Genomic DNA, 144,179 nt, shown 5'->3' on the forward strand with positions numbered 1-144,179 from the left:
CAAGAATGCCCTTAGTGGATTCCTTCAGTGGGAATACCCCTTGGGTGACCAGTTATAACCTATTGTATGCTTAGGCACCTACAAGTTGTAGTACTCAGTTTTTAGTGTTTTCACTAGCTCCTGTAGCGTCACATGGGTATCTTTCAGGACCCTGGTGTTCAATTCTGACTGTCTCTTTGTCGACTCAGAGATCCAGTCTAAATAAATATCTCACTATTGCTTGTGCCAGTGTGCTCCCTTCTTCTATAGTATTTTCTGCAAAAGAACAAATGTGCTTCCCCCGGAGAAGTGTCTACGTGAATCGGTCTGAGTGAAATCAGGCTATTTATCCAGAAATGTACAAGCGCTGGGTGAGTAGTTTGTATTCATAAAGTGAGCTAGACTTCCTTTATAAAGAAGTTGCCCCTCTTCAGACTGACCTGAACCCATTCTCACAGGGACTAAACAAGGTCTGGCTTATTGTAGAAACAGGTCCATAACACACTCCATTGGCGCCAAGCATTATCTATTTAGAGGTTTCAGTGGAGTCACATGAACTCTGTTCCAGCCCCATTACAGAAATGAAGTGTTGCAAACAGGACATGTACATGGAGGAAACACAGACTGTTACAGATCCCGTATTTGGACAGGTGAGAGTGTGAAAAAAAAGGTTGGGCTTCCACTGAGTTGCACGCATAGGGTTTCAGGTTCTGGGTAGGTACCAGAAAAGGCAACTACAGGGTTCTCATTGAATAATATTATTTTTGCCATCACACCAGATACATCAACTGGTCCTGCTCCGCACTGCGCTACCCTGGCCAGCAATGCTTTCTCTGTCTTATGTCATCTTAGGTCAGTATGATGCAGGGTTGCGCTGCTTCACATTCACTACTACTGCAGTGGCCAGCCACTTTTCTTTTATTTCTGATCAGATGAGTATACCCATAGGCAGGGTACCTTCCCTCCTATCTCCTACCATAACCAGGCACTTCCCAGATTCCAGATTTACCCAAGACAGACATTACCCTGACACGTTACAAATAACAGCTAACAAAACATGGTAACACATGACAAATAGCAATGCCTTTAGCTGCTCTCACTAACGCATGGTTTTTAGACAGCTCCTCTCTGCATCTGCTCTGCCTTCTTCCCCCAAATTCCCTGTTGCACCTGCCAGCGGTCACCACTTGCAGATGTAGTCATCTTACCTGGTCCCTAGGGGATCGCTTGGAGTTGCGTACAGTGACCCTCAGGTTTTCACCACAAGGCAGCAGGAATCCAACATCGCAGGTACCAATCTTGTCATGGAAAAACAATCACAGGGCCTCATTCCGAGTATGGCGGTAGGGGGTTAACGGCACCAGTAAGGATGTCGGTGTGTTAACCCCCTACCGCCACATTCCGAGGTCCCTTAGCGGGTCCCACCAGGAACAGCTGGTCTGACCAGCCGTTCTTAGCGGGACCCGTTAAGGGACATTGGAGCCAATAAGGGGCCCACAATTTGCTGGCCCGTTATTAGCTCCTTCTCCATTCCCATTGAACCCTATGGGGGCTCAAATGGGAATGGGGAATGGTTTTCTGAATGGGGACTTACCGGGTCCTCCAAGGTTGAAATGACCCGGTAAATCCCCATTCAGAGACACCGGACCTGTACCTGTGTTTGGAGGCAGCCATGGTGCTAATAGCACCATGGCTGCCTCCAAACTTGGAATGACCCCCATAGACTATTCAGGTGGATTGGTGAATATCTTTACTAGAAGTCAGCACAACCAGCATACAGAGGACACACAGAAACTCAAAGAAACAATGAGAATTGGTGCTGAAACCCCCCTCACTTGGTGAACAGCACTTATACACAGAAGAGCACATATGCATTTCAATGCAAGAGGTGGTTCAGGCATTGCATTATATTGACAAGCAACAATGTTTTTGAATGATGTTCACAGTTTCATAGCATGCAAGTCTTAGGCAGACACAACATTCTCACACCTGGGAAAGCACAATCTTGATACTAATGGAAGACATTCTAAGATACATTTAACCGTTTATGCTGTGCACATGCTACTTCCATGGTTTTCACATGGTTCACAGTGTGATTTACCACCTGCTACTTCGACCTGCTGAACCTGCTTTGTCCTGTAAGGCAATTCTCTAAAACACATTTCGTTATGCCGAACAGGAAATATGTCCGAAGAGAGGACTATAGAAGTGGGCATCCTTATGGGGTGGACGGTGAAGCTCATCTGTGGTTAAGATATGTACATTACAACACAGGACAATTGCAGTTATATCAATGACGCATTGTAAAACATGGCAGTCATTGAGTGCCTAACCTAGCTAGTAGGGTATCTGAAGAGTCGGACACATTCAGAATGTCTACTTTTCCCCCCCACACTGTCAGGTGTCAATCACTTGGGTCCAACTATTGATGAGAGCACCTGTCTGACACTACATTCTGAGTGCCCATAAGTAATCTGCCTAAGTATGTATGTGGTAAACATGGCAACGTTCCAAAACGTACTTGGATAGATCGAACAGATACTTGCATTTTGTTATACCTAATTTGTGTATGCTGTGTACCCCTGATTAGTTCTTCAACAAAATGCAAATGTGCACATTGTGAAAAGAGTTATATGAAGCAAATGACTTCAAAGGAGCCAGCAAGAATCCCTGTAGTCATGATGGGAACACACCTGCTGAACCACTTGGACTCCCTTTCAATTAAACATCTGGGAATGAAGCAAAAATGACTCTGCCATTAAAGGCCTCCATATGATGGATGCATGAAAAAGCTATTTCAATGTTACCTTTTTGGAAGGTAGAATCCAATTTGGATACCCTCACCTTTTTGGAAAGTCTTCATTTGTAGGCACTGCAGAAGTATGTAATGCAAGGGGCCTAGGAATTTAACATGATGATGTGATGGTGGAAGAAGACATGATTCTAGCCAAGCCTCATAGAGATATCTCCTGAAGCTGCACTGCCATTTTCGGTCCTTTAAGATGGACAGGATTTTTTAAATGTGGAGGTTTTCCTCTATTTATGATTTACCGCACTGATGGTAGAGGGCACATTGGCCAGTTGAGGTAAGGGCATGCTTCCTACTTGGAATAGCCCATAATCAGAATGTCATCTTGGTATAACAAGAGATATACATCCTGTTCTTTGAGAAGGGCTGCTATAGGATGCAGCAGTTTCCTAAATCACCTGTGAGGTGACAAGTGACAAATCAAAAGAGAACAACATATGTAAAATATACCTTTCCATCAGAATTAAAGGAAGTCTCTTTGGGGTTTTAAGGTAGGTATAGTAAAATACACACACTAGAGATCACATTTTATCATAGAATCTCCTGGAATCAGCACGTCTTTCAACAAGACAAACCATTCCATCTTGAAATTATGATACACCAAAAGCCGTTGAGATCCCTAAGATTGATTATGTGTAGTAACCCATGCCCATTTTCCTAACCAGAAATTAATTGATGACAAAACCCTTACATGTTAATGCACCCTTTCTTTAACCCCTTTCTTCAGTAAGTCGCTCACTTACTGAATGATAAAAACGTGATTATTCTTGGAATACTGAATCATCCTGTTGAGAGACAGATACATATATCATCTATGACTATGAACCATCCCCCGGCCCAATATCGTAATGGTGAGAAACATTATTCTTTAAGGCAACCATACCGCCCTTATCCGAGGCAGGTAAAGCAACCGATGAATATGATGTAAGCTGAAAATAGCGAGAATAACTAAGACCTGATCACAGGGTCAGACGTTACATCAATTAGTCATGGAGCACATATGCACTCACCATGAAGAAAACAAATAAGTACAAATATGCATTTATATATGAAGAATACTAACATTGCAACCATAAAGACATGAAGAATAGTAATGTAAGCAAGATATATGCTGAATGAAATACGAACAACACAGGAGTATAGCTCACTAACATAGACACGCAACAGTTATGGGCAGCTATATTTTCCAAAATGAAAGTTGTAATACACTTCAAGTAAACATAAGGCCTCAAGGCTTTACAAGAACTCAAACTACTGGATTTACTGAAATGCAGATACATTCAGGGCTCAGACAGTACCTATTCAGACTGAGCCAAGGTTACTAAGAAATTAGGGAGGGTCAGAGCACCACAGAGGCGGCATGCAATAAGTGTTCCCAGAATGTAGATGGAATACTCTCAAATGAATTAAACTCTGAAAAAGTACAACCGACCATTGAGAGCCAGGTGCAGGGTAATTATAAGTCAGAAGACCCCATGAAGAATCAGCTCAAGAGAATCCCCAGAGATAGAGGAGACCATAGCATTCGCAACAAATATTAGCTATAATACTTATAAAGCAGGGTGAATTAAATCCAAACATGGTCCTATCACACGTGGCCCATAATTGAAGAATAGTGTCTATTAATTAGCAAGAAACACAGATAGGACACCTGGCTTACTCCTTATGCATATTCCCATGAGACATTGCTCCAGACTAACTACATAGCGGATCACCTTGGCTCATGGCCTAGAAGATGAGGGATGGTATTTTTCTTGAATTATGACAAGCAGTCTGTGGACCTCTCATCGCCTACTCCCTTTTGGCTCATGTGTTGAAGAGCTGTCAGTTGCCCAAAGTTGGTCAATGCAATGCCAACTAATTACTCCTGGTGACAAATTGCCCATTAAGTATTGTGTTAACCAATTGTTAAACGTATTCATGATGCACTCTTGTTGTTATCAATTTAGAGGTGGTTTTAGGAGTAGTATCCAAAAAAATGTATTACCCACATAGAAAATGTATGTAGTCAATTCCCCTTACCCCTTAGGATTTGTATCACTATGTCGTCATTATGATGTGTTTTTTACGTCAAAAATGTTTTTTGTATGAAAGATCTGTGAGAGCAAACATTCTTTGTATGCTTTCCTGCTATATTTCAGATGTTAATAAAGCTGGGTTTTTCCTTTCAATTTGTCTATTCCTGTTACTGAGTGAGAGTTTTTCTGACTGCTGATCCTCTGTATAAATCTGGGGTTTTCGAGGCAATCGTTACAAATGGTTGCAGAGGTGATGGTTGACTAGGGCTGTCGGATTGTTGAGGGTTCTCTGCCAGCGCCTGAAGACTACGAGGTGACCTGTGGAGAATGGTTTCACATGTGAACACAGAGAGGTTAACAGGATCCAGCTTGGATAAAATTCCTCTTTGGTCCCCTCAGGATGCCCGGTAAGGCGGAGGGTGATTGGTGATTGGGGGAGACTTGCTACCAAAAACCCTCAGCTCATCCACGGAAGCAGGTATAGCAGCAGCATAGCAAAACAACAAGGGCGAGGGAGCTTTTTGTATATTGGGGGAATTGTGATGAAGATGATGAGATAGCCTCTGACAAGGTTAGAGAAAGCTATACAGAACAACTTGTACAAAGCAGTGTTAATGAGAGATAACTTCTGACAAGGGCAGGGAAAACTGCTTACTAAACCTCATTGTGAGGTACTAAATGATAAGAGAAGAGTACCTCACCAGTAGTTGGAAAGACGGTCGTATTGTATTGTGTTATATTGTATTGTATTGTATTTATTTGTGTAATGATTGCTGACGCCAGCTACAGGTGGTAAGCTAGCTTGGATTTTGTGAACAGTGGAATTTTGTATATAATGATGTAGATTGTGGAGGACGTGAAGTTGTGGTGTGGCCCATTAGTCATGTGTGTAATGCATTACCCTGGTACAAGGACAAAATCCTTAAGTGCCATGCCCAATGTGTGAAAGACACTGCAGGCAAGATGTTTATGGCCTGGCGCAGTAAGGCACTCACTGAAAGTCAGTACTGCAACAAATGACAGCATATTTACATGCTGCACGTAAAGGGAAACAGTTGCAGAATCGACTAGCCATTCTGAAACTATGGAAAGTGTATGGAGAGGAGATGAGGCAACCACCCGTAAAAGAATGGATGCCTAATCAGCATGACGGGAGGGACACAGTGCCCGTGGCTCCTCCCCTTCCTCCCCAAAGTACAAATCCCTGAAGCACAGGGAGTATACCCATTATGAGAATTAAAAGCAGCAGCAGGTTTCACTAACCCCATACGTACGCCCCTCATGTATAGCAGTGATGATGTTATAAATAAGGAGAAAACAAGTAAGCAGGTACAAGTGTCCACACATGATGAATATAATGAATGATGTGAGTTGAAGACAAAGTTTACAGAGGCAGAGGAGGAAGTAAGGAGACAGAGAAGCAGGCAGAGCAATAGGGAGGAAATTATGATTGACCCAAATCAATGGGTAGGAGGACAAATAATGCTCAGATTAGATGGAAAGGGCATGGATGATTTTAAAGAAAGGGGAAAGGGAAGTCAGAGGAAGGCATGAGAAAGAAGAAGAAGAGAAAAGGGAGCAGGAAAAAAGAGAATGGGAAAGAGAAATGAGAGAAAAGGAAATGAAGTATGAAGAAGAAAATGAGAGAGAGAAAAGGGGAGAAAAGGAGAAGATGAAAAAGAAAAGGAAAGGCAGAGAGATGCAGAAAGAGAAAGTGAAAGGAAAAGGGACAGAAAGGGACAGAGATAAACACTTAGAGACAGGAGTTTAGAAAAACACTGCAAGGAAGTGGATAAGATACTTAAAAATCATATGCTTCCAGATGAAGGATGGGCAGAAGCCATGCGAAGGAGGATAAGTAAGTTGTACAGAAGATGAAGGGATGGTGCAAGTAGTACAATGGGGAACATAGGAGGGTCTCTGCAAGAATGGAAAAGGAACGTATTGGATGACAGATGAGTGGGACATATGTAATGGGTCCCCTCAGAATATTAGATTTTGAGAACAGGGAGGATGATGAAGGAAAGGAGAATGATGATACAATGTTTATAGATGAGGAAGATGAAGAGGAGGCTGCACAATCCCCTTCTACAAGCAGGAGGACAGGAACAGTGACATTGTGGTTAGATGTGGAGGAACCAGAAAGGAGAAAGCCAGAACCCATTGAATATCCCAGACACCCCACAATGCGATTAAGCAGCTTAGAACAAGGAACCCCATACATGAATAGGTTGAGAACTGTATCGCAGTGAAAGCAAATTCATATCATAGATGTGGTTACAAAGACAAAGTGTGCAACTGCACATGGGGTGGGAATTACAAAGTTCCCTTTACTAGAAAAAGGAGGAGGACAGCAGAAATATGTATGCTACAAATGGACAAAAACAATTTTGCTTGCAAGCTGCCATCATTGACATCAGGAGCAGGTTAATGAATTCATGAATTCAAATGAATGGCAGCGAGAATGACATTAGTGTGGGTGGCATAAAAAGGTTGCTTGCTGCCATATTAGGACAGCGGGCAGATGCCATTTGAAAATGGGTGGGCTAACCTGGAGTGACAGCCCACAACACCAATCATGAAAGAGCACCTATTAATAATTATCGAGCTGATGTATGGAGAGCAATCAGGGTCCAGTAACCAAATTCATCAGACATGAGTGCAATTATGACACGTAAGATGTGTGACAATGGGGATGCAGCTGCCTATATTCAAGGGATCCAGGAAATGTGATGGCAAGAAATGAGAGAACTGGGGGACAACAACATAAATATTTTTTACTGCATATTGTTGCATGGGCTGCCTGATGCAGTGCAGAGACAATTGAAAAATTTGTGGGAATGGAAGCAAAGGCCATGGGCAAAAATTCAACTGACCATCGTTCACCAGTGTCAGTTAGAACAAGAGAAAGAAAAAAATAAAATTAAGGACAGGAAGATGGAGGAAGCAAAATGAGTACAGAAAAAATTGTCAAAGTTCCCTGTGAAAAGGGCAGTATTGACAAGTGCAGGAGAAGGGTTTGCCACACAAGGGGCATTGCAGGTACACCAAACAGGAATTTTGCTTGAAGGGGAGAATATAATTAAGTCCCACGAGAATGAGGGTGTGCACCCATCGGTAGATGGTTTGGATTCCAGGCTCCACAGGGAGGGGGATTAATGAAGGGCATCATAGGTGTGGAGGGCATACACAACAACGTTGGACATGTGGTAAGATAGGGCACATTTCATGCATATGCAGAAGCAGAGGTTGGATGCAGCAGAATTGGCTGGCAACCAATCCAAGACAGGGGGACACATATCCCCCACCATATGGCAGAGAACCACCTGAATATTATGCCCAAGAACACATGCATAATCAAACAAATGCACCACACATGCAACCTACACAGCAAGGAAGGCCAATGCAAAACACAAGTTCCAATACAAGCACAGCAAGTGCTGATACTGATGCAAGCACCTGCCCAGAAGAATACAGTGGCTTCATGGAACGCAAACATACTACTACAGGCACCCACACCTACAATATGGTGTATGACAGTAGTTAGAGGGAATACATTCCCCGGAACAGGACTGCCAGCATAGGACTGGATGTATACCCGCAATAGCACAGCCCACAGAAAGACTTGATGTGTTGTATCCTATCAGTTACACCAGACCCACAGGAGGAACCGCAAGTCGGGGTAACAATAGGTGACAAAACAATTTCCTTCCTTGTAGATACACGGGTGACTCAATCTTGTGTTAGAGGAGGGAGATTCCAAATGCCAGCGGTTTCCATAAATGCACAAGGCTTTTCTGGGGCAACAACAATGGTTCCATTTACTGATGAATTACCGCTCACCATTGGGGATCATGACATGTCTGTGCCATTATTGTATTCCTGCAAGACACTGATTAACATATTAGGGAGAGACTTGATGAATATGTTGAATATGACAATCTCATTCACTGACCAGGGGGTAATATGTTCCACCCCAGGGATTCATTATGTAAATGCACAAGAATTCATAACAGCATTTTATGGCCAGAAAGTACAAAGGGGCATGCAGTTAGTCCCAGAAGTGTTCCTTAATAGAGTACACATAATGTTAGCATGGATCTCATGAATACAGGGTAGAGTATCATAATGGACTACAGAATTTGTATTCAGACCAGAAGTACACATGAACGAGATGGAATGACACATGATCACAACAGAGCCCGAAGCAGCAATAGTGAGAGAAGAAAGGGTGATTTTGCATGGAGTTGATGAGGAGGGAATACATTGGAGGACAGTGATAGCCCTAGATGAGGGAAACAGATTGACTGATTTGATAGACAAAGACTTGCTTACAGATGATGATTCAAATGACAAAGTAATGTTTTATATAAGCTGTACATACCCGCTAAAAATTGAGAACAGAGAAATACCCCAGATAATGTCACTAGTAAAAAAGATACAGACCTTCCTCTAGGAACATTGGCAAAGGTTCAAAGCACACTGTGGGCCAGCAGTCCATATGATTTTGGCCCAATGAAAGAAGTCGGAGCAGTTAAAATTAAATTGAAGAAAGGATCCATTTTACAGTGTGTGAGAAAGTACCCAATGTCAAAAGAGGCAGACAAAAGAATGTATGATACCATTGCTGCCCTAATTCGACAAGGTACATTGGTGCCATCAGAATCCACATGTAACACAGCTGTGTAACCAGTAAGAAAAAATCAACAGGGGGCACCTGGAGATTTATTCAGGATTTACACTCCCTGAACAATATTTTTGAGGCCACTGTTCCTGAACCCATCCATGATATTGTGAAACATCCCATCCAAAGCTGAATATTTCACAGTGATTGATTTAAAGATGCGTTCTTTTTGATTCCACTCCATGAATAGTCCCAAGATTTGACCTTGTTTACCTATCGTGGAATCAAGCTAAAACATACCTATTTGCCCCATGGGTACTGCAAGCCCCCCTTGGTCTTTAACCAGGCACTACAGGTGGAACTGGGATGTACAGCTTGACAGTACAGGAATAAAATATATAGACAACCTTTTGGTGTGCAGCAAACAGAAGAATGCTGCAGGACAGACTCAATGCAGATGATGGCAGCATTGACAGAGACGGGATATAAAGTTGACAAAGACAAGATGCAATATTGTCAAGAAGAATTTACATTCATAGGTCAGCTAATATCACAGGAAGGAAAGAAAGTTAAACCTGAAAGGGAAGAAGCTATTATGAAAACAACAAGGCCAGAAACAGTTAAGGGATTACAGCAATTCTTAGGCTTTTTTTAACTATTGCAGAGCATGAGTCTTTGACTAGAGCACAATTACGTAAAACCGCTTTTCAAAGCACTAAAAGAAGCACAGAAAAAAAAATAGTGACATAGCCTGGACATGCAAGATGATAGATGCTTTTGATGAATTGAAATTAGAATCAACACTGCACCTGTGTTAAGGATTCCTGATTATACAGCTTTCCTTGCTCAATAAACTGCCACACGGCACAAGCCACTAGCATTTAACACCTGGAAGGGCCGCAGCTTTTATTGAATCACCCAAGCCAGATACAGTTATAGGATTACAGCAATTATTATGCCTTTTTAACAATTGCAGGGCATGGATCTTTGGCTACAGCACTTATGTGAGACCACTTTTCAAAGCACTAAAAGAAGCACAGAAAGAAAATAGTAACATCACCTGGACAGGCGAGATAATAGATGCTTTTGATGAATTGAAATTAGCAGTCAACACAGCACCTGTATTAGGGATTCCTGATTATAATGAAGAATTATTTCTATTTTCTCATTCAAACAGAGTAGTAATGAAAGCTTTCCTTGCTCAATTAACTGCCATGTGGCAAAATACACTAGCATGTTATACCTGAAAGGGCAGGAGCTGTTATGAAAACTCCCAGGCCAGGTACAGTTAAAGGTTTACAGCAATTCTTAGGCCTTTTTAACTATTGCAGAGCATGGGTCTATGGCTACAGCACTTACGTGAGGCCACTTTTCAAAGCACTAAAAGAAGCACAGAACACAGAAAGAAAATAGTAACATCACCTTGACAGGCCAGCTGATCGATACTTTTGATGAATGGAAATTAGCAATCAACACAGAACCTGTGTAAGGGGTTCCTGATTATAATGAAGAATTATTTCTATTTTTTCATTTAAACAGAGTAGTAATGAAAGCTTTCCTTGCTCAATTAACTGCCATGCGGCATAAACCACTAGTATTTTACAGTGGGATCCTAGATCCAGTTTTGAAAGGCCATTACCCATGTGAACAAGCATTGCCAGCAGCAGTCTTTGTGATTGAGAAATCTGGTAGCATCACAGTAGGCCGTGCAGTATCATTATATATTGTACATGCCCTTTGTCTATCCTTGAAAAGCCCAAGAGCACATTGACCCCACAGAGAGCCTACGGGTGTGAGGTAATTATATCAAACCCATTGATTAAAATCATTAGCTGCAGAACAGTGAACTCAGCTAGATTCATAGGAGAACCCATGAAGGAAGGAGACAATGTGCATGATTGCACCAACTAAACTGAATATTATGAGATATCACATGTTAAAGAAAATGCCCTAGGAGAGGGGGACAATTCTCTTAATTGACGGGTCATTGTCATTAGTCCAGGATACCGTGGAAAGACATACTGGATAGCAGTAATGAAAGCAAAATTGAATGACAGCCTTGAGACAGTGGTAAGTGCGAGATTGCCATTGCATTTCTCGGCACACGCAGCAGAATTGGTAGCGTTCATTTTGTCACTGGAAGCGCATGAAGATGAGGTGGTAATGGTGTAGTCCGACTCTGTCTACGTGACATCAACAGTACACACAGGACTGTCATGTTGGAAGAGGCATGGCTTCTTGCGTGCAGCGGATATGCCAGTGAAACATGTGTCACTATTGGACAGGTGCATAAACGCACTTCAAATCCCCTCAGCAATTTCTCACAGAAATGAGGTTGCCGATTTAGATTAAAAAAGAGCAGCATATTTTCCCAAAATATGTGAATTTGAGATTGCACCGAATAATATACATGTGCATGCAATATGGTAACAAAGGAGGGTTTTAATACACTGCCTATAGCTCAAATTACAGAACTACGGGGAAAGACATTGAAACAGGTCCATACACACATCCAGACACCACATGTGCTGTGAAGCTCCTCATACGTGAGGTATTTGCAAGGTGGGGAGTGTGCAAATTGCTCCGATCTGATAATGCAATGCATTTTGTAAATGAATTATTTGAGTACATTACTCTCTTGTTGGGTATTAGTCACACATATTTCTCCACTGACATGCAAACAGCATTTGCAAATGCCTATGGCCTCCTGAAAGAGCGAATTGTCAAACTGAAAGTGACCCTGCAAAAGAGCTAGCTTCATTGCTTTCCTCTAGCCCTATTTGCATTGCAAAATCAGCCTGGCTCTGACTATCATCTGACTCCACATGAACTGGTAATGGGATGTTGTATGCACACACACCTTGCTTCTCCGATGAGCATGAACTGAATCATATAATGGTACTCCTGTATTGGGAACTGAAATGCATGATTATTTGGTAGATATGCTGGAGTCTATTAAATGTATGTCTCAACAGCTTCGAGTGTGGCATGGGAGTCGAAGAAGACTGGTGAAGAAAACGAACAAGTTGATCCAGCAGCAGTAATTAAACCCCTAACTCTGTTCCCATGGGGATACTGTCATTTGCAGGAATTTTACATGTCGTTAGCATAAGCCGCAGTTTGATGGCCCCTACATCATTGAAGAAGTTACCCAAAATGCAGTAAAAGTGCACGGAAGAAGAGAAACCCCCTGCCAGACCATCCTGAACCTGAAGGCAAAGAAGAAACAAAAAGAGCACAGACAAGGTACATGGCAAGGGCTAATTAGCAGCAAGAATAATAAGACATTATTCGCGTTAGAGATATATAAAGAATTGTATAAATATTCTTATAACAACACTTGCACTAAACAGGGCGTGACAAGTAAGGTGTGCACAACAAGTAACCAATGCTTCCTATAACGCTTATATTTTTTATGGTTTTATCTTATTTAATGAGCACATATCCTCTTTTAGGCATTTGGAATATTAGTTTTGCAGTTCAATATTAAGGCCTATTTGGATTTCTCGCAAACATTAACACAATTCTTCCTGTGAACATTTATTTGTTGAAGAACCTGAGAAAGAATTCCCCATTAGTGGAAAGAATGGGATTATTCAATTGTGTTAGATATTCTCTCTTAGCGCTTAGAAGACTTTGAGCTATTTCCAATAGGCTAAATGTGCTACCTATAATGCTTATTGCAACATTGTTTACATTTTGTAGCCTTTATTTTATTATCCTCATGTCCTTGAGAGAATTGGTTCTTTATAATGTGGCACGTCCTGTATACAGGAATGTAACAATGATAGATGAAATGGCAACTCTACCAATACCTGAAGTAAGTAAACAGATGAAAAGACTTAAAAGAAGTGTGCTAAACGACTCCCTGAGCAAATATGCTGACAAATCTGCTCATGTTAGTGATAATTTGTGGTATCAGCACATGACTAGAGTTAGGGAAGGAGACGTCTAAAGAGATCTGTTTTGTGTGTTCCCTCATCCCTTATGACATGACATCCCAAACATTAGTAGCCACAGGGGTTCCCAAAAAGACAGCCCACTGCCTGACACACCTTGTACTGTGTATATCTCGAGGACAATTTCAGGGCATAACAGCCTCCATTTCCGTTTTTGGACTGATCTCCATGTCACCACCCATCATTCTTCACCACAAATGTGACCCTTCAAGATACAGGAAGATTCTAAGCCCTTGATATGCACTCAAAGCTGAACAGAAAAAAAGATCCCCCCTGAAAACACACAGAAACTCAAACACACCACTATGCCAACTCTTGCCTCTGCACCAACAAACAATTATTATGCAGCTACACCCCTTGAATAATTCGGCCTAGCTGCACACATACTTACACAACTACATAATCACCTCAACAGTATTTAGAATGCAGCTATAACCCACAACTAGTGCTAGTATGCAGCCACACATTATCAATTGCACTCTAGCTGCACACATAACGAGTGCACCCATGCATGTTCTCTCCACTGACTAGAATGCAGTCCCCAAGGGCGATAAACCCACTGCGCTTTGTAATCATAACAATGGTATAAGGCGCTATACAAATGCCAAATAAGATAACATAACTTAACAGATGAAAGTAAATACAAGGGTGCTGAAATAGATGACAATTGTAAATAAAGGAACCCATATTGACAGCAGTATGATGGGTGTAGCGTTAATAGGATGCAAGGCATTAGCACTCTTAGAACAGCCTGAAGAGGTTATGAAAAATGTGAATAAAGAATGCCTGGAGTATTGGCTTGAATATACAAAGTTACTCACGTGGGTCGAAGATGAAAGAGGACCAGTACCCATAATACCTTTAAAGAAAGCCGATCTGTGCTTCAGAAATAATGGCACAGTGCATGTCAAAATGTACACAAAGTGTGAGCATGTTTTTGATGCACCATGCATGGAAGTAGGCACAGCCGTACTAATGGGCGTGTGGTTGAAAAGCTTACATGCAATTGCCCCCCAATTGGAGAGGCATATGTTCCACAGTACTAATAAATACACCAGCTCTGGTAATTCCCCAGAGTGAAGTAGATATTGGTGATTTCCCCTGAATGGAAGCATGCCTAGGGAGCAAAAGGTCCCCTATTCTTAGACACAGTAAAAGGGAAAACTATTTTTGAGCAAAATAAATAAAGACCTATGATGACATACCTGATGTACATAAGTTGTTTGGTAGGATGGCAGTGTTATTCGTATCTTTTTTTACTCCTGCTTTGCAGGCATCCACACATGCCAAATGGTTACAAATAATCAGAGAAAATAATAGAACATCTGGTACATAGACACAAAGCACCTCTGGGATACTTGTTGTTATGCCCTTCGCCTGAATTACGTAGATTCCTGCTCCTTCTTAGAGTGGGCAAGTTGCAGGTATTGGCCATTCTTGGCCCGGAGCAGGATATTACAAAGGAGGAGAGGCTCTGCTACTCCTGTGGGCTTGGAAACCATTTAGAGACAGCCCAGCATGTGGTAACGGAGTGCAGAGAATATGGCTCACTTTATTTAAGCAGGTTGGGGGCATCTGTTTCGGATCGTAATAATGTAAATCAGAGTCATTTTGGCACTATTGCTTGAATTCAGAAAATAAAGCAATGCATCTTGCACTTTTTGGTATTTGGGTAGAGTTACTAAAATATGGCAAGTTTGGGCCCTATACCAAAAATGACAACAACTGAAGACAAATGAATATGGAAATATTTTGAGGAGTGAATGTAAATGTTGAGTCTTACTTTTGCAATGCACATTTTGGGGTAACTCCTGCACTGAGCACTTTAATGTGATCTGTTGAAAATGTGTTTACTTTGAGACTCTTCTTCCATCCCCCTTTCTTTTCCAGATCGAAATATTCCAAAGATAGTTTACCATGTTGCTTCAAACTAGTGATAGTACGCGCTCTGTGAAATTATTACTTTTATACTATGAAATTATTATTTGTTAATGAATTTTATCCTATGAAATTTAACCCGATTAATGTTATTTGATATGATTGTACTGTGAAACGAATGATGTAATTGTCATAATATTATGTTTGTGCTGTGAATTGTTCTCCTGTGTATTATGATAAAGCTCTTTGAGCTATAATCATAAATACAATAAATACATTAAATAAATAAATAATCAGATTGGAGTTGTTTGCAAGCAATCAATGCAACTGTGAAAGACTGTAATGCCATAAAGGAGGAGCTGAGAGCCTTACAGCGCTTGACCCTCCAGAATAGGTATGTTCTCAATTAAATAAATGCCTTGGAGGGTGGCATGTGTGCAAGAATTGAGCCTTTTTGCCTCATGTGTCCCCTCCAACAAAGAGAATGTAACACTTACAAAGGCCAAAAGCACCTTACAAAACCTGCATACAAAAATGGTGGAGTAGGTGGATGAGCCTGAAAATGATGATTGGTTTAGCTACCTGATTTCCTGGATACTCTCCTGGCTGGTTAATGTATTTAATATCCTAATGGCCATATTATTCATACTACAGGCCTTCTGTGTTCTGAGAATAGAAATGAATGGGCACACAAAAAGCTTCCAAAGGAGCAGTTGGAATGCATTAGTGATAAACGTGGGCACTCATGTACTTGAGCACACCTAAACTGATGAGCTACTTCATATCCATGCAAGAGAAAGCTCCATTGCCCCTCGAAGATAAAAATGTACTTATCGCCAAGACCTTTGTGACTACATCGGGTGATGGGTATATTGCAATACCAATGCGGAGTGCTGTTATGTGGCCTGGAGTATGGACAAACACATAAGACACACAGGTACCTTGAGGGGGTGGCTAAGATATAGATCCCAAAATACCTTATCTGGGGGAAGGCAAACAGGAGGATGTGGTTGAGGACTCAACCACAGGGGAGTAAATTGAGAGACAGATGAACACATCATCTATGACTGTGACCCCTCCCCAGGCCCAATATCATAAAGGCGAGAAAAGTTATTCTTTAAGGCAACCATACTTCCCTTATCCCAGGCAGGTACAGCAAGGGATGAATATGATGTAAGCTGAAAATGGCGAGAATAACTAAGAACTGATCATAGAATAACACATATGCATCCCTTAGACATGAAGCACTCAGCATGAAGAAAAGGCAGTAGGTCAAATATGTATCTATACGTGAAGTATTTTAACATTGCAACATAACAACATGAATAATACTAACATAAGCAATATATAAGCTGAAGGCAACACAAACAACACTAATGACACAGGAGTATAGCACACTAACATACAACTGCAACATATTTTTCAAAATGGAAGCCGTAATATTCTTCAAGTCAAATAAAGGACTCAAGGCTTTACAAGAACTCAAAATGCTGAATTTACTGAAATACAGATCTGTTCAGGGCTCAGACAGTAGCTATGCAGTCTGAGCCAAGGTTACTAAGAAATTAGGGAGGGTCCGAGCACCACAGAGAAGCCACAAGATGAATGTTGCCAGGACATAGATGGAATATTCCCAAATTAATTAAAGTCTGGAAAATAACAACCGACTATTGTGAGCCAGGTCCAGGGTAGTTATAAGTAAGAAGACACCATGAAGAGTAGGATCAAGAGAATCCTTAGAGGTAGAGGAGACCATAAGATTCACATTAATGTTACGTATTGTATGGGGTCTCCCCCCTCTACTTCCTCTGAAGATTTTTGTCTCAATGCCAGCAAGACAGATATTCTTGCTATCGGGGCTCCGGTTCCCTCTTTTCTCCCTTCACTCTGGCCACCCTTTGATCGGCTCTCCAACCCTCCTTCCTCTAAAACCAGGAACCTGGGAGTTATCTTCAACTCCTCTCTCTCCATCATTCCTCACATATTGCGCCTTGCCAAGAAGGCCAATTTCCAACTCTACTTCCTCATGAGCATCCTTCCTTTCCTAACTTTTCCACAGATGATTAATGTCTCCAGAGCTCTGGTTCTCTCCAGGCTGGACTACTGTCACAGCATCTTTCTTAATCTACCTTCTTCCTCTCTCCGCCCTTCCAGCTAATCCAGAATAGGGCTGCAAGACTTATCCTTGGTCTCAAGCCCAGGGACTGTATCTCTCCAGCACTAAAATCTTTCCACTGGCTCCCGGTTGCTCCAAGGATCAAATTTAAATCACTCTGCATCATCCATAAGGATGTCTGGGGCCGGGGCCCACGCTTTATGAAACTTGTTCTCACCAAATACGCTCCTTCCAGATCCCTCCAATCCTCTGGCACCAACTCTCTGCTTGTCAAGCGCTTCTCTAAGCAGAGAGGTGGTGGTCCTCACTCTGATCATCTGGCTCCCTCCTCTGGAACAGCCTCCCCCTTTCTCTCTATTTTGAGCCGGATCTCTTCAAGTTCCGCAAACACCTCAAGACTTTACTCTTCTCCTCCTCGTTCCCTCTCTCCCTCCCATGCTAAACCCCACAGTCACTCTGATTGGTGGCCTGGGCCCTTTTGTGTCTTCCTGGGTCCTGAATTTCTGTCCAATCGCTTGCAGAGTCCACCCTCCACTAGAACTTGCCTCCGGGCACCACTGGCCTGTGTTGTCTCAATGGCCATGCACTTATTGTATTGGCTGTTGACAACTCTTCTATGAAGTGGTCACTGCCTGCTGCTTTCTGGTTTCTTGTGCAACTGACTCTCTGTAGTCCTCTAGCACTTAAACCCTTCGCTTTTCCCTTACCTCTCTTTTTTACATTTTCTGTTTATTAAGTGCATTTAGTTACATCTGTACCTTTTATACTTTTATACTTCTCTCTCTGCATTGCACGGTCCAAATGTTTACAAGGCCTAGTAGGACCGTTTTTGTATTTTATTCATCACTATGATTATATTCTATTGTCTAACTGTTCCCTTGTTTCCCTTCTCTGTGCCCTGGGGGAGCATTGAAACACAATTTCTGAAGTATAAACCCCTTACAAAATGCCCAGTAAAATAAATAAAAATAAATAAATAAATTAACCACTAGTCAAACGTAAAAATGATTCATTCTTGTTGTTATAAATTTAGAGGTGGTCTTAGGAGGAGCCATCAGTTAAATATTATCTAATTAAAAGATCAACCCATATAGAAAATGCTTGTAGTCAATGCCCCTAACCAATTCCCTTACCGCTTAGGTTTGTATCACTGAGTTATCATTCTGATATGTTTTTGACATAAAAAATATTGTTTTGCATGAAAGAGCTCTAAGTCTGGCAATTATTTATTTGTATGTTGTACCTGTTGTATTTTGGATGTTAATAAAGCTGAATTTTGCCTATCACTTTGTCTACTCCAGTTTCTGAATCCAAGCTTTTCTGGCTCCTGATCCTCTCCATAAATCTGGGGTTTTCCAGGGCATTGTTACAATGCTTTTGTGAATCTGAACATGAGACGAGGGATCATATTTTTCTTGAATTAAGACAAGCCACCAGTGGTCCTCTCTTTCCTTATTCCTTTTGGCTCATGTGTTGATGACCTTCTCGGTTGCCCAAGGTTGGTCAGTTAAATGCCAACCAATTTAAGCTCTGTGTGACAAGCCGCCGATTCTGTATTCTATTAACCAATAGTTAAATGTATAAATGATGTATTCTTGTTGTTATTAATTTAGGGCTGGTCTTAGAAGGTGCCATCAGTTAAGTATTATCCAATTAAAACTATAACCCATATATAAAATGTATGTGGTTATCTCTCCTAAGAAGTCCCCTTACCCCTTAGGTTTCGTATCACTTTGTCATCATTCTGATGTGTTATTGACATAAAAGATGTTGTTTTCTGTGAAAGAGCTCTGTGAGTGACAAATCTGTGTTTGTATGCTGTCCCTGCTTTATTTTGGAAGTTAATATTATAATTATAAGTAAGAAGACACCATGAAGAGTAGGATCAAGAGAATCCTTAGAGGTAGAGGAGACCATAAGATTCACATTAATGTTACGTATTGTATGGGGTCTCCCCCCTCTACTTCCTCTGAAGATTTTTTTCTCAATGCCAGCAAGACAGATATTCTTCCTATCGGGGCTCCGGTTCCCTCTTTTCTCCCTTCACTCTGGCCACCCTTTGATCGGCTCTCCAACCCTCCTTTCCTCTAAAACCAGGAACCTGTGAGTTATCTTCAACTCCTCTCTCTCCTTCATTCCTCACATATTGGGCCTTGCCAAGAAGGCCAATTTCCAACTCTACTTCCTCATGAGCATCCTTCCTTTCCTAACTTTTCCACAGATGATTAATGTGTCCAGAGCTCTGGTTCTCTCCAGGCTGGACTACTGTCACAGCATCTTTCTTAATCTACCTTCTTCCTCTCTCCACCCTTCCAGCTCATCCAGAATAGGGCTGCAAGACTTATCCTTGGTCTCAAGCCCAGGGACTGTATCTCTCCAGCACTAAAATATTTCCACTGGCTCCCGGTTGCTGCAAGGATTAAATTTAAATCACTCTGCATCATCCATAAGGCTGTCTGGGGCCGGGGCCCACACTTTATGAAACTTGTTCTCACCAAATACGCTCCTTCCAGATCCCTCCAATCCTCTGGCACCAACTCTCTGCTTGTCAAGCGCTTCTCAAAGCAGAGAGGTGGTGGTCCTTCACTCTGATCATCTGGCTCCCTCCTCTGGAACAGCCTCCCCCTTTCTCTCTATTTTGAGCCGGATCTCTTCAAGTTCCGCAAACACCTCAAGACTTTCCTCTTCTCCTCCTCCTTCCCTCTCTCCCTCCCATGCTAAACCCCACAGTCACTCTGATTGGTGGCCTGGGCCCTTTTGTGTCTTCCTGGGTCCTGAACTTCTGTCCAATCGCTTGCAGAGTCCACCCTCCACTAGAACTTGCCTCCGGGCACCACTGGGCTGTGTTGTCTCAATGGCCATGCACTTATTGTATTGGCTGGTGACAACTCTTCTTTGTCTACTCCAGTTTCTGAATCCAAGCTTTTCTGGCTCCTGATCCTCTCCATAAATCTGGGGTTTTCCAGGGCATTGTTACAATGCTTTTGTGAATCTGAACATGAGACGAGGGATCATATTTTTCTTGAATTAAGACAAGCCACCTGTGGTCCTCTCTTTCCTTATTCTTTTTGGCTCATGTGTTGATGACCTTCTCGGTTGCCCAAGGTTCGTCAGTTAAATGCCAACCAATTTAAGCTCTGTGTGACAAGCCGCCGATTCTGTATTGTATTAACCAATAGTTAAATGTATAAATGATGTATTCTTGTTGTTATTAATTTAGAGCTGGTCTTAGAAGGTGCCATCAGTTAAGTATTATCCAATTAAAACTATAACCCATATATAAAATGTATGTGGTTATCTCTCCTAAGAAGTCCCCTTACCCCTTAGGTTTCGTATCACTTTGTCATCATTCTGATGTGTTATCGACATAAAAGATGTTGTTTTCTGTGAAAGAGCTCTGTGAGTGACAAATCTGTGTTTGTATGCTGTCCCTGCTTTATTTTGGAAGTTAATAAAGCTAGGTTTTGCCTTTCACTCTGTCTATTCCTGTTTTCTGGCTCCTGATCCTCTGCATGCATATGTGGTTTTGCCGCCATCCTTACAATCCTTTTGTGAATCTGAATACATTCTAGGATGGAACCCTATACTGTATCGATTACCCAAAGATCTTGTGAAATGAAAGACAAATGGTGAAAGAACTTTTGAATTCTGCCACACAGAGGAAATCAACATGTTGCCAGAAGAGGAGAACCTACGTTGAAAACATTCAGCTTCCCATCCTTCCCTCTCAATTCTTTGGACCTAAAGAAATTACTTCTCAGTTAAAAAAAACAAATGTCAGACTGGATCTTTGAGAGAGTTTCCTGAATTCTCTAGTTCTGTATTGACTGGTTTAGTTTTTGGACCAGGTCTGGTTGTCTGGTTGGTTGTTTGGCCTCTACTTTTGTTGGTCATAGAAGAAACCCAGGGGGCAAAGTTTCTTTCATAAAGAGGATTGTGCCAATATGTGCCCAGGTCCTTGACAAAACCATGTCCAAGAAAGTGTTTATGTACAACATTAGAATACCGTGTTTCACCAAGTTGCCTAGTTTAGGGCTTATCTTAAGAAGAATACCTTTTCTTCTTTTATTAATATTGATGTGTTTGAATCTCTGAGAAATCACATAGCTTGCTGTGCTGTCCCACTGTCCATATCTGTATTCAGAGGCTCCACCACAAATGTAGCAACTTCTGCCAAATCCAAATTATTAATAAGAGGTCCTATCATGTTAAGGTCCATGTCTTAGCAGGAACACCAAGCTTTATCAATCCCTTTTGAGAAGTCTCTACCATATCTAGAAAGAAATATAGAAACCTTCCGGTCATTTGTAAGGGTAGAGGATGATTTTTTGCGTAGGGCTGGTCTTGGACATATGGATTTCATCTTGTTCCCCGTAGAGGACTTAATAATATTTCTCAAAATGATTTTTAGATAAACCCACTTGTAAACTGAAGCACGTCATTGAATGGGGTTATGGCATGAATGGTGGTTTGAACATGAAATCTCCTAAGCACTCCTGTAAGCCAAATGCAATAGTCATCATTATGTCAATATCCAATAACTCTGAGTTAGCCTGGTGATGATACTAGAGCTATCCAAAGTGTTGTATCTTTGCCTGCTTCTCTCCTTCCTTGAACACAGAGGCTTTTGTGAGGACCAAAACACCTCTGTCGTTAACAGACCAGTTCAATCTGATTGCTGGGGTTCTGGGCAAATTAAGGCAAAACATTCAACAGTGTAGAGATGTTCTTCCTCTTTGCAGGCTCTTTTTTTTATCAGTGAATAGTAACCACTCTTCACCCACTAAATTCAGGTATCCATGTGTAGAGATGAAGTGGAAGGACCAAGCAATTCTCATGCCATTTCTTAATTTCTGTTCTGCTTCTCCCTGCATTCTCGTCTGCACTGAACAATTACAATTATCTTCCCATCCTATCATCTCTTCTCCTTGATGCCACCCGTCTTCCTGCTCCACTAGCCTTTCCATTTGGAAAAACCTACTCCAACTCCAACTTTTATTACACTTCCTCTTCCTGCATATACCCCCACTACTTCTCTATTTCTCAGACTCAACATCGATATCCATCCCTATCTCACCCTCTTTCTATTGCTCTTTGGAATGTGCAGTCTCTCTGTAAGTAAACCCCCTTTACCTCTGACTTCTTCCTTTCTCATTCACCTTCTCTTGACAACATTACACTTACTGAAACCTGGATCTCTCCCTCTGATTCTGCAGCCCTTGCTACTGTTCATGACCCTTCAACACAAACACCCACTCTCCCTGTCTCACTGGCAGGGGTGGTAGTTTAGGACTGTTTTCATCTTCCAAACTTCCTATCTCTTTTACTCCCCTATGTCCATCTAATTCTCCCTCTTTTGAATACACTATCCCCACAACCACTACCCCATACGATATATATATTATCTTTTTATATCGTCCACCTAGTCCGGTAGGTCAATTCTTCGATTACCTCTCCCAACTAATTGACTTTATCCCTCCCGATCACCACTGCATTGTCATTGGTGACTTTAATCTCCCCTCTCCCTTTGCTGAACTATCCACTGACTTTTACTGTCTTCTCCTTAACCACTTACTCTCTTAAGCCCAGTTTCTGCCCACCCATTGAAATGGAAACTCCATTAACCTTATTCTCATCTCCTCTAAACTCACTGCCTCTAATATGTCCACTGCTCCTTCTCCCTCTAATCACTCTATCATCGTTGCCTCAATCTTCTTCTACGCCCTTACACTCTCCATCTAATATTACTGTTACTGATTGCAAGTTGCCCTTCTCCAAAGTCCCTGAATTCCTCTCTGACATACAACACTCTCTCTCCTGCTATTCTGCACTTACCTTTCCATCCACTAAAGAAGCCTTCACTAACTTTAACACGGCTCTCTATGCTCCCTTCTCCTCTCGCTACCCTCATCCCACATTTACTTCTAAATCCATCCACCACTCCATGGTCCTGGATTACCCCTCTCATTCTCACCCTGAAAACAACAATGCAGAAAAAGCTTCAAGAAACCCCTCAGGTTTCCAACTGTACCTCACTGCTCTCTGTAACCTCCTCTCTCTCTCATTTCATCTCAATCCTCCCAAACCAGGTTCCTATAAATATCCCTCACCCCAATTCTCTCAGCTCTCCACTCTTTTTTCTGACATGATCTTGCTCTCTACTTTGCTTACAATCTATATCATTTGTAGTACCCTCTCTACTTTCCTTCTATCCCATCCTCCTGCTCCTTTTTCTCCACCACTCTTACCCTCCTCTCCCGTTACTGTGTCTTCTTTTGCACCCAGCAACCCTGATGAGATTTGTGCTTTACTCCTGACGGCTAACACTTCCTGGGCCCCCACTGACGCACTGCCCAGCACATTGTAAAACACTTAGTTCCCAGTGCTGCTGCACACCTTACTTCCCTCTTCAACTCCTCTCTTGATAATGCTACATTTCCTTCATCATATATGTCACCTACTTTCATCCATCCCCTTAAGAAACCTGGTCTCAATTCTAACTGTCTTGCCAACTTTTGTTCTGTCTCTCTTCTACCACACTATTCCAAAATCCTAGAGCGAGTAGCATTCAATTGACTCCCTGAGTTCCTTGATACGCACAACCTCCGGGATCCTCTTCAAACTGGCTTCCGACCGCTTCATTCTACCGAGACAGCTCTCCTCAATGTCAGCAACTTCACCTATTACGCATGTCATGTAAACTGTTAATCTATTCTTATTCTTCTTGACCTCTGTGCTGCCGTCAATACTGTCGACTATTCTGACATTCTCTTTCCATTATCTCCCCTTGGCATCAGAGATAAGACTCTTGCTTGTATTGTTTCATAACATGCCCCTAGACACTTTCATGTGTCGGGAACAGACTTACCTCCCCACTCACCCTCCTTACTGTTGGAGTGCCCCAAAGGTCTGTTCTTGTTCCACTTCTATTCACTCTCTATACTTCAGTTCTTGGCATCCTGGCTTCCTTTTACGGCTTCTCCTATCAACTCTTTTCTGATGATACTTAGATTTTCTTCTCCTGTCCCTCCTTTTCCGTTGAGCTGTTTTCAGAAATGTTACACTTCACTGTCAAATATTGGATGGTGTCTCACTTGATAATGCTCAACTCCACTAAGACTGAAGTTCTGTACTTCCCAGCCAAACAGACTATCTCTTCCTCTCCCCTCGTCTTCTCTTCTCTCCTATCTGCGTTCCTTACTCTACTTTGGCTCATATCCTTGGTGTCATCTACGACCCATCTCTCAACTTCTTGCTCTTTATCTTCAAATATCTACCATCGAGGTAGCAATACAATCTACTAACTTCCCTTGTTATTCCCCCCACTTTCTGGCAGTGAGGTGGCTGATAGGAGTTTTGGCTTTGGGTTGCAGGGTGATGGAAATGCGTGTTGACTGTTCCGCCCAGAAACATCCACTGGAATGTCTCTGCAGAAAACAATCATTAAATAAGCAAGAGTTACATCATCCAAGTGATTTGAGGTGATTTTCCTGAGGTAGAAATGTTCGAGGGAGAAATTACCGAAGATTATTTGTTCAAAATGATATGCCGAAACCATCTCCCCACACCCCCAACAAACCCCCACCCCCTTACTTACCTTGCCTTCCATCTCGCAGGTCCCTGCGATGCCTGTTCCCTTTCACTTCCCGCAATCGGGAAACCGGTGTCGCAGGGTCTTTTTCTTTTTTTTTGTCAGGCAGCTATGGGGGTGTCCCCAGCAAGCCCCTGCTCACTATACTGTATAATATGGTGAGCAGGGTGTTGCAGGGGACACCCCTGCATCCCCTGCAACCTTTTTCTTTTCGTCGAGCACCTGCAGGGGTGGCCCCCGCAACCCCTGCTCACTATACTATATAGTATATTGAGTTGGGGTTGCGGTGGGCACCCCTGCATCCCTAACATTTTTTTTTCTTTTTTTGACCTACCCCACCAAACGACCTAATGTACATGCCACAGTCGAACTTTTGGTAGTTTGAACTTTTTGTGGTATGTACATTAGGGCTTTTGGTGGGGTAGGTAAATTGGATTGAGTCATTTTGGCCGATTCTATCCAGGTATATCTCACTGATGAGTTTCACCAGCTCTTTGGCTTATGTCATCCGAAAATAGAGCCCCTTAAGACGTTTGCTGCACCCAAGGAACGCCGCCACGAAGTACACAGAGGGCTCTCCTTTAACCTGTGTTCTCCATTTACAGTGTTTTTTTTTTTTTAATCGTTGCACACGTCATGCAGGGAAGAAGAAACTGGAAAGAGATGAGAAGCTGGTCTACCCACAACAAAATAAACAGACTACGCCAATCAACTACAGCCCATAATGATGCCTCTTAAAACTTCTCCAGCATTCAGCAGTTTAATTACATAAGAGGGAGACCTTTCTTGCGTCGAACGAGCCGTAAGAAAAGAGGATAAATGCGCAATCCCGTAGGAAAACGCTCTGGGAATCAGGCCCTATATGTCAAACAAAGGGCACTGATTGGACACAGGAATAGGGTTCGTATACGGTGGGAACTGTGAGAGCTGTACTTCAAATACATTAAAACATGTTTCTTGTTCTTAGTCCTATAAAATAAATGAGGTGTCGAGTACATAATAAGACACCTCGTTGCCATGATGGAAAATGTAGCATCCACCCCAGAAGCTAAAAGGGTGGCGCCCGGCCAGCATGCAACGTTGCCCTTGCATTGTTACCCCTGTAAGTCACAAGCCCCTGACCAGTGAACGTTATTGATCCAATCAATAGGTGCCATTATGTATAGTTTGTCATCTAGAAACTGGCACACTATGTTTTATAGTGAGGATTGTAAAGAATGTAACTGACATATGTTCACTCGAATCCCAAAATTATTTATGCTAAATATTATTGGTTGCAAATAAACGACCCCTTACAATTGTAAAGTCACTGGCAAAAAGCAATTGTGCTGCCCAATTCTTTTTATGCAAACCCTTTGGTGTTTACTTTCTATGATAACCTAAATGGGATCTTCTATGGTACTTTTACCACGATGACGGACTTTGTCGCATTTGTTAATTTATCTTCATTTATGTTGCTCCCTGAATCAGAGCAATATGATTTTTCCTGTACATAAGTAGGTGTTGCTTAACTCTTTTGAATTGCTGGCGCATAATGCACCCGTGGATTTTTCATAGAGAATGTTCATTTTACTTTCCCTCACTGTCTCATCTTGCATGGGCAGTATCTGAAAGATGACCAATGCAAAAAGGTTTCCCTGCATCGTTTGTAATTTTCGAGCAGCAATTATTTGTGTTTTTTGTTAATGCTCATTATGGCAAGCCGTGTCCCTTTTCTGTGTGCTTCTGGTTTCGCTTGTCTCAGCTGGCAAGCTGCAGCCCGTGTGTCAGCGTGTTACATTCTATTGTTAGTAAAAACGTTAACTAGAAAGAACCTGAACACGTTTCAGTAGCTGGAGGCAGGGAAACATCCACCCCACGGAAATTGATGTCTTAATGTAGACGATGTTGAGATGCCATGGTGAGCTTGGCGGAGTCGTCCAAAAGAGGGCCGGGTCGGATTGCCAAGAGGGAATGGGTTGGTGTATGAGCTCACAATAGGCTGAATAGGTGAAGTGACAGCAGGCCATAAGAAGGGGGATGAGAGCTGGTGTGGGCGACGGAATTGAAATTCTAGCCTCAGGGATGTTTGGGAAGGTGAGATAACCACGGCACAGCCCCCCGTATGTATAATAAATGTTTTGACCCGACTTTGCTGTCACTATTCTGTTGCCACACGCCTGCCAGACAGCAGCAGCAGCTGAGAAGCGGAGAAAGGGAGACCCAGGTGGATGAATGGAGCATCTACCATTAACTTTCTTTTTGACCAAGCTGCCCCATACGTCCCCTCCTCTTGAAACATTATCGTGTTGTTGTCCCGGGTTGTGCTCTTCTCCTCCCTGTGGGCCCGGGTAGGAACCGTGTATGGAATATTTCTTCAACCCTGACACCTGAAATCATTTAAGCCTTTCTGCCTTTCTTATCTAGGAGAAGCACCTGTACAGCCCAGCACCTGGCTGCTCCCCTGGAAGCCATGTTGGCACGGCCCAGGCGGAAGGTAGCACGGACTGTACGATTTCATATCGAGACAGAGCGTCCGTTCTCTGTGTTTGCGTTCTCTTTTCATGTGCCTATTTGTACATTAGGGAGTTGGAAGTAAAGATAACCTTTATGTACAGTAATTGTCTTGTGCTGCATGTGTGGCACAGCGCCGTCTTTGTCCTAATGAGAATCATCTTTGGGTAGTGACTGCCTGCTCCTGAGCCTCATATGAATAGTCTAAAAAACCAGACACTTTTGCACAGTAACAGTGTGGTGTTTTTCTGTTGTCCTGGGTTTATTGTTGATGCTTACAATACATAAACAGTGATGTCATTTCACCAAAATGCCAGGGGTAGCGGAAGTGACATCAAATGACCCTTGGCATCTGATGAGATCACAGGATGTGATGTCGCTTGACCCCACTCCCAAGTGACATCACGGGAAGTGATGGCACATAGCCTTTCAGCCCTTGAAAAAACAGGAAGTGACATCACATAGCATTGTTCCTCAGTACACTATGAAAATCATGATTACGTGATCACTGTTATATGATATACATTTCATACAAGAATGGATCACCATATGTAGTGTCAATATCCGTGCGTATAGGCCCACATTACCAAATTACTATGAATATAAGCAGACGTCCAACACAACAACCTGGACTATTGTACATCACTCGGACTAAACTGTAAACAGACAGAGCATCTCGAAGAGGCCTAAACCCCAAAGTGCCGACATCCAATGCCTGCCAACTTAAACAGCAATTGACCAATACAAGTTTAACCAGAAAAACAATGGTCTGGAGCGTTGCTCAACGATCTGCCAGTGGTTATGAATGATTTGAAACCTTCTTGTCATCACCATTCTGTTTTGCTTATTTGATAAGTAATCCACTGTTTTTTTTTTGTCATATGGAAGATAGACGGGAAGGATGTGTTGCAGGTCACAGTAATTGCAGGTTTTTTTAAATTTAAAATGTAAGCAGCAGCTCCACGACATCACCCCCAGAAAAGGCTACTGGGCCTAGAGACCTAGGCTACTCCTCAATCATGGTGCCCAATGAGGCTGGAACATGTCTCGGGATGCTTGCAGTCTCGTGCAGAAGGGTTGTGACCTTGCAGTTCGGGCTGGACTGGCCATTTTGGGGTTGGACCAAGCATGATTTGCATATGGTCTTTCCCCGTCTGTAGTGGCTTGGCAGGCTGAAACGTGATGGTCTGGAAGGTTGCCCAGAGCTGTGCCAGTGGTTATGAATGATTTGAAACCTTCCAGCCATCACTTTTCAATTTTCCTTATTTAGTATTTAACCCACAGTTTGTTTTGTTATATGGGAGATAGAGGGGAAGGATGTGTTGCAGGTCACTGTAGTCACTGTAATCACAGTTTTTTAAATGTTTTATATGTAAGCAGCAGCTCCATGAAAAGGCCCATTTTATTATTTTCTTTGGTCTTTTATATCCTGCTTAATGCCTGCCTCTTCCAGCTCCTAAGCACTTGACAAGGAACTGAACCCATGTTGCACTGCACACTCTGCTTCCCATAGCAAGTGTGTTGCCCCTGAGCTATCCTTCATAATATATATTTGTTTTGCTAAAGGAAGCGACAGATGGAAAGCAGAGGGCAATTTCATCTAAATTAATTATCTCACCATACATCTACCTACAGTGTGCCTGTGTGTCTGGCATGTAGGTCTGGCAGACCTAGGTCAGGTCATACAGTGCCCTTTCAGGAGTGGTGGCAGAAGCCACTGGGACCCACCCCTCTCATCACAGGCTCAGTGGCTCACTGGATGTACAACGCATATAACAGGAAACAATGATGATATTTGTGTTTATGCTGTGCTGTCACTGAGTACTGCAGGCTGCTCTCAGCAATTCTCAGATAGCTGCACCTCGCCCCCATACCCTTCCTACAGTACTGGGTATGAGCTGCACAGACAGCCCTGCCTCTGAACCCAACCATTCAGGCATTCTTTACTAATGGAGTGCCAAACTGTTATTGGTGGTGGCTGCATGGTTGTTCCGGCATCCCTTTTATTTCTCCAGCTAACGAGATCGGGATTCCAGGTGAAAAAAGCAGTGGCACATTTAGCTGCATTTACAACTGCCCTTTTCAGGTGCATCACATATATCTGCTCTTGATATTGCTTCTTTGACCAGTGGCCATGGGGTAGCAAGTACAAGTCTAGGGGTAGAAGAGGGGGACCCAGCGGTAGTAGCTGCTACCCCAGACAACCCCCAAGTGATGTCCCTGTACATAAACATGTTAGTTTCACAATCACTTTGCATGCTGCTACAGTCCAATTACCGAGGTTATGGATATAGGTATTAAAGATGTCCAGGATCACACAATGTGACATAGGCAACCATGGCTTATGTCCACAAATTGCAGATGCAATTCCATATATGTAAAAACGAGTGTCATTAGACTGCAGCACTTTGTTAGTTTAATACCCATTTTGATTTTTTTAATGCAATTATATTACTTTTCAACACTGCTACACAGTGATAAACAGAAAACATATATAGATGTGAGAATGTCTGTTTTTTACCCAAGTGGTTGGTGGTTGGGTAGCCAAGGGAGCGAGGTGCTGCCACTGGCTGCATAATGCTGGGCTCTGGTTTTTATGGGAGGATGCCCTGGCTAGCACTACCATGTAACAGGCGAAAGCCAGGGGCACACTGCATGAGGACATTAGTAAACAATTCCCATTAAGGGACAATGGGCCTCCTTACAAGTTTGGCTGTATTCCAGCAGTATATTTGCTGGAATCCCGCCAAACAGAATTACTGTCACTGCCACTTGGTTCTGCATATTTACTGCAGGATTACAAGTGGTGGCATCTAGTTTAGGTCCCCCTTTTAGCGAGTCAATAGGGGATTTTGTCGATTTCTTTGGGCAATAAGGTGGTGGAATTACCTCCAGAATTTCTATGGAGGTTTGTCCTCCCCCTTACCACCAAACCTATATTGCAGAAGGTACACAAAGCTTGGAACTAGAGTGCGTGGCTCACCCCCTCTTTTTTCTATATTACAGTGGTACAGTAATGCACTGGTAATGGAACTACCACCACATTACTTCTGTTTTTACCACATAGCTGAAATTATAATGAGGCCCAATATAGTCGGCATCAGCAAAAGCAGTACTGAGGTGCTGAGTAGAGTGTCTAAGACACAGAGTGCTTCGGACTGTCAAAGTTTAGGCAAAGCGCAAAGTCTTCAAAGCTGTTCTGAAGGCCCAGTGTGATTGTTCTGCTCTTAGCAAAGGAGGAAGGGCGTTCCAGCGCATGGCAGCAACTGCTGGGAAGCTGATGCCTCCTCTGGCTCTTTTGACCCAAGGTGGTGCAATATGGTGAGTGTGGGCTGCCTTAACGGTCTGGCAGCATTGGATCTGCTAATTCTTTGTGCCGCTATTCTGGGGCCTTATTCGAAAGACGTTAGTATGTGATAATGAGGACTTTAAAAATAATCCTTTCGTGGATCGTGAGCCAATGCACCTCCTTTCTTTTTGCTGAGATGTTTGTTGTCCTTTCTCGGGATGATGAGAGCTGAGCATAGTGCATTGCTTTGGATTACCTGCAATTTATTGATGTTCTTCTTCATCGTGTCCGCAAAGAGGGCGTTGCAGTAATCAAGTCTGGCTGCAGTTATAGCTTGTGTGATAGTGAGACAACTCTCCAGCGTGAGAATTGTCTAGCTGTGTTGAGGAGCTTGGCAATGTAGGCCGCTGCAGAGGTGATTGCATTGACATGTTTTGTGAAGGATAGTGTGGCATCTAAGTACACTCCAAGAGTTTTAACTGAAGCTGAGACAGGGATATTTATGCCATCAATCATGAAGGAGGAGTAGTCGCGGGATAGCTTCTTTAGCATTGCTGGTGAACCTACTACCAGGATCTCAGTATTTTCATCATTCAAACAGGGCGGATTTGTGGCCATCCAAGCCAGTATTGTCAGGTATATTTTGTTGATCACATATGTGTCCTCCACGCAGTAGCCTGACAAGGGGAGAAGGATTTGCGTGTCATTGGCATATTTGATGTAAGCTATGCCAATGTCATCAGAGGAGGTCAAAGAGGGGCTTGGTAAATAGATTATAGAGGGTTGGGGAGATGCAGGAACCTTGCGGAACACCACAAGGAATGGACGTTGAGGGGGTGCTAACCACTTCAGAGAAGACTCTCATAGATTTTCATTCAAGGAAAAAAGCTACCCAGGTTGTGGCTTCTTGGGAGAAATTAACAGCGGCTGTGAGGTGGTGCCGAAGGATTTTGTGCTCCACCAAGTTAAAAGCCTCTGATAGGTCGAGGAAGAGGAGGAGGGCTGTCTTTCCTTCATCTCTAAACCTGTCCAGTTAATTTTTTTAGATCCGACAGGGTGGATTCAGTGCCATGGCCTGGCTTGAAGCCAGATTGGCACTTCCTTAAGACTTGGTTCACTTCTAGAAAAGACTGGATTTGGTTGTAGGCTGCCCTATCCAGGATCTTTAAGAGGAAGGGGACTTTGGTAATACAGCTGTAGTTATTTGAGAACCCACAATTCTTTCAGACTGTCCGGTACCAAGTTGTCTGAGAAGGAGGCGTTAATGAATTTAATGATGAAGGGGATTAGGATATCAGCGTAGTCTTTGATACTAGTAGCTGGGCAGCTATCCCCCTTACATCTTGATGATTTAAGGTTCCTGAGGATGTTGGCAGTTCCTCCTACGAGACTTCTCTAAAATAAAAAGGTGCGGGTAAGTGGTTTGGAAGTAGGGGGACGTATTGGATATATGGGGATGTAGGCTTTGATCAGCTATAGTTTCCGAAAAATAATATTGTGAAAGCAAGCAGATTTTGGACCTCATGGTGGACTGGATGCTCGAGCACCACAGCTCGTCTTTAGAGATGGTTGTGGGAGGCGCAGCAGGTATTTTCAGCTCTCTAAGTATACAGAATATTTCCTGGGAGTTTGAGCTGGCTTTACTGAACCTAACATTGTAGGCCAATGTTTTGGCTGCGATGATGACAAGTTTGTTTTCTTTGGCAATTTTATTAAAAGCAATTTTCGTGGTATTGATAGGTGCCTTTTTCCAGCTGGCTTCAGCTAGCCATTTTTCGGCTCATAGAACCTGAAGGTCTGGGGTAAGCCAAGCGTTGATATGAGCTGCTGGTTTGGCTTTCTGCAGAGTCAGTGGGGCTACTGAGTTCACTGCAGTGGACTGGGTGTTAGTGTAGATTTCTGCTAGTACTATAGACCCTATTGAGTCAATATGCTCTAGCAGGAGTGGTTAAGGTGGGGGGTGATGGTTTCTTTGGTATGTGCAAGTGAGCTTTGGATGGTGGGAAGGTGAAGGAAAAGATGTTGTGGTCTGACCAAGGGCAAGGAGTGTTGGCAGATATGGTATCCTGAATGTTGAGGTCTGCTACCCAGTCCAAGGTTCTACCTTTATTATGTGTAGGGGTTGTTGCATAGTGTATGAAGCCTAAGTCAGGGAGGGTGTTTGCTATGGAGGTAGCATTGTGGTCCGATGGGTCGTGGAGCATTAGGTTAAGGTCAGCAAGGATAATAGACCTAGATGTGGCCTTGAAATTTGTTCCCACCACCTAAAGCACATCCTCTTCAAAGGAAGCAGAAGAACCCTGAGGATGGTAGAAGATGTGGATGGAGAAAGAGTCTGTAGGTGAGGAGGCAAGTATGATGGAGAGTAGCTCGCAGTTCTCAGTTGACGGCATAGTGGACGACCTTATCTGTAGGGAATCTTTGAAGATGAGGGTGACCTCTCCACCTCAAGCATCTAACCTGTCAATTCTGAGGATGACAACACCTGCTAGTTGTTATCTTTCAAGCTCCTTGACTAGGAGAGCGAATGGCCCTTCAATATTAATGGAAGTAGTCCTTAACAAGTGTAGGCAATTAGATCAACAAAAAGGCACTCTTACCTTGTCTTCAACTACAGTGCAGATATTAAGAATCAACCTGACTCCCCCTCACCTCGCCTAATTACATAGGCGTGGATTGGAGTTGCCAGGGAAACCCGTATGGGAAAAAACCCTGTGCTGCTGGGGAGCGTAGAAAGTTCCGGGAAAATGCTGCAGGAGCTAGTGAGCGTCGATAGAAGGCAGATGGGAAGTACTAAGTAGATTCAGGTGTCTGTATCTGGACCTCCGAATGTAGATGTAAACAAGAAGGGCTAAGAGGACACAGTTACAGGTATCTTTATGGAGGGTTGAGGAGTTCGTATAGATGTGCGTACCTTGAGTGGAATCTTAAAAGATTCTATACGAGTGGGATGGTGGCAGTAATTGCGGGAACTCTGACAAACAACAGAAGTAGGCGGGCTTATCCAATCCTTTAGGAGGTTCGTTCTGAGTATAGGTAAGGAAAATGTAAGATTGAAAAGAAACTACAATAATAAAACGCAGAACAGAATCTAGGTAGAACCTATCATGTAGCATGAAGGGTTAGAACTCCTTCCACAATGTGAGGTACCATGCGCGGTCAGGACGGATGCTGGGGGATGTAGTCCGAAATTGAGATTATATGTGCCTTCACTAAAACAAAAACAGGAAAGGCGTGATATTCTGGTGGAGAAGAGGCAGAAGGTGAATATCTGAAATGAGTCTAACCACTTACGCGAAGGAAGGAAATTGACATTTTCTGTCCAGAACGGGAACAACGAGGGACTGGCGGAAGGATTCGGAAAAGGGAGAACCGCTAATAGTAAGAGACAGAATTTAGGAGGTTAGACAGAGACAGTATTGCTGAACTAACAGGGAATTCAATAAGTGGTCCTTGTTAACTCACGGAGCTTGGCTGACGATAGTCGTAGCAATGCACTGCCTGGTCCGTGTTGATCCTGGAAATACCCTTCCTTGAGGACGGGGAGCAGTCACAGTCTCCCAATGCAGTCGGAGAACTGGCACTGCACTCGTGGGAAGCAATGCCATCTTGGTAGGAAATATCTTTATACCCTGCAAATAACGCCAACGGCGCCACACCGACCAGCCCTGAGTAGTCCCCATGACAGTATGCCCCCTACTAAGGGAGGCAAAACCTGTTTTCTCCAGGTGGTTTCTATAGAAAAGACAGATAAACCGAGGGGCATGCACCGCTGAAGCTGGCTCCCAGGTTCTGTGTGCTGTGTATACCCTTTCCAATCTACAAGAAATTGGAGAATACCCCGTCTATATCTAGAGTCATAAATGTCTGAGACCTCGTATTCAGGACCAGTATCGGTCATCACTGGAGAAGATGTTCCTGTAGGGGATTTGTGGAAGTGGCTGCAAACATCTGGTTTTAGTTGAGATAGATGAAAAGTAGGGTGTATACGTTTCCATGAGTAGGGTAGTTGTAATTTGTAGGCTGCAGACCCCTTTCCTCAATAAAAGGAAAAGGTCCAAAGTATTTAGGGGATAGTTTGGACGGTATCAGTCTTCTAGGAAGGAATTTACTGGATAACCATACAACGTCTCCTGTCTGGAAGGATGATGCAGGTGTACGGTGTTTATCAGCTTGTCTCTTATTTCTGGACTGGGCCTCCTCTAGTGCAATCTGGGTGTCCTTCTGGCCTTGTTGAATGGTCTCCACTAACCCGTCTATGTCAGGACAAGGAGATGCTTGCAGTATTTGTGAAGGAAACACCGAGGGGTGAAATCCGTACGTGCAAAAAAAAGGACTGGTGTGAAGGACTGAGTGAGCTGCATTGTTATATGTAAATTCAGCGAATGGTAGTAGTTCTTGATGATATGTAGCACCGAAGCTAGTGTTCCAGGGTTTGATTCAGTCGTTCATTCTGCCCGTTGGTCTGCGGGTGATAGCCAGAACTCAGGGCTCGTGAGATCCCCAGGGTTTTACATAGGATCTTCCAGTATCTTGATGTGTATTGTGGACCGCGAACTAATATAATGGTATCGGGTAGACCGTGAAGGGAGAAAATGTGCTCCATAAATACTCTTGCCATCATTGCCGCTGACGGAACAGATGGTAGGGGAACAAAATGCGCCATTTTTGTCAACGTGTCGATCGTAACCATTATTGTGGTGTATCCTTCAGATTCTGGAAGGTCTACCACAAAATCAGCGGATATTATCTGCAGGGTCTAGTAGGGAGTGGCATCTTTACCAGTTCACCCAAAGGGGCCTTTCTGGAGGTTTTGGTCTGAAGGCAAACAGGACAAAAAGTGACATATTCAGAAACATCCTGTTTTAGGGTAGGCTACCAAAAATGTCTTTGTATTAACTCCAGAGTATTGTTGATTCCCCTGTGACCTGCTATCCGAGAATCGTGGCACATTTTTAATACTTCCTTCTGTAGATCCTCTATGGGGATAAACATCTGTTTGCCTCTAAATAGAAGGCCTTTACGCTGTGTCAGCTTTAAATTTGTTACCAGATCAGGTTGTGAGGTTTCTATGTCCTGGGATCCTTCCTTAACCTTGGTAAGAAAGTCTTGTATTACTGACACAAAGAGGGCTGTTGGAAATAAGGGTTCTTTTTGAAAAGGAGATTTCAAAGGTAAATATAATTCTGAAAGGTGAGAAGAAATGTGCCCATTGGGCTTGCCGACTATTGCATGTTTGTGCATATTGAAGAGAACTGAGGTTGTGGTGGTCTGTTCTGACTTCTATTAGATGTGGAGACCCAAGAAGAAGATGTCGCCATTCTTCAAAGGCTCTTTTTATAGCTAACAACTCCTTCTCCATTACAGTATAATTGATTTCGGCTGGAGATAATGTCTTGGACAGATAAGCGATGGGTCGTTCAATGTTTCTCTTATCAGGTTGAAGGAGCACAGCACCTAATGCTTGTTGAGAGGCGTCAGATTCAACAATGAATCTTCTTTGTTGATCTGGCATTGCAAGTATAGGTGCTTGGGTGAAAAGAGTTTTCAGCTCCACAAAGGATTGTTGTGCTTCTGGGGACCAGTGGAAGAGTATCCCCTTTTTTAGCAGATAGGTTAAAGGTTGAGTCAGCGAGGAAAAATGAGGAATGAACCGCCTATAAAAATGTGTGAATCCTAGGAATCTTTGGATTTCTTTGACTGATCTAGGAATTGGTCACTCTTTAATGACTGACACCTTTGTCGGATCCATGGAAATGCCTTTGCCTGAAAGAATATAGCCTAGATAGGCCACTGAGGATTTATGGAATTCACATTTTTCGATCTTACAGAACAGATGATTTTGTTGCAGATGACGTAGTACTTCACCTACATGGATGACATGTTCAGACATTGTTGAGGAGAAGACCAGTATATCGTCCAGATAGATGATTACATAATGCAGGGCGATGTCAGCGAAAATGTGATCCATGAATCTCTGGAAGACAGCTGGCGCATTAGACAGGCCAAAGGCATAACCCGGTACTGGTAATGGTGGAAGAGTGTTCTAAATGCTGTCTTCCACTCATCACCTACTTTAATGCTTATGAGGTGATATGCACCCCTTAAATCGAGTTTTGTGTATACATGGGCTCAGTGGACAGCTTCTAGAATATCCGGGATGAGTGGCATAGGGTATCTGTCTGGTATGGTAATCTTATTCAATCCCCTGAAATCTATACATGGACGGAGTTCTGTGGTGTTCTTTTTTGGAATAAAGAAAAGAGAGGCTGCGGCAGGTGAATTGAATTCAGAATAAGACCCAAAATGACTCGGTAATGGGCTGTTCCTATGATATTTAATTCCAGTATTTCATGATGGTTGGATAAGGACATAAAGAGAGGATAGGTGTGATCAGAGATCGGGCCCGAGGTGAGGGGACTACCATCCACACTTTCGACGGGTATTGCCAGAGTTTTAACGGACCAAGGAATGCCATGGCTCTTGGCCCAATCGTCATCTATAAAATTACCGGCAGCTCCACTGTCTATCAAGGCCAGCACGTTTTCTAGGCGATGTTGTTCCAGGATAAGGATACTCATAATACAATCATGGAATGATCTGTGGAAGTAGTCTGAGGAGAGGGAACTGAGCTATGGAGGGAACTAGGAGTTGGAAATGAACCCAGCCCCGTGGCACTGGCGTTTTCCACCTTTCTGGCAGGAGCTATAGGGCATTCCTGAACCGTGTGGGTGTTGGCTCTGCAGTACATGCATAGTCCTAAAGTCTTCCTTCTAGTCCTTTCTTCTACAGAAAGAGGACCTTGGGTGATGCCCAGTTGCATAGGTTATTGGGTTGAGACCGTTTTAGGAGGAATAGGGGGGTTTTCGGAGGTGGATCTGAGACCCTGGCCTTTCTTTCTTTCACGGTTTCTTTCCTGAAGCCGATAGTGCAGTTGCATCACTAATGCAATAAATTCAGACATGTTATGTGGACGTGGGACTCGGGACACCTTGGCCCTCATTACGACCCTGGCGGAAATCGAAAAACGATGGCGGAAATGCAATACCGCCATCGAATAGCGCTCGGTGCGATTATGACCCGTCACCGTAAAGTACGATGCCATTAGCGACACCGTAGTGAACGCCAATGCTAACTGCACCAAGTACGCGCACGCGCGCCATGCAAAACCGTAATTACCACCATGGCGCAACGGTACGCGAATTCTGACCCTAGCGGACATTTACCTAACGCCATCAAGCATGGCGGAAAGTACCATGCCGCCATAGTGAGAATTACGGCATCGCGAGCCAACCATAAATGGCCCTACTGAGTGCCTGTACAACACTCCCTGCCCACATTGCACAACTCCTCGTAGGTGCAATGAAGTCACACAATGCAACCAGTGAAATGTACAAGTCACCCATGCATGCCAACAAACAAATGAATGTAGGGGCTCCAAGTGCCTTGTGAGTGGCCATCCATATTTGGCATGTCACCATTGCCGTACTGATGCAGCACAGGCATGTGAAGGTTCAAGTACAGCAATATGAACTGAAATATGAGACAAAACAACAACAGGCCCCCATCGCTTGACACCAGTGTAAGGCAACATTCAAAGCAGTATCCTGAGGGAGACTGCACCAGCCCTGTACTCTTGCCAGTAAACAAACCAACCATCAGCATAAGCATGTACCACACAAGTTGGCAGAGTGACTGAGCAGCCAGGCTCATCTCAAGAGGGGCCAATGGGAGCTGCAGGGCACAGATGGCACGAATACAGAAGCTATTCCAATGGACATGACCTCAGTCTCCCTCCAAGAAACGCACGCAAACACAGGCACCTGTGACCAGCCATATTCTGATAATCACATCATTCCACCAATCCACCTGGCTGACCGGCATCTGTTACACAAAAGCTAATCCCCCGCCCCTGAGCATGACATCATTAAAACAGTCATAATGGCAGCCCCTATCCCTGACCTCACTGGGCTTCGTAGGCAAACGCGGCCAGTACAGTACCACGCAACTATACTCAGAAGCCGGAACCCAATGCAGATCTTCTCACAATACATAGCTCCACAAATAGGAATATGCTACATTACTTGCAAAGAATAACGCTACACGGTCAATATCAGAATAAAAATTTAATGCACAACAAAATCACCAAGCCCATACAGCTATTAGGTCATGAACTCCAAAATATATTTCATTATTGTGGGCTGCATCCGCAATAAATGACCAGCTTCTTCTTGTGTGACGCCCTGTTCCTTCATGGTACACAGGGGCTACATTCACGTTCAAAAAGGCAACATGGAAGCGCCTAGAACCGCAGGGCCGTCCCATTAGGTAGGCACTAGTCCAGCTGAAAGGTCGATATGTTGCTCCTAGCCACTAGTACTGCGTAAGGGCATGTGGCCCATTGGCGATCGTCCCATAAGATCGTAATGGTGCTCCACTGATTAACTCGAAGCAGCAGGTGTCGGGAGTAAAAGCCATCTGCAGGAGTGGCATACAGATGGCAGCGGCAAAAGGGGAGGAGATACCTGTCACCCAAATGAAATGAAAAAGAATAGTATGGGCATCAGAACTTCATTTGAATTACTCACTTCAATGGTCACACTAAATCTACAGCCATATGCATGCTAGCCCACTCAAAAGGATTATTCCCACCCAAAAATCACTTGCGAATCATAACTATATAAATCTAGGTGAAAACACTATTACAAACGAGTCTTTGTGTGCATGCGTCTGTTAAAACAGAATCCATTAGATGGGATTAGTAACGTGCATAGACACAAGTGTTTGAAGGCGCGTCGAGACAGGGAGGGTTCAACAAGGGCAGATAGACGATGGTCCCACTATGGCAGCTCTGCATCACATAGCGCAGGGGAAGTGGATAGATTCCAAAAAGCCATGTACATGGCAAACTCTCAATTAAATCATCTGTCCATGCGTCCATACATCATTCCCTCATCCCGGTATGAAAACGCCTGATTATTTACTCACATAACATGTGAAATTTCCATTGAGTCTGTGCGTAATGCAGTCTGCAAAATCCACTGTGCTCCAGCCCGGAATTCCAGTGTTGTGAAGTAACATGTATTTGGGAACGTCCTGCCTTATCGTCCACTACGCTATTGAGCATCCCATACTATTCATATCAATCATTGCATTCTCGCCATGGCCCCTGCCCGAAGGACATTAAACAATAGAACGTTATATTTGCAGTCAGACCTGTGGGCGTCTCCTCGCCGCTAGCTGAAAACCGAAAGCGCTGTCCTTCGAATTCCTCATTTGCAACATCACGTCGAAAAGGCATCTGTGACCGCTTGAAATCACAAATTCATCCATGTACTGCGGCAGTGTGTGAAAATGGCAACTGGCTTCACTCACAAATGGGATGCCCCGCCCGTCGGTGAACCTCGGTACAGTGCTGCATGAGGGTCCACCGTTAATCGAGTACTACATTCCACTGACCCTTCACAAGTTTGTTCGCGACTGCAAAGATAGTTTGTGAAACAATGGGACCATAGCAGAATGAACATATGAACCAATATTTCACTGCCATCGGGATTAAATACATGATTGTAATAGCAAGATGCCATGCGTCAAATTGCAGCGTTGTGTGCGGGACGTGCTCGCCCAAAGGGGATTGCAGCTTGCATAGGTGGAATGAATCACCACAGGTGGAGGCTATACAGCCTGAAAACACATAAATTGCACACCCAACCCCCTCCCACAACCACACCCACTCCAAAATGCTACCGGCAGGACTAGCGATGTTGGCCCTGGGGGACCTGATAGCACTGCAAGTACTCCAACTTCAAGAAGAAGACGAACACCAACTACTACAACAACCAGCCGCACAGAGGAGACGCAGGAGGAGGAGGAGGGCAAGGCAGGGCCAGCAAGGCCCACCAGCACAGCCACTACCACCTCGCAGGCAGCCCGCAATCCCACGCCTCCGAGCTCATCCGTTCAACCTCACTGATGAGCAGATCCACACCCTCTACCGTTTGGACCGGGACACCATAACCGCCATTGTGGACATGACACACGCTGACCTTGTCAGCATGATAGATACCCCAACCGCCATCCCACCCCTACTGAAGGTGGTGTCTGTACTCCACTTCCTGGCTACAGGCACCTACCAGCACACAGTCGGACAGTTGCATGGCATTTCACAGCCACTGTTGTCACGGACACTATTGCAAGTGCTCGATGCCCTCCTGAAGCACGCAGACAACTACATCTCTTTACCACGCTCGGAGCATGAGATTACAAACACAAAAGTGGGATTCCATGCACTTGCCGGCATACCGGGTTGCATTGGTGCCATCGACTGCACCCATGTGGAATTGGTTGTCCCACATGCCATGGAGGTCCAGTACCGCAACCGAAAACAATATCATTCTCTTAATGTACAAATGGTGTGTGACTCCAACAGGATCATTACACATTGTTGTGCCCGATTTCCTGGATCAACCCATGATTCTATGGTCTTGAGGAACTCTACAATACCACGCTACATGGAGCGACACGCAGGGAACAGATCCTGGCTACTCGGTGAGTCTCATTTCATGCATGATAATGTGGGGTATGTGATGCGGCAATGACCTGGCAAGAAGGGGGGGGGATGCGTACGTAGCCATGTCATTCCACAAACATCCTTTATTGTCCACATACAGGTGATGCCGGGTATCCACTGAAGAGATGGCTCCTTACACCACTCCAGAACCCACAGAACCAGCATGAGGAGGACTACAACCATGCCCACTCACGTACCCGTGTAGTCATAGAACAGGCATTCGGCCTACTGAAGGCTCGTTTCCGCTGCCTCAGCAGGTCTGGCGGGGCACTCCTGTACCGCCATGAGAAGGTTGCAAGGATGGTCGTGGCATGTGTCATGCTACACAACATGTGCGTACGTAGAAATGTGCCCATGCCCCCTGACGCAGAACTGCAAGCACCTGAAGATGGTCATGATGAGGGTGGGGATGTGGCAGCACCTCAAGGAGTCCGCGAGGCACAGGAGGCCTATGAAATTCGTCAGAATATCATAGATTCATGCTTCTAGCACTCACGCCTGGTGCTGATACATGGACACGGGACTTGTGGCACTGTGTGTGTCTGGAACATGCACAATATGGACTGTACGCCTATAAAGGCCTCGTACACAAAGATCAATGTCCACACATCTCATTGGATGATTGTGAAATGTTTATAGCATATATTACGTTACACACCCCATCGACCCGCCACCCAAGAAAGCCCAACACACCCCCTCCACCCTCCTACCTCCCCCCCGAACACCAGTGTCCAAAGATGCTCATTGTCAGTGGGCAGACGCTATTGCAAGCCCCCTCTCCGGGTATCAGGGGCACCCCTGCCTGTGGAGCGCAGGTTCCTCCCAGATCTACGTTGGGGGCTGCCCTGGACGGAACTTGCAACGGATGATGTCTCTGCCTGCTCACGTCCATGCATGTCCCTAAGGGTTTGTGAGAGCTTAGTGAGCACACGGCGCACAGCGGCAAGTTCAGCACATACGTCTTTGGACGTCGCATGCAGTTCCCCCCTCAGGCTCTCGGTGCTTCTCTCCATTTGTACCCTCAGGCTGTCGGTGCTTCTCTCCATTTGTGCCCTTAGTGTCTCTGTACTTCTCTCCATTTCTGCCCTAAGTGTCTCAGTAGATGTTTCTATGGCTGCCTTACTACCCTCACATTCATCAGCATGCTCCTTGAGGAGCGTGGCCAGTTGCTGCTGTTGCACGATCACCTGGTCGAGGGACTGTTGCCTCTGCTGGGCCATGCCCATTTGCGGTGGTGTCACAGAGGGGCTGATCACCTCATGTTGCCTTGCCACAGGGCTTGTGGGGGATGGCCAGTCGTCGTCTTGTGGGTGCCCCTGCGTGGTATCCTCATGGTGTACGGGATGAAACAAGCAGGGGGATTGAGACAGGTCATGGATGGATCCTACATCGACAGCACCGTTTTCTGTGTCGGAGCATGCTGCCATTAATGCAGTGTCACCTATGGTGCTGCTGCCACCAGAAGCAGTGCCTTCTGTGGCATCCAATGGGGGGACCTGTGGTGCTGCTGTTGTGGGCATGCTGGCTGCTGGGGTGCCTGTTGAAGTCCCCTCCTGTGTGCTGCCACTTGATTTGTGCTGCTGCCGTGTCTTGATCCGTGCAGCTGAGGTGGAGGGTCTTTGGCCGTTGGTCTTGGCCCTCTTTGCAGGTGTGCTGGTAGGGGTGTCCTGAAGCTCGTCGTTTGAATCGGACCCTGTGGTGAAGTAAAGGAGGGCGAGCGTTATTTATCGGTCTGTGGAACTTGGAATGGCAATGTATCACATGCATTGGGGTGGTACCTGAGGGTGATTTGGGTCAGGGCCTTGGAGGTGGTTTCATTTTTGTGTGGATTGAGGATGCAGTTGTTTTGCAGCCTGCAGTTAGGGTGTGCATGCTGCACGTGTAGAGGGTGTTTTTAGGATTTTTAATTATTTATGTATTTAATGTGACTTTTAAAGTGCGCTATCAGGCCAATGTATGTGGACGTTCTCCTGGACATGTGTTTCTGTTGCACTATGTGGACACATGGTACTTCACATGATTGGACATTGTAGATTTAGCATTGTTTTATTTGGCCCACCTACCTGATTCTTCGGATGTCTGCACTCCTTTCTCCATCCCTCCGACTCCCTCTATACTCTCCATTCCAATGGTGGAGGCACAGATTTCTTCCCAGGGGGTCAACTTGATGGGTGATTCCGATCCTCCCCCGGTAGCTGTGGCAATGTTACGGTTGGCTGATAGTATGCTCCGTACGCGTATCCGCAAGTCGTTCCATCGCTTTCTGCATTGCTGTGGGTTGCGGGGTGCGGTCCCCACCGCACTTACCCGCTGTGCCACCAGGGCCCATATGGCCTTCTTGTTCGCAAGTGCCGTCCTGGTCATTTGCGTCGAGAAGACGACGGCAGCATTCTCCTGGAGGGTCTCTGTGAGCACGGTGAGTTCCTCATGGGAGAAGTGGACCTGCCGCTTGCGGTCGCACGCTTTTTTCGCAACTTTTCCCATTTTGATTGTTTTCACTAGGGTGGCTAACGGGTTGGGATGTGTCTCAGGGTAGGATTTTTAATGGTTGTGTTGGGATTCTGATTTTATAGGTGTACGGCGTGCTGTTTCCCGTTCCGGCCCCATGTTTTTGCTTCCGTTTCCGTATATTTACGGTCACTGTATTTTGCGATTACCGCTCATTACGGTGACCGCTATGATGGGTGGCGGAATTGCACCTAGGGCGCCGTACGACGGCGGTGAGGGGCGTTTTGGGGACATTTCCGCCATCGCGGACTTTGCACTTCCGCCATGGCGTAGTGCTCGTGCCCGATGGGTCAGAATTAGCCGCACTTTACTCCGTCGTGCAATGGCGGAAACGCTATTTACGCTATGGCGGTCAGGTCAGTTACTTTCCGCCAGGGTCGTAATGAGGGCCCTTGTCTTTTAATTCTTCAGACAGACCTCGTCTGAAGATAGTCGGCCCATGCTGTGTCTGAAGCATACTGCTTGAATTTTGTAACATAGGTCAAGATGTCGAGGCTACCTTGTTTTAGATCCATAAGTCGTTCTTGTGAAGCTATGACTATTTCTTGTCTACCAAACATGCTTTTGACACTATTGCAGAAGGCAGAGTATGAATCCAAAATAGGGTTGTTGTTAATTACCAAAGGGGTTGCTCAAGGTAGGGCTGCGCCCGTCATTTGGGCTATCATGTGTCCTACTTTATCCCTATCTGTTGGGAATAAAGCTGTCTTGAAGGCGAATTGAACGGTACAGGATTCCAAGAATTCCTTGACCATATGAGGGTTACCGTCAAAACACCCTGAATGGAGTGGGCCAGGCGTAACCTCCGCACTATGGGCGGATCTGTTTGCCTGCTGTCTCAAAGCCATGTTTTCCTGTTTCAACTGTTGTACTTCTGCAGAAAGTGCCTGTACTGCGGTAACTAATTGTTGTATCTGTTGCTCCATTATTGATTCTAATGGCCCACACTACCAAGGCTACCAATGTCTCGTTTTAGGAGTTGCTACTGTTATCTTTCAAGCTCCTTGACTAGGAGAGCGAATGGCCCTTCAATATTAATGGCAGAAGTAGTCCTTAATAAGTGTAGGCAATTAGATCAACAAAAAGGCACTCTTACCTTGTCTTCAACTACAGCACAGATATTAAGACTCTACCTGACTCCCCCTCACCTCGCCTAATTACATAGGCGTGGAGTGGAATTGCCAGGGAAACCCTTATGGGAAAAAACCCTGTGCTGCTGGGGAGCATAGAAAGTTCTGGGAAAATGCTGCAGGAGCTAGTGAGCGTCGATAGAAGACAGCTGGGAAGTACTAAGTAGATTCAGGTGTCTGTATCTTGACCTCCGACTGTAGATGTAAACAAGAAGGGTTAAGAGGACACAGTTATAGGTATCTTTATGGAGGGTTGAGGAGTTTGTATAGATGTGTGTACCTTGAGTGGAATCTTAGAAGATTCTATACGAGTGGGATGGTGGCAGTGATTGCGGGAACTCTGACAAATGACAGAAGTAGGCGGGGCTTATCCAATCCTTTAGGATGTTCGTTCTGAGTAAAGCTAAGGAAAATGTAAGATTGAAAAAAAACTACAATAATAGAACTCCGAACAGAATCTAGGTAAAACCTCCCTTGTAGCATGAAGATTTAGAACTTCTTCCGCGACGTGAGGTAGCATGTGCGGTCAGGACGGATGCTGGGGGATATAGTCTGAAATTGAGATTGTATGTGCCTTCACTAAAAAAAACAGGAAAGGTGTGATATTCTGATGGAGAAGAGGCAGGAGGCGAATATCTGGAATGAGTCTAACCAGTTACTCGAAGGAAGGAAATGGACGTGTTCTGTCCGGAACGGGAACAACGAGGGACTGGCGGAAGGATTCGGAAACGGGAGAACCGCTAATAGTAAGAGACAGAGTTTAGGAGGTTAGACAGAGACAGTATTGCTGAACTAACAGGGAATTCAATAAGTGGTCCTTGTTAACTCACGGAGAGTGGTTGACGATAGTCATAGCAACGCACTGCCTGGTCGGTGTTGATCCCAGAAATACCATTCCTTGAGGACAGGGAGTAGTCACAGTAGACTGATGCAGTCGGAGAACTGGCACTGCACTCATGGGAAGCAATGCCCTCTTGGTGGGGAAGATCTTTATACCCTGCAAATAATGCCAACGGCACCACACCGACCAGCCCTGAGTAGTCCACATGACATGGGTATTGCTAGTGAGAGGGCAGGACCAGATGATCAATTTAGCATGTCCAGGTTTTGTGGGGTGATCAGGCGATGGATATCAAGGTCATGGTCGGGGATAGATGTTGCATTAATTAGGGTGGCGTATAGGAGGGGAGTGGGATTAACTGTCAGATGGGTAGCTAGATGTGGGTTAGTGGTTTTCTGTGGTGGCATCATGCTATTGGTACTCTTCAACTTGCTGATGGAAGGGGTTTGTGAGGTGGCTGTATTAGTGGTCTTAGTCTGTTGGGTGTTTTTCTTCGGTGAGCTTGTCATCTTACTGTATACTGGCTTATGGGTGGACTGGCTATCAGGGGGAGTTTTATGCAAGGTATACCTCCACAGTTTGCTGTGGGTAGCTCTATGCTTTGCATACCTTTGCGATTTGTACATCTTGGATATCCGAACTGGACATTGTGAACCTATATCTGATAGTGGCTGGGAGGCAGCGTGGACTAGTTCTAGGGGTTTCGGTGCCAAGTCTGCCATTCCTAACTGTAATTGAGGATGGCCATGTGGATGTCCCTGATCGTGGTAGAAGCGACCTGACACAAGTGGCTTGGCATGCGGTTAAGGTAGGAGGTGGATTAGCTGACGGGTAAACAATGCAATCGGAATTCATTTTGCCTTCATTGGAGAACGGGATGGTGTAGGTGACTGGGGTAGGGTTCCTGGGGGCTTGGGGCCATGAACACTGGACTTAACATTGTGGTATGTGTTGGGACTCGAGTGTGAATTCTGGGGCAGGAGCGTGGCAAAAGGGTCAACCTATAAGGTACAGGATTGAGGAGCTGCCATAATATGAGGGTGCAGTTACGGTCTGGTGGGCAGGGTGACTAAAAGAAGTGCTCTGATGGCTTTTGATCGACTGACCTCATGAGTGGGGGCAGCGCCAGTCAGGAGAGGATTGTTAGGGTGGGGAGACACAATGCCTGAGTCGTTAGTCTCTGAAAATGGTGGGCCATCGGCAAGGTGCATTTGCAGGACCCATCTTCTGAGCGGCATTGGGTGCATGCAGGAGTCCTGCATGGTGTGTGGCTGCAAAAGGGATGCGGGTTGGAGGAAGGTGGAAGGAGGGGCAGATGGGATGTCCTAGACACATTTTAGATTGATGTAGCAAGGTCAGCTATCAACAAAGGGGCCTTTACTAACATGCAATACACCAGGCTTACATTTTGATCTGTGCATACCGATGCGGGTCAGGTCGGCATACTCAGGCACTCGGCACTGTAGAATGCAGCCAGCTACACCATCCAGCAGCCTGGAGGTGTGGAAATAAGGGAGGATTGTGAGGGCCGGGAGACACAATGCCTGAGTCGTTAGCCTTCGGATATGGTGGGCCATCAGCAAAGTGCATTTGTAGGACCAATCTGCTGAGTGGCATTGAGAGCATGCAGGAGTCCTGCATGGTGTGTGGCTGGAAAAAGGATGCAGGTTGGAGGAAGGTGGATGGAGGGGCAGGTGGGACATCTTGGACGCATTTTAGATTGATGAAGCAGGGTCTGCTATCAACGAAGGGGCCTTTAGTAACATGCAATACACTAGGCTTACCTTCTGATCTGTGTACACCGATGCGGGTGACGTGGAATACTCAGGCACTCGGCTCTTGTGGCAAGCAGCAGAGAGCAGAAGAGAGCTCCCGAGGCCTTGGAATACGGCATTCGAATGCGGCCGGATCCACCATCCGGCGGCCTGGAGGTGCAGCCATAGGAGGGTGCATCCACCAATCCCATCCTGTGAAATCCTGCAAGTCAGCCCTATGGAGCCTGCTTACCACAGCAGCGGCCATCTTATCGGGCACTGCTTTGGATTCCTGCAGCATTTTTAATCTTGGGTGAAGTGTAGTGGTGGTGGAAGTTGCGGTCCCATGGTGGACCCAGTAGTGCAGCAGTGGAGAAGAGAGCTCCAGTGGCCTTGGAACACAGCCTTCGAAAGCAGTCGACTCCACCATCATGCGGCCTGGAGGCACGGCCATAGCAGGGTGCATCGAACAATCCCATCTTGTGAAATCCTGCAAGTCAGCCCTATGGAGGCTGCTTACTGCAGCAGCGGGTATCTTATCAGGTGCTGCTTCCAATTCCCACAGTATGTATTCATCTTGGGGGAATTGTAGTGGTGCTGGTGGTTGTAGTTCCATTGTGGACCCAGGGTGCAGCAGAGCAGAAGAGAGATCCTATGGCCTGCGGCCCTTATGTCATCAAGCTTTGTGTTGATGGACGCAAATCCGTCTTGCATACTTTGGAAAATCTGTCTCGGGTTCTGGGTGGAAGCCACTACAGTCCCCAAATCTTTGTTTGCCGGTGCACAAACCACCTGCCCAAGAGATGGAATCTTGGGGGCGGCTCTTGCAAATGTGTCCAAGTTCCTTTGGCCCTCATTACGACCCTTGCGGAAATCAACCGACCGGACCGCCATAGCGTAAATAGCGTTTCCGCCATTGCACGATGGAGCAAAGTGCGGCTCATTCCGACCCATCGGGCACGAGCACCACGCCATGGCGGAAGTGCAAAGTCCGCGATGGCGGAAATGACCCTAAAACGGCCCACACCGCCGCCGTACGGCGCCCTAGGTGCAATACCGCCACACATCTCAGCGGACACCGCAGTGAGCGCCAACCGGAAAGTACGGTGACCGTAAATATACGGAAACGGAAGTAAAAGCATGGTCCCGGAACGGGAAACATCCCGCCGTACACCTATAAAACCACAAATTCCACACAACCATTAAAAATACTACCCTGAGACACATCCCAACCCGTCATCCACCCTAGTGAAACCAAGAAAAATGGGAAAAGTAGCGAAGAAAGCGTGCGACCGCAAGCGGCAGGTCCACTTCTCCCGTGAGGAACTCACCGTGCTCACAGAGACCCTCCAGGAGAATGCTGCCGTCGTCTTCTCTACGCAAATGACCAGGACGGCACTTGCGAACAAGAAGGCCATATGGGCCCTGGTGGCACAGCGGGTAAGTGCGGTGGGGACCGCACCCCGCAACCCACAGCAATGCAGAAAGCGATGGGACGACCTGCGGATACGCGTCCGTAGCATACTTTCTGCCAACCGCAACATTGCCACAGCTACCGGGGGAGGATCGGAATCACCCATCAAGTTGACCCCCTGGGAAGAAATCTGTGCCTCCACCATTGGAATGGAGAGCATAGAGGGAGTCGGAGGGATGGAGAAAGGAGTGCAGACATCCGAAGATTCAGGTAGGTGTCCCAAATAAAACAATGCCAAAACCACAATGTCCAATCATGTGAAGTACCACGTGCCCACATAGTGCAACAGGAACACATGTCCAGGAGAACGTCCACATACATAGGCCTGATAGCACACTTTAAAACACACATCAAATACATAAATAATTAAAAATCCTAAAAACACCCTCTACACGTGCAGCAGGCACACCCTAACTGCAGGCTGCCAAACAACTGCACCCTCACTCCACACACAAATGAAACCACCTCCAAGGCCCCGACCCAAATCACCCTCAGGTACCACCCCAATGCATGTGATACATTGCCATTCCAATTCCCACAGACCCATTAATAACGCTCACCCTCCTTTACTCCACCACAGGGTCCGATCCAAACGACGAGCTCCAGGACACCCCTACCAGCACACCTGCAAAGAGGGCCAAGACCAACGGCCAAAGACCCTCCACCTCAGCTGCACGCATCAAGACACGGCAGCAGCACAAATCAAGTGGCAGCACAGAGGAGGGAACTCCAACAGGCACCCCAGCAGCCAGCATGCCCACAACACCACCACCACAGGTCCCCCCAATGGATGCCACAGTAGGCACTGCTTCTGGTGGCAGCAGCACCATAGGTGACACTGCATTTATGGCAGCATGCTCCGACACAGAAAATGGGGATGTCGAAGTTAGATCCATCCATGACCTGTCTCAATCCCCCTGTCTGTTCCATCCCGTACACCATGAGGATACCATGCAGGGGCACCCACAAGACGACGACTGGCCATCCCCCACAAGCCCTGTGGCAAGGCAACATGAGGTGATCAGCCACTCTGTGACACCACCGCAAATGGCCATGGCCCAGCAGAGGCAACAGTCCCTCGACCAGGTAATCGTGCAACAGCAGCAACTGGCCACCCTCCTCAAGGACCATGCCGATGAATGTGGGGGCACTAAGGCAGACATAGAAACATCAACTGAGACACTTAGGGCAGAAATGGAGAGAAGTACAGAGACACTAAGGGCACAAATGGAGAGTAGCACCGAGAGCCTGAGAGTACAAATGGAGAGAAGCACCGAGAGCCTGAGAGTACAAATGGAGAGAAGCACCGAGAGCCTGAGGGGGGAACTGCATGCGACGTCCAAAGACGTATGTGCCGAACTTGCCGCAGTGCGCCGTGTGCTCACTGAGCTCTCACAAACCCTTAGGGACATGCATGGACGTGAGCAGGCAGAGACATCATCCGTTGCAAGTTCCGTCCAGGGCAGCCCCCAACGTAGATCTGGGAGGAACCTGCGCTCCACAGGCAGGGGTGCCCCTGATACCCGCAGAGGGGGCTTGCAATAGCGACTGCCCACTGACAATGAGCATCTTTGGACACTGGTGTTCGGGGGGGAGGTAGGAGGGTGGAGAGGGTGTGTTGGGCTCACTTGGGTGGCGGGTCGATAGGGTGTTTAACATGATATCACATATGCCATAAACAATGCACGATCATCCAATGAGATGTGTGGACATTGATCTTTGTGTAGGAGGCCATTATAGGCGTACAGTCCATATTGTGCATGTTCCAGACACACACAGTGCCACGAGTCCCGTGTCCATGTATCAGCCACCAGGCGTGAGTGCTAGAAGCATGCATCTATGAGATGCTGACGAATGTCACGGCCCTCCTGTGCCTCGCAGACTCCTTGAGGTGCTGCCACATCCCCACCCTCATCATGACCATCATCAGGTGCTTGCAGTTCTGCGTCAGGGGGCATGGGCACATTTCTACGTACGCACATGTTGTGGAGCATGACACATGCCATGACCATCTTTGCAACCTTCACATGGCTGTACAGGAGTGCCCCGCCAGACCTGCTGAGGCAGCGGAAACGAGTCTTCAGTAGGCCAAATGCCTGTTCTATGACTACACGGGTACGTGAGTGGGCATGGTTGTAGTCCTCCTCATGCTGGTCCCGTGGGTTCCGGACTGGTGTGAGGAGCCATCTCTTCAGTGGATACCCGGCATCACCTGTATGTGTACAATAAAGGAATTCTGAGGAATGCCATTGCTACGTACGCACCCCCCCCCCTTCCTGCCAGGTCATTGCCGCATCACATACCCCACATCATCATGCATGAAATGAGACTCACCGAGTAGCCAGGATCTGTTCCCTGCGTGTCGCTCCATGTAGCGTGGTATTGTAGAGTTCCTCAAGACCATAGAATCATGGGTTGATCCAGGGAATCGGGCACAACAATGTGTAATGATCCTGTTGGAGTCACACACCATTTGTACATTCAGAGAATGAAATTGTTTTCGGTTGCGGTACTGGGCCTCCACGGCATGTGGGACGACCAATTCCACATGGGTGCAGTCGATGGCACCAATGCAACCCGGTATGCCGGCAAGTGCATGGAATCCCACTTTTGTGTTGGTAATTTCCTGCTCCGAGCGTGGTAGAGAGATGTAGTCGTCTGCGTGCTTCAGGAGGGCATCGAGCACTTGCAATAGTGTCCGTGAGAACAGTGGCTGTGATATGCCATGCAACTGTCCGACTGTGTGCTGGTAGGTGCCTGTGGCCAGGAAGTGGAGTACAGACACCACCTTCAGTAGGGGTGGGATGGGGGTTGGGCTATCTATCATGCTGACAAGGTCAGCCTGTGTCATGTCCACAATGGCGGTTATGGTGTCCCGGTCCAAACGGTAGAGGGTGTGGATCTGCTCATCAGTGAGGTTGAACGGATGTGCTCGGAGGCGTAGGATTGCGGGCTGCCTGCGTGGTGGTAGTGGCTGTGCTGGCGGCCCTTGCTGGCCCTGCCTTGCCCTCCTCCTCCTCCTGCGTCTCCGCCGTGCGGCTGGTTGTAGTTGGTGTTCGTCTTCTTCTTGTAGTTGGAGTACTTGCAGTGCTATCAGGTCCCCCAGGGCCAACATAGCTAGTCCGGCCGGTAGCATTTCGGAGTGGGTGTGGTTGTGGGAGGAGACTGGGTGTGCAATTTATGTTTTTTCAGGCTGTATGGCCTCCACCTGTGGTGATTCATTCCACCTGTGCAAGCTGCTCTCCCCTTTGGGCGAGCACGTCCCGCACACAACGCTGCAATTCGACGAATGGCATCTTGCTATTACAATCATGTATTTGTACCCGATGGCAGTGTAACATTGGTTGATATGTTCATTCGGCTATGGTCCCATTGTTTCACATAATATCTTTGCAGTCGCGAACAGACTTGTGAAGGGTCAGTGGAACGTAGTACTCGAGTAACGGTGGACCCTCATGCAACACTGTACCGAGGTTCACCGACGGTCGGGGCGTCCCATTTGTGAGTGAAGGCAGTTGCCATTTTCACTCACAGCCGCACTAGATGGATTAATTTGTGAATTCAAGCGGCCACAGATGCCTTTTCGACGTGATGTTGCAAATGAGGAATTCGAAGGGCGGCGCTTTCGGTTTTCAGCTAGCGGCGAGGAGATGCCCACAGGTCTGACTGCAAATGTAACGTTCTATTGTTCAATGTCCTTGGGACAGGGGCCATGGCGAGGATGCAATGATTGATATGAATAGTTTGGGATGCGCAATAGCGACGTGGGCGATGAGGCCGGACGTTCCCAAATACATGTTACTTCACAACACTGGAATTACGGGCTGGGGCACAGTGGATTTTGCAGGCTGCATAACGCACAGACTCAATGGAAATTTCACATGTTATGTGAGTATGGAAACAGGCGGTTTCATTACGGGATGAGGGAATGATGTATGGATGCATGGACAGATGATTTGATACAGAGTTTGCCATGTACAGGGCTTCTTGGAATCTATCCGCCTCCCCTGCGCTATGTGATGCAGGGCTGCCATAGTGGGACCATCGTCTATCTGGCCTTGTTGAGCCCTCCCTGTCTCGACGCGCCTTCAGACACTTGTGTCTATGCACGTTACCAATCCCATCTGATGGATTCTGTTTTAACAGACGCATGCACAGGTACACTAGTTTGTGATAGTGTTTTCACCTCGATATGGATGGTTATGATTCGCAAGTGGTTTTTGGGTGGTGATGATCCTTTGGAGTGGGCTAGCATGCATATGGCTGTGGATTTGGTGTGATCATTGAAGTGAGTAATTCAAATGTAGTTCTGATGGCCATACTATTCTTTTTCTTTTCATTTGGTTGACAGGTATCTCCTCCCCTTTTGCCACTGCTATCTGTATGCCACTCCTGCAGATGGATTTTACTCCCGACACCTGCTGCTTCGTGTTAATCAGTGGAGCAGCATTACGATCTTATGGGACGATCGCCAATGGGCCACATGCCCTTACGCAGTACTAGTGGCTAGGAGCAACATTTCGGCCTTTCAGCTGGACTAGTGCCTCCCTATTGGGACGGCCCTGCGGTTCTAGGCGCTTCCATGTTGCCTTTTCGTACGAGAATGTAGCCCCTGTGTACCATGAAGGAACAGGGCGTCACACAAGAAGTAGCTGGTCATTTATTGCGGATGCAGCCCACAATGGTGAAATGTATTTTGGAGTTCATGGCCTAATGGCTGTATGGGCTTGGAGAATTTGTTGTGCATTAAATTTCTATTCTGATATGAACCGTGTAGCGTTCTTCTTTGCAGGTGATGTGGCATATTACTATTTGGGGAGCGATATATTGTGAGGAGATCTGCATTGGGTTCCAGCTTCGGGGTATAGTTGCGTGGTACTGTGCTGGGCGCGTTTGCCTACGAAGCCCAGTGAGGTCAGGGATAGGGGCTGCCATTATGACTGTTTTGATGTTGTCATGCTCAGGGGCGGGGGATTAGCTTTTGTGTAACAGATGCCGGTCAGCCAGTTGGATTGGTGTAATGATGTGATTATCGGAATATTGCTGGTCACAGGTGCCTGTGTTTGCGTGCGTTTCTTGGTGGGAGACTGAGGTCATGTCCATTTGTGTAGCTTCTGTATTCGTGCCATCTGTGCCCTGCAGCTCCCATTGAGCCCTCTTGAGATTCATTTGTTCGTTGGCAGGCATGGATGACTAGTACATTTCACTGGTTGCATTGTGTGACTTCATTGCACCTACGGGGGGTTGTACAATGTGGCCAGGGAGCGGTGTACAGGCACTCAGTAGGGCCGTTTACGGTTGGTTCGCGATGCCGTACTTCTCACCATGGCGGAATGGTACTTTCCGCCGTGCTTGATGGCGTTAGGTGCATGTCCGCTAGGGTCGGAATTCGCGTACCGTTGCGCCATGGTGGTAATTACGGTTTGGCATGGCGCGCGCGCGCGTACTTGGTGCAGTTAGCGTTGGTGTTCACTACGGTGTCGCTAATGGCATCGTACTTTGCGGTGACGGGTCATGATCGCACGAGCGCTATTCGATGGCGGTATTGCATTTCCGCCATCGTTTTTCGATTTCCGCCAGGGTCGTAATGAGGCCCTTTGTCTTTTACTGCCACCTTTAACCATGCTCCAAGATATTACCACAAACGTTCAGTGCAGCTCCGCCCCCAGTCAGCCAGAGTATAAAGAGAGAGTTTATGGATCACACAGCCTGCCTAGAGCAAACCTAGTACCTACCAAAACAGAGCGCCAGCAAGAAACAGACCCCCAGGGTGCACAGCTACCAGCATGCATTTGGGGTCAATCACTCGACCTGCAGGGCTCTGTCTCATTAGATATCAATTAGATAACAAAGCAGGCCTCAATTTAGCTCAACACCCGAGGGGGAATACACACTGCTCCCCCAACACCAGGCAGCATGGGGGTCTTATCGCGTTACTCTTAGGGCACCCTGCTGCAGTCAGACAGCAGGCTTCACTTCTCCCAAGTCCCCAGTGAGCAGTGCTCAAACAGCCACAATGCTGCAGGTAGATCCCCAGCCTTCAAGGTCACGCCTCTTTGTGTGACTCTGACCCCGCTTTTTACCATTAGCAGAGGGAGACCTTGGTGTACCTATCACCTCCGAGCAGTGCATGGGCTTAATTACAGCATTGGTGCCTGCGATTTGGTCCAGCCAGAGGCCGTCCACAGGCCTGCCGATGCACGCTTCGAGGCCGGGCAGTACACCCAGGCCATTTTCACTGCAGCCATCCACAGGTGCTGTTTCTCTCTATTGCCCCAATTATGCACCCCAACGACAGTTAATGCTTCATACCCATGTTACTAAAAGATTTTTCTAAATATGTCTTTTTGAAGTTCTCCAACTCCTGTGATTTGTTTATATCCTAACCATAGTTGGTTAGTGCTACTGGCCAAGATGTGCTAAAATTCATGACTTGGTACCATTTCTGTTTTTCACAATTATTCATGCAGGAGTGCTCCTCAACAACCATATGAATTCATCTTTGCACCCTTTCATGTCTTTCTGATGTTACTTGCCCATTGTGCTTCAAAATGCACCATTTGTATTGGTCTCTAACAAAGTTCCTTGGTGAGAACTATAAAACTACTCCTTATGTGTTTAATTACATGTGTGGTGGTAACATAGCAGTGTTTTAGCAAACATATATGAGTTCTTGTAGAATGTATACCCCTTCACTGTACCTGGGTATGATTTAGGCATTACAAACCTGCTTTGCCTTTTCCATTGCAGGGTTCTGAAGTGAAGGTGGCGTTTGCCCTGGTGAGCTTTCTGGGAAAGGCTTGGGCTTGTATCAAAAATTCTCAAAGCCAGGGCTTTTGGTGTCTGGCCACTGAGTTTTTAATTTGGATAATTATGTAGAATGCATAATATTTGCTGTTTAAATATTTCACAACTTGTATTATATGTGGATTGTATATTTACGTGTATGTTTTTATATTTCTATTTATAACCTTCTTATTGACTTTATGGAGCATTGGGTTTTACAAATGGATAGTGTTTGTCTAAGAGAGTGAGATTTAATCCATGCATTCGTAAGTATGAATTATGGTTTCTTAATATCTGTTGTGACTATGTTTTACGGATCTCTGATCTGAAACAAACAAATCAATCAGAAAAGAAAATGTTAAAGGCATTCTTTTTAAACGATGGGTCCTGATTTACTGAACGGCAGCCTGCAGGAATTTCAGTAAATCCTTTGGCATTGCCGCCATGACAACATTAAACTTGTAATGACGGAGGACTTTCATTTTAGCACTGTTGGTAAACATCAAGACGAATCTTCTGGGTCTGCAATGAGGCCCATTAAATGTTATTTTAAATAATACTGGCTGAAAGTGCTTTTAAGAATAATAAATATAAAATCATTTTTGTAACTTGGAAATTCCTCTGCCTTTAAAACTGAAATATTCCTTTTTGGAGGGCTTCAAGTGTCAGCAGTGGCTGGCAATGGATATGTCCCCTGAGCAAAGACCAAGCCAAACACTTTGACTTTCTAGAAAATGCTTGTGAGGACTTTCACTGTAGAGGGCTTTATCTCAGAAACTGTCAAGGCTCATTTCAAGAGTCAGAGAGCCTCACGTGGGCTATTTATTTCTCAAACATTGGCATAGGCAAGGTTCAGCGAAGGAGAAGATGCCAAGACCCTGCACAAAGCTGTACTCCAGAACCTGGCAAGAGCCATTCCGGTGGAACGAGAGTCAAGGGCCTGCTTAGGGCTATATCTCAGACCTTAGCACAGATCAGAGATATGAAAACTGAAGAATCCAAGAGCCTGCTCAAAAATGTATTCCAGGCACTGGTTGAGGTCTGACAGCAAGAATGATGAGATCTAAGAGCCTGTTTGTGGCTATATGTCTGACAATGGCTAGCATCAAATACAAAGAAGGAAAATGTGTGTTGAGAGTTATGTCATAGATGCTGGGAGGGTCCAGGCATTAATATAGAAAAGAAGAGACCTTGGCCTAGAAGTGCAACACATGGCTCATGGGTGATAAAGCGCAGCCTCACAACAGTGCTTAGCCAAGGGGAGGACGTTCTTTCTAATAAGAGTGCATACAAGGTAACATCATATGTTCTGGAGGGCAACCGACTATTAGAGGGTGACAATAGCAGACTCTGGCCCCTAACCTAAAGCCAGGGGAAGAAGAATCAATGCCAGTAGATAAAGTCAAGAATTGAGCTTGAAGATATAAGCTCAGTAGATGTGAGTAGTGCACTATAACCATAGTACTATGAAATAGTTAGTGAATCATAAGGAAGTGTAGCATTCCCTAAGATAGGCCTTGGAGTTGCATTTAGTCAAAAGCATCCTGCCACCTTTAGTCTAAACATTTCATATGTTTCTAGAGTGATTCTCCCATATCATGATGTCAGTGTTCCACCCACCCATCGTGTGCTTATTAAAAGTTGTGAACCATATTTTACAAACTGCTTGTATTCTTCATGCCTTTGTCGCACTTTACTGAAGCTCCCAGCATCTAGTTGTTTTCACTTTTTCACCTGCTTAGATTGCTGACTGATTCATGAACAAACATCATACTGAGGGGAAACTGGTATGCCATGCTGCAAGCATGACAGGGTACTGATGTTTTGATTTAGTTTGGGTAGTTTAAATGGAACATTTTCTACATGTAAGTCATGTTTATTTTGGGTTGTAACACATAGTTAAAAAGGCACATTCTCTATTGTGTTCTACCATATCAGTCTCAGAAAGCATGGTCTGAGTGGGCATTACATTTGTTTTTGTCTAATGTTATATTATTGGGTTCTGGCTAAAATGATTGATGTTATTTCATAATAAGTTAGTATTTTCCATACAACCCCCCCTCCAAAGTATTGAGAATTTCTTTTGATTGGGTGATGGTAGCTATCATTTCAGCAGAACAGAATGGATATGAAAAAAACCTTCACAGTCAATCTCGTACTTGATTTGTGTTGCCCTTTGAGCTCCGTTACTTGGTTCAATAAAGGTATTTCCATGGTCCATTGTTATCATAACTTCCATGTCTTGATCCAACTTTTTTTGATCAGTGAAGGCATTTGGGGCAATGGCTTTGTGGCTATTAGTGAGGCGTTACTGGCAGGTATGGTTCTGATTTCCTCAAAGAACTTCCTCATTCTCGGTTAGCTGTCTTTCAAGATAGACCTAAAACTGCCTATTACCTGGCATAGGTAATTGCCACATATGTACTGATTTGTTTTCTCTCATGTGGATACTGTAGCTTTTTTTGGTTCTACGATTGTCAGGTTGTCTGTGGAGAAGGTATTTACAGATACGTTTTTCCATTGATTTCTTAGACGCTTCATTGTCGGATTCTCTGAGTTCATGGAGGGGGTCTACTACATATATATTGGGGCATTTTTTGAGTCAAGCCACTTTGGTCCCATTTACCCAGCTTTCTCTTTTTGAATCATTGGATATTGCTCTCTTTGAAATTGTTGGGTTAGGTGTGATTGAGTTATGTATTTATTTAATGTTAATTTGCGTCCTACTGCACGACAGTTGCCAAAGATGGGCTGGAACGAAATATGTTTTTTCTATAACTGTTTTCAATTTCTTTCAGGCTACAGAGCCTGTGTCAGCAGGGAGGGTGACCAAAGTGCTAGCCGAACGCCTGAAGGTTGGTGTTCTACCCGATCGAGAAGCTGAGATCGGAGGAGAGGCAGAGAAAGAAATACAACCATCTCATCTGGTGGGACGACCATGAAAGGCTGTGGTGGATGGATAGGCTTGTATCAGACACCGAGACCAGACCGCCTGAGGGAGCCCAGGTCCCAGAGCTCCTCACTTGTCGGTCCATAGCTACCGAGCCAAATAGCAACTGGAAAAGACTGTGAGTTTACGAGACCCTGAGAAACCCTACAGAGACATTGAGTAAAGGATATGAGAGTCAGCAAGGTTATGGGGGGCTGAGAAACCCAGTGGAAAATATACTGCTACAAGATATGAACTTTGTGATTAATGAATGGGTAAGATATCAAGGTTACGGGAGCCTCAGAAACACAAGCAGGCAAACACCTTATGAAAGGGGGATCAAGAAATATATAAACATGGTTAATAACAGCTGGGAAAGCTATGAAGGTTACGGGAGACTGAGAAACCTGGAAGTGCAAAAAAACGGATGACAGAGGGATTGGAAGCAAAACAAGAATTGTGAACAAGAGCTAAGGAAGCTATCAAGGTCACAGGAGCCTGAGAAACCCGAGATTAAGAAGACACTATGAAAGAGTTACTAAGAGAAATAATAACAGTGGGCATAACGGCTGAGAAAAGCTATCCAGGTAATGTGAGCCTATAAAACTAGAGGATGTAAATGACCTCTGAGAGGAGCGAAATAAATAGACACACATTTTCAAATCAAGGCTAAGAACACCAAGGAAACTGCAAAACTACAGAACTTTGGGGAATCCAACACTTTGAAGAAAGAAAAGGCAAAAAGCATTATTGTTGTTATTATTTTCAAATCATCTAGGAGGAACGGGATCTTTTTGCATCAAGAAACAGTTGCTTTGAAATATTTACTTTGAGTTAGAGACCAGGAAAGATAACCTCCTGGAAAAGGGAAACCTTTGAAGATTATGAACTATTTACGTATGAACTGGGCCAAGCAGAAGCTGTGTTGAGGATGCTGCACAAAGCCTGCCCTTTTTCCTTTTAGTTAGGTGTTTTCTAAAGTGGTAGGGACAGTATGTTGGATAGGATTTGGACTTAATTTTGGACTTTAACATCCATCATTAGTTTTTACTTTGGTACGTAGGGAACCTTCCTCATAGAAATAGGAATAGGGCTAGTTAGGCGTTTGATACATTGATTTTTTTTTTTTATAAAATCCTTGAACATGGCTCCCACTCATCCAAGCCTTTCTTCTGCTTCGCCACAATCTTTACATTTAAAGCATATTTTGAAACACCAAAGTTTGAATACAAAATATGGAAGGTTAGAGCTCTAAAATGTCCTTTTCATTTGCTTTGGATTGTTATTGCTTTACATTTTAAAACAATCTATCTTTGAAAATATTGTTTTCCATGGTGCATGCATTTCATTTGCAAGTGTGCACTCCATGTATCCTGCACTTAATTTCTGTTCCCAACCCTGTAATCATGCATTATTTCTAACAGTACAATAGGAGGCACAGATTATGTCCTTCTGCCCGTTTTTATTTTTTATAATATTAAAAGAAGAACACACTGTCTATACTCTTTGTGCAATCACTTGGCGTATTTAGCCTGATTTAGTTTCACTTGGACTTCCTTTAAAAAGAGACATCACACGTTTTCTTACTTTTGGCTCTTAAACAATTTTCCAAATTGTCATGTTTTAACATTTCCCTCTACACATTTGGCAACCAATGACTATCTTTCCCACCATCTTCTTGCAACAACATGGCAGGATGTCCCAATCTCCTACACACCACCTGATGCTAGACCATAACCACACTGGTTGTTAATTATTTACTTCAGAGTGTCCTTTTAAAGAGAGCCTTCTCTTCTTGCTCATATTGCACGCTGCAGGTCCATCAAGAATAGCTGCCCTACTACTACAGATTGCAAGGCACAATAATTCACTGAAGTGCACCTTGTTCACCTCTGGGTATCTCTACTGTAAACTGTGCAGGATATTTCCAGCTCCTACAATACTCATCCTGGTGCAAGCAGTGGTGCCTTAAGTCCTGACTCCTGGCCATTGCCACAGAAAACAGAAACCTCCCATCGGCCTTCTCTGCCTGCTGAACCTGGCTTCTCCAAAGGCATTCAAAGGTCGTATACTCAGGTAAACTCTAAGGTGTTATGAATAAAGACAACAATTTATCAAGGTTTTAATATTGTTATTCACCTGATACTATTTACAACAATGTAACATGAAGAAAAGCCTACCCTGAAGGTTGTTAAAAACACGTTACAACAGCACATGAGATCTCGATATCTGCAGTGGATGCCAGAGACAGAAGCAAGACAATTCCTGAATCCTCTGCTAATGAATGGAAGTGCCATTACTGTTATATCAGCTAGAAATAAGAATGTGGTTGCCGGCCTGGTGTGTATGCTTGGGGCTGAGTTAGGGTGTCAATACAAGTTGGGTGGTATCCCGGCAGTAAATCTGCTGGGATACCACCCAATGCAAATGACTGCTACTGCAACTCGGTCCGGCGCTACTAGCACCAGATTCCGAGTTGTGGTAAACCTGTAAATCCCAATTTTTACCGTAGTCCATAAGACTCTATGGGGCATATTCGCCGTAAATGGGTGGAAAGTGGCCAGATTTAGCTCAAAGCTCGTGGTACATCTCCAACTTTATGCCCAATCTCGGGATTGGACGGAGCAGTAATGCGGCAGTAATAGCGTTACCGCTGCATGTTTACCACTTTGCCCAACCTGTGATGAGGCCATAGTGTCTGGGTGGACAGAAATGAAAAGTGAAGAGCGTGCCTGATTTTCTTCCCTCTGTAACAGGGATGTTCTAACATATAGCACACATGCTATACTTTAAACGTGACAATATAGCCACTTTTCAGCAGTGTTAACGGGACATAAAAAAAAGGGTCTCCACGAGCGAGTTAGACATTGAGGGAGCAACTCAGCTGCAGACTGTTAGAGCAATTTTCCTAAAGTGAGACTATACACAACTATCCCTTAGTATTGAGGCCCCAACTCTTAGCACAAATCTGCACTAGCCAAAGGTTTGATAGAATGGCAGAGCAGCCAGGCTTCTCTTAGGAGTGTCACGGTTTATTATGCGGTCATTGTCAACTCATGGAGTTAATTTCCCCGGAAGCAATGTGGCGCACAATAAAGCACTTTTATTTTAGGTTCAATTTGGTGAGGCTTCCAACCCGTCTTGCACCGATCCCCAACAAATGCCCTGTGTCACCAAGGAACTAGGAACCAGGCCTGCGTGTAATAAGAATATATATTGTTAAATTTAATCAAGATTTGACCAACAGGCTAACATCAGCCACCAATGCTGTTGCAACAGCCAAAATCAAAACTGTGACTTGGTTATATAAAACAACACAGGTGATATTTTGAAACATGCAGTTATAGCTTACACTAACCAAGAGAAAACATTCCCAATACCATAAAAGATCCACAGAAATAACTTAATTAAAAAAAAATATTTTTCTCCCTCTAACCCTGCGCCCAGGCCTCAATTAAATCTGACCCCTTTGATTGAAAGGCAAGGTGCAAGGAGTGTGAGCACAATGGAACAATCGTTTTGCTACTCATTTAAAAGGCAAGGTTGGGAAAAAGGAACTCAAATGAAAAGCGTGTTTCAGCACACATGAAAATAAAAGGCAGGACTTGATAGTTTGAGGCCATAGAAAAATTAAAACAAAAGAAAACATTTGTTTTGCAACAAACATGCAGATGAGATACAATACTTCATAATTCTAGTTTAAAATGAATGGGGAATTTCGTTTTACACCCTCCACACTGACTTGAAAGGTGGTGTTTTATGGATTACATCTTTTTGGGATTATAAACCCCCCGCTTTTTTGTATAGAAGTGAAAGATTTCAGGAACAGTCAACCAAGTCTTTATGGACTATACCAGCTATAACACACTAGGTATGAATGTTGTTAGTTTCAAATTCTAACATACTTAACCTGTGATTTTCTATATGGGAATTAATTGATTTACTTTAATCCAAGGAACTAAAGATATAGACAGCCCCCTCCCTCCCCACACTTTAATGGAAAGGTTTAAGGATGGCTGCTCCCAACATGGTGCAATTTCAACAGAGAGGGTGGCTTTCTATGGGGAATTTAGTTTGATTGGAATTAATAAATGGTGCAAAGAGCCTACCCAGTTTCACCCACATCTTGACACACCAATGGAAAGGGATCAAGGCAGGCAGGTGACTCCCCACACAATTGATGGCTTTGGGATATCTATTTGCATGGGAGACTTTGGTCATGGAAAAGAGCAGTGGTCCTCTGAGGACAACAAAGGTCTAGTCAAGGGATTTCAGTTTAGGATTTCATCCTGCATCCAGGGGTGTAGAATGCAATCCTAGACTCCTGCTCCTCTGGTTTGGCTCACAGCTAGCTTCTCTATGTCACTTGCCACTGTCTCCAATGCAAGGATTGAGGCCTCTCTGCTAGTTGTTCCTCGCAATAGTCCAGCAGCAGCCCTCTCCCAGAAAAAATCCTGGAATAATAAAAAAAGAAAAACAGTTCTGATGCAAACCCAGCCTTTTCTAGGGCTAGTGATACAGCAACCTTGCCATAATTCCTGCGGTCAGAATTGGCTAGCATGTTCCCTTCACCTCCCATCAGAAAGCTCACTGGCTGCTGATAGGACCAGAAGTTGGGAGATATGTATGATATAGGCTGAGGGAAGGGAATAGATACATCATTTCAAATTGAAACAGATTTGTGCATCTTTTATTCTGAAAAATCTCATACTGCAATAACTCCCTTGGTCTTTCAAATAACCCATTGATGATATATATGGGTTCTATATTTTACAGCGAAACCGGCCATACTAATTTTACTTCAGCATGCCATTCCTGAGAGGAGTTAGAGTTTTTTGCGGTTTTCTTCTGCACCAAAATATCTAAAAACTAACTTAAACTATGTACATCACGCTAATTCTGTTTTTACACAAACTGTTCCTCTTTTTATAGAAAAACTACATTCAATGTTTAATCAATGGCAGGGCATAAAATGGCCTCAGCAGGTAGGTTTACATTTGCCTGAAACCATATGACTAGCCATCTGGTTTATCTGTGTTTATCTTAACATTTTCTTTTGCTTGGCTTCAAAGGCCTTGCTCATTGATTAATGTACGGTTTTAGGGGCAGCTTCACATCATGGTTACTTGGGCAGGACATATTATCAGCAACTAATTGACAACCAGACATTCTTCTTGGTAGGCCAAACTCCAAAAAGCCTGGAGTTAAGATTTCAAAGGGTATTTGCTCAGAACTAATTGCAGTTTTTATGGGGTACCTGACCATACAGATAATGTCTGTTGGCTGTGTTATCAAAAATTCACCATATATGAAATGTCTCCTCTATGATTTCTTTGTTTTTTTTTCTCTTTAAATTGAAGACCAGACATCTTTCTCCCAGAGAGCCCAAATAAGCAGGTCATTTTTTATCTTTTGAAGTTTTGAACATCATTATAATTCAGGCGGTCCGGAAATAACGGTGGCGGTAAACCCGCCGCCACCGTTGTTTCCGGACCGCCTGATCCCGACTCCTGCAGACGGGAGGTGATGTTCCCGCCAGGTCTGACCTGGCGGGTTTAACACCGCCCGCCTGCAGGCAGACGAGGAAACACCAGCAGCATTACGAGATGCTGCCGGTGTTTCCATGATCCCCATTCCCATCGAGTCCCATAGGACTCGATGGGAATGGGGATTAACACCATTCTGCCTCCGTGATTCCCGGAAAACCAGGGTTGTAATGCCCCGGTAATTCCGGGAATCACGGAGGCAGAATGGTAAAACGAGTCCGGCGGTAACCAGGCGGTTTTACCGCCACGGTTACCGCCGGACTCGTAATGAGGCCCATTGTGTTTAACCATTTGTATAGTAAATTACATTTAAACCTGTTGTTCATAACTTATAGTTTTTGCTTCCATAATATTAACCCTGAGGTACATTCAGAATTGCACCAAATAGGCCAGTTAACAGAGAGCACCATTGTTCACTTCTAGCGTAAGTAGGCATCTCCTTTTAAATTATGTCATTTTAATGGTGAAAAGTAAGTATTTTTATTCATGATGCATACAAAGTGCATGGCTTCACTTTAGATTTCTGGATCACAGTCTCCTTAAGTAGAAAGTGTAGCTTTCCATGTATTTAGGAAAACAGAATTTTCAGCCGCATATGTCTTTTGACATGCATTGGGCACATCCAGCATGTTTTCAGGCACATTTTCCTTCACTTGAGCAGCTGTTCATTTTGGTAATGTTGAAAAAGGCTGTTTGTGTTCATGTCCTAGGCCTTAATTCCAAAACAGAAGTGTTTTGGGACTGGCCTGCATTTTCCAATGGGTAGCACCAGTCAGCTTCAATTTTTAACACTGGCCTGGCCTGGTCTTTTACTTCTGACCTTCAGGGGCTATATTTTACCCACACATCCTCCATCCAGGCTCTCTGATTCAACTGACTTAGAGAAAAGAGCAAGGAGAAAGTGGGGTTTCTGTTTCCTTTTGGCTATGGTTCTTTCATGAATTTCCTTGTCAAAGCACGTCTGCTATTGTCCCTGTCTTGAGAGAGTGGTGCTCAGGTCTGCACTCCACTCTTTTTGGATTTTGGGGTTTTGGTCCTGTACCCCTCCCTTTCCAGTAGCTCCACCTCTGGCCTGTAGAGGCATGGAGTTATTTAAGCTGACAAGAATAAAAGAGAGGTTAAGTATTTTATACAGTACTAATTTCCCCGGTATTATCGACCTACAAATTGACAACAAAACAACAAGTTCCACATTACGTTTCACTTGACTTATACAATTCAGAACATGATAATTACTTTGGGTACATTCCTGATAAGTATAAGTTGTTTTACTCCCTGTATATGTGTGATTTTCTCCATCCAAGTTTCCATTCTTTACTGTCATTCTTCAGATGGTTCTTGGGCTCTACTCTCACTGGGTTCTTCAATCAGTCACAAGTCTGTCTTCGGTGACACCTCTTCAGCTGATTGATATGGACCCATTCCTCTTCTGTCGGTTCTCCTTTGGGGATGCAGATCTTATAGGCGGCAGGTGAGATTTCATCAACAATTTCAAAGGCAACGCGCGAAGAGGGCAGGTCTTCGAGCGGCCTTCCACCTGGTCGATCATTCCATTTTGGCTGACAGTCTTATGTCTTTTGCAAATTGCTCCCAGGCCGCTACCAAATGGCTGCTCTCTTTTCTTTCAAATAGAATTAGTAGGGTGTGTGCCAATGAGACGAAGGCACCTGCCATTCAGGTACTTTTTGGAGTTCCGCAAGGAGCCAGCCTATCACCTTGTATTTATAATAATTTTATGGCTCCTTTCTTTGCTCATCTCGCTCAAGAGGATATACTCTTTTCGAACTATGCAGATGACACACAATGTGTCATCCCACTCACCGATCAGCATGACCTGGATGAGAGTGAACTCAATCGCATTTTCTCCATCACTGAACAGTGGATGATGCTAAACATCCTCGCACTCAACCGTGGAAAGACTAAACTCATGGTAGTGGGTTGCGAGGGCATCTTAGCTAAACTTGACCCTGCCTACAAGCACTTCCGGTTAGGGGATGTTCAAATCCCCACCCTCCCTAAAGTAAAAATCTTGGGAGTGGTTCTGGACCAGTCGCTTAATATGAAACCCTATGTAGCCAGCAAAGTCGCATCTGCCACCTACTATATCAAACTGCTGGCTCACTTGAGACCATTTATTTCCAAACAGAACACTCAGTCTATTGCTAGAGCCATTATAGGATCTAAACTAGATTATTGCTGCAGTCTGTTGGCAGGCTCCAGCAAATCTACTATTAACCATCTCCAGGTAGTGCAGAACAGAGCGGTTAGATTTGTAGCTGATCTCGCTTATCGGTCCCATGTTTCAGAAGCATGTGTAGCCCTGCATTGGCTCCCGGTGGAGGCCCATATCTCCTTCAGACTTTTGGACATTACCTTCAAATGCATTATGGGAACGATGCCACCATATTTACAAAGGTACATAGGAAAAAATCTTGCCTTAGAAATCTGTGCTCTAATAACCATAATCTTCTCCATCAGCCAAGATCTAAAACCAAAAAAGCGCAACTGAGTGCATTTGCTTTTGTGGCCCCTTCGCTCTGGAATGCTCTGTCCAGCTATTTGAGAGGCTCCTCAGCTCTGTGCAATTTCAAGAAGGGACTAATAGCCTTTCTTTTTAATTAGTACTCTTCTTTGACACTTTTCCTTTCTGTCCCCTCAGTGATCCTAGGACAGTCGCTGTTCATTTTATGTCATGTCCGTCTATTGTCTACGACCTCACACCTATGGGTCTATGGCTGTGCACTGCAAAAGTAATAAAGTAAAAGTAAACACACTTCCGCTTTTTGGTCTGGTTACTTTGGAATTTGTACTGGTAGACCCTATCTCCTACTTCATACTCCTTCTTGGTGGTCTTTAAGGCAAAGTAGGTTTTCATCCCCTCTACCGATTTTTCAAAATTTTGCTGAGCAAAAGCGTGCTGAAGGTGTTTTCTCAAATTTTCAATGTACTCATGGGTCGTGAATGCATTGATCATCGTCTGCTCTTGAGTTCTGCGGAGCAGATGCTGAGGTAGCACCATTTTTCATCCAGTCATGAGCTCAAATAGTGACATTTTTGTTGCAGAAGATGCTGTAGACCTAATGGCCATCAGGACTAGCGGTAATTGGATGTCCCAACTAGGTCCAGAGTCTGCCATAAACGTTTGCAAAATTGCCATAATTGTTTTATTGTACCTCTCATCTCCCCCACTTGGCCAATGGTAGACAATGTGGAGTTTTCTCTGTACCCCTAGTATCTCCTACATCGGTGTCATCACCTCACTGGTAAAATTACTTCCTTGGTCTGACTCAATCCTTTGGGGATGGCCGAAATAGGAGAAAATGTGATTGATCATTAGTGCAGCAGCTGTCTCTGCCTTGCCATTAGGGGCTGGAAGACATTCCCCCCGCTTAGTAAACAAGCATGTCATAGTCAACATGTACTTGTTTCCCCTAGAGGAGCGAATCACTGGCCTGATGAAATCGACTTACACATCTGACAAAGGCAATGTCATTGCCCTTTTCTGTAGGGGAGCTCTGTGTGTGAGGGAACTCAGCTGAAACTGAGCACACACAAGACACCCCTTTAAGTATAGGTCAAGGTCCTGACCCATGTATGGCCAGTATGCAACCTTTTGCAAGATTTCTAATGTAGTATGAGACCCCCTACGACCGGCAGTGGCCACGTAATGAGCATGACTTAATATCAGGCTTTGGAATGAGGTAGGTACCACCGATTGGTCACATCCAGATATGGACCTCCATACCTGATAAGGACTAGCCTTCTGGCTTAGTTGGACTAGGTCTGGTTGAGTCCCACTGCCTCATGTTTCCCTGTTCTTGAAAACTGGCAGGTATAATGTGAGCTGCACCCTGTACATATGAGGTGGTGCATTGGCTTGAGGTCCCTGGCAAAGAGGTAATCAATTTGCGATCAGAGGGTGCTTTTCCATACTCTAACTGGTCAGGGTGCCTCAAAGCTTGTTTGTATTTGGCTATTTCCTTTTCCAGCTTCTTACCTTTGTTTTTCTCAGCCCCTATCTCTTGGTGATATAGAGGCCTGAGTTTTCAACTGTGTCACCAGTGATTCAGTAGCTTCTAACACTTTATTTTGAGTCAATACTTGGTCTGTGAGTCCCTTGTTCTCTTCAAAAAGGGACTCATTTTCCATCTGTGAGGATTGTATTGTCTGGGCATATTCAGACTGCTTATTCTTCAGGAGTCTAATCTCCCCCCTTGTGCAATATTGACCTGTGTTGCTTGCTCTATGTCAAACTCTGCTTGCCTGACATGTTCCATTAATTTTTCATTTTCTAGCCTCATCTCAGTCAGTTCCTGGGAACATAAATCACTTTTCTCCATGTCCATTCTTAAATGACATGCCTCAAGAAACAGGGCACTCTTCTCTTGACTCAATTTGTTATTTTCTTCCTTCAACCGCTCTCTCTGTTGTTTCAAAGTGTTCAGATACTGGCGCATCTGATCAAATTCACCCTGAGAATGAACATCCCTAATCACTAACTGGCTATTTTCAGCTTTCAGTTGTTTAATTTGAGTTTGAAATGTGAAAATGTCCTCTAAGCAGGCTCTGTTGTGAACAACCAACACACTTTATTTGTGTTGATTTGCGCTCAGGTTTTCAACACCTTCTTGATACTCCCCTTGCAGTGCAAAAAATGGAACCTCTCAATTTGCTTGCCGTTGTATTTCTAACTCATCTTTTAGCAGCTGAATAATATTTTCTAATTTCAACTCTGATTTAGAGCTATGTTGCACTCCAGTTGGACAATCTCCGATTGTGGACACTGATCTAGGTGCAGGGGAACACATCGAGCGACAAAGTGAATGGGCCGTGAAGGAGACTGAAGACCCCTGAGGTGTCTAACACACAATTCACTGTCTTCTTGCAGTCCCACCATATCCCTGCTGCAGGGCAAGGCACAGGAATCGCTACGCAAGGAACGCACAATTGCAGCCTGATTACTGAGCTCAGGGAGAACATTTTACAAGCAGGACTGAGAAATAAAACGCTAGCGGAGCAACGCATGGAGCCTCCCTCCAACTGAGGCAACCTACAGTTCCCTGATAGAAAACGTATGAATGAGGCACAACCACATGTGCCGCTGATGCCTCTCCTTTGGTGGTTAATACTGGGGGCGTACCCTGGAGGGAATACTGCACGCCCGAAGGGTTCCAACTAGAGCATTTTCTCTCAGACCACAGCAAAGAGAACATTGACACATATGTGCAGAGCTGGGACAAAGGGAACTTGCAAAGTACCAACATGGGTGTTTTTAGTTACACCCACAGGACAGATCACAAACACCCATGGAGCGGGAACTTGCTCACTGGGCAATTTGAAATTGAGAGACCAGCAAGTTGATGCATATTTTGTACTAATGCTCAGATGCATACACCAGGCACGCGGAACGGCTCTCCAGCCAAAAGGCCAGCAAACAGGCTTCGGAAGGGTGCACTCACACCGTCGGGGGGAGGTGCAGCAGGATACAGTGCACATGCACCGAACAGATCAAACTAAGTGTAGACTGGCCAACCACATCAGTGAGTGCCCCTTTTTGCAGTGTTCTTCAGACACACTGAGCTGGTCGCCCCTTTGCAGGTTTAGGTGTTTCGTGAACTACTTGCAGTCCACAACAGACTCCATACTAGTCTACGCAACCCACAAAAAATACCTGAAGGGTACTGGACGATGCCAAAAGCACTGGGCCCTAGGAAAGGCAAGGGGGCCATAGACAAGTTTCCCATGCAGGTGAGGAAAGTACCTACTGAGGTCATGGCCACCAGACAGGCACTGCTATAGGAACCGGCCACGGCAGCTATGACCATGGCCCCACAGGCGGTCTTCACAGCGATGCAACAGGGCTTCTCAGCCCTCAACGACAAGCTCAATGGGATCACGGCAAATGTGGCAACCATTAAAAACCAACTGGAGAAGGCTACTGGTCGCATAACAGAGGCTGAAATCCGTATAAGCACCACGGAAGATGCACTGGAGTCACTACGGAACACAGTGACAGGCATGACAAAGGATCTTGGGACTGTCAAACTGAAATGTGAAGACTTAGAAGCCAGATCATGGCGTAGTAATATACGCATCATCGGAGTCCCAGAGGACACCCTCAAGGGCCCCATGGAGATCGCTGTGGAAACACTCTTAAGAGATCTGCTGGGAGATCCAGGTTGGTCACCTATGTTTATAGTGGAGCGAGCACATAGAACAATGGCCCCCCGCCTTTGACATGCCTCAAGAAACAGGGCACTGGGGCATACCCCATACCCATTATATCTTGCATAATGAACTACACGGACAGGGATCTGCTGGTGAGGGCAGCCCGAGACAAACAAGAACTATGCTGGGAGGCCAACACTATTCGTATATTCCCAGACTATACACTAGCGGTGCAGCAGGAAAGGTGCTCCTTTACTGGCATCAAGAAATTACTATGAGAAAGACGTGTCCCCCACGCGATGCTTTACCCTGCAAGGCTAAGATTACAGCATAACAAAGAAACACATTTTTTCACGTTCCCAGAGGCAACAATGAGTTTCGTCGAAACCAACATCCCGCTCCCGTCACAGCAGCCGAAAGTAGACGTCGATGGCTAGAACGTTGACATTAAAAGCTCAAAAACCACAGGCACCAACACAGAGATGGGAGATGAATGCTCTTTTATGCAGATACATTGCACACAGCATGAATCATTTACATGAATATGGCTATAGGGGACAAGGATATTATCTCGTTATTAAGCTGGAATATCCGAGGCCTAGGGTTGCCAATTAAGAGAAGGAAAATTATGGCCTATATATACAGACGGGCCCCACGATTGTACTCCTCCAAGAACACATTTAGTGGACCACCAGGCTGAGAAGTGGGCTCCCGACTGGGGATCACAACGATATTATATGTCATAATCTAACTGGTCCAGAAGCGTGATGATATTGATACATAGATCCGTCCCATTTACTCACCTGGGCTCAGAGACCGTTCAGGAAGGTCAGTATGTCCTAGTACACATTAACCTTAAGGAGAGGGAATTACTACCTTTGAATATATATCGCCCTAACATAGACAACCCTGGCTTCTACAATGCATTGTTTAATAAACTGGCCAAAATCCCCACAGCACACTTGATATGCAGCGGGGACATCAACATCAGCCTTGACACACATTTAAATCGCACATCAGATCAGCCCAGAGCTATGACAAATGTTGACCGAATGATACTTACCCTTATGTCGGAACTTCGCCTTCGGGACTTTTGGCGCACAATGCGCGGCACAGAGCAGGCATATACATATTACTCTTCAGTACACGATATGCACTCTAGGATCGATGTATGGTTACTATCACAGGATGTCATCAAGTGGGTCACTGATACACAGATACACCCGATTACATACTCACACCATTCCCCAATACAGATCCCAGAGTTGAAAATCCATAGATCTCCGTGCAGATTTAAAGCGGCAGCACTGATGGTGTAACACTCACCTGACTCCCACGGAGGCGCTGGCCTGGTTTGGATTGCTGTGGCCTCTTTTAGGGGAGATGCGCAGGACTCGGAAGATGGAATGGACCTGACCCCCAAATCTGGCTTGTCTGGCTCGTAGAAATATCCTTCTGTATGTGAAAAGGGAGTATTAACAATCTGCGGGATAATGCGTAGGCCTCCCACTTCCCTTCTCACCCTCCACGAAACCCTTGTGCAATTCCCCGTGAAGTCTCACCTTAGGGTCTGAAAGGACGAGCTCTCCATCCTGCTTCTGATGCAGGGGCGCATTGTTATCCAGTTACTTCACTGGATCTCGGATTGGTGAGAGTTCAAGTTCGCTTGACTTTTCCGGTAAGGTACCGTAAGAATTCTGTTGCAAGTTCAAGCTTTAAATAACCATTGTCCGTTTTCTCTTTTTCAGGTGCTGAATGAAGATTCCGAGTTAGGAAATGGAACCATCGAAGGAAAACTCTGGTGAGTTTTTGATGAGTGGTTCCTCTAGTGTTCTTGCATTAATGCACTAATGCTTGTGTCTTTTTCCCCTTAGGGGCCGGGGTTCGGAAATGCCGAAGATACGGCACCGACCAGAAGTGACAAGAGATGTCCCAATAAATATCAGGTAAGTCTTTGATGAGCGTTCCGCTAATGTCCTTGCATTCGCTCACTAATGCTAATGTCTTTTTCCCCTTAGGGGCCGGGGTGCGGAAATGCAGAAGAAACGGCGCCGACCCGAAGTGAAGAGGGATTGACCCAACAGGTAAGTCTTATGGTGGAAATTAAGCCTTTCTTATTCTCTTCCCTCGCTCACCTTTGTTCTTGTCTTTTTCTCCTTTAGGCGCTGAAATGCGGCGGATGATCCAGATGGCCGCTGATGGGCAAGAAGGCACCTAGTAAAGGTGAGTGGAATGCGGCGCTGCAGAGAGCAATGCGACGTGCTTTTAAAAATGAATGTCTTCCCTTTAGGATCGTCGGCGAGATGACTCCGGAATGCGGATTAAGCAGGTAATGTCTCTTCTTTCTCCTGTTCTCTTCTCTTCTCCCTTTACAGGTGTTCCAGGATGCTGTCGGGCGTGGCTGGAGTCCGGATGCAGGAACAGACACGGTGAGCGTCCAGCTGCTAGGTGCAGAACAACGCGAAGCGTGAGTTGCTGCTTGGGCGTTGCTTAAATAGCCTTCAAAGTAGTTCCAGGTATGTATTCTTCCTCTAAGGTATGTATTCTTCCTCCGGCCACACCCGTGTGGTGAAGTAGTCCCATAGGTAAAATAGTCCCATTCAGGCCTCTAGGTGGCCTGGATGTTGCAGCACGGTCTGCATCAGGTAAGTTCACACAAAGCACTTCTTCACACAAAGTCATCCTTTATGAGCCTGGCGCCTATGGCGCCAGGACTGTTGTCCAACATGAGCCTGGCGCCAAAGGCGCCAGGACTGAGTCCAAAACGCCCCTACCTGGGGCCGCTGGGACTTCCCTCGGGAACATGATGTCTGCCTCTGGGGTTGCTGGGCCCTGTCTGGCTCCTTGGGGGTAGGCATCATGACAGACGGATCATGTCTACAAGTCCACTTTGGCCCAACACATTGAGGAATATTTTGTGCATAACGAGGGCCCGGTGTCAAGTCAAGCTATACTCTGGGAAGCCTTCAAAGTTTGCATAAGAGGCACTGCGATGTCTATGGAATTTGGGGTACTGAAAGATATTTTCAGAGAACTCCAGCAGCATTTAAAGGACTTCACTGGCATGCATGAAAGGTACACACAAGACCTGTCCCCCAATTGGGATTGGAAATTAAGACACAGATGGAAGAGTTTAGGAAAGCAGCGGATCGAGAGATCCGATATTTTGATAGACCCACAAATGCGAGCCGGTATGGGGAGCAGGAATGTCCCGGTAAACTCTTGGCGTGAATAGTGAGAGGCGAGCGAGGGAACACAACCATACCAAGCATTGCACGCACAGTTGGAGTGGTAACCACTGATCAAGTAGAGATAGAGAATACATTTTATGATTTCTACAGGCACCTGTACTCCCCCCAGAGTGTGGCCTCTGAACAGGATATAGATCAGTATCTAGCCAAAATACTGACGACGCTCTTGTTGGCAACCGCTAGGGAAGCGATTGAGGCTCCGATCACCGTGGCCGAGATAGCGGTGGCTATAAAAACCCTACCTAATGGCAAGGCTCCAGGCTCAGATGGCCTGGGTGCTGAGTTCTACAAGGAGTTTACCAACCTCCTTGCACCCAGGCTACACGCTGTCTGGTCAGAGGCCCTGGTTGTAGGGGAACTGCCGAACACCACAAGGGAGGCCATAATCACTCTACTGCTTAAACAAGGAAACCACCTGAAGAATGCGGTTCCTGTTAAGATAGATTTCTGAACTCTGTCCTGGAGGGGCAGAGGTTCAGAAGGCCAGCCTAGTTTCTTGGAACAGGGTAACCTCTGGACAAGCCAGACCAATCAAGGTAGCGATCGCGGCGGTCAAGACTAGGTCTCAAGAGGGGTGAGGGTGACTGAAAGCCCGCAATGAGCACACAGAGCAAGGACGCTTACAAATTACTCCAAGCAGGTGTTATATTAAAAATATAGACACATTTATTACAAGGCGTTTGTAATATTGACCATAGCAAAGAATCACGATAAAACTCAAGTGAACCAACACATCACCATCAAATGCAATGTATATACAATTACCAAAAGGTCTAAAGAGTTAGAAGCACAAAATATGCAGACCACCTAGATGGGGAGGAAAACAGGCAGTCCAAGTAATCGTTTAGACCCAGTTCGCCTTCAGAGGCCACCTAACTAGAAGGAAGTCCGAGCCCTACAAAGAGTGAGCCTTGTGCTCAAAAGTACCTGCACACGCTGGTGCCAACGGGCCAAGGGGAGTCTCTTCAAGGAAATCAGGCAGTTCAGAGCGGTGAACAAAGGAGGGCAAACAGATCTCCGCTACTCAAGCACGGCCTCCACTTGAGGGCAAAAGCTGAGCGCGAGTGCGAAAAAGGTGTGCTGTTTGACACAGCAGGGAAAAGCTATGGGTAGATTCCGCGGCAGCAGAAGTTAGAGTTGAGGATGAACCCGCACAGATTGTTACCACAGCAGGGCAACAAAGCGGCCATGTGTATTTCAGCCCAATGGACACTTCTCACTTCAGACCTGGGAATGCCAAGTGTATGAATCGTGTGAGAGTGCTAAGGACTCGGAATACAGCACAACCTGACGGTGTGTAGGCTGGTCAGTCCACTGGATGGCCCACGGACGCTTCCGAAGGCTTACGTGCAGGAGATGATGAAAATGGCGAGAATAGTTGTTCCCACTATTCCAAAGGGTTGAAGTACCATTACAGGCCTTCTCGTTCGTTTCAGAGGCAGAATGGTTTCACAGAGCGACAGCAGTGCAGAGGGGCAGTCCTTCAGCGGGTCACCAGCAATTCCTCGGTTCAGCCTCTTAGTTGCAGGATACTTGGCTTCTGTATCCGTCGTTCATGAGAACTCAGGAGATCGACATGGTAGTGGTGTTTCCAGCGTCCTCTTATCCAGAGTTCCCTTCGCGTCAAAACAGAGAGGCCCCAATGGGAGATCTGCTCACAAAACACTCACACCATACGTGGACCTATCACGGACCACGGTGGTCCCAGGCATTCAAGGCACACTAGACTCTCTGGCACCCAGGATGTGTATTGGGACCAGACATCCCAGCCGACATCCTGGAGGCGCACACAAGGCTTGTAGAAGCCTGTGAAAGCATCTGTGTTTCATGGGAAAGTACATGCCCAAATAAGGAAGGCCCCGGGTCGGCTCGACTTGGGGAAGGTGAAGGGGGCAAGACGGTCAGTGGGCAGGACAAAGAGCCTCGTGGTCTGGTCATTTTGGGAGACAGGCCACCATTTTGGGCTAAGCGCGAGAAACGTGCCTAAACAGCCAAAAGGAGCTCAAAACACAAAGAAATGATCGCTGCCAACAGTCCCATCCGTGATTCACTTGAACCGTTCGTTAACAATCCAAAGAGAGTGTCTAAGGCCTGTAGAGTGACTAGAGACCCAAGAGAGCAGTAACTTAGCTTACAGTGCCCTCTTGTGTCATGTTGCGCGAAAGCTGCAACATGATAAAAGAACTACGGAAAACAATGTTTCCCGGTACTGACTGTCTTAAGGGCATGTCAGTTTCCCCGTAAGAAAGGAGCGAAAGCCCAGAGGAGTGTGGCGGAAGGCTGCGCTTCTCTGGCAAAGTCTAGATCAGGGTGAAAACAACAGCAAAAGGTTTAGGGGTTGCCACATGGAAGGAAAATTACCTACAATTAAGAAATCTTTCCTAACAGTTCCTATAGACCACTCTCACTTATAAACACAGACGCAAAGGTCTTTGCCAAAATACTTGCATCCCGGTTGACCCCAATCATGCGATTTATGGTGCACGAAGATCAAGCAGGCTTTGTGATAGGCAGATCCACAGCAATGAATGTACAACACTGCCATAATGTGCTGGCAACTGTACTGAAGGAACTGCAAGGAGTAGCTATTTCATTGGACATGCAAAAGGCTTTCGATACGGTTTACTGGCCCTTTCTATTTAGAATCTTGCAAAATTATAGGTATGGCATAAACTTTATAAAGTGGATCAGGATACTGTACATGCGTCCCTACTCGAGAATATGTATTAACGGCTCACCTTCGGACGTGCTGGAGCTGTTGGGAGGCACACACCAAGGTTGCCCCTTGTCCCCCCTTCTCTTTGCACTTGTAAGAGAACCCTTAGCGGATCTACTTAGGGCCAAATATGGGAGATTAGGACTACTACTAGAGGGTGGAGATTATCACACTTTATGCTGATGAAATATTGCTATATGTGAGGAACTTCGAACCAAATCTTCGTAGAATTCTTGCAGCGGTCATAACCTTTGGGGCCTTAAACTGAATACGGCAAAATCTGAGATGTTTCCCCTTACAGAAGCAACAACCCGACCGACAAACCTCCATTGACTCCCATGGAGCCCCATACACATCAAATACCTAGGGGTGTGTGTAGCTAGAACGGCACAACTCTCCTGCACATTGAATTATGGAGATCTGCTGGACGCCATATGTGTAAAACCGGAGCGCTGACAATCCCTCCCTATATCAGTGATGGGCTGGATTGCCATGATCAAAATGATAATTCTGCCCAAACTGTTCTACTTGTTCAGCACAGTTCCGGTATGGCCGGGCAGGGCCCTTTTCTCAAGGTTACGGGCGCGTGCACTTCACTGGTATGGAATGGACAGGCAAGGTTAAGTTGGCGGATACTTACTGATCAGTATCTACAAGGAGGTCTAACCGTGCCCTATTTTGAACTCTCCTGGCAGCGCAAGCATGCTATGCATCACAATGGGCGACTGACTACCTTGACCCCGGATACACTCCGAACACCACCCCGCCCCTGAAATCGGTTGTACACCTGCAGGGAATTGCTGCAACACGCCCCAGGTGCTATAATACTACAGATCCAGCATTGGAAATATGCATCGCTTGTGCAAGATCGCAAAGACCGAGGGGACGGAAACAGCATATCACCCAAACATGACAATTTGGAACACCCCCCATATACCTCCTACACTGGAAGTTGACATGATAACACACTGAGGTTCAAGGGGCAACAATCTGTTGGGATATCTGTTCCCTAATAAAAAATATATCACATGGGAAGCTATAAGAACCGGCAATGCACCCCGGACTGGGATATATGTTCACAGCTAGCAGGGGTAAGGTCACAGCTTCAACACTGTACAAATGCATTCTGGCAGCTCGAACACCGGTGATTCATAGAGCCAAAGAGAAGTGGGAAATTGACCTGGTGCATCCCATAACTGAAGACCAATGGGTTCAAATATGCTATCTTATAAAACAGATCTCATGTAAAGCGCGCTACAAATTAATACATTACAAGATTATTCACAGGATACATTACACACCGGCCAAACTGAAAAGTATATTCCCTACAGCAGACGAACTGTGCCCTTGATGTGGGAGCGAAGAGGCCGATACCCTCCATATGTTTCGGTCATGTTTGCACTTGAGGGGGTATTGGGCAAATATATGTGGCGTGATGGACGCAATGGCAGACCAATCTATTGATTGTATACCTACGCTCAGCCTTTTGGTGGCCACGGGTAGGATGGATCCAACGTGGCGCAAGTTACTCAACATTGGATTGCTATTGGCCAAGTGGGCCATATTGCTAATATGGAAAAGCAAGACCCCGCACACTAGGAGTGAATGGGATAAGGACATGATTTGGGCAAATTAACATAAAGAATTGTATTTAAGCCTAATGCATCCTGCAGTGCGCCCCAAGAACATCTTGTACAGGTATACACAATATTTAGCGGACAGTGTGGATCATAAGGGCGGTGCAATTGTGTAATGGTGTATTGTGGCTGATTTGTGTGATGTGTGCACAACCTATAAAAAAGGCAACTGAGATGTGATTAAATGTATAATGTACCTGTGGAAGTTTAAAATATATATATATATATATATATATATATATATATATATATATATATATATATATATATATATATATATATATATATATATATATATATGACCCCTTTGATTGAAAGGCAAGGTCCAAGGAGGCTCAGCACAATGGATTTAATTCTGCTGGTTTAAAAGGCAGGGTTGGAGAAAAGGGAACTCATATCAAAATTGTTTTCCAACACACATGAAAATAAAAAGCAGGACTGGATAATTGGAGGTCAGAGAAAAATGAAAACAAATGAAAAATGTTTTTTTGCAACACTCATGCATATGAGATATAATACTTTGTCATTCTAGTTTAAAATGAATGGGGCAACTCGTTTTACACCCTCCACACTGACTTGAAAGTTGGTGTTGTATGGATTTCCTTTATTGGCTATTATGCCCCACCCCCTTTTTGTATAGAAGTGAAAGATTTTAGAAACAGCTAACCAAGTCTTTTTGGACTATACCAGCAATAATACACTTGGTATGAATTGTGTTAATTTTGAATTCTAACAACACTCAACACGTGATTTTATATATGGGAATTAATTGATTTACTTTAATCCAATGTGCTAAGGATCTACACAGCTTCCCCCCTCCCCAAACTTTAATCAAATGATTTAAGGATGGCTGCTCCCAACACAATGCAATTTCAACAGAGAGTGTGGTTTTCTATGGGGAATTTACTTTGAATGGATTTAATAAATGGTGCGAAAGGCCAACCCAGTTTCACCCCCTCCTTGACCCACCAATGGAAAGGGATAAATGCAGGTTACCCCCCAAACAATTGATAGCTTTGGGATATCTACTTACATGGGAGGCTTTGGTCAGGGAAAACAGCAAGACTCCTCTGAGGATAACACAGGTCTGGTCAAGGGCTTTCAGTATAAGATTTTATCCTGCACCGAGACTCCTTCTGCTCCTCTGGATTGGATCCCAGCTAGCTTCTCTATGTCACATGCCACTGTCTCCAATGCAAGGGGTGAGGCCTCTCTGCTAGTTGTTCCTCGCAATAGTCCAGCAGAAGCCCCCTCCCAGAATAAATCCCAGAATAATAAATAAAAAGGCCAGGGCTAGTGACACAGTAACCTTGACATAATTCCTGCAGTCAGAATTGGCTAGCATGTTCCCTTCACCTCCCACCAGAACACTCGCTGGCTGCTTATAGGATCGGAAGTTGGGGGATATGTATGATGTAGGCTGAGGGAGGGGAATAGATACATAATTTCAAAGTGACACAGATTTGTGCATCTTTAATTCTGAAAAATCTCATACTGCAAAACCTCCCTTGGTCTTTCAAAAAATCCCATGATGATATATATATTGATATATATATATATATATATATATATATATATATATATATATATATATATATATATATATATATATATATATATATATATATATATATTCAGTAAAAACAACTTTGTTAAAGGGACGTTATGGTTAAGTTGTGCTACTAAAAACATATAAAATTCATTTAAAAAACTTTGTGACATTTGTGATGTCATCTTTGATGTCTTGGGTGTTAATCTTAGCAATGCACATTGGTGGCGCAAGTTATGGTTGCTTAGCTTACCATTACTAGCAAATTTCAGGGGTTTTTCGGTTTTACTTTGAACCAAAACGTCCCTTTAACAAAGTGTTTTTACTGAATTTCATAGGTTTTTAGTAGAGCAACTTAACCATAACATCCCTTTAACAAAGTTTGTTTACTGAATTTCATAGGTTTTTATTAGTCAACTTAACTATAACGTCCCCTTAACAAAGTTTTTTCATTGAATTTCTTAGGTTTTTATTTGTGCAACTTAACCATAATGTCTACGAACATCTGACTTCATTGCAGACCTTCCGGAGAGTGCCACATGTCAATATGCTGGCGTTCGGCTTGATGACATGTCTGAGAACCCGTACACCCTTCATGATAAGATCTGTGCTTCGCGGACAGTTCAGAACTGCATTTTCTACCGATCTAGGAACTTTCAACTTCAAAACTTCCCTTGCACAGCTCCAACACCTATTCCTACTCATACATTAACAATCTAGTACACAGTACATACGTTTAGCAAAACTGCTATTTATCTTAAAATAGAATCAGCTAATGCCATCCCTCCTCCCCAAGAGACACCACCAATGCTGCAATCAAGGAGCATGAGAAACATTGCCCCCTACCTTAGAAATAACACACATGCAACATTTTCCCCTGTCAACCTGCCCCTCCATATTAGTGTTTGGTGCCTCTTCCCTCATTTCCCTCCCCACATTTCGTTCCAAACTCTCCTGCCCAAATAAATGCATCAAAAAACAAACCAAAATAAATGTTCCTTTAGGAACCACCTTTCACAGTAAAAAAATAGAACAAAAAAAAACGTATAGACTCCATCTACTTTATATTTCTCGGTAAAGTACATAGACTCAATCTTATTTTCCAACATTTCCATTTGCATTTTGTATTATGCTAATGGGAATATTGTGGCATTCATCCTCCGTTCCAGGGACTGGAACGGTGGATCCCGGCCCAGCAGTCCAAGTTATCAGCCCAAGCGAAATGAGGGTGGAAAACAAGGTCTCTGGACCATTATCCCCCCATTCCAGCACCTGAAATGGAGGATGAAGGACATTAGCAACCTAGGTTCCCAAAACGGGAACCCAAGGTGCTAAAAAAGAGGATTTTGTTTCCTACACCGGGACGCCTTTGGCATCCCGGTGTAGGAAGGAAAATCCTTTTCCAACATGGCCACCATAGAAAGAGAAGGCGAGGGTTCCATACAGGGCCCTCTTCACTTTCCATGGCAGCCTGCAGAAGGCAAAAACAGAACCCTATGTTCATATTACCACAAACACATTTTTCTTCCCTTTTAGATCTACCCTAATTTCGAATAACTTCACCACAAAGCCAGTCCCAAGTGGACATGTCCACTTTAATCCTATGTTTTGTCCCTTGTGGTCATGGCCAGTAGCCAGATTGTCCGGAACATGACCTGATTCCATGAACAGGACAATCTGGCCACTGCCCATGGCCACAAGCTACCCCTCAGGCACTAAAGTTTTACTGCTATTTTTTGTAACTACATTATGACACTTTTATACACTTGTCAAATAATAAAACACTGGCTCATTTACAAAACCATGCTTGTAGATCATTGCCAATGCGCCTTACGCAAATTTGCTGGAAATCCACCCATGTTTAATTTTTTCAAAAGTGTCTGAATGCACATACAATCGTCATATAACCTAGCCCCCACTTCACAAAATCCATTCAGACTTAACAAAAACATTTATATCTAGATCTGTAATCTTTTTGCAAACCTTTGTGTAGATTTGTCAAATGGCACCACATTTATAAGCCTTTACAATATTTTGGGACCCCCCCCCTAATTTTGCCCCCACTTCACAAAATCCATTCAGACTTAACAAAAACATGTATATCTAGATCTGTAATCTTTTTGCAAACCTTTGTGTAGATTTGTCAAATGGCACCACATTTATAAGCATTTACAATATTTTGGGACCCCCCCTCCAATTTTGCCCCCACTTCACAAAATCCATTCAGATTTCACAAAAACAGTTATATCTAGATCTATAATCTTTTTGCAAACCTGTGTGTAGATTTGTCAAATGGCACCACATTTATAAGCCTTTACAATATTTTGGGATCCCCCTCTAATTATGCTCCCTCTTGACGAAATCCCACCAAACTTTGCAAAAATATTTACATCTAGATCTATTATCAGTTTGCCAAATTAAGTGTAGATTCGTCAAATGGCACCTCATTTATTAGCCATTACATAATTTTGGGACCGGTCCTCTAACGTTCCCCCCTCTTGACAGAATCCCACCAAACTTTGTAAACTGATTCGAAATCAGGTCAGAAATATCCCATCCCATCCTCATCACCCCTCACCTCCCCAGAGATTATTTGATAAGTTTCACAAGTAAGAAAATATTATTGTCCCGAGGGTTCGGGCATGTATTTTTATACATATGTTGATCCATTACACAAACATTTCCAATGCACCTTACTTTAGTTTTCCTCTTTTGTAAACATGTGAAATCTGGCAGCAGGGCGCGACCATCTTGTGCTAATCTTATCCATTGCTGCATCGGCCTAAGGTAAACTGCCCTGACGTCACTAAATCATATGCCCCGCCCCTGAGCCTCACATCACCAAACCTAGTGATATTCTCCACCTTTCTCTGTGACGTTCCTCGTCAGCGTAGCCAAACGTACCCATAATCACCTACGTGATGTGACGCAGAACCCGAAAATCAACACACATGGACTCACAACACAGCATGTCACAATTCAAAATATTAAACAAACCGTATTTAAAAGAAAACAACAACACTGTAAAATTTGTAAAGTACTCTTATTTCACAATAAACGCTCATAGAACATCCGACTATTGCCACATTCAATCAAATTTCAAATTTGTTTCTTCGCTCGCGATCCAAAATGTTATCGTGAGGCACACGTTGTTCTTTTTGCGTACACAAGGTGTTCATTTTCGGTAAAAGAAGAGCAGTGAATTCCAGTGCTTCTGCATCAACTTGGGGCTAGACCACCGTAAAGGATGTTATGTTGCTAGTACAGCGTAAGGGCATATTGGCCCTTGGCGATCATCCCAAAAAATAGTCACTGTGATCCAGTTGTTCACATCTATGTGCAGCTGCCTGTTAAAGAACCCGTCAGTTGGCATCTGGAATCTATGACAATCACAGAATGGCAGGATGTACCTGTTTCGAAAACATAACAGAAATGTATCTCACTAGCCGATCTTTATTACAATTTATCTATTGACTTATTAATTCGGCACAGAGTTTAAACTAACGATTAGCACAGACATGAAACAATCTCAACAGAGAGAAAACAACATGGAAAGTGGAACACAATTCGAGATGGTCATACATGACATTTTAATTAAATATTAGAGTTTAACCTGGGGGAACCGAGTGGTGGTCTATATACACCTCGATGCTGCACTCCCCAAATGCACGTTAGAAAGACCACTACACACAAAGGTTGTACTTGCGTTTCATTGCAATATACCACACAGAACAAACTAATGGAATGTAACCCACAAATAATGGTCAGATAATTATAAGTTCATGCTCGTTCCGGTATACAATCGTCGAAAATCAAACTTACATTATATTCACCATTTCCATTCTCTTGGCGTAACTCAGACTGTTATGCACACTGTGTTCGCACCAACAATTCTTCATAAACTGAATTTACATGTTCCTTACCCCAGTATTGGAATGGATAACCTTATCATATCTTGCATTATTACAAATCTCCTTTCATTCAATTCCTTTTGGAATGCTCCCTTTCTCTCAAGGTTAAAAAACAATTGAACCTTATACTGTGTTTCCGATGTGTGGGCTTCCTTAACTTGAAAGCAACAATTCAAAGCTGGTGACCTTCACTCAAAATCAACATACATTCTTACTTTCCAACAATTTGCCTCACTGCATCTATGAGAACCGTTATTCTGATCCACGTCCATCAGGCACTGCAGCTTGCTGCCTGAGGTGCCAGGCTCTAGGGGGCGCCAGTCTGACTCCATAATTATTTTAATTACATATTAACACAGACATCATTAGCCCTTTATTTGCCGCGCTCTGGGTGTAGTACCAGCACATCAATTTATAAACATCAAGCGTTTTAATTAAGAGTGTAAAATAATCTAAAATTGCTTCTATTTAATAGTAATAAATATTAGGCAACCAATATAAACAATATTGAGGAATGGGCATTCGGAATGTAGTATTACTCTGTAATACCACAAGGTAAGGTTGGGGATGCAGACTGCAGAAGCAACAAACTATGTTGCCAAGTCCACAATTCCATGATTATACATCTCCAACCCTTGAATGCCAAAATGCAATCTCTTTGGCCTGTACTTTATGCATATATTGTGGAACAACGCCAAATCTACTGTGTGACTTTCGTGACAAAAAAACACCTGTTTTTTGCTTCTTGCGGCTATATCCCATCCCATCCTCATCACCATTCACCTCCCAAAAGATTATTTGATAATTTATCAAGTGCAATGTTGTGTTTTTTATTTGTTTTTACCGCGATGTCCGCGGACACCAAACACGGATCCAAGATGGACAATCCGACGCACCTCATGCTTCATCCCAGCCAATCAGTGAACACCGCGGACATGACGCAAGCCGATTGCCCAATCGGTGTCCTGTCCGCGGAGCGAACAGGGAAGTGTGTCCGCGGAGCAGATATAGATATCACTCATTTTTTGTGACCTACTTTTTAGTCGTTTTAAAAATAAATACTGGGTGGATTTTCACCAAATTTACAAAAGCACGCTTTCGGGACGAAGCTGCTGCTCCTGCCACAAATTTGGTGAAAATCCGTCCCGCGGTTTGGGCTCTAGACGTGAGTTTTTTCCCCATTCTGGCTATGGGAAAAAATACATTTTGTGACCCCACTATAACTTTCCCCCCCTGGGCCAAACCTCACCAAGCTTTGCAAAAAAATTCAGAGTGGGCCATATATGTTTTTTTGCAAAGTTTGGTGTGGATTCGTCCAGGGGGAGCGAAGTTATAAGCCACCCAAAAAGTGCTCTTCCTGTGGGATTAGCAACTTAACCATAACTACACAGCCACTAACGTGGCTGTGTAATATATATGAGTTGTATATTTTACAGCAAATCCGGCCATACTAGTTCTACTTCAGCATGCCATTTCCGAGTGGAGTTACAGTTTTTCGCAGTTTTATGCTGCACCAAAATATCTAAAAAATAACTTAAACTATGTACATCATATACATTTTGTTTTACAGGGTTAAAATTGGCTTTTTCTCCTGTTTAATTTGAACCCATGGTGTGCTCTATCAGACATACGCTGCTCCTCTTATTAAGGAAAAATTGCATTCAATGTTTAATCAATGGCAGGACATGCCATGGCCTCAGCAGGTAGGTTTATAGTTTCTTGAAACCATTTGTCAGCCATCTGGTTTATTCGTGTTTATCCTTAACATTGTTTTCTGCTTGGCTTCAAAGGCCTTGCTCATTACTTAATGTACAGTGTTATGGGATGCTTGACCTCAAGGTTACTTCTGCAGGACTTGTTAATAGCAACTAATTGACATCCAGACATTCTTCTTGGTAGGCCCAACTCCAAAAAGCCGGAGTTCAAATTTGAAAGGGTCTTTGTTCAGAACTAATTGCACTTTTTATGGGGTACCTGACCATACAGGTCATGTCTGCTGGCTGTGCTATAAATAATTCACCATATTTGAAATCTCTCCTCTATCATTTCTTGTATATTTTCTCCTTAAATTGAAGACCAGACATCTTTCTACCAGAGAGCCCAAACCAACAGGTCATGGGTCACCGTTTCATTTCAGTGGAAATGCCCCTCTGCATCCATGCTTTTCAAAGTAAAGGTTTAGATCAATCAAACATTTTTACCTTTCGACATTTTAAACAGGATTGTGTTTAACAATTTGTATAGTAAATTACATTTAAACCGTTTGTTCATAATTTATAGTTTTTTGCTTTCATCATATTAACCCTGAGGTAGATTCAGAATTGCACCAAATAGGCCAGTAAAGAGAGAACACCAGAGTTCGCTTCTAGCACAAGTTTGCTTCTCCTTTTAAATGATGTCATGTTAATGTTGAAACGTACGTTTTTTTATTCATGATGCATACAAAGTGCTTGGCTTCACTTTAGATGTCTGGATCATAGTCGCATGTTGCATAAATATAATGTATACAGTGCTATCTGTCTCTTTAAGTAGAAAGTGTAGCTTTCCATGTATATAGGAAAACAGAATTTTCAGTCACATATGTCTTTTGACATCCATTGGACATACCCAGCACTTTTAAGTTTTCAGGCACATTTTCCTTCACTTGAGTTCCTATTCATTTTGGTAAAGTTGAAAGAGGCCCTTTGTGTTTATGCCCTAGAGCTTAAGTCAGAAACAGAAGTGTTTTGAGACTGGCCTGCATTTTCCAATGGGTAGCACCAGTCAGCTTCACTCTTAAACACTGGCCTGGCCTGGTCTTTTACTGCTGAACTGCATGGGCTATATTTGACCCCACACATCCTCCCTCCAGGCTCTTTGATTCAAGTGACTCAGAGAAAAGAGCAAGGGGAGAGCGGGGTTTCTGTTTCCTTTTGGCTTTGGTTGTTTCATGAATTTCCTCGTAACACATCTACTATTTTCCCAGTCTTGAGACAGTAGTGCTCTGGTCTGCACGCCACTCTTTTTGGATTTTGGTCCTGGACCCCTCCATGTCCAGTATCTCCACCTCCGGCCTGTAGAGGCATGGAGTTATTTAATCTGTTGAGAATAAAAGAGAGGTTAAGTATTTTATACAGTATTCATTTCCCCGATATTATCAATGTTAGAATTGACAACAAAACAACAAGCTCCGCATTACTTTTCACTTGAGGTATACATTTCAGAACATGATAATTACTTTGGGTATATTCCTGATAAGTATACGTTGTTTTACTCCCTGTATATGTGTGATTTTCTCCATCTGGGTTTCCATTCTTTACTGTTATTTTTCAGATGGTTCCTGAGCTCTACTCTCACTGGGTTTTTCAATCAGTCGCAAAGTCTGTCTTGGGTGACAGCTCTTCAACTGATTGATATGGACCGATTTCTCTTCTGTCGGTTCTCCTTTGGGGATGCAGATCTTATAGGCGACAGGTGAAATGTTATCGAAAATTTCAAAAGCAACGCGCAAAGAGGTGAGGAACTTTTGCTTTTTGGTCTGGTTCCTTTGGAAATTGTACTGGTAGACCCTTTCTCCTACTTTGTTCTCCTTCTCAGTGGTATTTAAGGCATAGTGGGTTTTCATCCCCTCTACCGACTTTTCTAAATTTCGCTCAGCATAAGCAAAAGAGTGCTGAAGGTGTTTTTGTATATTTGCAATGTACTCATTTGTTGAAATGCATTGATCAGGGTCTGCTCTTGAGTTCTGTAGAGCAGATGCTGAGGTAGCACCATTTTTCATCCAGTCATGATCTCAAATGAAGAAATTTTTTGTTGCAGAAGATGGGGTAGACCTAATAGCCATCAGGACAAGTGGTAATTGGATGTCCAAACACGGTCCAAGTACGCCACAAACATTTTCAAGATGGCCATAATTGTTTTACTGTACCTCTCAACTCCCCCGCCCAGGGCTGGTGGTAGGCAATATGGAGTTTTCTCTGTACCCCCTAATATCTCCCACATCTTTGTCATGCCTTACTGGTAAAAGAACTCCTCGTTCTGACTCAATCCTTTAGGGATGGCTGATACAAGAGAAAATGTGATTGATCATTAGTGCAGCTGCTACCTCTGCCTTACAATTTGGGGCTGGAAGACATTAACCCACGTAGTAAACAAGCATGTCACAGTCAACATGTAGTTGTTTCCCCTAGAGGAGCGACTCACTGGCCCGATGAAATCGACTTGCAAATCTGATAAAGGCAATGTCATTCCCTTTTTCTGTAGGGGAGCTCTGTGTGTGAGGGAACTCGGCTGAAACTGAGCGCACACAAGACACCCCTTTAAGTATCGGTCGAGGGCATGACGTATGTGTGTGGTCAGTATGCAACCTTTAGCAAGATTTCTAATGTGGTATGAGACCCCCTATGACCGGCAGTGGTCGCGTCATGGGCATGACTTCACATTAGGCTTCGGCATGAGGTAGGTACCACCCATAGGTCTGGTTGAGTCCTGCTGCCTCATATTATCCTGTTCTTGAAAACTGGCCGGTATGACGTGAGCTGCGCCCTGTACATATGAGGTGGTGAGTTGGCTTGAGGTCCCTTGTAAAGAGGTCATCACTCTGTGATCAGAGGGTGCTTTTCCATAATCTAACTGGTCGGGGTACCTCAAAGTCTGTTTGTATTTGGCTATTTCCATTTCCAACTTCTTACATCTGTTCTTCTGAGACATTATCTCTTGGTGATATAAAGAGGCCTGTGTATTCAACTGTGACACCAGTGCTTCGGTAGCTTCTCACACTTAATTTTGAGTCAATACTCGGTCTCTGAGTCCCTTGTTCTCCTCATGAAGGGACTCATTTCCCTTCTGGGAGGCTTGTATTGTCTGGGCATATTCAGACTGCTTATTTTTCAGGAGACTAATCTCCTCCCCTTGTGCAATTTTGACCTCTGTTGCTTTCTCTATGTCAAACTCTGCTTGCCTGACATGTTCCATAAATATTTCATTTTCTAGCCTCATCTCAGTCAGTTCCTGGGAACATAAATCCCTTTTCTCCATGTCCATTCTTAAATGACATGCCTCAAAAACAGACCACTCTTCTCTTGACTCAATTTGTTATTTTCTTCCTTCAACTGCTCTCACTGTTGTTTCAAAGTGTTCAGATAATGGCACATCTGATCGAATTCACCCTGAGAATGAACATCCCTAATGACTAACTGGCATCAGTTGTTTAATCTGAGTTTGTAATGTGAAAATGTCCTCTAAGCAGGCTCTGTTGTGAACAACCAACTCAATTTGTGTTGACACGCGCTCAGGTTTTCAACACCTTCTTGATACTCCCCTTGCAGTGCTGAAAATTGAACTTCTCAATTTGCTTGCTGTTGTGTCGCTAACTCATCTTTTAGCTGCTGAATACGATTTTTTAATTTCAACTCTGAATTGCAGCTCTGTTGTGCTTTTTTTTCAAATTGTTCCAACTCTCTCTGCGCTTGATGCAAAAGCTCAAACTGGTTTTGCACAGAGGCTACACTATCCTGGTAACTTTCTTCCATGATTAACATATAGAAGTACATATATGCTGTGAGCTGAGCCATTTTAATTTGCTCATCTTTGCTGGTCTGTTTCATGTATACTTTTGTCAGAGCCTGATGTAACAGCCCATTATCCTGCCACATATCAACATTTGGAGAACGAATCCCTCGCATTATTCTAGCTTGCCACATTACATGATCCTGTTCTACCCATTCACATTTAATCAACAATTTGGATAGGATGTGCTTCCTGGCCAAATTGAATTCCACAGTGTTCATTCTGAAATGTGTTCTGCACCAACAATGCTCTCTATGCAATGGCAACAATCTCAACTCTGTTCCTGCTTATTTTGCACCCAAACTGACAATCTAAAATCAACCCTGTTTATCTATACACCACCCTGGAATCCAGGGTACAGGTCAGAATGGCACATTCTCAATGCAACACAACTTTCCATCCACTACAATGCAATTACACCCAAATGAATAGTCTGCTGCTACTGCAATGTCACAAGTGAAGTCTCTTTACAGATCCCAGACAAGTCCCCAGTGTTATCACAGTTTATTATGGGGTTACTCTCAACTCAGGGAGTTCCTTTCCCCCGAAGCAAGTTGGCGCACAATAAAGCACTTTTATTTTAGGTTTAATTTGGTGATGCCTCCAAACCGTCTCGTACCGAACCCCAACACATACCCTGTGTCACCAATGGACTAGGAACCAAGCTGGTGTGTAGTAATAATATACATTTATTAATGTAATCAAGATTACACCAACAGACTAACATCAGCCGTCATTGCTATGGTAACAGCCAAATCACAACTATGACTTGGGTATATAAAACAACACAGGTGACATTTTGAAACATGTGATAATAGCTTACACAGATTTAATGTTATTGTAACCAACAGAAAATGTTCCCAATCCCATACAAGATCCACAGAAATAACTTAAAATGAAACAATACTGTTCTCCCAACAAGCCCCACCCCTAGGCCTCAATTAAATCAGACACCTTTGATTGAAAGGCAAGGTGCAAGTAGCCTGAGCACAATGGAACAATCATTTTGCTACTGATTTAAAAGGCAAGGTTGGTGAAAAAGGAACTCAAATGAAAATCGTGTTTCAACACAAATGAAAATAAAAGGCAGGACTTGATAGTTTGAGGTCAGAGAAACATGAAAACAAAAGAAACATTTTGTTTTGCAACACACATGCAGATGAGATACAATACTTTTTAATTCTAGTTTAAAATGAAGGGAGACTTTCATTTTACACCCTTCACACTGACTTGAAAGGTGGTGTTTTATGGATTGTTGTTTTGGGGTATTATGAACCCCAATCTGTTTTTGGAAGTGAAAGATTTTAGAAACAGTCAACCAAGTCTTACTGGACTATATCAGCTATAACAAACTGGGTATGAATTTTGTTAGTTTTGAATTCTAACAACACTCAGCACGTGATTTTCTATATGGGAATTAATTGATTTACTTTAATCCAATGTGCTAAGGATCTACATAGTTTCCCCCCACTCCCCACTTTATTGGAATTATTTAAGGATAGCTGCTCCCAACACAATGCAATTTCAACAGAGAGGGTGGTTTTCTATGGGGAATTTACTTTGAATGGATTTAATATATGGTGCAGAGGGCCTTCCCAGTTTCACCCTCTTCTTGACCCACCAATGGAAAGGGATGAATGCAGGTGACCCCACACACAATTGATGGCTTTGGGATATCTACTTACATAGGAGGCTTTGTTCAGAGAAAACAGCAAGACTCCTCTGAGGATAACACAGGTCTGGTCAAGGGCTTTCAGTCTAGGATTTCCTCTTGCACCCAGACACCTTCTGCTCCTCTGGTTTGCATCCCAGCTAGTTTCTCTATATCCCAGCCACTGTCTCCAATGAAAGGAGTGAGCCCTCTCTTCTAGTTGTTACTCGCAAGAGTCCAGCAGCAGTCCTCTCCCAGAATTCTAAAAAAAGCTCAGTTCTGATGCACAACCGGCCTTTTCTAGGTATAGTGACACAGCAAACTTGTCATAATTCCTGTGTCAGGGTTGGCTAGCATGTTCCCTTCACCTCCCACCAGAATGCCCACTGGTTGATGATAGGACCAGAAATTGGGAGATATGTATGATGCAGGCTAAGAGAGGGGCATAGATTCATCATTTCAAATTGACAAGGAGGTGTGCATCTTTTGTACTGAAAAATCTCATACTGCAATAACTCCCTTGGTCTTTCAAATAACCCCATGATGATATATACAAAGCACTGGCTTATCGGGTCGAACTATGGTAGCAGTAGAAGACCTAGACACGCTAATAGACTTAGCTGAACTGGAACTAATTGGGGAACAAGCTGAAGGGTCCATCGCTGTCACTCCTGAAATGTTAAACATAGACACTGATTGGCCTATAAAAAGCAAACTGAAGGCGAAATCTAGGTTCAACCCAATGTTCCAACCAGGAGGGAAAATTGAAGCCTTTCAGGATCTAGTTATAAACGACCTAAAGAAAGCCAGATTTCACAAGCAAAAAATCAAATTGAATTTTTCAATAAAAGAAAAGAAAACTCTTAAATATCTGCAAGAGTTAAATGATGTTGTTATAAAAGCATCCGATAAAGGCAGTAATATAGTCATCCAAAACCAAAAGGACTATATTAAAGAAGCAGAAAGGCAATTGTCTGATGTCACTTGTTATGAAAAGTTGAATGAGAATCCGATGGAGGTAGTAAAGAAGAAATTGGAAGACTTCTTGAAAAAAATGGACAGATCTTGACATCCTGAATGATGAGGTTTACAAATACCTTTACAATACGTTCCCCACTATTCCGACAATTTACTTTTTACCGAAGGTCCATAAACATCCATCTCGTCCCCCAGGTAGACCCATTGTTACCCTGAATGGAGCCTCCCTTGAAAACATGTCAAAATATGTGCACAAAACGTTGCTACCTTTAGTCTTCACTTTACCATCCTATTTACGGGACACAGAAGATTTCTTGAGCAGGATTGAAGGAGTGGCTTGGGAAAAAGACATCATGTTTGCAACACTAGGTGTGGTATCTCTTTATACCTCCATAGAGCACCAGGATGGGACGAGAGCATGCAAATACTTTATAGACATTAGATCTTTAAACTACCGTACACACGGTGAAATGATCATGGAAATGATTGATCTATGTCTATGTAACAATATTTTTCTATTCGATAATGTGTATTACAACCAGTTGAGAGGCACCGCAATGGGCACAAGCTTCGCTCCGTCATACGCAAATTTAACAATGGGTTGGTGGGAGAAGTTTACTGTATGGACAGAGGCTAACAGCCAGTATACCAATCAAGTAGTTCTTTGGCTACGGTTCATAGATGATCTATTTATCCTCTGGAATGGCAAGGAAAAGGAGTGGCTCGACTTTGTAGAAATTTTGAATACCAACAACTTAAATCTGAAATTTACAGAGCCACACAACCATGAGTCACTAATTTTCCTTGATGTATTGGTAAAAACAAACCAGAAAGAAATCAGCACACAGCTTCATCGGAAACCCACTGGTTCTGACAAGCCTCTATTTGCTAGCAGCAACCATCCAACTGCATTAAAATGGAGCATACCGTATGGAGAATTTGTTAGAATTCGGCGTAATTGTAGTGAACTTGAGTGCTTTGACAGAGAGTGCAAAATCACAAGCAACAATTTTGCTAATCAGAGATAACCAAAAGCAATTATTGAAAGAGCTTACTCCAAAGCACGCAATCTAGACCGAACTGCCTTATTACCAACTACTCGAACATCTGAAGAAGTAACAAAAACAGATGAGATAAGGCTCATTCTCACATACGGTACCAAAGCTAAGACAATAAGAAATATACTGCGCAAACATTGGCATGTTTTAAAATCTGATGAGGCCCTGCAACCATACCTTGAGGAACGAGCAAATATAACCTTCAGAAAATCAACTTCCATCACAGATCTTCTTGTGAGTCGTTTTTTGCCCCCTAAAATAGAAAAGCTTGGTATCTCTTCATGGATAGGGAGCAGGAATACAGGTTTCCATAAATGCACCAAGTATAAAGCGTGACAACATGCTTTAAACAAGAACAATTTTGTGCATCCTGTATTGGGCAACATTGTAGAAGTAAAATCAATGATCACATGCACCACAGAGTTTGTCGTATATGTACTGTCTTGTTCATGTGACCTTTGGTACGTGGGAAGTACCATAGGCAAATTGAAATTAAGAATTCTGCAACATATGTGAGCCATAAAGAATATTGATGCCTCCTATCCAATGGCAGTCCACTTTAGAGATGTCCATCAAAGTAAACTGGATTGCTTCAAGTTTTTTGGAATACACCAAGTGAAAGAGAATCCACGAGGGGGCAATCGAGAATTAGAAGAATAAGAATAAGAATAAGAATAACAAAAAAAATCCTAAGAAAGTGTTTTTACTTGTTTAATCAGTTTATATGTGATTTTTATCCGCCAAAGAATAGAGTGTCCATGTAAAGTCTTAGATGTAAATATGATGAAATCTACTACCTTAAACATTTTCCTTTTTTCAAGCTTTTGGCCTTAAATGTTTGAAAGAAGCATTAATAATGTGGCAGCTATATATTTTAAGAAATAATGCACTATGCACTTTAGCTTCCATACACATTGACAATATTAAGGTTCTTATTGGTTTATCCTTATTCTCCACCTTTTTATCCAATCATGGGTGTGCATAAGAGTTGTTTGTGAGCAAACATTTATGTAAATATAAAAAGGAAAACTATAAAAAGAATTTTTAGTTTTTCCCTGCGGGGAAAAATTCCAATTGGGAAACTACTATACATTTTTTTTCATGCACTATGCACTTTAAACATTTTTAATAAAATTAGTAAAGTAGTTTCAATATATTCATTCCTGAAAATATAAGAAATATACAAACGACTATATTAACACTAATGATGTTTTAAACTAATGGTGTAGTTAATACAAAAGTCATTACAAAATGGCTGAATGCTTTTAACAATGGAAAACATAGAACTTAACTATGGTAGAAAGTGAAAACTGACAAATAAACTCAGTAGAACCATAGAGTTTTTCTTATGTGTACCTGGATTTAATGGCTGGATGTATGTCTGTTCTTTTGTACGTGATCAAGCAACGGGAGCGTTGCGAAACACGCTGTACCGTGGTGAATCTGTTTTACTGATGCCAAAATAAAACTGGATACAAGAAATACATTTGTTGTTGTGTGATGGGCTGACTTTAAGGAACTCTTTGAACTGGCATACGGCTGCAACTTGGCGAGTGCCGACTCACTTTGGGAGAAGTGCGATAACTTCTTTTTTTCGAAATATATATATATATATATATATATATATATATATATATATATATATATATATATATTATATATACTAAAAAAAACGTTGTTAAGGGGACATTATGGCTAAGTTGCGCTACTAAAAACCTGTGAAATTCGCTAAAAGTTTTTTACAAACGTGACATAATACAAAAGTCTCATTATGGTTCAAAGTAAAACCTAAAAACCCTTGAAATTCGCCAGTTATGGTACGCTAAGCAACCATAACTCCCCGCAGCACTGTGCACTGCTAACAGTAACACCCAGGACATCAAAGATGACATCACAAATGTCATTGATGACATCACTGATGACATCAGATGTGCATTTACTTTTAAGGCAAGGGGTTGTGTAGGTAATTTTGGCAAAAAAGTATCAGGGATTATCGGGACATACGTAATAAACTTCATACTTCATCACGCAATGTAGACATGTAAAGAAAATTCAATTGCAGTGTTCTTTCTAGTACAGGAATCTGCTCATACAGAAATGTAGGTATTGGCTGCAGCATACACCACAGAGGTGCTATATTTGTACTTTCCAAAGTTGTATAATAAAATGGTGAATGCTTCTGTATGAAACTTTTCTGGTCTGTGAAACATGTACTAAGTTGCTAATAATGCTTTGGTTAGTATATATTTCTAGTAACATACACACAATGTAAATAGACTACAATGCATACAACTATTGGCCTTATATATTGTGAGAAAAGTAACCAAAGAAGAGGCAGTATCATTAGCAACTGTATAGAATGTACATGATGGTATTGACACAAAAAATGATTGCTGTGTTGCAGGCCTGATTCTGCCCCTATATATGTACATTATAAGATGCAAATAATTTCTAAGAAAAGTAGTGTAAGAACATGTGAGAATATCAATATCTGTAAATGTAATACCTTTTGAAAGCTAAGTGTGTGACTGTCAGTAAATAAAGCCACCTTGCCTACATATGGCACTGAAGAAAAACGAAGGGCCTACACATGTGATGTCATCAGTGATGTCATCAATGACATTTGTGATGTCATATTTGATGTCTGGGTGTTACTGTTAAAAGTGCACAGTGCTGCAGGGAGTTATGGTTTCTTAGCGTACCATAACTGGCGAATTTCAAGGGTTTTTAGGTTTCACTTTGAACCATAATGAGACTTTTGTATTATGTCACGTTTGTAAGTGAAATGTACAGGTTTTTAGTAGAACAATTTAAGTGTAAGGTCTTGCTAAGAAAGAAATGTTGTACTGCATGTCAAAGATTTTCAGTAGGGCAACGTAACCATAATGTCCCTTTACCAAGAGTCATTTGGCAAACAGTATACACCTTGCGAAGAATGCCACATGAAAGTATGCTAGCGTACAGCACCGTGACATGTGCCGAAATTAGTACACACTTAACTGTACCATCTATGCCTCGTGAGCCCAGTGGAAATAAATGTTATATTTATGTCGGAACGTCCACCCTCAACATTTTCCGTAGCCGTACACAAAGCCAACATGTATTGGTATGCAGGGATTACCAATGCACTACACATTATATATTGTTAGCAAAAGTTGTACTTATCTGAAAAAGACATCAGCTAAAAACCTCCTTCCTCCCTAAGAAACAGCAGTACTGATGTTATGAGAAAGCATAAGAAACAGTGGTGCTACCTTGCACATAACAAACTGACAAAATGTATTGTCGTACATCTACCAACCCATACTACCGTTTATTGCCTTTTTGCTCATTGCCGTTCGCAAATTTCCTTATTGCCCGCCGTGCCAAAAAATAAACCCACCCGTAAACAAGGATAATAATGGGTTAATAACAACCTTTCACAGTGTAAGGAAAAAAAATTAAAAATTGCATGCTCTCCAAATACTGCATATTTCTCAGTAAAATACATAGACGGCATAATCTTTGCCAGTAATACTCTAAATTGGCAAAGCAGTAACATGTGCTACTGAAAAGGACGATTAATTGTGTAATCTGGGGCGGCGGTCGCAGTTCGGATTACAAAACTAAATCATCTTTCAAGATGGCCACCATAGAAATGGAAGGTGGTTATTCCATACATAGCCCCTCTTCCCTTTCCATGGTAGGCTGCAAAAAGCACAAGTATGTGACGTGACGCCGCACTTGTAAACAAACATACAGTGACGTACAACCTAATAACTAACATTTGGAAATGATGCAGTTCAATGTAAAGGAAAACATGAAAATTTTACAGTTTGCAAAGTAGGTTTATTTAACAACAAAGTGGCAGAGACCATCGGAATAAGGGCATTTTTAGTACAATCATAACAATAGTTCTAAGGGCGGCATTGCAAATGTCGAAGATCAGAAACACGTTGTTTTTTTGGAGACAAACATTTTGGGATTTCGTTGAAGCAGTCGCTTTGTTTCCACAGTGATTTCCCAAAAGTCGTTATGACCTCCAGCCTACAGCACCGTAAATTAAGTGACGTTGCTCCGCATAGAGAGTTCAGCGTACGGACAAAACGGACTTAAAGTCTCATTCCACATAATTGTTATGGACAGGCAACCGCTCACCAGCAGCTGCATTTGCCGTCCGAAGAAGCCGTCACTCGGCAAGTGAAACCCATGACATGCACAATATGGCAAGATATACCTAGACGGGAAAGGGTACTAAAACATTTCTAAAAAGACACATAAAATGTGCAAAGTATTGCACAAAGGTACGTGTTCAAACATGACATTTTAAGAAAATGTTACTAATGTCCATTTGTACCTATAGTGCCAAACTACAAACGCTGAGATTTTGCATTCGCCATAAGAGAAAAAAAATGCCAACTACACAGGAAGAGGATAATGCAGTTATAAATTGAAAAGGAAGGTAGGATGAAATAAATATTACGTCGTGTGATTTCAAAAAAGACTAAAAAAAGTGCAAAGGTTTACAAAAAGCTATGTGGAGATAGTTAAGGTTTCAAATAAGAAATAGTAATGCTAAAAAAGAATGAGTACAGTCATACACTACAAATGTATAACCTGGGCACTCTCAAATATTACTGCAATAATGTAATAGCACAGAAAGATAATACGACAATTATATTGGCACAATTAGATGTGCGGTAAGAGAACAATAAAGCGCGGTTCGCTGCAGAGTGGTCAAAATTAAACTTACACAATATTTACTGCCTCCATTTTGTTTGTGCAAGGTACACCAATGTGTTCCCATGGAAGAGTCTTTGTATACTGATGTTCCATTTCCCTTACAAACTTTTTGAAACGTAACTTTATCAATTGCTATTTTTTTCAACCCTATTATTCCGTCAACTGCTAGTAAGTTTCCCTTTTCACTCAAGGTCAAAAAACAATTGCCCCTTATATATTCACTCAGATGCGTGGGCGTATTGAGCGGTCAACGAAAAAAGCAACTCACGTGGCCTTCACTCAGAAGCCAAATCCATTCTTTTTTTGATGCAACATATTGCAATCCAATTATGAGAACCGCTACTCCCATACACATCCCGAAGGGATGTTTCCAGCAAACACTGCAGATGGGTTATTACAAAACAGAGGACGCCAGTCTGACGGCAATTTTATTCCAAAAACATTTTAACCCACACGCAGTAATTGGTCGTGGAACATTAAGCATGAACTTCCATTTAAACGTATCACTTTGGTGAGAAAAAAGCTCCACTTTTTCATTTTGCGGTTCCACATCCAATTCTGGCCCCCTTCAAAGGTCACCTTCTGAAATACTGTTACTTGAGTGTGTGAAGTCCAATGCAGTCTTGTTTTCAATGTATTACTGGCGATATCCGCATACACTAAAACATGAATAAAACATAGGGGGGGCATCGAAAAAAGCTCACTTACTTTACGCTGTTGTACAACATATCAGGCAATGAGTCACATGTTCACGTGCACATACTTTTTCCCCCATTCAATCTAAGGCAAAAAGAGACGTTTTCAGAACCCCTGCCCCTTAAAATTATGCACCACCCTGCACCAAATATCATCAAACCTTCCAAATAAAGTCACAGTGAGCGATACAATTTTTTTTGCAAACTTTGGTGACGATTCATCCAAGTATAGCACAGGTATAAGGCAGTCAAAAAGTGTTCTTCCTATGGAAACAGCAACTCCACCATAACAACATAGCCACTAACGTGCCTGTCTAATATGCTGTAGTGCTTGTTGGCTGGAACTACAGATTTGGATATATGTCCGCATACATTTGAATGTATACGTGTACATTGGCTTATAACTCCACTGCTTAGAAGGTTGTTTCTGGGCCCAACCATGTAATCGTTAGTCAATACTGCAGGCCACGCACCCAAGACAATACACCCTCCCCAGAACCATCTGACATGCTAACATATACTACAGGTGTATGCATTGCTCTAATATGATGCGGTGGATGTGGGCAGGGCCTATTACAATGTGTGGGTGTGCAGTTGCTTACACCTCCAGTGCTTATAACTTTGTTCTTGGGTGCTGTACACACTCCCTACAACCATGTAATCGTTAGTCAATACTACAGGCCATGCACCCAAGACAGTACACCCTCCCCAGAACCATCTCACATGCTAACCTATACTACAGGTGTATGCATTGCTCTAATATGATGCAGTGGATGTGGGCAGGGCCTAGAGTTTTAGGAGTATGTAGTATGGGCTACAGCCTGCAGCCATGCAACCAAAAACGTACATCCTGCCCACAACCACCTCACTGATGTGCAGTAGTATGGGTGTATTGATCGGTCTAGTTTGCTACAATTGTTCTGGCCAGAGACTGCACTCCTAGCTGTATGTCCATAGATATAGCAATGTGTGGGTGTGCACTGGCTTACACCTCCAGCACTTATAACTTTGTTCTTGGGTGCTGTACACACTCCCCACAGCCATGTAATCGTTAGTCAATACTGCAGGCCATGCACCCAAGACAATACACCCTCCCCAGAACCATCTGACATGCTAACATATACAAAAGGTGTATGCAATGCTCTAATATGATGCAGTGGATGTGGGCAGGGCCTATTGCAATGTGTGGGTGTGCAGTTGCTTACACCTCCAGCGCTTCTAACTTTGTTCTTTGGTGCTGTACACACTCCCTACAACCATGTAATCGTTAGTCAATACTAAAGGCATGCACCCAAGAGAGTACACCCTCCCCAGAACCATATGACATGCCAACATATATTACAGGTGTATGCATTGATCTAATATGATGCGGTGGATAACTTTGTTCTTGGGTGCTGTACACACTCCCCACAACCATGTAATTGTTAGTCAATACTGCAGGACATGCACCCAAGACAATACACCCTCCCCAGACAGAACCATCTGACATACTAACATATACTACAGGTGTATGCATGTTAGGGAGAATTCTCATTTTATGGCTAATTTCCCTTACCTATAGAGACCCCCGGCAGCTTTGCTGGATTTGCAGGGTTTATTTCTTTTTACCTGCTAAGAGTGAGACTCTTTTTTCCACTCTTTGGCATTTTTGCTATTTGTGTTCTAGGGTATTTTTGTGTTTAATGCCTATCCTTTCTCTCACCCATAGGAAGCATCTTTATGCACATGTGTTACACAGCACCCTCCGTGCAGTGACACAGGGGTGTCGTAGCGACCCCCAAACATAGATTCCATACCCTGGGACTGACTACTGTCTCCCAGGGCATGTAAAGTCCCCATTGACTTTACTAGTCGAAATTTATGAACCCCATCTTAATATGGAAGTACTGGAAGGAGTTAATAGTTTTTCCCCTATGCTCATTTTCGAGAGGGTACCTTAAAGTCCCCCTTTACAAAGTTTCTGGCTGGTGGCAGTGGTTAGTACCTTTTATATTCGACCGTGAATATTTCTCTATGGGATTTTCCCATTGTTCGAGGCTACCACTTTTACTGACAGCCTCTTACATACCTGCGGTTTATTTTATTACAAACTTTACTCCGGTATATTTTATTTGCCAGAACTTTGATAAAACTTCTTTCTTGAGTCTTACTCCATTTTCCTAACATAGTTCGTGGATCCTTTGTTCGTCCTTTTGGCGGGCTTCTGCCAAGAAGCCCTCCTTTTGGCGCCACTGAGTCTGGGGTGGGTCTGTTGTTTGGGAGGGGGAGTAGAACCCCCGGACAGAGTTGCCACCGCAACTCAGGTCGCACTCTAACCTGATAGGCTGGAGGGTGTCCCGCGAAAAAGACCACTCCACTGTGTGAGTGACCGCTAGGCTGTATGAATGGGTCTCTTTCTGCATAAAAACAGGGTCCTGAGGACTGAAAGAGCAAGATGTCATCACTGTAACTATTGAACCGAAGGGCAGAGAAGCCAGAGACATCTTCAGCATCTACACTACCGGTGAAGCCATGCCGGATCGTCTCACCACTTTTCTTCCACATGATGAGAGGAGATCTTCAGCGTAAGAGCCTCCTTCCCTTGGGCTGGTGGGGTCAATCAGTTCACCTATCCCATCCTCGGACCTGCCTTATATCGAATTGACAGTGCCCCACACTTGGAGACCGGATAGCCAGGCAGCTATCGACCCGGACCGTGATTAAAAGGAGCGTACCTTTTAAACTTCGTTTGGCAGCACCACGGCTGGTTTCATCCCTGAGTAGTGCAGCGACTCGAACCTTCCTCCACGATGAGAGCCTCTCTTCCTCTGTTGGATCCCTCGTCCTGCAGGAACTCCCAGGAACAACCGCCACCACAGGAGCCAGTTTTTCAAGTTTAAGGTACATTGTTCCACCAGGCCGCCCTTGCTCCATGGTAGCCCTAAAGGTGTTTTAAATCCTTTAACTACTTGTGAGGTCGGCTGCCCTCTCTCTTAACATTGTCTTTCGCCTCGCATCTTCCTCTTCAAAAGTTTTCTACTAAAGACTTGACTGCAGCTACAAGAACATTTTTGCTCCTAAGCTCTCGGTCCTGTACCACTGACTCTGGCTCAGGCCTATTGACTCTGGCTGATTTGTTAGATCTGCTCTCACTAGATTAGTTTTCAATGAGAAATGTGTTGATGCACCTAAATCTTCTAAACCCCTATTCCTTCCTACTGTTTTAACTTGTATTGTGCCATTTTGCTCAGTTTGCATTCACTTGTCTTTTGGTTAAAGTGTTACTGTGCATTACTTGTTCACAAAACGTCAGGGAAGTGTTGCTAGGGGGTGTCTGAAGATATTTCGGTTTAACTTGTACTTTCCCTCCCTTTCGTTTAATTGGTAGAGTGCCATTTGTAGTAGGTTTTCACTGTGCAGTTTTGCTCAGTTTTCACTATACCGCAAACTTGTCTACAATTGAATGGGGAGTTGTATATACTTTTCTTTTGACTGAACGTAACTAACTTTATTAACTTTGATCTGTGTGTTGACTTAGAAGTGTATAAAATAAATATATATTCTCTTTTTAATACAAAACTTTGGTCAGTGTTTCCTTGCTCCATAGTACTGTACTACCTATTGTGTCAACCATGAATACTGCTCATCTCCCTCTTGAGATAAGTCTGATTGCTTAGCCACAGCTACCAACTAAATCTTTGTGATACAGACTGATACTAAAGGGGATTTATTGCTGTCACCTGTGGTCCTAATCTGGGGTAGTGCCCCCTAAGGGAACTGCCCTGGATTCTGCCTAACAATGCATTGCTCTAATATGATGCAGTGGATGTGGGCAGCGCCTATTGCAATGTGTGGGTGTGCAGTTGCTTACACCTCCAGTGCTTATAACTTTGTTCTTGGGTGCTGTACACACTCCCTACAACCATGTAATCGTTAGTCAATACTACAGGCCATGCACCCAAGACAGTACACCCTCCCCTGAACCATCTGACATGCTAACATATACTACAGGTGTATGCATTGCTCTTATATGATGCAGTGGATGTGGGCAGGGCCTAGGGTTTTAGGAGTATGTTGTATGGGCTACAGCCTGCAGCCATGCAATCAAAACTGTACATCCTGCCCACAACCACCTCAGTGATGTGCAGTAGTACGGGTGTATTGATAGGTGTAGTTTGCTTCACTTGTTCTGGCCAGAGACTGCACTCCTAGCTTTATGTCCATAGATATTGCAATGTGAGGGTGTGCAATGGCTTACACCTCCAGCGCTTATAACTTTGTTCTTGGGTGCTGTACACACTCCCCACAACCATGTAATTGTTAGTCAATACTACAGGTGTATCCATGGTTGTGACATGCTGCGGTGGTTGTGGCCAGGGCCTACAGTCTTGAAAGTATGGCCTCCGGCCTACGGCCTGCGGCCATGCATCCTAGACTGTAGGCCCTGGCCACAACCACCGCAGCATGTCATAACCATGGTGGCATACTAATCAATAACAGACCCACAGGAAAATGTCATCTAATAACGTCATGTACTCAATTTGAATGGTCAGTAACACAACGCGTGTCCTTCGAACATTTTCAAGGTGCCTCTACACAGCACAGACTAAAATACTACCCTTATCGCACCCCTCATTTTCTGCATGCACAAATATCCTGAACAAGGCTGCAATGGAGAATACATCATTAACAGTTGCAGCCCAAAAAAGTACAGTATTTCAGTCATCTCTTACACTCTGAACCTCTTCAACAACTGTATGTGTTCAGAAGACTTTCCCAAACACCATTTTGCATGGTGAATACATCATTACCACCTGCCGCCCAAACAAATACAGTATTCAAGCCATCTCTCACTTTGTGATCCTCCCCACGCACTGTAGGAGTGCAAAACAGTTTCCAAAACAGCATTTCACCTCTGGTGGCGACCGCGCTTTCTTCGGATCTAAGATGTCGGGCGCATCCACATATTCTAACGCACAACACGGCTCGCTGTAGCCAATCGGCGAAGACGTTGTGTGTCCGCGGTCATGACGCCACCCCCCTGGCCAATCGGTAACTTGTCCGCGGAGCGAACAGGGAACTGACATACATATCAGTAATATTTTTAGACATATTTTTTATTATATATATATACACATGGGTTCTATATATTACGGCAAATCCAGCCATATTAATTTTACTTCGGCACGCCATTGAATTACAATTTTTGCGGTTTTCTGCTGCGCCGAAATATCTAAAAATGTGACCTTTTCTCATTTTCACAATCTACGCCTTTGTCAACTCTCCCACTGTTCAGGTGTATGTAAATGGTAACATCATACTTTTTCACATAACTTAAACTATGTACATCACACACATTTAATTTTACAGGGTCACAATACCCCCTGTGTCCTCGTCTTACTTGATCTCTCTTCTGCCTTTGACATATTCAACCATGCCATCCTGCACAACCGTCTGCATGATAACATGGGTATCACCGATCAGGCCCTGGCTTGGCTGACCTCTTTACTCTCTGATCAACCCTCCCAGGTCAAACTTGTGTCCTTTCTCTCCTCTATCTCTTTCTCTACCTATGGCATTCCCCAGGGGTATAACCTCTCTCCCTGGTTGTTCAACCAATACCTGGCACTTCTTGCCTACCGCATTGCTGCTCTCTGCCCCAACTTTCAGTGCTATGTGGACGACACTCAGCTCATTTTCAGGCTCCTGTCTGTCACTTCTTCTCCTTCTCTCATCTCTGACTGTCTGTTCCCCATCCAGGAGTGGTGTGCCCGCCAATGGTCTCTGCCGTATTGCCAGCAAGACTGGGATTCTCCTCATCAGCACACCTGCTCCCTTCTTTCCCATTGCTCTCTGGCTGGCCTCTCTTGGCCCGCCTCTTTCTCCCACCTGTGGCGCTAAAAACCTCTGGGTCATCTTCGACTCCATACTCTCCTTTCCTCACATCTCTGATGTCTCTAAGAAGTCACACTACTAGCTGCACCTCCTCATAGGTATTCTTCCTTTCCTCTCCTTCCCCCAGAAGCTCACTGTCTCCAGAGCTCTGGTTCTCTGTAGGCTGGATTACTGTAACAATCTCTTTCTAAATCTGCCTGCTACTACTCTCCACAGTCTGCAACTCATCCAGAACAGGTCTGTGAGACTTGTCCTTGGCCTCAAGCCAAGGGATTGTATCTCTCGAGGACTGAAATCTCTGCACTGACTCCCAGTGGCTGCAAGGATTTAATTCAAAACCCTCTGCATTGCCCACAAGGCCTTCTGCGGCCTGGTGCCTCAATACCTTCAACTCTCTCTTCCTAAATATCTTCCTTCTCGAGCTCTTTGCTAATCTGCCTCCAAACTCCCTCAGGGTAAGTCGCTTCTCCAAGCAATTAGTTGGTAGTCGATCTCTTTCTTCAGCTGGGGCCTCCCTCTGGAACAGTCTCTGGTCTTCCTGAAACTTAAGGAGGACCATCTCCAGTTCCGGAAGCACCTCAAGACCTTCCTCTTTGCTTCTGCTTCCCTCCTCCTCCCCCTGGTAATCTCCTGACGTTAACTGCAATGGTCACCTGGCTACACTCTGATCTCGGGGGACCCCCTGCACTTGGGGGCTTTTTTCTGTATCCCTACAGTCCACAACAGCTCCTGACACTTGATGTCTGCACTCACCCCTGCTCTTGTCATAAGCTGGCAGCACATTTAACCTATTGTTTTTATTTATTCTGTTTATGTATTACTGTTGATTCTGTGTACTGCACTGCTTTCTCCCCCTTCCCCCGCACTTTCCCTTTCCACCCTCCTCTGCACATGCGCAATCTCAATGTCAACTGGCCTAGTAAGATCGTTGTCTCTGTCTTCCCTCTGTTCCCCCTCCATATCATATATCATATCACAATGGGCTTTTTCTCCTTTTTAAATTGAACCCGGGGTGGGCTCTATTGGACCCACACTGCACCTCTTATTAAGGAAAAACTGTATTTAATGTTTAATCAATGGCAGGGCATAACATGGCTTCAGTAGGTAGGTTTCCATCTCCCTGAAACCATGTTTACTATGTGCAAACACATTGGTGCACTCTCTTCATCTACAGCATATACAGCCAAACTTATAGCCCTAAGCATCAAGCTTGCCAGAGCCCTCAACCTGGCCAAGATCGACTACTGCAACTTCCTACTGTTAGGAGCCTAAAAAAAAACAAAATGCAACTACTTCAGAACAAAGCACCTAGAGCAGCATTAGGCATAAAAAAGAGAGAGCATATTTCACAACACAGGAGAGAGGCCCATTGGCTCCCTATACAAGCCAGAATACTTCATAAAACACTCACCTTAGCACATAAATATATATCGGGCACTGCACCCATCTATCTCTACCGCTGCCTAACCGGCAAAACCACAACTAGAACACCCAGATCAAACACAGACATGCACCTAAGTATCTCCTGCTTCAAGAATGTGAGAACAGGAAATTCCAGCTTTCCAGTTGCAGCCCCTAGAATCTGGAACTCTCTACCAGCCACTATTTGTAATGAACCTTCCTTCCTGAAATTTAAGAAAGTCCTCAAAACCTGGCTTTTTAATAAATTCTAATAGCCCTAAGACCTCCACTACACAATTCAACTTTGACCATATATACTAGACTGTACGACTTCACACTGTACCACCATGGAACCGTTTAATGCTACAATTGTTCAAGCCTTTCTTTTTTTGCAATCCTCTGTATCTGCTCTATTCGTCATGCCTGCAAGTAAGTTAACCTGTAAAGACTAAGGGGGTCATTATGAGTACTGCGGTAGGGGGTTAACGGCACCAGTAAGGATGCCAGTGCTGTTAACCTGTAACGCTGCATTCCAAGGTTCCTTAGCGTGTCCCACTAAGGCCAGCTGGTTTTACCAGCCGCCCTTAGCGGGACCCCCTAAGGGACCAGGGAGCTAATAACGGGGGCTTGAATGGAAAAGGGGAATGGTTTTTAGAATGGGGACTTACCGGATCCTCCAAGGTTGGAATGACCCAGTAAATCCCCATTGCGAGAACACAGACCCGGTCACGAGTCTGGAGGCAGACATGGCGCTAATAGCGCCATGGCTACCTCCAAACTCGTAATGAGGCCCTAAGTATCTAAGAATCCTTGTAACCTACGCTGTGATACCCCAAGGTTTCTGCGTATAACCAATTGTGATCAATAAAAAAAAATAATAATAAATGTGACCAGCCATCTGGTTTATCTGTGTTTATCTTACCATTTTTTTCTGCTTAGCTTCAAAGGCCTTGCTCATTGCTTAATGTACAGTTTTATGGGAAGCTTGACCTCAAGGTTACTTCTGCAGGACATGTTATCAGCAACTAATTGACAACCAGACATTCGTCTTGGTAGGCCCAGCTACAAAAAGCCCGGAGTTCAGATTTCAAAAGGTCTTTTTTTCCGAAATAATTGCTCTTTTAATGGGGCACCTGACCTTATAGGTCATGTCTGTAGGCTCTGTTATCAACAATTCACTGTATTTGAAATCTCTCCTCTATCATTTCTTTGTATTTTGTTCTCTTTAAATTGAAGACCAGACATGTTCCTCCTAGCGATCTCAAACCAATAGGTCATGGGTCACAGTTTTGTTCCAGTGGAAATGCCCCTCTGCATCCACGCTTTTCAAAGTACAGTGTATGAGGGTACCAGAACCGCTCCCCCTTCAAACTGAGAACAGATTACATGATGGGTTGATCAATGGTTTCAAAATTGCAAAAATCTGAATTATAGTGCTTTTTGAAGATAAAAAGTGCATTTAGGGAGACATATTTTTGGGGTGAGAATGACCAAGAAAGTGAAGGGTGCCTCGGGTACTATACGCACATCATGAATATGTAAACATATATTACGGAAACTGGATAGAAAATGAGTTATGCTCAAAAGTAAATTGACTTACTGTTTTGTAGTGAGGATGAACAGGCTGAGATAAATTCTAAAATGGATGCCAAATAGTGAGACCAGGTCTGCAAAGCCCTTACTCATGCAGAGAGCAATTATTATTTAGTAGCAGTTCACTGTAGATAAACAGGTCTGCGATAGTATATTTAGAAATTGTGGCAAGGAAAGCAGACAATGATTGATAGTAAATCAAAAAAAGGTATGGAAAAGCTACCAATTAGTCAGAACAGCTGCTTAGTTGGCAACAATTAAAATGAGCTCACTATGTTTTTCACAGAATGAGCTTTCTATTAAATTTGGCAGGACTTTGAGAAGCAGATAAGGATTGGTTCTTGGCAGGAGTTGAAGGATATGTAATTATGTTTAGCTGAGTCTAAAATAAACGTATCAGTTTGTGTCAGAGAGTCAATGTTTGCCAAAATAAACTAATGTGGGCTTTAGCAGTGACAGACAAGCCTACCCAATCAAACGATAGGGAGGCCTTTCCTCTGACTGAAGGGACCAATCAGAAATGTATCCTGAATTTGCATGAAAGTATTGTGTCATTGAAAAAGGCCTATAAAAGTAAGCTGATTGCAGCAGCTCTGTGTGCCTTGCAGTATGTCTTTTTGAACCTGTATTAAAGATGACTGTGAACTTGTACCTGGGCGTCCGTTCCTCCTTTGTCCAGTCTCCAGTGTCAGAATCCACAGATGCCATGATGGGATGGGAAAGGACCCTCATTCACAACATCTTTGGATCAACCAAAGGTTTTTACCTGTTGACATTTTTCATGGCATTGTGTTTAACCATTTGTATGGTAAATTACATTTAAACCTGTTGATCATAACATATCATTTTTGCTTCCATAATATTAACCCTGAAGTACATTCAGAATTGCACCAAATAGGCCAGTTAACAGAGAACACCAGTGTTTACTTCTATCACGAGTAGGCTTCTCCTTTTAAATGATGTCATTTTAACGTTGAAAAGTATGTATTTTTATTTGTGACACATCCAACGTGCTTGGCTTTACTTTAGAATTCTGGATCACAGTCTCATGTTGCATAAAGATAATGTGCACACTGCTATCTGTCTCTTTAAGTAGAAAGTGTTGCTTTCCATGTATTTTGGAAAACAGCATTTTTAGCCACCATGTATTTTACCATGCATTGGGCAGATCCAGCACTTTTAAGTTTTCAGGCACATTTTCCTTGACTTGAGTGCCTGTTCATTTTGGTAAAGTTGAAAGAGGACCATTTCTGTTAATTTCCTAGGCCTTAAGTCAGAAACAGAAGTGTTTTGGGTATGGCCTGCATTTTCTAATGGGTACCATAAGTCAGCTTCACTCTTAAACACTGGTCTGGCCTGGTATTTGATTTCTGACCTTTAGGGGCTATATTTTACCCCACACATGAGGATGTGAGCTATTGGTAAGTACAATCAGCTCTGCAAATACATAGGCCCAAAGAAACTCTCACTCACTTGTAGTTATAGTAGAATAGACATTTATTTTATATGCACAATGGAAAGTTAAATTCAGGTCAGTAAGTACTATTTAGACAAATCACCACAATAGAAAAACATCAGTTATACTTTAGGTTACTAAACCAATAGCAACTCAGAAATGTTCTGTTTTATGAATAAAAGGGTTATTCAGCACCAGCAATAGCAGTTCAGCACTTTAATTGGCTTGTCATACCTTTCAATGGTCTCAAGGCTTTAGAAGTCCATCCCTAACTAGGTATGAGTTCTTCAAAGTCAGTTTGGAGGGAAGGCAGGTAGGACACAGCAACAGAAAAGGTAAAATTCCAAAGAATGCTTTGATTACAAGTGAGTCAAATGCTTTTGTGGGTAAATATGCCTCGCTCCTTTGGTCCTGCACTCTGGTGAGGGGACTTTGAGGAGGTAGATCTTGCCTCAGGAGGTTCAACTGGAGCTTACTCAATTTCTGTCAGGGTTCATTCATGGAAAGATGATGCACTGCAATGGGGTCGGAGGTACCCTGGTATTGGTGGTTTGCAGCCCAGGAAGGTCACAGCACGTCAGGAGATGGCTCGTTGTGCAGGTCGTCATATGTCTAGTTGGTCCCATCAGGCAAAAAGAAGGAGTTGTCCTCTTCAGACCTCCTCTGTTGATTCAAAAACAGGGTCATGCAGCAGTGGTCTCTTTGCGGTTGCTGGAAGGGGCTGCAGGAATCTCTTGTCATCTTATTCTTCTGATCTTCTGTTCCAGTGGTCAACTTGCCTTCTCCCTCAGGATTCTCACCTTTTAGTGGATTTCACGCTCATCCTGTCTCCTGTGACCTTATCTCCCGAGTCCCCTTAGCAGTGGGACCTTTTCCTGTTTTGAGCCCATCCCTGATGCAATTGTATTCATGGTTATATGTAAACTCATATCATCATCTCCTTCCATTGCATCTGCTTTAGTCCCTCCCTGTAGATATGATTGCACTCTTTTCTGCCGCGCTTCACCAGTCCTTTGAGAGCAGGGTAATTCCAGCTCCCTTGAAGCATGCAATTGTGACGCCATTCCTGAAGATCCTCTATGCTGTGCCAGGTATTGCCTCATCTCCCTTCTTCCAACTTTCACAAAGCTGGTGGAAGCTCTTATCACTCCTCAGCTTTCGAAGTTTCTGACGAAAATGGGACAGCTGCACTCTTTTCAGTCTGGTTTTAGTCCACTCATGGGGACAGAATCGGTGATGGTGTCAATCCTGGATGACTTGGCCCTGTTCCAGGACAGTGGAGAGGTCAGTGTCCTGATTGTCCTGGTCCTCTCTGCAGCATTCAATATTATTGACAAACAAAACAAAATCTTCTGCAGCACCTGGAACAAGCAGGACTGGCAGGTCTAGTCTTGGCTTGGTTTTCTTCCTTTATGGAGGATTGCATGAGACAGTATTCCTTTTGGGCTTTTGTGCACCACCCATGTCTATTCATTGTGGTGTGCCACAGAAGATCATCTTTCTCCCCTTTCCTTTTTAATTTATATCTGTGCCCCCTGGCAAATTTAATTGAAGCGTCTGGTGTATGTTTTTATAAATACACCAATGATATGAAATTCGTTTTTAAACTGAATGCCCCAGTATTCATCCCCCCTGCTAAATTAAAGTCTTGCCTGGCCGAGATTGGTCACTGGAACTCTCTCAATGGTGACAAAACAGAAATCATGGTAGCTGGCCCTCCCAATGCTCACTCCTTCTGGCATTTGATTCCTGGCCTGAATCATTGGGGCCTTGCCCTGCCCCTAGCCCTTTTGTTAAGCGCTTGGGAGTTAATCTCCTCACTTCTGGCTCTAGAGAATGGCAGATTTCAGCAGCTTGCAGTAAAAAAGAAAAAAAAATTCATACTCATTAGGAAAGTGTTGCTGTTCGTTCCTCAGCAGTTGCATGCTAATGTAGTCACAGCCTCTATCATGGGTGGGTTGTACTACTGTAACAACATTTATTTGCTTCAACCCGATTTTCTAGTTCACAGAGTTCAAATTTGGCAAACTTCTGCAGCACACCTGGCGCTCCATGCCATGAGTCGTTTCTCTGCCTTGCTGCTGTTGGCAGTACTTCACTGGCTTCTGGTCAAAGGTCGGATCAAATTTAAGGTACTTTGTGTTACACACTGTTCTTTTTTTTATATAGGTCGTTCTTTCTTTCAATCCAAATGGATACAATATCTTCCCAGCTGCTCTTTACGGTTATCTTTTGCCAATTTTCTAATAGTATCCCGCTTCTGCAAAGCCCGAAAATGGAGGACGCTCCTTCTTGGTGCTTATTCCAGAATTGTGAAACTCGCTTCGGGCCTTCCTGATAGAGATCTCAGGTTATTTGTGTTTTCATAGAGCATTTAAGACTTTTTATTACTATAAAGTGGGTGGGTTCTGTTGATCTTTTTACCTGTGGCTAGCGCCCAGACACCTTATGGACTTGCTTCTGCGCTCTGTTTTACATTACATTACATACATTACATCCTCTGCAAATTCTCCCTGCAGTTTACTGAAAGGGCGGGGGGCTGCCCAATCATGACAGCCAGCTCAACAGTGGGAACTGGTTCCTTTCAGGCTCACCAGAATACGAAGCATAGCAGAGTTTGGGAATCCTCCCATGCTTCCTGTCCTCGCAGACACACTGGAGCCTTGACGGTCTACACAAAGGGCTCCCATCAAATCAGGACATCCTCCTCCCAGAGTAGTAGAAGAAGGGATAAGATAGAACAACCACACAAGAAATGGAAGAAAACGAAGCCAGCATGTTGGAACAAAGTTGACCTCTCTGTGCATAGCTGCTGCTGTGAAGACAGCCTTAAGCAAAAATAGCACAGACATCAGTAGAACACATCCATTGCTACCAGAATAACTGTAGGCTTGTTTTTGTAACCTAAATGTTACAGGAGCTCAGAGAAAGGGGATACTAGGTAACCCCTCAGCAGTCCACATAGGGTGGTGTGTGCTGATCGCTCAAAAGGAAAAGGAGAATAAATGTATCCTTCTACCCTTGAGAACAGTAATGAATATACAAGTATATAAAAAGGGGAGCCCCAAGGGGATCCCTGCAACACTGTGCATAGTGCTGTGTGTTGCAAACGTAAAACACAGATGTCTTTAAAAAGTGTGATGGAAAGCATGACTCCATAGAATAAGGTAGAAACACAATGCACAGGGTTCCCATGATCAGAGCAAAACGAATGAATGAGGGGAAAAAGACTCCCCTCATTCAGGAGAACAAGAAAAAGGTCCAGAAGTCCAACAGAATGTGCTGAGGGTCTCACAAGGAGAGGGGATTAAGCATAAAACTGATAAATCTCCCCAACTAATGGGAAAATAACTATTTGCATGTCCCAAATGATGAAACTGGCACTAAACAAAGGGAAGATGTCAATTTGTATATGGAAGAGATTGTAGCTGTGGTCAGTACATTGACAGAGTTGGATAACAACAGCTTACCTGTTAATTTATGTTACTCATTGGAAGCAGAGTTATAAAAAGCTGGCTGAAGAGGGTAGCCTTAAAGAATTGTTAATGGACCATTTGAATGAACTAGGACAGCAAGAGAGGCATGAGACAGCTATTGTGACTCAACTATCATACTCACCCAGGCTGAAAGGTCTGACATCGGAAATTACTGTGGTGGAAAGGACAAAAGCAAACAAGTCAGGGAGGGTGTGAACCGCCCCAAATAGGATCCCAATTAGCAGAAAATATCCTTTCAGAGGCTTCAGAGGATAATTTGGTACACAATGAGGTTACACACTTTGCATTGAAAATTTGGTTAAAATGATTAATGACTTCTCCCCGCAAAATGCCTGTTTGTGTAATATGGGTCTAGGCAACAATAAGGAAACTGATATAGGAGCTGAGGGGGAAGGAGTCCAATTGGTTGCAGAGTTAAGGAATTAAAAGATAGTGGAATCTACTGCTCTACCACAACCTGAGGAATTGGATACACAGGATGTTCGATGCTAGTAGGCAGGACCTTGTATATGACTCAGTGCTCTCTATAAAAGAGTGTCACGAATTAAGAAGAAAAACTGGGACATATGCGAATGTCATCACTCCCCCCATCGCCTACAGAAATATTGGAAACAATAAGTGGGGGAGATAAGCCAACGAAGAATGCAAAAAAAGCTTTCAAAAAGACAATCAAAAGAGCTAAGAGTACTACTGGCGTAAATGGTAATTTGACAAAAGGGAAAGAGTAAAATCGACAAGCTGAAAGCTATCATTACCGACAGTGCCGAGATTGCAGAGGAAAAAAGGAGCACTATTAGAAGCAAGTGACCCCGTAGCAGATCCTAAAACCAGTGTGGAAATGTCACAAGGACATCTTGAAATTCGTATGAGCTAAAGAGTGCATAGCAGAGAAAACGGAAATTAGACGTAATGCTGACTGCTGTGAACATGGTTTTCTATTGACTCTTCCGAACGGATATAACCCTGGTGAATCGAAGATGCATAATGCAGTTGTTTAATTATCTCCCTGCTTTAAGGGTTCATAAAAGTACTGATTTTAATTAAGTTAAACAACTTGAAGGTTATGATGTGCCGGTGATGAAAGTGCATTGGCAGGCAACTGAGATTTCAGCATTCATACAGGCCAATGCAACTGCATTGCTGGACTGGGGATATGATATAGATCATTTACCCAAAGGATTTCAAGAAGAAAGAGGACTCATGGGGAAACCAGTGCACTTGGATAAAGGTTTGAAAGAGCAAATGCATCAGACCCTGATAACTAATATGGCAAGAGTCTATCTCCGGACACAGTTACCGATACTCATTGGGAATGGTTGTTCTCTGTTTTGTCGACTCCATTGAATAAATCCTGATAGGTACCTGACTGTTAAATCTTGGCATACGCAGGGGCATTGCCACCATTTTGCTCTCAATGATTCTAGTAAACTACTCATGATATAATTATGTTACAAGAAACTTGGATCACTGGTGTGGCAACATTCAACGGCTTCTCTTGTTATAGTAAACCTGCGAGAAAAGTTTGTGCTGGGTGTCTTTTAGGCAGATTAATACCTTGAATATCATTAACCCAAATGTGTTGAGATTGGGAATTGAGATATCTGCTGATGAGTGATTACTGATTGTGAACGTATATGACACTGCGGGGGAATTGCTATTGAAGAAATGCAAACGTATGTATACGACTGGTTAGTAATTAGCTGCACAAGAAAATCAAATCTCAGAGTGTTGCTCAGTGGCGATTTTAATGCTTGCTGCATAGACTACTTGGTAGACAAGGGTGGGATCATACTGGTATATAGAGTAAATGGGTTGCAGAGGAGAATGGGGAAACCTGCCAGATTATGGGTAGAGTTTTGAACTGACATAGATATGGAGATTATGAATGGTACTATTCAGGGAGATACGTGGGTAGCTAGGTGAAGAGGTGGGACTCAGTCCTCTCTACATTGATTTCTTTATACGGTTTTGCAATTGTGCTCATTGCTGCTAATAAGCTGTCTGTTAGGTTTTCTGGAATTTAGTGACCATGCAAGTCTGCAGTTATGATTGAAATATGATGGTGTTAAACACAGAAAATGGGACGGAGTGGGCACTGTTCCACTTAATGAGGGGTGTAAGAGTAAGGTGGATGGATCAACACTTGAAGAACATGATGATATGCAGGCAATAGCATATGAGTCGAAGAGCTGAAATACCCCAGATGACAGCGTAGGGTGGATTTCCTCTCTTACTAATAGTTTTGAGGCAACTGGTAGCCGTTATTCTTTCATATAAGAAAAATTGAATGCTTGCATGCAGGACAGACACATCAGAAATGAAAAGAGATCTGTTTCACAAAACCTAAGGCACATTGAGCATAATATAAATTATGTGGACCAGAAGTTGGAGAAGAGGAGAGCCAAAAACATTTATCGTGACTGGTTAAAAGGGTATAACGGCTCTATGAATAATAAAGCCTGGCAGGATTTGTATGCTGCACTGAATGCTGGGTATACAAAAAAATATGGGCTACCTTTTATGGTAACAACAAGGAAGCTCAGTATTGTATGATCATCTGTGTTAGCTCTGATAGTTTGGGATCCAGTTTTGACCAATACATTTGTGTCAGATAATGAGTATGTGATGGAGTAAGACCGTCTAACTCTCCTTATCTACCAGGATATTATGTGTTCTATGATAGGCCAATGGAACGATTTACGTGTCCCAGGTCCTGACAGGGTTGCTAATGCTGTTATTCGAGCCAAACCTATAGTCTGGACAGAAATTTTGGATAACCTATTTGGGAAGATTGTTAATAGGGGTGCTATCCCCAAGTCTTAGAAAATGGCCCATTTAATCCATGTATTTAAAAAAGGTAATTGAGCTGACCCTGTGAATTACAGACTCCTCTCCCTATTGGATGGCCCTTGTAACATTGTGAATATTGCGTGAATTAGATACGTGCATGAAAGTCAACCATATACTCAGTTAGTGCCAAACCGGCTTTTGTAAGGAAGTCTCGACTGCATAAAATATCTTCACTGTGAATACGCTGATTAAGCAAGCCAGGCAACCTAATGCTTCACCTTTATAGGTGTTGTATGTTGACTTTGCCACAGCCTTCGATACTATAGATAGAAATAGGCTGTGGTAAAAATTGGAGAAGTGGGATGTGCCGAAAGCTTTGCTACGACTGTACCACGTAATGTACTTGGATAATGTCGCCAGGGTTAAGCTTAATAGGGAAGGAGAATTATGTGATGCTTTCCTGGCAAATAAGGGAGTTAAACAGGGGTGCGTTTTAACAACTCTGTTATTTAACTTATTTATGGCAGATATTGGTGATATATTTAAGAAGGTTCACAGCTTCCCTCCGAGAGTTGGGCAAAGGCAAATTGTTTGGCTTGCCTATGCTGACGATTTGGTCCTCCTGGACAACACATGTGTCTGCATTTGCAGAAGTGCACAGGCGCTATTGGAGTATGCGCAGATGAATGGTCTCAAAGTGAACATTTTCAAATCTAAATGTATGTGCATTGGGAAGGTGAAGAGTTCTAGAGATTGCATTTACACTCAAGAGGGTATATTTAAAAGAGTCAATAGTTACTGCTACTTGGGCTGTGAGGTTAGCACTGGTAGAGGTGACCAAGATTTGATGAGGAAAAGGTGGAGCAAAGCCATTGGTATCATGTTGGCCATTAAGAGTTGTGTCCACAATGCCTCGGGATATAGTGTATTAGGCATGATCACGATTTATAGACAAACATGAGTGGCCTCTATTTCCTGTACGCTGCAGGCTTCATACATAAACTACGATTACTGGTCAAATAAAGTGGAAGGTGGCATTTGGAGTAGACTACTTGGCCTAATAAGCTATTCGACTCAAATTGGAGCTAACTTCCATGAGTACTATTACTAAGATACATAGAGGTCAACTATTTGTAAAAGTTGTGACTGCCATCAAAGGTATGTCCTTAAAATGGGAATTGTAAATGCTGCTTCCCTTTGCTTCGTGAATTCAAAACAATGAACACAGGGTTCTTTGAGTTATTCAAATGTGTGAACTCCTGATTGGGAATTGGGTGTAGAGGTAATGTGCAATGCTCTTAAAAGACGTGCATTAAAACAGGATTGGGCCCAAAATCATGATCATGTCGCAACGTTAAGGTTCTTAGTGACGTTCACTAACATGTATTTCCCGTTTAAGCAACCACAACATTATACATATCAGTTTCCTTGCCAGGTGCTAAGTGTTCGCTAAAAGAGGGCGGGGCTTGGGGGGTGTTGGAGAGGCATCCCAATGGAAAGAAAATAGTTGCTGTAGATTGTGCGTGGATGTGGCACAGTTTGAAACTATTAGACATACTACTACGGCTTGTGGAGCATTGTGGAATACCTATACTAGGTGTAACGTGAAATACGTGGAGTGCATACATGGTATGGTAAATTAGCACTTCTGGTTAAACTGTGTATCTGGTCGCAGAAGGTCGCCTGCTATAGCTAAAGAGAAGGCATGGCAAGCGGTAGAGAGAGATTTAGGTATTTTAGAGAATATGGAGAAATAATAGGGCAGCAATCCTGTGACACAGTGCCAACGATTGATGGGGAAGTATGTCAAATTGAGTGTATGATCGCAGTAAAGTGGACTGTATGTAGAAGTACTAATTATGTTCTTTTCTCCTTTCTTTCTTTTAAATTATATCTTACTTTTGTATTGTAAATTTGAACTGTTTTTACTTTGGTGATGATTGTGTGAAAACGTAATTCATGACTGGAACACACAAATAAAACTATTTAAAAGAAAAGCGAGGAGTGTATAAAATCTAACTCTGACGTGGGAAGGTTCATGCACATGGTTTGGAAGTGAGCCCGGGTTCACACCTTCTGGGGGTAAGCATCCAAACCCTGAACAGGGTCTTAGGAGAGGACCTGACCCGCTGCTCTATCTGTTGGGAATCTGGAGCAGTACTAATCTCTCTTCCTATGAATGGGCTATGGTGGGCCGAGCCTTGTCGGTAGCCAAAAGGGTTATAGCTAGGGTATGGCGGTCAGCGGACGTCCCCTCGATAATGGAGTGGGAGATAGCAAAGGATAGGAACATAGCACAGGAATACTGTGTCTGGAAAATATGAGAGGATATGGGATGGGTGGGCAGGCTGCAGGGGGAATGACTAGTGCTTGGCTAGCAGAGGTGGGGGCGAAGTAGCAGGGGTTTGTAGGGAGGGGATTGTAGCTCTAGGATGGGGGTTAACAGTTGTGGGAGGGCGGAGGGTGTAGAGCGTGGCATGGAGGAAACTATGCTTATATTGATTGTTGCGACTGTTTCGAACAAAAGTGAAATAAAATGATTACAAAAAAATACATAAGTTTGCTTGCAGAGTGCCATCCAGTGCATGGAGATGGAGACAAAGAAGACCCAACCAAGGATTGTGACCAATTCCAGTGTCCATCCCAAAGAAGAGATGTTAGCCAGGAACAGCCAGGGTCTGGTGTCAGGAAACGTGCACCTTTGGCAGACAATAACAGCTGCCAGCCCCTACATAAAATAACTTACTTACAGTCTCAAATACAAAGTGTCAGCATAAGAGAAGGCACTAGGAAAAGCTATCTCGGTTGACCACATGAAATAACAGACTTTCTTAGTTAACGTCTGTAACATGTTACTAGCAATTTCACATTTAAAAAGATTAGGGAAACTTTCAAAATTGCCTGACATTGGACCATTTTTTGATGAGTGCTTTTTCATTAAAAAAAACAGTAGTGCCCTTTGAACTATCTAGCGAGCTGTATTTAAGCCTAAAAAGTGTAACGTTTCCACATTGAATTCTGATCTTAAAGACAGGTACCTGGTCTTGAGTGTGTAGTTATATTTAATCTAATATTTCTATATAAATCTCTTTTGTCTTGCAAATATATTATTAGCTTGTAATTGGTGTTGTTTTTTTACACCGTGGCTTAACATGGGCAGTTCTATTGTGTTTAACCTACGTGGCTATTGAGTGGGGTAACAGCCTAATAGAAGCTCAGATAGACATGTTATTATTCTGTCTTCTCGCCCCTTCTGCTGGCCAACTGGTCCCTTATTATGAGCACGCGTGCCTGATTGTTTGAAGGGATATTTGATCCCCTACTTCATTCAGAAATCTACATTACATACCTTTAACGGAATTGATTGCCACCCTAAGAGTAAAATAGCTTTTATCAACATGATTGTTTATTTTATTTAATTATTGATGTTGTGTAATGCAGTGCATACCACCGGGACCGCTCCGCAGAGCCTAGAAAAGAAAATAGAAAAGGGAATGTGTGAGGGGATGGAACAGAGAAACCTCACGTCTAGCCATAAGGTGTCATTAGATTACCCATTTAGATGGAAATTGGCAAAAGAGGGCTTGAAATTATATCCTGGACATGGTCATTTAGAAATAATTGTTTAAATTCTGCAGTACAAATACAGACTGGATGGATGGCATCTTCCATTGTTAACGGTTTGAGTTTTCGGGCAGTCCTTTATCCTTCCATGTAAAAAGGCAGTGATGGCATGATAGTGAAGTATGATTTTAAGGGCCCAATTCAAGGAATTGTTTGTGCAGTGAATAGGGATTTTGCGCACCACACTGCGTGCAAAATCCCATGTGTCAATTCATGGACTCGACTGTGTTGCACTTTTTCCTACTTTGCGGGGACTTCTCGCAGGCTCGGCACATCTCTGCGAGTGGGCAAGGCCCTTGCGTGAGGCACCACATAGAGCATGGGCGTGGCTTGCGCAGTGGGCAAGGAAGGGGACATAACTCGTAAAAAGGGGAAGAACAAGGGCAAATGTGGGTGTTACGAGGGATGGCCTGCAACAATTCCATGAATATGCAGAATGCGCAGAAAAACTTCTGCGTGCAGGATGCGCAGAGGCATTCTCGGTGCGTGGGCTTTGCAGGATTTCTGTACACTTTTCAATGAATCGGGCCCTAGGGGTTTCCCACAAATTCAGAAGGTCGTTTTGCAGTCTGATTGTGCATTATGTTGGTGCCCTTTATAGCATCTTCGTCAGCATTAGACTGTTGCACACAGTTACAAACTGTTCAAACACAAAACACAATATTACACATGGCCACAAAGTCACAACATTACTTGAACATACAATGCAGAGAAAATTAAAGTCACAATACTGAGAAATACAATTTGTTAGCAGACATGCAGTCTATAAAAGATCACGTGATATCCTTACGTGAGGGCAATAAAGACATTCTGGGTATTGTAGGAAAGTAGGAGGTATCACTAAATATTTTATTTGCCCAGTCTTCTTTCAGGACCATTTGTCTCTGCAGCTCTGAAGCAATTGTCAACAATATGGATCATTCTCTCCTGTAATCTAGGTCACGCCTGGCAAACCCTGCTCAACTTTCTAGCCTCTGCTTAAAGTATATTTCATAGAAAATATGTTTAACTTGGGGTCTACTCCCGAGGCATATCAGTGTCCTCATCGATTATTTAATACATGTTCAAATCAGTAGACTCTGGCGATACTATTTGACTTGCAGTACTCTTCCAATTGCTTCGACAACCAGTCAAAGTCACTGCTGGAACTTTTGTTGAATTATTGCTTTACCTAACACTATATCACTTTTGTATGCGTTACTTTTTTATTTGTTCTGTATAGATTTTATCAGATAATGTACTGGACGAAAAGGCAAATGTTGATAGTAAATACAGTACACAAAACAAATACATTGGGGCTCATTTTTTCAGGATGGAGTAACGTAAATGAAAAGTACAACAGCCATTCATAAGGCTTTTACGCGTTCCATTCACGTCATGCCCGATTTTCAATCATTACTTGGTGAGGAGGATAGAACGTTTCCAAGCTCCATTCCTCTCAGAAATACAAAAACGACCAGCATTTGCGCAGGCCGGTTCAAATGGTGTGTCTCCCAACGGGGTCCACAGGATTTATGCGCCAGTGAAAAGCAGGCGGACCCCACAGTGATCCATTGTATATGCTGCCTGCCATGTGTACATGGCAGACAGCGTTTATTCAATTTGCACGGTGGAGTCAAAAGCGCAGAAGACAAGGTGGCATAGGCACTTTTGTGCCGCCATTTACTCTGCACTTTTTCACTCCATTGTGCAAATGAATAAAATCCTGCCGCAGGCACCAGATAGGTAATTTGTCCCCACATCGAATTACGAGTTTGAATAAAATTAGCTTCATTGTGTTCTGTGGGCATTTAAACGGGTATCCCGCTAACGTGAAATGTTACATGGCATAGTGCATTCTGTAATTCAGGGCCACATGCAAAAATATGTTTGTGTGCTTTTGTTTGAAAATAGAACATTAATTTGCATAATACAACTTCCTATGACATGGGAATCGCCTATATAGTGCTTAAAAATAACCACAATGTTATGCACCATTACTGCTGGTTCAATTCTAAACACAGCATTTTCTGGGACCCAAACCACTCCAATTACCCTTATCACTAGAGGAAATCCATCAAGTTGTGAAAGAATTGGGTTTTGTCACACAAAAAGCTGGCCTTTTAGGGAACTGACGTGCCTAGCGTGAATTGCTAGATACCTCGGAAGTTGAAGCAGGATGCTTTGTCAAAGACTAGCAAAAAAAATGAGCATCTCAACCAAAGAAAAAGTTATCTCTTGACAGGCTAGCAGAGGCGTTGCTAGGGGGTGGGGGGCTGAGTGGCTATAGCCCCGGGTATTTTGATTGCAGCCCTGGATAGACGCTCAGGCGCTACAACCAACAGGCTAGCTAGCCCCGAGTCACGACAGTCTCGACAATAGTGTAGCCCCAGATCTTTTCCAGACCTAGCAACACCTCTGCCGGCTAGGGTACGTTTCTGCACTAAAACATACTGTACGGTGTGTCTCCCACCTGCATGGCTCAAGTCGAGGGTACACGTGGGTGGACAGAGTCCCCCCTACTTTTTTCAGAGGACACCTTGATGTGCTAACTTCTGGTGACAGCACCTTCAGTTCGTATGTTAATGAGTCCCTACACTATTTTTTTTTTTAGGACTTGACCCCTGCCTAACTGTCTGTTCTCCAATTGTAAACAATTGCATTTTGAATTTCAGTATTGCCATTGGCGGGGTTTGATAGTGTAAGGGTCACAGTACTGTCCGGTGTGATCTTCCCAATACAGCTCTTTCTTTTACATGCATCTCATGCATTTTATAATGGCATTGGAACGTATATTGAAACTGTTGTGGGTGCAGCACTGTTTGCTATGTTCTTCCCATTTGTGATGACCCACAATGGTGATTTGATGACCCACAATGTTGAAATGGTGTACATTTCTTTTGTTTAGTGCCAGCATCTCTTTACCCTACACATCTGTACATCATCTTGTTGGAGCCATTCTCATTTATAAGGCACTAAGAGAACGCTGAGGACTCATATCAACCCACCTTGATGATGGTCTGGAGGTGCAAGGAATTTGCAATAAGCTAGTGGACAACACCATTGTGTGGGGTAAAGATCAAGGGTCAAAGCCAGCCTATAATCTTGATAATTTGGTGAATGTTCAAGAAGTGAATGAATGTCGAACAAATAAAGGAGGACTTTTGAGTGTCAAAAAAGCCACCCAGCATCAGACAGGCTACCCCCACATCCTGTGGACCTGCATGCAAAGGGCTTTCACCAAACCCTGCAGCCAGAAGGGCCACTTGTGACATTTAGGAGCACTGGAAGATGTCTGTAGACATCAGGCAGCAATAGGTACACTGTTTATGAAGATTTACAATACAAAGAGCCCAAGACCAGGCAGTGCACCCAAGCATGTCATAACTTGAAACTCGGGAATCTAATATGTCACTCCCATTGTACTTCAGACTCTCAACCATCCACACCTTTACCCATCATCCCAGTGCCCCATAATTTTCTCAATTTTCCGTCAAACTGTCCTGTCTATTGATCTCCTCATGATGCCCTTCTTGACACCAATCTCCTTGGCAACATCACCTGTGACAGTGTCCCCCTCACCACTGCAACTCTGTACTCTGGAGATTGGTACCCCACGAAAACTGAATATGAATCTTTAAATTGGTTGCTGTGATGCATTTTCCTGCCTATCTCAAACTATCCTATAGTCCCCCTGCGGCTTACTGTTCCCCACGCTCCCTCGCACGCCGACTGGGCCTAACACCTGTCTATTGTCTTGGGTTTGTCATGCTGAATCACGCCTCTGTAACTTCTGCATTTTACTCATCAGCCCTGCACTGCATTAGTAACTCAACCTGGCTGTAACTACCAGATGTGACTACTTATGAAGTCCTGTGCTGCAACGCAACTAATCTGACTTGGTTAACCTGTGATGTAAGTGTAGCTATACTCGTCATGATACTATTGTTCCCTTTGCCTGCTGGGTCCTCTACAACACCACAGTACTGTGACATGGACCAGTACTCTGAGCCTATCTCATTTTGTCTTGTGCGTATCTGTATAGCTGATGCTGTCCCCACACATGGGGCGTGGCTTTATCAGCCTGTGCACCTACCCTAATTTTGTCCTCTGTGTATCAGTCTATCTAATGTAGTCCCCGTACCATGAGGTGTGGCTTTGCCAGACTGTGCACTAATTTTTCTACCTTTGTGTATACCTGATGTAGCACCCCCAGACCATGAGGCGTGGCTTTGCCAGTCTATGGACCTGCTCTAATTTTTCTCTTTTTGCATATCTGTATTTCTGATGTAGCCACCCTTACCATGAGGTGTGGCTATTCCAGATTATGTTTTCAAGATCCATCCGTATGTTGTAACCCTTACGCATGGTCTTGCCCTTGTAGAATGCCACATTGTACATACTGGAACTAGCGCCTAGATGCCTGAGGGTTTTGCACGCTGCTATAAATGCAAAATAAATAAAACATAAATAAACCTGATCTCTCCTTAGAATCCCTTGCCCCTGTTGCTCCCCATTGTTGCATGAATGCCTCACCCAACTCCCATGGTTCCTAGAAGAAGGACACCGGTGCTTCTTTTCCTAACCACCAATTGCATGCCTTTTCTCTGATGATGTGCACGTTAGCACATTGGCATCTACAAGTATTTCTGGGGAAGATGGTCCACATTCTGTTCAAACATCTTGTTTCACTTTAAAACTATCAAGAATGGCATACAACGGCACACTTTGATGGTTTAGTGTTAAGAAACGAGCTACAAAGATTGGTCAGGCTCCGCGTTCACAAATTCCTAGACTACAACAACATTTTTCGCACTAGAACGTTCGGGGCTACCCCCTTCCGACAACGCTCTTGGCTCATCCGGTGTTTGTCACAGCCCAGACACGTTTCTCAGAGCGTGTGCAGTTGCCCTGGAAACTAGGACGCTTTTCGTCCCACCGTAGTCACGTGCAACGTGGTACGCGACCACGTGACACACGACTCATAAGCAGTTACAGGAAGAAGCCCGGCGCTTCTAGTTGAGTCGTATTTCGTTGTGAGAAGCTTTGTCTGGTTACGTTTCCTGGTTTCCTGATTCTTGCTTGCCTTATGGATTGCACCTGTCTTGCCCTTCTGCTTAGTTGTTCTACTTGTTGTTTTTTACGAACCACGTTTTGTCTTGTGCTATTGAACCATGCCTGCCGTATGGATACTCTTTGGATTACCCTTGTCTGTCTGGATTCGCCTGCCCATTGCCGAACTCCTTTTTGCTGTACTGATAGTCTTTGGATTACGTTTGTCTGTCTAGAATCCCCTGCCATTTCCCAAACCCATCCTGCTGCAAGGACATTCTCTGAATTTCGTCTTGTCTGCTCACGTTGTTACCGGTTCCCTTGCTACGGAACCGCCGGGAGGTTTGTATTCAACATTCTCCCCGGCGACCCAAAACTAATCGTGTTAACACCTCATTCAGCGGAAGATATCAACGCCACCCAAGTGCATCTGGTTCCATACTCGAACGTTGTCTTCGCCGGAATACTTATCTGCTGAATGTCAACAACTCCTTCTGGGATTCAAGGGCAGTTCTCTCTCTCTGTCTCTCTCTGGTCTGAGGTTCTCCTGTCATAGGCGTCGATGACATCCTGGGACTAGAGACTAGTCACCCTACCATAAGGCGTCCTCGTGTCGTCGGTCCAGTGGCTCTTGGGGACTAGAGACTGGCCATCCTAGGGCTTAGGTGTCCTCGTGTCGTCAGGTTGAGCCTTACTCCTCTGGCCAGAGAAGAACAGTTCATCCCTACACGGTGGTAAGCCTTGATTCCTCTCTGATTCCATATTCTGAATGCCTTCTACTTGGTATGATTTCTCATGACTTTTTATTGCTGTTTCAGGGGAAGGTCGATCTCGTTCTTTCTGCCTATATTCTTGTACACTACCATCCTGTATTACTACACGTCAGTTCTTGTATTGTATGTAATTACTGCTTTTGTTCATGTGCAATTTATGTGGTGACCATTGTAAAATCTCTCTGTAGATCAGAATACACTCTGAGTATTGTTGGTGCGCCGCTTAAGCCAGAACGCCCTGCACTTGGAGTATTGTTGGTTCGCCGCACAAGCCTGGATGCCCCGCTGATCTCCTTCTTCTGGCCAAACTCCTACTTGGCGTGTGTGGTTTTTACCTACGCCCAAGTGGTACAATGTCTTGAGGAATTCCACAGCTACACAACGGGCTCAAGGCCGCTGGAATCCTAACATTTAGATAACAGAGTGTCCTGGCCTCTTAATCCGAGTACCATGATTTTGTCCATTGTACAAAGCAAGATCCACAGGGGCTCGCAACCAGCGTATTATTTACTGGATAAAAATACTCTTGCATTTGGTCCATCAACATGCATTGCCGCCATGGTGTCCCCACTGCTCTGCATCTGCCACCTTCCCCCAGACTGCCCAGAACTAGAAAATTGCATTTCTTCACATATGTTGGACTAACGCGCTAATAACACATTCAGCAATGCTATGCTGGCTAGGCACACTGTCCAGCCACAGTTTCTGAATGAAAGGATTACAAAAAATATCTTCCACGAGAGATTCGGACGGCATCTGCAACTTGCATCTCTCTAAATATGACTACTTCCCCTTAACTGTGTTGGATTAGGGACACTGGATGTTTTGTCATAAATGTGAAATGAGATGGCGAACTGTAGTTTGCAGTCCGAGCTGTGCCTCCCTGCAAAAGGCAACCCCCTTGCCTATGAAGCTACTATACAGTAAAAAGAAATACTAGGCATCTAGAATACTGTTCACTGTACAATACTCTTGAGTGTTCACAGTTGCAGAAAAATGGCATTGCTGATCAGAATGAATGTGGTTCAATGGCTCACATGATATATTTTTACCTAGGTCTCTCCTGATCTAAAAACCCTCTCTCCAGCAAGTGGGAATAAGGTTGGTATCAGCAACATGGGTGTCCCCAGATGTTTTGAACTTCAATACCGATGATTCTCCTTTCACTAAAATATTCGGTGAACCAAAGGTTGTACAGTACATATCACTCCCAGTCTCCCACAACTAAAAGCAGAGTACTGAACAATGCAATCCGAGCCCCACACACTTGCACCATGCCCTCCATCATCAAAATAAGGGGTATACAACAAAGCGAAAGTAAACACCATGAGTACTTTTCTGTCCACAAGATGCACTAGCAGGTCAAAGCTGCAGAAGAAGGGAATTGCTTAACGCAATGAGTTGTTGTCTGAAGTCTTTCCTTTGGCGGAGAGTGGGCTCAGTTGGGTCAACACAAAACTGTGGTGTTGCAGCAGTGATGGCTTGGAGCTCGAAGAAGTGGTAAACAGGCAGGTGGTGTTGAGTTGGGGATGATAGAACACTCTGTCTGATTCGGATTTGGAAACACCAGAGCTTCAGTGTCAGTATAGAGGCGAAACTTACAGTCAAGCGCCAAGGTTATAAATTACTCTAGCTGTTTCCGTGCATCAGTTTAGAAGAATATCCTTGGCTTACCAGTTAGTACCCCAAACCTCCCTGTTTCTTTTAGCACATTGAGCCACTTTGCAAGGCTAAAACAGTCTACTACTGGGCAAGGATTTGGTCAAATGAACAGTTGGTCACATTTAGCAAGGCCCTCTGCAACCTTATCTCACAGGATGGTGGCAGGTCGCTCCCTTTGCTCAGACACAGCTGCATGATGTTGGGTTGCGCGAGTATTGGACAGGGCTAGACAATATGAACAGTAATAGTAAGCTGGCCATAAGTAATGCCTATGGAGCTAAAATGGCACAGGACATCTTATGCAAAGTAGGACAATGTGCCCAGTTGAGTAGATACTGGGACGTAAAGCAATTGTTTGATTATGAAACATACCTAGATAGCGTTAGTCCTAGGCATATGAGAGTACTTTACATAAAGTTGCATTTGGGCATGCTTCCGGTTGCAAGTTTATGCTATAAATGGAATAATAATGCAGCAGAATGCCCATTTTTTCCACACCCAATTGAAAGTACCACCCATGTTGGTCCTAACATGTCCTCAATATTTGGATTTGAGAAGAAGATTCGTAAGACCACTCTTCAGCGAGAGATGTGTTAAAACTACGTTGGAGGCAATGTTACTTTGTAGTCTTTCCACTGATAGCCTGGCAGTCCACTCCACTTCGAATTATCATTTCATTGCGCAAGCTTGGCAAAGAAGACAGACCAAGACAGCAAACTCACTTAAAACATGGACAAGTTTTGTGATATGTATTGTTATAGCAATTTTTCAGTGTTGGTTTAAAGATTTCTGGGCTAACTAAGGCAATATTCCTTTTATCTATAATGTCATTATTTTCTATTAGGAATCAATGATTGTTTTATTCTTTTTTTTATCTAAGCATGGTGATGTGTGGTGGTTTCGCTTTATTGATTTTTTCTATTGATGGAATTCAAATGCAAATAATTGTTGGTGCTTTAAGTATGATTCTGGGTGGAATTATTACGATATGGAATCAATGTTATCTGGATCCCTGTATTTGTTAGAGTCTGACGTAAACTGATGAATTTGTGAATTATATGTTGACATGTTGCTTTTTGGTATTTAATACCAAAATAAAGCTGATATTGAATTTAAATGATTGGTATGGAAGGTGCCAGAAGCAAAGTAAAATAATTTCAGAGATGCAAGGAAAGTCAGGTGACTCTTCCATGGTCCCTTGATTGCTGGCGGGACCATTCCAGGGTATTTTATTCTGCACTTCCTAGCCAGGAGGTTCTTAGAGAGCACTTTCAGGGGCCATCACGTCCAGTGGACAGGTTCCTGGGTATATGTGGTCCCAATTGCAGTAAGCCTATTCCTGCCAGCGGTTCATCCCAAATGTTCCTCAGGGATGATTAAGGAAAAAGGCTTGAGCTTTTCTTGAGGTCTCTGTCTTCCTACCTCTACAACTGGGGGCTAATGTGCAGACTATTCACCCAACAGATTTTCAATTATAACATTTTGTCTTCAGATGTCGATTACATGGAGGTTATCACCACCTTAATAGTAATCAGCAGTCTACTACAGCAGATTGGTTTTGTTCTATTCTACTGAAAGGTGTTCAATCCAAGCTGCTGTCTCAGAGTCCTCTGGTGATGTCATACCAAAAATACGTTTCTTGCAGGATGAGAGGAGGGGGAAACAATGATGAGCAGCCCTGGGGGATTCCAAGATGGTTGAACTCTCTTGTGGAATTGTGATTCTCTGATTGATGATCCTACTATGCTCCTCTCCTGTCTGCATACCTCATAGAGTCTCTTAATTTCCATCTTGTTGTGATTTTGTGTCCTGGCAGTACTTGTAATTTGCACTTAGCCTCACCTTGACCACTGGGGAAGTCCTTGTCCTCTTGAAACATGACAAACCTTTCCTGGGGAAGGGTAAAGCTTTTGCTAGTGTGTTTTGCATCAAAGCTAGTCCCTGACAGTGAATATACAGAAGGTCTTGACTATGAGGGTCTCTAGAAACCAAGCTGATAATAGAAGTATGCCAACAGACTTTGGAAAGTATAATTGTGAATTCCCAAATACCACCATATCATACACAGACATGGCTTGTATTTAGATTTGTCATCTCCCATCGGGGTCTGGGAGTACACAATTATATGATTTACATTAGATTCAGGTTCCCCACCATTAAATACTGATTCTGGCTGTTGGAGACTTATTCTTCATCAGTCTGTTGGCAGGAATGCACATGTCATGTCACTGTATATGGCAGCTGCTGAGAGGTGTACGTATACAGGCCAGCCGAGTTACATGCTTGCACTAACATTTCATCATGGGGCCTTGTGAAAGGGTAGTCTGATTGGCAAACCTCAATTCAGAGACAGATTTGCCAGCATCATTGTATTAATATCAATCAAAATGTCTCAGGCTAATCCAAACTCAGAGATGGCATTCAATCACAACCCCATCTATGTTGAAAGAACTGCAAAAAGAAAAGAATAATGACACTTACCGCTTCCAGTGAAAAAAAGGATCCCAATTGTTAGGATTTTAATAGCACTTATCCCAGCACATACTTGATCACATCAGTAGAGACAGAACGTTGCACAGAAGAGGATTGTAGTGCAGTTGTATTAGTGAGCATGAAAAAATTGTATTGTTCAGTAAAAATATTCAACAACCGCCCTTTTAAAAAATGTACAGTTGGAGTAAGCTGAAGCAACATAATACCACTGCAGAGCAACCATAGACCAATGGGACCACATCAAAGAACATTTATAGAGGTGGATGCGTGTGCTGCACCCACACTATGAATGTGTGTTCCCACAAATTGCTATGCTTAAACAGGCATACACTAGGAAACATACTGTAGCAATTAGACTTAAACTTGCTTTTCATTATGGGCAGACATAAATCCTCCCATGAAAAGATGTGAATCTGCATCATTACAAGAGAAAAGACCAAGAGAAACAGACCTCAAGCACCAGGTGCTTTTCAGGAGGTTGACACATGACTCTATATTGCTGGACATCCAAAGCCTGTATTACTGTATAGTTGCACATATGAAGGACATGGCACCCAAATGAATCCACCCTGACCAGTTGGGATTAATTCATTACAAGGGTTTCAATTATAACATAAGGATGTATGGAGGTGGTGGTGGATGCCACTTGTGGTCCTGCTACTAAAAGCAGAAAAAAGCTCATATCATCATTATTGGGGATTTCCCAAAGGTTATTGATACATTGGGATTTGGTCTGTCAAGGTCTGTCAACCTCATCACGAATGGGTGTGACCAGATCCCCACCCTATCTGTGAGGTGCCTATTTGGAGGATAACAGTTGGGAGAAGTTGGGCATAATGAGGTAGGATTGACTGCATAGAGGTTGCTTCAATTCCTCAAAGGACTCACCACTCTGGGTCAGGTGTCAGCTGAATGTGAGTTGGGGGTTGGTTGTGCATTTGGTGAATGGGTACGGTTTGGGTAACTAGAGTTTCATATGTGTTCTGAGCTGGATGTCAGACTGCCCCACAGCTTGCCAAGGTTAGAAATTGCTTGTCCACAATCTTTGAATTTATCTGTCTGAAACTCTCTATCATCAGGTTCTTAGATTGAAATAACGTCCTCTGGACAATTTGTCAGCACATCCTAGAGAAGACCACCAGGTTCTATGACCAAATTCTCTCTCTGGTATGGAGCCAGACATCTTTATGATCATAGCAGGCCCCCACAGTTTGAAGTGCACATACCCTGTGGTAGTATCTATGATGGGTTCTTGCGAGTTTACATTCCACAAAGAAACGTAAATTATTGTGGTTAACAGTCAGCCTGCAGAGACCCATGGATGAAGGACTGAAAATGACTTGCTTCACATTACTTTGGCTTCTCTTTCAAAATTTCTCATATACATCTTGAGCCACAACTTTGTTCTCGAGTGTTGGTAGGCCCTCTACAAATAACACTAACAAATGGATGGAGAACCTGGGGAATCCTCCATATACCACCTTTGGTGCCAGCATCATGGAGCTATGGTGATCAGTGGACACATGGGATACCCAGCTCCCACACTCTAGTCTCTAGTGTTTCATCCTATCATATATCCCATTTCCGTGGATGCCCCACATCATATGTCCTAAGGGGTAGTGACACAGAAAATGTATATTCACCTGTAGGTTCCCTGTTGATGGACAAAGTAGAGGGCTCTCATGCCAAGAACTGACTCATAATGGGGGGATTTATTTATTTATTCCTGTCATGATAGGTTAAAGGGACATGATCAGTGAGCAAAGGAAGTGTCTGCCCATGAGGTGATACTTAAAAGCCTTCACTGCCCACTCATTGCCAGACACTCAAATTCGATTCAATTGCTGCATAATTCCCTTCTCTGGAATACAGCTTTTGACTAATGTTATATTGTGTTAATATGCTTTTGTGTTCAGCTGAATCGCCATTGTAGAAACTTCAAGGAAAGGAGCCTTTACTTGCTTGTATGTTACCTGTAAACTGATGTACATTATACCTTGTTCGCTGCCTCCTCACTCCTGGGTGTGAACTGATCCCTGCCCTATCTGTGAGGTATCCATTTGAAGGATAAAAGGTTGTGAGTAGTTGGGCATAATGAGGATCGATTGATTGTTCACAGAATGCTTCAATTCTGCAAAAGACTCATGACTCTGGCTCATTCATAATAAGAGATAGGGTTGCACAGATTTCAGTTGGCCTGCCAGGAGTCCAGCCATTGAACATCTGGGGATGACTCATTGATAGCATTTGACTAGTTCTACTAAGGTCCTATGACAAAGTAATATTTTTTTGTGATAGGCCGTGGAGCTGGCATGCCCATGGATGCTGTGAGCCACCAACAGCTTCAAGATGTAGGCTGTGTGCCACCAAAAGCTGCATAATGTAGGTCTCAAAGGAGGTAAACTAGGATCCCCCATGCACACACTCACCAGCCTATCATCAGCCCTGAGAGAAATTAACCGTACCTGAAACATAGAGGACTCAAAGATTAAGGGGGACAACATTGGTGAACCTGAGACCCATTAGAGTTGAGCCCTCTGGCACAATATTCACAAAGTATGGAAGCTGGTAAAAGACCTAAGTGACCCACTGCTCAACATAGTAACCATGGAACCCCAAAGCCATCCATACCTGATGGAGTTAGTAAACAATTTGACCTACCAATTTATTTGAGGCTGCAACTGGATTCACTAGGCTTGACTTGTTGTTACACTACCCAAACTCACTCTCTTTGGAGCCCTCCCTGCTGAAACTCCTCTTTGTTATGTGGTGAGTCAGCAGAAGACACAGACCCTCTGGTGACATTGTCATGATTATTTATTAAAGTAAGTATTTATAAGGCCTAACTTTCCCTATCACTATGGGAATTACATACCTATTTTACCGACTAATGTGCTTGTCAGTCAGTCATGGAATTGCAAATAAAGAAGTCTGCTGTCCAAAATTACACCAACTGACTCCACCACTATGTAAACTAACTTAGGCTTGGAGAATTACTCCTTTCTCCTTTGGATACTTTTAGTATCAGTCTGTTAATTAGTGAAGGATTCTTAAATATATTTTCGTTACTTCTTTGAACCGTTTCTGTAACTATTCAATGGGCATCAAATTTTTCCTCTCCCTTTTGGGATCTCTTTCATGGGATTATTAGATGTTTCACTTTCTTGACTGTAGATCTTCTTTCTCAGTAGGGAACTTCTCAATAGTTTCGCCTCTTGGGCTCTCCCTTTTTCTCTTGACTTGCTACAAGACTGACTGTGTTTCCAAATTAGTACTGAGACACGTTGGTTCTACAATATGATGATCCCCTCTTCGAGGTCACTCATGACTCCTGCACTCCTGATTACATTCTCCTTGAAAGGAGAACGTCTTCTGGAGTCAGGTTCCTTTGGACCCTTCTTGCCTGCTGTCGACCGCAGGTTGCTTTCCTTCTTTGGCCTATTGTTTCTCAAGGTCTCCCCTCTGCTTTAGTTTTTTTGCCTCGCTTCATTGCTTCGGTCTATCAACATGTGACTGGGTGCCTTCTGGCTTCCCCTTCACAATGATCTCGGCAGAGTTGTTTGGAATGTCAGTCCACCACAAATGTTTCCCTGTGGTGCAGCCACCATCTATTTGCAGGTTCATGACCTGCTGGATTCTCTCGATGGTGCCATGCTGCAGTGTTGGCATTTTGCCCAATATGCTGTAGTGAGTTTGAAACTCGTGGGTTCTCTGGCTCCTGCTTCCTGCAGGTGTCACAACACTCTGGGCCTTCCAATGCTCACATCTGGTTCCTTCTCTCTCTCTCTCTCTCTCTCTCTCTCTCTCTCTCCCTCTCTCTCTCTCCCTCTCTCTCTCCCTCTCCCTCACTTAATCCCTCAAGGTTATGTTATAAGACCTACTTGTTTAAGTGGATTGGTTATTTCTATTTAAAGGGACATAGTCCTTTTCAGAATAATTATGGCATCTGTGCGGAGTTTCATCATCCCAATTAGTAAGTAAAGAGGTTTCTAGAATTTGAGAACATCTCATTCATGCCATAGCGTGTGCCACTGTATGGAGTTCGTCACGGGGGGAATGGGTGTCCTTGCCCCCCAAGGGTGAGTCTCTCCCAGTGAGAACCCACTTGCCTCTACCCCTAGGGAGGGTATTGCAGAATGGGTGCCTCTCCTATGATCACAGGAAGGGGCTCCCTCTTGAAGAAGGTCCAAATTACCTCAGTTAGTCACACTTATCAGATGTTTGTGGAGCCATGAAGATCAACACAGCAAGATCTCTGTTTGATTAGTCAGTTGGGCTCTGAGAATTTGTTGCTAGTGACTAAGAGCTATGAAAATACCAGTCATGAGGAAGGAAAGAAAAGTGTAGCTGTACGCTTGTAGAGTGAGTGCAAAGAGGGTTTTTTCCATTGCAGACAAGCAAGGATACTGAAATGGTTTGAAATACCCAAAATGGAGACGATTCACGCTGGGATGCTCATACCAACCAGCTGATCCAAGCAAATACTATTTCAATATTGCTGTCCAGTTTCTGTGCTCATCAGTTCCATATAACTGAATCAGAGCTGATTTAAGGATAGGGCCAGAGTAATGTCAGAGGTTAAAATTAATTCTAAATCTTCCAGCCATCACCACTTATGTTCTGTCCTGCTTCCTGAGAGTTGACAGTGAACTCTGTAATTGGGTGAAGCTCGGGTGAACTACAACTAGTCAAGATCTTTGGAAATTTGTTTCAGACTACCCTACAGCTCTGTATTCAAAAGTGTCTCTGTCATTTTGAAAGTAGTCTACCTGAAATTATTTAATTTTCCAGTTCTTCAGGAGACATCAGGATGTCTGACTGAATTCTCTTTCTAATATGGCCCCATGACAACTCATGCAAGCTTGCAACCTTCTAACAAAGACAACCTATTATTGTTAACTGACGGTTTGTGGAGTCCAGCGATTCCACAAGCAGTTAATTTGTCATTCCTCGAGATTCCCCTTTCAAGTCTCTTGTGTGCTTTTCCAGACATCACAGGGTTCTCAGAGTGGTAGTACACCCTCTACATAAAAAGCAATCAGTGTGGTGGGGAACCCTGGGTTCTCGCATATAAAGCTTCTGAGACCAGCATCAGATGTTGTATGCTGATCCTAGGCTCTTAGGGTTCCCCCCTCCCCTCCCATCCCTTAGCCTCTCGCATGTGACATTATCAGATGTCCGACCTTCTAGAAATACTCTTTTCCCATTGACCTGACACACGCCAAAGTGTAGGGACAGAGCCTATTCCTTTGCCCAGCGTTATAATACATGGGTTTTAATATTTGACCCTAATCATCATGCTTCCAATGCATCCCTTTGTCCAAAAGATCAGTCAGTATCTGTTGATAAAGCCATTAGAGAGTGGAAGTCAATAACATAAAATAGCACTATTTGTAAATGCTGTTATCTTTTTCATATAGTAGTGTTTCAAAGATCCTTGGCTACAGCGGTCTGGTCTAACATGGCGACATGTTCCTTGCAGTCCTATCTATTATACTCTGCTCCACTGAGTAAAGTAGGTCGCGTCTCACCGGGTTTGTGGTTTAGCCAAGAGAAGACCACCTGTACAAATGGGTAAAGTAGAATAACCGAGAGAGAGACTGTGCCCAGTATTCCAAGAGAGTGATTTATTATTTTTTACAAAGTGCCCTTTGTGATGATACGTGTTTCGGTCTCCCTTGTGACCTTTTTCAAATCAGGGCATTGTCATATAGTACACAACATATTAATTGACTGCAATATATGATCAACTTCCTCTCTTTTAAAAAGGTGGAAGGCTTTAATGTAATTGTCACCACATTTGAGATGATCAATATCACAGATAGTCAGGAGATAGTAGATGGCCTTGCAAAGGCTTATTGGTTTCAGTGAGTGTGGAAAAGTTGAACTATCTGGGTATCTACATTATACATCTCCTCAGTCCATATGTTAACATAACATTCAACAATTGTGGCTGACTTGTCAATGCACTGCCAAAAGTTGACAGAATTAGAAACCTTGCATAATTGATAGGATAGTTTACATTAAATTAAATTACCATAAAGCTAGTCTATATATTTAAATCGATAACAATGAAAATAAGTTAACATCCCACCCTCCTATATTTGGACTATTCAGAAGAAAATAGGTGTGTTTATTTAGACAGACAGGCAATCTTGGGTGGAGAGGAAAACTCTGTTGCCTACAAAAGAGAAATGTGAAATATGGGTGTCAAATATTAAATGTTTTCTTTACATGGCCCTGGTACCGTCTCATTGAGATGGGAGGACAACCTGCTTAGATAAGGAACTGGCAACGTTTCCTTTCCCAATAGTGTTGGTAACCAGGGGAAGGTTGAGGTCATGGAATTCCTTTTCTGAAGTAACCCTCTGCTGCTTGTGAGTGCCAGAGATAGTTTAGAATGACACCTATCGTTCACCCAGAAACACATATGTCTCAGAACATGACAGTTGAATATGTCCATAAAAGAAAAGGTATGTATGTGATTGTGGGCATAATCATGTTCTTCATCTTGATCTAGAATAAATAATGTGGTCGTGACACCAAAACAAGTAAGGTCAGCCCTTTCCCTCGGACCAACTCATGCTTCACTATAGCATCCAATTTCACAACCTTCAAATAAAGCACTATTACAAAGTAGTTATCACCAGGTTTGACAGCGATTTACCTCTTGCACTGACAAATCTAAAACAAATGAATATATTTATTACACAGATGGCAGTGCAATACAATGTGTTTCCTGTGACTCATCAGTGTGGCCATCACACAGACTTTTGTGGGATTGCATCTCTCTCAAGCCAAGCTACACTTCACAACAGCACACTGCTCTTAAGTCTCAGTTATATAGCCAGCAACTAGTGCAGCTATTTTGAAGCCTTTCATATTAGGAACACAACCAGATTCACTTTATGCAGAATCCCCAACTCAGAATTTCCATCCAGTAGTAGAAACTGGTGCATGTGTCAAACAAGTAATAATATACAGATATACAGTGGCATACCTACTGCTGCCCCAGTGAATCTCTATGAGATATCGAGATGTGTTATCATTTAGCTCGACACACTATCCAACAACTTAAATGCCACTTAAATGGACACATCATATTTTATACACCTAATGTTCTTGGTAGACATTAACCATTTTGATAAACCCTTACTGGACACTTCTTCCATTCACACCACATTTCAGATTACTACTCCACATGAGGATGGACCTAATAAAGTGCAGTTGCATGCCCAGCTCTCCCACAAATGTTTAGGTAAAATCCTACATCTTTCCACACACAAGGCCCACCACGTAAAATCCCATATTAAAAAGATTGTAATCACAGGGCATCAAGGATTCCCTATGTAAATTAGGGCAAACATATACTCCACCGGCTCTTAAGCATTAATCACATGCCCAGAGAAAGATAGAGCAAAAACCCTCACACCACTACCACTCCTTAACAATTGGAGTTTATTAATTGATGATTACTTACTTGTCTTAGGTTTGTCCAATGTAGTGATCCTGCTATCTGTCCAATATACTCCTAGGCTACGTAAATCAAAAAGGAGACATACATCCCTACAAACAAACACAAACCCAAGTATTCAATAGCTTTACAATTCTGATTATTAGATTGATTGGTGTAAACACCTTGAACTAATTATATGAAAGTCTGCACTGTTTATCACCCTTCAAAAGACAATAGGTTATTTGTGTAGTAAAGTACAGATTATATCACAATCTAAATTAAAACAATGCATGAAAGCATATTGTTTTAGACCTTAATCTCCATCTCAGGCTGTCTAATAGCCCTCATCTTGACATCCAAGTTGTGGGCTGTGTTGACCCACTCTGCTATACTATGCGGCATCACTCTGCTATCTATGGTGCGAGAAACAGTAAAATGGAGCCTAAACCAGCGTGTTTTTAAACACACAAAAAGATGGCTGCACAACCTGCCACCCATGGTGCATGTGTGGTGGAGCAGAGCACACGTTGCAGAAAAAGTGTCAGTGGGCTCCATGACAAGTAAACATAGAGTGCAGAGGGAGAAGCAGCACTTTGCAAGTGAAACTCCAAAATTTGCCTGTAAATGACATTTACTTTGCTGCTGAAACTTCAAAATGCTGGTACATAACATTTTCCAACACTCAAAATCTTGCTTGGAACTAAAATTCATTTAATCTAATGAAGCATTGTGAATTTATAAGGTCCTGGAATGTTAAGAGCAAAACACCTTCTCAGCAAAACTGGATTGCCTCTGAATGACATCTCTTGTCAAAAAAATCTTTGTACAGCCACACTGGGCTACCTGTGAGTGACAGCCCCTGTCAAATGGGCTCTACTGATTAAACTTTAAGGTTGTCTAAACTAAAGATCTGGCGGATTAGCAAATATAAAATGACTGTTGCTGAAAGGAACACGGATCTCAGTTCTTTGGATCCCACAAGTTAAATCAAGAATGTAAATGCAGCAAGTTTTTTTATGCTGGATTTCAGGTCAAGAAATTAAGAATTAACCTAGGCTGGCTCGGCCTGCAAGGGGTTGACAGACAAGTTTCCACCACAGGGGATGGCATAGCTCTCAGCAGATGCTCACTGACACATGATAATTGTGGGGTATGCCAGACTTGTGGCTGCTGCCAGGGACTAAACAATGGCAAATTCTCCAGGCCAGGAAATGGACATGTGAAGAGGTCATAAACTAGGCTTGCAGAAGGAAATCCCAAAGGTGGGGGCTGCTCCTTGCCTCCGAGACAGACAAAAGGTTGAACATTTTCTGCTAAAGAATATGTTATGAACATTTTTAGAGATGCATAACTCGTTATCAGAAGTGGTGAAAAATATAAAACGGGCAGATTTGTTTATCTAATTTTTGGCCCTACATTTTAAAAGTTGGTGGAACTGTGTAGCATATTCTGAACAGGAATGGCAATATATGTGGTTTTATGCGAACTGTATTTATGCTACAATTGTTAAACTATGCACACACATTCCTATGGTAAAGGTGCATATTTGTGGAAATTTGGAGACATTTTGGAAAATGTTTTCAGGGCAAAATGGACAAAATGCTGCAGAAAGGCAAAACAAGGTCTCACAGCTGTGGGATTTTGATGAACAGATACTCCATAAAATATGTAATCCTTGTATGTGATTTTCATAGAGGTTGCAAATGGATAAGTATGTATTTAGGACAAAATTCAATTTTGATACTAGTGGCTAGGGGAGGTTTCTAAGTACTGTAAAAATCAAACCATAATCCTGACATCACCTGTCTTTCATCCAATCACCCGGATACAAAGCGGAGATGAGGCTCTGATCCAATCCCATTTCACAGGGCCAAGTTTAGTTCAGCCGGCCCATACACCCATTTGATGATGTAATTTGACAGGTCAAATAGGGACATCTGATAACACATATGACACAGTCTCTCTTCTGATTTCAGCAAAGCACTTTGATCCAGTATTCAACATCCAGCCTTCAACATCCTTCTAGATGCAGGTGCCAACCACCAGGCCAAGCAGTAGCTGAACCATTTTCAGCTAGGCCTCAATCCTCAACTAATCCTCACAACTCAGTGAAGCGCTGTGGTGGGGGAAGCATCCTGAAACTATTTGGCTTGCTACCATAAATGCTTGCCTGCTGAACTCGCCATCCCGTAGATCTGAAATATCCAGAAACAAGAAGGGCAAATCCCGTGCAGTTCCGGTGACCGGCCTAGCTGATGTGTTGTCCTTCCCTGATAGACCGACACAATTGACCAGAACTTTGACGGTCCAAAAATCTTAAATCCCATTGGATTGTGAGTATTAACAGGACGCTAGAGAACTATTCTATACCTTGCCTTATCTTGTTCCACCCTAATCTCTGAATTATCACTACTTTCATAACCAGAAACAGTGTCAAAATCTTTAGTGCAATCCTATCCTGTCTATTTGCTAAAGCATCATTTTCATAGTCACTTTTATTTGTGTAACTCTTATCCATAAATCCCACTTTGAGTGTGTGGACTGGTTCCGCCGGGGATGACGCTGGGGATTTGTTACTGAAGTCATGAATCTTTCTCATAGCTTACTTCGTCCCAACCCGGTTGTCTAGTTTGAATACTCTAGTCTTGAATAAAAGCATAACCCATATTTTCTGGTTTTAAACTGAAGTCCTTGTCCAAATTTGCATCTTTATTTTCGAAAAACACCTCTCACTAAAACCTCTATAACTCCCTCAGTTTTAAAGATAGTTATCAGTGGGAATTGAAATTTTGTTTATAACATCCTTAGCTATCTCCACAACTAAAAACCACATCGCAGAACAGTGTATTTGACCCATTTCTCTTCAATATCACATAGTAAAAGTTTGCTGCAAATTTGCAATTTCAGCCAAAGTACACGTGTCTTTTGCGCATTTCAAAGTGCTTTTTCCATCCCATCATGACTTGAAGTGTATATTGTGGTTCATATTATAGCCCATGCATGTTAGGACCTGATTAGTGTTGCTTTCTTTAGAATTTGTCTCCATTTTAGCATTTTGACCATTTTGCAGTATTTCACCAAGCCATTTCACCTGTCATTTCAAAGTGTCATTTGCCAAAATAAGGTTTTCTCTCTGGTGTGGGAGGGAGGATTGCCTATAACTCTATACATTGTATTTAATTCCTGAAAACCTGCTGATTACTCACTTGGTGTAGGATTGCTCATTTGTATTTAAACAAAACTTTGCAGGGGGAACATTAACCTTAACGCTATCTGTGTGAAAAACAAGACTGTTCTTTTTCCCTGAGTTTTCTATTTCGCCTCCTTATAAGTGAATTAAATGGTTTGACTTATATTTCTGAATTTTATTGTCACCCTTTGGGTGATTGCTGCCCCATATACCTATCTATAGTAAACCTATGTGTGATTTGAATATTAAATAAATAAATACATCTTTACCTTTGCAAACTAGCTGATTCCTGGTTCAGTGTGACCTGGGGGATATTTTGAGTAGGGTGTGATATGCGTGGTATGTCATTCAGAATATTGAACTTATAGACACAAATAAATAAGGTTTCCTTTGCGCACTACATGCTAGGCGAGACTTGGGTGTGTGCCTGATTGAAATTCCTTACAAAGTACAATAACAACACCACACCTTTTTACTATAACAGCTCTATACTGGACCACATAATCTACAAGTATGGCTGATTTGTGATGCAGGATGTTTTAATCGGGATACATCTAGTTCGGGGGAATTTTTCCAACTACACCAAATAAGGCACACCTAATATTTTGTTTAACAAAGTCCTTTTTATGACCTGGGATATGCCAGTTTAACGATATTGATTCCCTACAGCCTTGCTCCCCTTTCAATTCAAGAAACACACAGGGTTGCAAAGAAAGTATATTTATTAATGTAATAGGAATGATCAAACCAATTTAAAATATACACAAATTGGAGATTATCCTCATTCTCAATGAAATCCTGAGGCCTAAGGTTGCTACAATTGAAAAATTATCATATACTGGTTAATTGAATTGGGTTTTAACTTGAGTGTACACTTTTCAAAGCACCCACATCACCATATGTACATTTGGCTTTCCCCAAGCGCACATTCCCATGCATTGAAAAGTGAATGAGGATTCAGAGCAAAGCTTTCATTTTATAGAAAACAAAATTAAATCAGAACATCCTTGCCTATCTAAATCTCCCTATTTTTCATTATTGGAAAGAAAAACCTCCCCTTTACTCAATAGACATGTCAGTATTTCAAACAGCGTTCTAGGAAATTCTGTTTAAAGGTAGGCCGATTAACATTCCTGCATGTAAATAGCTTTCAGAAAGAAAAATGCATTTTTAATCTGTATGTTTGCTAGATTCCCTTCAGTTGTGTTTCTTCTGCATTACTGTCTAAAATGTGTACATTTGCCATGTTTCAATGGGCAATTTAAAGTGTGAAAATGGATGACAGTTAGACCCTATCCATATTTCATTGGGTGGTTAAAATCCAATAACAGGTCCCTGCTCAGTGATATAACCAGGTAATGACTTCAATTGTATTATTTTCATAGGCATGTCCATAGTGAGCTATTATATGGCTCCCAGTCTATACTTGGTCATTGCATAGTAAAGAAGTCAGTGATCTCCCAATATACAAACAATTTGGGTCTACTTGATCAAATCCAAAGTTTCCAGAAGCAATTACACTTCAGAAATATCTAGTAATTTCCTAGGATGTTCAGTCAATTGACATATCGCCCTTCCCCTGCATACTTTCACAAATACTAAAGGCTGGGAGTTAATCTGTTCCAATTTAGAGTATACCTGCTCCAGAATTATATTTCTCCTTGGCATTATAGGTACATAGGAACTTATTTTGTGTGTCTAACAGACAGGTAGGCACCCTCTCTGAGGCTGGTTCAATTCTCACCATCTAGTAACAGGTAGGCATTGGTCAACAAGATGAGCAGCTTTTCTACATTGCCTGTTTTTTCTCTTCTGCATTGGGCATGCCTGCTTCCATTTCCACTGAGAAAGGCCTGGGGCTGAATTACATATACATCTCTCAAAATGGACTTCCAGCAATCCAAGATGTGTCCAAAGGAAAGCAAGCTTTTCCATTCTCCCTCTTGTTGTGTGGTCATTTCTTCTTGATATCGTCTTTTTCCAGTCAGTATGTCAGTCAGTCCATCAGTGAGTCAGTCAGTCCCCTTTAAGCTATGGGTTTGGACTTTTATACATTATAAACCATTCTCTTTAGATGTGTGTATCAATTCTCTATTTTGATTGGTCAGCCTATGCGATTAAACAGTGTTCTAAAAGTGGCATCAAACTAACCCATCCATTTGGTACTCATTGGACATATTTATGAAAAGGTCAGTCTACATTAAACAATTTGGATTTTCTCAAATGTTATGTTTCTCAAATGTGAGTAAGTCACCTTACGCCCATGTTCCTGTTGACCTCTTCACACCATAATGCCAGTAAGACCGAGATTCTACTCATCGGCACACCATCTCCTTTCTTACTTCAGCTCTCTGGCCGACCTCTCTTGGCCCTCTTCCTGCTCCCACCTGTAAGGCTAAAAACCTCCGGGTCATCTTCGACTCCACACTCTCCTTCTCTCCTCACATCTCCGACGTCTCTAAGAAGTCACACTACCAGCTGCACCTCCTCAGAAGTATTCTTCCTCTCCCCTCCTTCCCCCAGAAGCTCACTGTCTCCAGAGCCCTGGTTCTCTCTAAGCTGGACTATTGCAACAGCCTCTATCTAAATCTGCCTGCCTCTACTCTCCGCCCTCTGCAACTTATCCAAAGCAGGACTGCGAGACTTGTCCTTGGCCTCAAGCCCAGGGATCGTATCTCTCCAGGACTGAAATCCCTGCACTGGCTCCCAGTGGCTGCAAGGGAAAGTTCAAAACCCTCTGCATTATCCACAAGGCCTTCTGGGGCCTGGGACCACATTACCTTCAACTCTCTCTTCCTAAATACCTTCCTTCTCAGGCTCTTCGCTCATCTGCCTCCAACTCCCTCAGCGTTAGCCGCTTCTCCAAGCAACGAGTTGGTGGTTGAACTCTCTCCTCGACTGGGGCCTCCCTCTGGAACAGCCTTCCTGCCTCCCTGAAACTCGAGGAGAACCATCTCCAGTTCCGGAAACACCTCAAAACCTTCCTCTTTGCTTCTGCTTTCTCTGCCCCTCTCCCCTGCTGAAATTCCCTGCCGATTCTGCACCGGTTACCGGGCCACCCTTTCCAATCTTGGGGCCAGGTCCCACCTTTTGTTCACCTGCCCTGCCTCCCTGGCAACCCCCTGCACTTAGGGACTGGTTCTGTATCCCTTCACTCCCCTTACCAGCACTTATGTCTGCTCTTACCTTGCACTTGCCACCATCAGGCCGTTTTAATTATCATACTTATTCTTCTTTCCCATGTACTGCACTGCACTTTCCCCTTTCCCTTCCCCTGGCACTCTTCCCTTTCCCCCTACCCTCGCACTTGCGCGATCTTAATGACACCTGGCCTAGTAGGATCGTTGTCTGTCTTCCACTGTTTTCCCCTCCCTTGCCTCATCGCGCCTTGAAACACTTGTTTATAGGCGCGTTATAAATGCCATATCATATCATATCATATTGAGGAGCCAGGACCCATTCCATCACTGTGCCTTGCTTCAACCCACCATGCACCCAGCTGTACCCAAAGAACAAGGGAGTTCTGAAGATATGCCCAACAGGGCTGCTCTGCCACATATTGGAGGCCTCGACCACTTTAAAATGGCTTCCACACTTTCCCTGCATTCTCCAGCTATTGAGCTGCTCACTGAGCCAGCCCCACTCAGAGCTGATTGGCTGCTTTCTGAATGTATTTGTTCTATGCAGGGAGACGGCAGGTGAAGCTGGTCCCCTTAAAGGCCCTCACTTAATGCCCATGTTCCTGTCTGGCCACTTCACACCAGCAAGATGTATGAACCCAAGGCACCCTCATTCCCTCACTATGCCTTGCTTTGACTTACCATGCACACAGCTGTACCCTGACAACAAGGGATTTCTGGAGGTAAGCCCAACAGGGTTTCCGGGCCTCATAACGTGGAGGCTTAAACCACTTCAAAATGCCCACTACACATTTCCTGCATTCTCTAGCTTTGGAGCTGCTCACCGAGCCAGCCCCACTCACAGCTGATTGGCTACTTTCTGAATGTATTTGCCCCATCAAGGGAGCTGAGCGGCAAAGCCGGCCCCCTCTGAAGGCCCTCACTTAAGGCTCATGTTCCTGTCTGGCCTCCTCAGAACATCGAGGAGCCAGGACCCAAGGCACCCTCATTCCATCACTATGCCTTGCTTCAACCCAGCATGCACCAAGCTGTACCCGAACAACGAGGAAGTTCTGAATGTAAGTCCAGCAGGGCTGCCAGGCCTCAAACTGGAGGCCTCAACCACTTTAAAATGGCCACCTCACTTTCCCTGCATTATCCAGTACGGAGGTGCTTAAATGAGCCAGCCCTGCTCACAGCCAGCTGTCTGCTTTCTGAATGTGTTATCCTTATCCAGGGACCTGGCAGGCGAATCTTGCCCCCACCGAAGACCCTCACTTTAGGCCCACATACCTGTCTGGCTAGTCGGCCATGGCTGGAGTGCCGCTAACCCTTATTTTGTTATCCTATCACCCCTGCTGCTTCATCTCAGATCGCTACCGAGATATTACCAAGCCCTGCCTCCTACGGTCGTTTGCAGCAACACCGTGATTGAGTCCACAAGGTAAGTGTAGCTGCCTCCTATTATGAGCCCTGTCCACTCGCCCTGCATCTCGCTTCACATATGCCTGACTGGCTGCTCCTATGGCACTACACACAGCCTCCTCATAAGGCTTTGAAGCATATTCACACTTAGGCTGGTTGCTGTACCATTACCGTGCTCTCCTATCATCATCACAAGCCCCTGCACGCACTGTGTATGATCCTGATCATCATGAACATTTCCAGTATACAGCCCGCTCCCTTCTTTGAACTGTCCAATTGCCGTTCTCCCTCTCTTACCAGTGTCCACTTATCAGAAACGTTTCTGTCTATCTCTCGTGCGCAATTTTTTGATTTACCAATTTAACCCCCTACATCATGTGGTGTTGATGGACTCGCAACTATTTTAACATGGCATCTCACCTATCTTACCTGCATACCTGATTTACCCCCCCATGATCACGAGAAGAGGATTTCCCATTGTGTGCATCCATCGTAATTTTGCATTCTACCTATTTGTACCTGCATATTGATGTAGCCCCCCTCCCAATACCATCAGGATAGGCTTTCCCATTTTGTTCAAACATCCTAACGTTGCATTTTACCTATTAGTACCTGCAT

The sequence above is a fragment of the Ambystoma mexicanum genome, chromosome 8 (genome assembly GCF_040938575.1).
Source record: "Ambystoma mexicanum isolate Mex_15411 chromosome 8, UKY_AmexF1_1, whole genome shotgun sequence".
Lineage (NCBI taxonomy): Eukaryota > Metazoa > Chordata > Amphibia > Caudata > Ambystomatidae > Ambystoma > Ambystoma mexicanum.